Here is a 127,585-nt window from a genome sequence, read left to right as displayed (position 1 = left end):
GTGTCCTCTTTTATTTCACTGAGCAGTGGTTTGTAGTTCTCCTTGAAGAGGTCCTTTACATCCCTTGTCAGTTGGATTCCTAAGTATTTGATTCTCTTTGAAGCAATTGTGAATGGAAGTTCATTCATGATTTGGCTCTCTGTTTGTCTGTTACTGGTGTATAAGAATGCTTGTGATTTTTGCACATTTATTTTTGTATCCTGAGACTTTGCTGAAGTTGCTTATCAGCTTAAGGAGATTTTGGGCTGAGACTATGGGTTTTTCTAAATATACAATCATGTCGTCTGCAAACAGGGACAATTTGACTTCCTGTTTTCCTAATTGAATACCCTTGATTTCTTTCTATTGTCTGATTGCCCTTGCCAGAACTTCCAACACTATGTTGAATAGGAGTGGTGAGGGAGGGCATCCTTGTCTTGTGCCAGTTTTAAAAGGGAATGCTTCCAGTTTTTGCCCATTTAGTATGATGTTGGCTATGGGTTTGTCATAAATAGCTCTTATTACTTTCAGATACATTCCATCAATACCTAGTTTATTGAGAGTTTTTAGCATGAAAGGCTGTTGGATTTTATCGAAGGCCTTTTCTGCATCTATTGAGATAATCATGTGGTTTGTGTCGTTGGTTCTGTTTATGTGATGTTTTATGTTTATTAATTTGTGTACATTGAACCAGTCTTGCATCCCAGGGATGAAGCCAACTTGATTGTGTTGGATAAGCTTTTTGATGTGCTGCTGTATTCAGTTTGCCAGTATTTTATCAAAGATTTTCGTATCAATGGTTCATCACGAATATTGGTCTAAAATTCTCTTTTTTTGTTCTGTCTCTGCCAGGCTTTGGTATCAGGATGATGCTGGCCTCATAAATGAGTTAGGAAGGATTCCCTCTTTATCTGTTAATTGGAATAGTTTCAGAAGGAATGGTACCAGCTCCTCTTTGCTCTTTGTACCTCTGGTAGAATTCAGCTGTGAATCCATCTGGTCCTGTACTTTTTTGGTTGGTAGGCTATTAATTATTGCCTCAGTTTCAGAACCTATTATTGGTCTGTTCAGAGATTCAACTTCTTCCTGGTTTATTCTAGGGAGGGTGTAGGTGTTCAGGAATTTATCCATTTCTTCTAGATTTTCTAGTTTATTTGCATAGAGGTGTTTATAGTATTCCCTGATGGTAGTTTGTATTTCTGTGGGATTGGTTGAGATATCCCCTTTATCTTTTTTTTAATTGCATCTATTTGATTCTTCTCTCTTCTTTATTAGTCTTGCTAGCAGTATATCTGTTTTGTTGATCTTTTCAAAAAAACAGCTCTTGGATTCATTGAATTTTTTTGAGGGGATTTTTATGTCTCTATCTCCTTCAGTTCTGCTCTCATCTTAGTTATTTCTTGCCTTCTGCTAGCTTTTGAATTTGTTTGCTCTTGCTTCTCTAGTTTTTTAATTGCAACATTAGGGTGTTGAGTTTTGATCTTTCCTGCTTTTTCTTGTGGACATTTAGTGCTATAAATTTCCCTCTACACTCTGCTTTAAATGTGTCCCAGAGATTCTGGTACGTTGTGTCTTTGTTCTCATTGGTTTCAAAGAACATCTTTACTTCTGCCTTCATTTCGTTATTTACCCAGTTGTCACTCAGGAGCAGGTTGTTCAGTTTCCATGTAGTTGTGCTGTTTTGAGTGAGTTTCTTAATCCTGAGTTCTAATTTGATTCCTATTTGGCCATCTTGGAAGTATACCAATAGGAGCGGGATGTTGATTGTATCAAATGCTTTTTCTGCATCTGTTGAGATGATTATGTGGTTTTGGTCCTTCATTCTGTTGATTTTCAGTGTATCATGTTTGCTAATTTGTGTATGTTGAACCATCCTTGCATTACTGGTAAAAATCCTGCTTGATCATAGTGTTTTATCTTTTCAATATGCTGTTGATTTAGGTTTGCTAGTATTTTGTTGAAGATTTTTGTGTCTATTTCATCAGGGATATTGGCTTGTAGTTTTCTTATTTTGTTGTTGTTGTATCATTGTCTGATTTTGGTATTAGGGTGACGCTTGCCTTATAGAATGATTTAGAGAGAATTCCCTTGATATGGTTTGGATGTATGTCCCCTCCAAATCTCATGTTGCAATGTGATCCCCATTGTTGGAGGTGGAGCCTGGTGGGAGGTGTTTGTGTCATGGGACGGGATCTGTCAGGAGTGGCTTGGTGCACTCTCTGAGGTAATGAATGAGTTCTTGCTCTGTTAGTTCACGTGAGCGCTGGCTGTTTAAAGAAGCCTGGCATTTCCTCTTTTCTCTCTTGCTCCCTCTGTCACCATGTAACACCCCTTCTTCCCCTTTATGTTCTTCCACGATTGTAAGCTTCCTGAGGCCTCACTAAGAGCAGATGCTGGTACCCTACTTCTCATATGGCCTGCAGAATCATAAGCCAAGATAAATTCTTTTAAAATTACGTATCCTCAGGTATTCCTTTACAGCAACACAAAACAGACTAACATATTCCTCCTCTTTGATTTTTTTGAATACTTTCAGGAGGATTGATGTTAGTTGTTATGTATGTTTGGTAGAATTTGCCTGGATTCTTATCTTGGGCTTTTCTTTATTGAGAACCTTATTATTACTGATTCAATCTTGCTTCTTGTTATTGAGCTATTCAGGTTTTCTATTTCTTCCTGATTCAATCTTGGTAGCTTATATGTTTCCAGGAATTTATCCATTTCCCCTAGGTTTTCCAGTTTGTCAGTGTATAGTTCTTCAGAGATTACTGTGGTAACCATTGTAATGGCTCCATTTTCAATTCTGATTTTGTTTATTTGATTCTTACGCCCTTTTACGTTGGTCTAGCTAGTGGTTTATCAATTTTGTTGATCTCTTCAAAGAACCAACTTTTTGCTTTGTTGATCATTTTGTATTTTTAGTCTCTGTTTCATGTAGTTATGTCTGATCTTTTTATTTTCTTCTGCTAATTTGAGGTTTGGTTTCTTCCTGCTTTTCTAGTTTCTTGAGGTACATTGATAAGATTATTTAATTTATAATCTTTCTACTTTTATAGATGTAGACATTAATTGCTATAAAATTTCCTCTTAGCACTGCTTTTCCTATTCCCAAGAGTTTTGGTATGTTGTTTCTCTTTTCATTTGTTTCAAGAAGTTTTTAAATTTCTATTTTTATTTGTTGACACAATGGTCATTCAGGAGCATGTTGTTTAATTTCTATGTGTTTGTATAGTTTCCAGAGTTGTTCTTGGTATTGATTTCTAGTTTTATTCCATTGTTGTCTGAGGAGATAGTTGATAAGATTTTTAAAAAATTGCTGAGATTTATTTTGTGATCCAACATATGGTCTGTCCTGTAGAATATTACATGTGCTGATGAAGAGGATGTATAGTCTGCAGTAGTTGGATAGAATGTTAGGTCTGTTTGTTGTAAAGTCTAGTTTAAATCCAGTGCTTTTGGTTGATTTTCTGCTAGATGACCTGTTTAGTGCTGACAATGGGGGTGTTGAAGTCCCCCACTATTGTTGTAGTCTATCTTTTTAGATCTAGTAATATTTGCTTTATGAATCTGGGTGCTCCAGTGTTTGATACATATATATTTAGATTTTATATTGTCTTGTTGAATTGATTCCCTAATATTATATAATGACCTTCTTTGACTTTTTTTTTTTTTTTAAACTGGTCTTGGCTTAAAATCTGTTTTTATCTGATATAAATACAGCTACATCTGCTCACATTTGGTTTCCATGTGAATGGAATATGTTTTTTTCATTTTTTTTTCATCCCTCAACTTTCAGTCTACATGTGTCTTTACTGGTAAAGTGAGTTTCTTCTAGGCAGTATAAAATTGGATCATTTTTTAAAAAGTCATTCAGCCATTATATGTCTTTTCTGGTTTTTCATATATTCTTGGCGTTTTTTCCTTTTTCTTATTGTTTATCACTGTAGTTTGATGGAGTCCTATAGTGGTACCATTTAAGTCTTTTCCTCCTTTGTGTGATTGCTTTACAAATGAGTTTTATACTTTCGTATTTCAAAGTTAATATTTTGAGCATTTTTGTTTTTGAGATGGAGTTTCAATCTTGTTGCCCAGGCTGGAGTGCAGTGGTGCAATCTCAGGTCACTGCAACCTCCGCCTCCCAGGTTCAAGTGATTCTTCTGCCTCAGCCTTCCCAGTAGCTGGGATTACAGACATGAGCCACCATGCCCAGCCAATTTTGTATTTTTAGTAGAGACGGGGTTTCTCCACGATTTGGTCAGGTTCATCTTGAGCACCCAACCTCAGGTGATTCGCCTGCCTCAGCCTCCAAAAGTGCTGGGATTACAAGCATGCGCCACCCCGCCCAGCCCTATTTTGAGCATTTCTTGTAGGGTCAGTCTAGTGGTAATGAATTCCTTCAGACTTTGCTTATCTGGGAATCAGTCTATTTTGCCTTCATTTGTGAAGGATAATTTTGCTAGAGATAGTATTCTGGGTTGCCAGTTCCTTTTTTTTTTTTTTTTTTTACCCCCCAGCACTTTGAATATACCATCTCATTCTCTTCTGACCTGTGAGGTTTCTTCTGAGAAATCTGCTGTTAGTTTGATGAGGTTTCCTTTGTAGGTGACTAGATGCTTTTCTGTTGCTGTTTTTAGGATTTCCTCTTTATCATTGACTTTAGACAGTCTGATTACAATATGCCATGCAGAAAACCTTTTCATATTGTATCTGCCTGAGAATCATTAAGCATCCTATATCTGAGTGTGTTAATCTGTTGCTAGACTTGGCAAGTTTTCCTCTTTGTTTCTTCTTTTTTGATAATACTGATAATTTGTAAATTTGGTTACTTTAAAATTGTCCCAAATGTCACAAAGGCTTTGATTATATTTTTTAAATTCTCTGTTCTTTATTTTGTTTTACTGGATTATTTCAAAAGACCCGTCTTGAGGATTTGAAATTCTTCATTTTGCCTGATTCCAAGATTTTAAATGCATTTTGTTCCCTTCAATGAATTATTCTGTTCCAGATTTCTATTTGGTTCTTTAAAAAAATTTATCTCTTCAGTAAATTTCTCATTTATTTCCTGAATTATTTTTCTGATTTTTTTATATTCAGAATTCACTTGTATCTCACTAAGATTCTTGAAAGTCAATATTTTGAATTCTTTATCTGGGATTTTGAAATGTTCTTAAGATATATTGATGGAGTATTGTGTTCCTTTGGAGATGTCATATTTCTTTGCTTTTTCAAAATGTTTTCTCTCTCCTTATGTTGGTATCTGCACATCTGGTATAACAGTTGGTTCTTCCTATTTTTGAATTTACTTTCATAAGGGAGGACTTTTTCCTAAAGGTGTATCTATGGTGTTGGTTGGATGGGGTACTTTGGCTTTGATTCTGGGTGGATGCAATGGTGTAGTCTCTATATGATTTTTTTTGGCAGTAAACAACATCAGTGATATCTGTGATTTCCTTGGTAAGTTAAGTTAGAGTGTTGTTATTAGCAGAGGCTGTGGTGAAGTGCTGAGGACTGGGATGCCAGGTAGGCCAGTCTTTAGACCCCAGTAGTTGCAGTGGTGAGTTGAGGGTGCCTGTCTTTGTGCCCCAGTGTGGAATACCCTGGCACCTGTGTTGGAGCAGGCTGATTCTTGGCTTCCAGGTAGCTTTCTCACCTGGAGGTAGTGGCAGCAGTGGACCACGTGGTTGGATGTTCTCGGGCTCCTAGGCAGCTTGTGTGGCGTGGCAAGAGCAGTAGCAGTGGTAGGATGATCCTCTGCATCCTGAGTAGTGTGCATGGATACTGTGAGTGGCTGTGATGGGCTGGACAGGCAAGTCTCCAGGCCTGAGGTAGCACTTGTAGGTAGATTTCAGCTTATGTGGTAGTGGCTAGTAAGTTAGGCCCAACCTCAGTACCCTGTGAGGAATGTTCAGGTACCCAAGGTGGTAGATTGGATTGGACAATCTCCAGGACTTCGATCTATGTGCTCTGTCTCAGGAATGGAGAACAAAGCGAGGCTGGGTAGGCTTTTGTTCAGCCTCCACAGTGGTGAGAGGAGGCACCAGCTGTGATGGGCAGGGGTAGGGCAATTGTTAGGCCCTAGGCAGAGTGCTTGAGTGAGGGGCAATAGCAGCTGCATTGAGGCCCTGCCACTGGAGAGGATGTGGCCATCATCAGTGGCCACAGCCTGGACTGGCAGGTGGGGAATGTGTGTCTCTTTCATGCCCCAGTTTTAGTGAGGCTTGATGCGCTGCCCTCGTGGTGGTAGCCTGCACCTAACTCTTCATCCTGCATCAGCTGCAGCAACCCCTGCCCAGCTCATCACCAATTCCAGCAGCAACTTGTGTCTCCATCTTAGATCTCAGCAACATATGCCTACCAGCACTGGGTGCTTCAGCTCGTGTCTCACTGACTTCTTAGCGTTGGCTTCAGGAGCACTCCCAGCTTGCCCCACTGTCCCAGCAGTAATAGCCTGAGTTTCCTTAATGCCTCAGTCCTGGCACTGCTGGGTCCCAGGACAGCAAGCAGTTTGTCAAAGGCTAGGTTTGGAAATAACGCCTTGCTGTAGCTGCTTAGGTCTCAGAAAGGATGTGGGGCCCAGTGTTGAGTTCTCTCTTAGGAGCAGTTCCATCTCATGGGCTCCTGGTAGCTCCCTGTGTTAGTTTCAGGGTCTGGGAGGGTTGAGGGCTTTTCAAGTGGCCAGGATTACACAATTCCATGGTGGGGATGTTGGCTGCTGGAAGTCTCACATCCATTTCCTACTTTGGGAAATCACTCCTGGCTCTCAGCTGATCCCAGTCAGGGAGGATGCAAGAGGCAACCTCTTTCCCTGTTTTTGGTGCTTCCTGTCCCTTCTTTGTTGAATTCCATTGTTCTCTTGGATAATATATTTGAAATGTGACTGTCTATATACTGTTCTGGTTTTCCTAAGTGGAGGAGTCAGGCATATAAAATGCTTCTAGTGAACCCTCCCCTACTCAAAAAGTTAATACAAATGTATTAAACTTGCTAGTTAAAATACACATTTTTGTATTAAATAAAATCTAACCATGTATCACAGAGACACATCAAAATAATAAAGACGTAGTTGAGAGCAAAAAGGAAAAGATAAATGAGAAATACTGGAGAAAGGCTTAGGTAGCTGTACTAATATTAAACAAAATAGGCTCTAAAATACAAAGCTTTATTAGTAATAAAGAGCTTCACTTCATATTGATAAATGGTTTACCAGAGAGATCTAATGGTTACAAACTTATATTCACTAATAAAATACCCTGAAAATTATAAAGGTAGAAATTTGGAGTTAAGGAGTATGTTGATAAATCCACCACCAAGGTGGGAAATTTCAGCATGGCTTTCTCAGTGATCACAGTACAAACATAAAATGTTAATAACAATCAAGATGACCTTAATGCATTTCACAAAATTGATACAATAGACACATACAGAAACGTGCCCCAAATAAATACTGCATTTGGGCAAGAAAAAGAAAGAAAATACCTAAGAATAAATAAATTAAAAATATAGGTTAGTGGTTACCTTTAGCGGCAGGGTGGGTCAAGCTGGAGGATGGGATTAGGAAGAAACACACAAGTAGCTTCAGTAATATTAATAATGGTCCAGTGCTTGAATGATGTGTTCATGGTATATTTTAATATGGTAGATCTTAACTTGCATTTATATTACATGTATTTTTACTGCATCTATTAAATATAACATAACAAAATTTTGTTCCTCAAATATTCTCCTCATTCTTCAGTGTGTTTCAGATTTGTTCTTGGTGTGGGAGGTACTGTATTCTGACCATATCAGGAAAGATGTCAGAAAGTGATTCATGTCGATACCATTTGACCTGGCAATGCCATTACTGGGTATACACCCAAAGGGATATAAATCATTCTATTATAAAGATACATGCACACATATGTTCATTGCAGCACTGTTCACAATAGCAAAGATGTGGAATCAACCCAAATACCCATCAATGATAGACTGGATAAAGAAAATGTGGTACATATACACCGTGGAATACTAGGCAGCCATACAAAGGAATGAGATCATATCCTTTGCAGGTACGTGGATGGAACTGGAAGCCATTATCCTCAGCAAACTAACACAGGAACAGAAAACCAAACACCACGTGTTCTCACTTATAAGTGGGAGCTGCACAATGAGAACACATGGATTAAAGGAAGGGAATAACACATGGTGGGGCCTGTCAGAGTGGGAAGGCGGAGGGAGAGCATCAGCATAAAAGAGCTAATGCATGTGGGGCCTAAACCTAGGTGATGTGATGAAGGTGCAGCGAACCACCATGGCACATGTTTACCTGTGTAACCTGCATGTCCTGCACATGTATCTCAGAACTTAAATAATATTTAAAAAATAATAAGAGGAAAGAAAGTGATTTATGTCCTCTCTCAGCAGACTTTCCATTCTAATTAATGTTAACTAAGTGCCCACCATTCTGTCTTTTTAATACCAACAACCTATAATATGTCAGTGGACAGTTAGTTCTTCACAATGACAATGGAAAGAAAGTTAGGTATATGAACTAATTAATCCCTCCAATCTCTGAGAAACCTGGAGTAGATAGGTGCCTTCTTTTATGGACCATCTATTCCTTTTACCTTCAGTTACAGCATCACAGAAGTACATGATTTTGGTAAGTCAGTATTTGTATAGTTTCCAAATGAAGAAACTGAGCAACAGTCAAGTAACTTAGGGTCAGATATATTTTCTACTTTCAAAGACCTCTATAGTAAAGCCCACATTTTTCCTGATACTAATTCCAAAATTCAGTAAACTACAAAGCAAAATTTTCTGGTTTCTTATACTGATATTAACGTGGCTTTGAGTTAAACTGATTTGGCATAATTGGGCCATGTTAAGGCAGCTTGAATGGCTTATTTTATTTTCCACAAAGTCACATTTAAAGAAACTTTTGTGAAGATAATGAATCCTCATTTAACAAATTTGTTTGGGGCATTTAAAATATGAAAGGTAGGCACCAAAAGATGACACTGACATTTAAACTTTTTTTTTTTTAACTTTCCATTTTGAAATAATTTCAGAGTTACAAAAATAAAGTTCAAAAATAGTGCAAAAAATTTCTGTATACACTTCATGCAGATTCCCCAAATGATCTTACAATTATAAAAATGATAAAAATCAGGAAATTAACGTTGATATAATATTATCATCTAACCTAAAAATCTTATTCAGATTTCACCAGTTGTCCCAATAATATGTATTTTTTTCCTGGCTCAGCAGGGAATCCATGGTTACATGATGCATTTAATTTTTATGTCTTATTAGTGACCTTTTTTGAAACAGTTTTTTAGTTTTACTAGTCTCTTATGACCTTGGCACTTTAATAAAACATGGGACAATGATTTTGTAGGATATACTTTAGTTTGGATTTGCCTGTGTTGTATCCTCGTGATTGAATGTAGATTATGCCTTTTGAGACTACCACAGAACTGATCATGTGTCTTTCTCAGCATATCATATCAGCTGCACATGGTATCAATTTGTCCCATTGCTGGTGATGTCAGCCTTAATCATTTGATTAAGGTGGTGTCTGCCAAGTTTCTCCAACATAAAGTTACTATTTTTTTCTTTGTAATTAATAAGTATCTTGAGGGGAGATACTTTGAAACTACATGAACATCCATCATACATTTTTCATTGTATATTTGCCCACTAATTTTACTATCTAGTGATGATTTTTACCTGAAGCAGTTATTACTATGGTATTTTACAAATAATAATCATCTAACCCCATCATTTCTTTACATCTAGTAGTTGGAATTCTACTGTGAAGAAGAGCTCCTCCTTATCCCACATTTACTTATTTATTCATTAAAAAATGTTTATCATTATGAACTTTTGGATGTCTTTTTCATTCTATGGGTAATAATCTATTACCAGCATTATTTATTTTTTGTTTCAAGTATTCCAGTATTGTCCATTGGTAGCCTCTTCATGTTGACTTCTGTATCTTTTTATTATGTTCGTATCGATTTTTAAGTATTTACTTGATTTCAGGCACCACAACGTTTCAGGCTCATCTTGTACTTTTCCTGCTGCAGTTCTGAAATAAATCATTTCTCCAAGGAGCCCTGGTCAGGGAATAATGCTGAGGAACAGGATTCAAAGCTTTTGAAATTGCCCAGAGAGCTGCAAACGTTCAAGTATTGACCGTGGAGATATTTGTTATTCAATGTACCAACAAAGTTGTCTGTCTGATTTTTTAAGTGTCATTTTATAAGACTAGGTCTGCAAAAGCAATGATGTAGTAAAATTAAAATTTTAATTTTGGCACGCCAGGAAAAATAGCCATCACATTTACCATCTGGTTTCAATGTATTCATTTTATTTTTATTTTATGAACAATTTACAGGAGTAAGAATAAAGAGATAGTGAAAAAAACAGCAAAATAAGAATTTAAACATAGCAAACCAAATTTTTATTTCATGTTTTCCTGATTTTGGAGGTAACATAACTTGAAATTGGCAATGCCTTTGAATGCAAATAACTGCTCTTGAGCTGTCATATATGAACCTGGAACATAATCATCTCGTAAATACTGGCTCCAGATTTTAAACAGATCTCTAGAAGGTTATAGCTCATCATTACCTCGGGTTCTTCTTGCATATGTGTTATTATCACAGTGTAATGCTATGGAAAAATTTGAGGGTTCATGATTTTGTAGAAAAGGTGGTCATGTTTTTGTTTCACAATTACAAAAATATTTTCATTTTTACTTTTATAAATGTCAATCAGATTGATCAACCCAATGAACTTTTAAAATTTCTACATAATGTGTTTTTCCAGTCAACTTTACACATATACCTACCTTCAGCATTTGTCCGTTTATGAATATAAAGTAAATTTTTACCAACAAACATTATAAAAGGTAAAATAATTGTCATGTGTCCTTTTACCAAAGCAGGATGGTCCAGGTTCTTGTTGCACAATATTAATGATGAAGTCCTTCCCATTAAATAATTAGTGGGTTAGAATATCATGTTTCCTTTTTGTCTTTGTAAATATATTGTTTACTCTGATTCTCAAGTCTGACAGAACTGATCTGAAAGACTCATAGGCCGAGATTTTGCTTCTATGGTCAGTTTTACCTCATCATTATAATCTCAAGTGCTCTGTCTCTGCCTTCATTTTCTCACTCATCTAATTATTGTGAAATATCTTTCTCTTAATTTTATTCTTTATTCCATTTTGGGCAGAAAATTAAGAATTCTGAATTCTTAACTGTGTTCAATGGAAGCTGAAAAGAATATGGCAAAGATGGCATCTCTAGACTTCTTTTATAACTTTTTGAAAGATGATGTATTAGACAACACAATTAGAAAACTGAAGGATGATAGAGTGGTGACATTCATTTCTAGGCAATTTTGTAATTTCTTTTGTTTCCTTATTATTTTAGTTGTTTAGCATAGTTAAAAATAATTGATGAATGATGATGAAGTAATTCCTAGCATGATGAAATAGCAAAAGGTTTTAAAATACAGGAAATATGAGATCACTAAAATCTCATAATGTATCTTAGATCCTATAATGCATCTTAGGTTTATAAAATGATCGATAGAATAAGTGATTAAGAAAATGAGTTTAACTTACTAAGTATTTTTTCCTTTTGATTTTTGGAAAACCTGTGAGAAACAAAAATCATGAAATATCAGTCTTTACAAATAATTAAAACTGCTGCACAGAGAAACTTAAAAACTGAACTTAGGGCTGGGTGTGGTGGCTTACGCCTATAATCCCAGCACTTTGGGAGGCCAAGGCAGGCGGATCACTTGAGGTCAGGAGTTCATGACCAGCCTAGCCAACAAGGTGAAATGCCATCTCTCCTAAAAATACAAAAATTAGCTGGGCATAGTGGCGGGTGCCTGTAATCCCTGCTACTGGGGAAGCTGAGGCAGCAGAATCACCTGAATCCAGGCGGCGGCAGTTGCAGTGAGCCGAGATTGCGCGCCACTGCACTCTAGCCTGGGTGACAGAGCAAGTCTCCATCTTCAAAAAAAAAAAACAAAGCAACAACAACAAAAAACTCAAACAAACAAAGAACTAGGATCAGTGGACTCTGGTGGTATTGCAAAGGTTAAAAAGTTTGATTCAGTCACATGGTGAATAAAAGGATAGGGACATTGGTAAGACCACTTTTTCCCTAAACCCAGTAATACTCCAGAAGTGGATCCTTAATGAAACTAACTTTTAATTTTCTGCTTTTGTTACCTGGACATTATACTGTGTTCAAAGGAGCATGCAAATGTAATGAGCTATCAGCTGTGAGCAAGTTTATTAAATAGAGTGAATGAAAAGAGAACCAGACCAATAATTCCAGAATTCTAACTAGCTCAGGCTTGAACATTAACTAGTTCTGTTTCTTTGGGCTAATCCTGGAAATTACGTATATTGGAAAGAACAGTAGTAGCCTTTGAGTCAGCCACAAGAAGAACCTGCTTCTTTGGACTCAAGCTCCCTGCCTCTCAATTTTCTCATGTTTAATAGAGATAATAAAACCCTGCTTCACAGGGTTATTGTAAGTACTAAATAAACTACTAGAGACTGTCAGACTCTGGAGGGCTAGAACTCTCTTAGCCATCTTTGTCTTTCCTGTGACTAAAAGTTATATGAGTATTTATTGGGTAAATTATGTTACACATGTTTATGAACTGTATATTATAAACTGTAAAATGTACAATTACAAGGTCATTTTGTTTGTATCAGTACAGCTATATTAAGTGCTCTACAAATTTAAGGTCTTTTCCTTTATCTTAAAAATCCTTTGGGAAAAGAGAGTTCTAGTTTAATCAGTGCCTCCTTCTACATGGGCTCATTGTTTTTATCAAACCAAGGAAAAATGAAAAAGAAAACTGGGACATTTTCTAGAATTTGATATTTACCAAGTGTAGATTTATATTTATTAGGCCTCATCTCTTGATTATTTTTTAAATGGCAGGCAATAAATCAATCAGTTTATTATTGTGTTTGTCCTAAATTGGATGACTGACTGGTTCATAAGTTCAGAAATTTCACTGTGGTGCTGTAAATTTTGTAGAGTAAAACATCTTTGTATGTCCTCTAAGATTACATGGTCTAAAAATACTAGTTTAGGTTTGTCAATAACAATTTAAAATTTTTCTTGCCTTATCTTTTCCCTTGTCATTTAATTCATTTATTACAAATCTTAAGAGAAACTGACTTGAATAATTTCTCAAATCTTTGGTCTCTTTGCCATTTTAATATAATCTCAATTTCATATATAGGGAGATCAAGCCTTTTAAGAAATCCTGGGGTGATCATTTGAAAGTTATACCCCACCTGCCAACTCCCCATCCCCATCTTCTGTGGCTCTGCAATATAGCCTATTCAGCAAAGGGAAATAAACCTAACTTGGATTTACACATATAACTTTCTTAACTCACTAGTTAGTTTGGTTAGAGTCATTTTTCAGGAACTGACTATAAATTAGGTGAATGTTTATTGCAGCACCATTCAAGTTTCCTTGAGAAGTCACTTAGGCCTCTGGCAGAGAAAGTAGAATCTAAGGCTTGATGACTGTAAGTTTGATCTACTGTTTAACCCTCCTGGATCCTGGCCAGAGCTTGGGCTATCAATAACTGTTGCCTTAACATCAGTGTATGATTGTATGTATGTGAAACACTCTATCCTTATTTGTATCTTTTGTTAGTTGACAGGTTCACAAAAGGTAAGAACTATAGTTAGCCTTCGGATGATACTAAAGCAAAAAAAAATAGAGGAAATTCCTAAATTGGGGTTGAGTCTAGAAGGGTCTCCTACAACACTTCAAATTCTATACTTTTATTATGTAACAAGTGTTATTACCATAGTAGTTCCATAACACTTGGCCATTGACTGGCTGCTTATCACCTGTGTCACAGATCCCATTCTGTTATCTACTCCCTTAGATCTTTATAAACAACGAGTGGCAGAACTCAGAGAGTGGGAGAGTGTTCCCTGTCTATAATCCAGCCACAGGAGAACAGGTGTGCGAAGTTCAAGAAGCAGACAAGGTATGTCTTTTTCAGAAAAAGATTCCCTATGAAATAACTGCCTTCAAACAGCAGAGCAGTAAACATATGCTCTCAATACACAACTACATGCTCATGCTTCACTTTTTTCATGACAGCAGATAGTTCTTCCTTTATTTGGAGTGTTTTTCTTCAGTTGTGCCTCTTCCTCTCTAACAGGCAGATATAGACAAAGCAGTGCAGGCAGCCCGCCTGGCTTTCTCTCTTGGTTCAGTGTGGAGAAGGATGGATGCTTCAGAAAGAGGACGTCTGTTGGATAAGCTTGCAGACTTGGTGGAACGGGACAGGGCAGTTCTTGCAGTAAGTAACCTAAGAAAACGTTAAGTCTTTACCCTACATTTACCATTCTGCTGAAATTTACGTTCCTTGGTTTTATTTTTATTTTTATTTTATTTTATTTATTTATTTAGAGATGGAGTCTAGCTCTGTTGCCCAGGCTAGAGTGCAGTGGCACGATTTCAGCTCACTGCAACCTCTGCCTCCCAGGTTCAAGCGATTCTCCTGCCTCAGCCTGCTGAGTAGCTGGGATTACAAGTGTGTGCCACCATGCCCGGCTAATTTTTGTATTTTTAGTAGAGACGGGGTTTCACTATGTTGGTCAGGCTGGTCTCGAACTCCTAAAAGGATGCTTTGAAGCAGACCTGGGGAAAAAGCAAAGGAATACGTAATACATATAAAAAATTAGACATGTTTGGATTTGGGGATCAGATGGAGAAGTGGAGGATCAGCTGAATATCTTAATTTTGAAGAGAAAACTAGAGCTTTCCATGACTGATAAGGACCTTCCTTTCTACAACTCCCCCTTCCCATGACAAATTAAAAACAGTCAAGCAACAAGAGAGTCACCATGCTACTTGGAGAAAACCAATATCAAATGATTCTTTTGAGAATGAAATAGAACAAGTGTTTACCTCCCCAGAGTTAACCTCTCTTGACTAAAGAGAATCCTTCAGAAGCAGAGGGGATGGTACGGACCTCCCATACACTTCTGCTCCGTTTGCCCTGTCATTCTGTGAGCCAATAGAAAGGAGAGACAGCAGGAGACAGCAACTTACTTTCACTAAAACAATGATTTTCCTCACATAAGGAACTTCTCCTGCCCTAATGGGTTTTGTTGTTGTGGCTGTTTTTAAAATAAAATTCAATTTCTTAGAGAATATAAACTTTTTGGAAACCGGAACTATTTAGGAATGTATGCACTATATACTTGGGATCTCCACCTAGGATCAATGAGTATTTAGGGTTTCCTTGTTCAGTCAGGGCATTCAAGCCATTAGTAGTATATCCTTCCCCCTACTTGGGAAAATAGGTCATTATTGGGCTTGCTTTCGGGGAAGAAAGCATTTTTTCCCTTTGTCAGTGTCCCTCCTACCATAGTTCTTCCCTTCTACCATCCCCCTCAGGAATCTGTTGATAGTATAGGAACAAAATGATTCTTTTATGGAAATGGTTTGGGATTCTAGCTATATATACCATTTATTTGTATATAAAAACATTTTCTAATCTGGCACTCTAGGGAATACTGTTCCAATGAGGTGTTTATACATACTGTGAAAAAGGTGTTTCATGATGATGAAACTCTTTGCAGATTCGCAAGACACTGGGCATATTAAAGGCTCAGGAAAAGCCTACTAAATGCTTCTCAAGCTTATTTGAGCCTCATCACCATTTTTCTGGCTAACATACCAATATCATGCAAAACCAAGTGTTTTGGGACACATTAGAGAATGCTATTTTTATACTTGTCTCTTCACTGGATTATCATTTTCTTGAGAATTGAACTTGTATTTTATCTTTTTTTTTGGTAATCCTAGCATGGTTCTTAGCACATAAATGGCAAATGAGGGCACATAGGTGGTCAATAAATGACTGTTTAATTGAGCTAAAGATATATGGTATCTATAGTATTGGATTAACACCATACTAGAAGATGATTAATTTCTGCAGTTACATTTTCATATAATAAAACTCAAATGCCTTTCTTTTTCTTCTCTGTGTCCCACTGATCAAGTCTTTTTTCCTACCACACCTAAATGAGATTCCTGCTTTTAAACACTCTCAAGCTATGAGAAAAGTGAGTTTTAGTAAAAGGTAGCCTGTGGAAGAAAGGGGAGCTCCTGACTGGAAAACTGAAGTTAATACTGCATCCAAAGTAAACACAGTTGAAAATAGACCTAGAGCTGGCAATTCTCAGTGGATTTGACTGTTGTCAGCCGCTCACAGGGACCATTTAGGCAACCCAAATTCTGGTTATTGACATTATTCACTCTATGCTCTGTAGATTTTGGTGCTGTGCTAGCTGTACAGAGAATGTAATGCCGATCTTGTAAACATATACATGTTCTAAAAAGTACTAGGAAATAGTTTGATTCTGTTTTTTTAAGGGTGAGCCAATATACAGTGATAAGTAACATGATATTTTTAAATAAGTTTCATTTTATACACATACTAAGTACATAAATTGTACTGGAAGTCATAGTATTTTCATCTCATTGATTGGATAATATTTTAATTTTAGCTTTGTCAGAGATGAAATAATTTTCACACCAGTATGTCCTACAAAATATACTTGTAGGAAAAAAAGAAAATTACAAACATGTTTTTGTTTATTTCATTTGTTGAACTTGTAACACCTTTAATATTTCTCAGGTCAAAATACTCTTCTCATTTCAGCGTATTCATTTTTCATTGTTTTTGTTACAGACTTAGCCAGTTCAGGAACATGTCGTTAAAATAATAATGTTTATAATGTAAAGCAGTTCAATATTGCTATTTTTATTAAATGGAGCAGATATTTCACTCTTAATAGGTAATGGTTGTTAACGTAAATGTTTACAAAAAACCAGCCTTTAAGTTGTTAACATCTGGGCTTCCCTAGAGGAGTTCTTGTTTATTTGGTAGTAATAAATAAACTTGCTGTGCACTGTGGATATTCCATTTCTCAGCAGGGGTCTTGGCAGCTGTGGAGAACACTTTCTATTCTCATCGGTTGCATAAAGAGCCCATGTTTCTGCTCCTCTTTATGGATTCATATTACTGGTATAGACGCCAAAAAATCCCCAATGAGCTCTGATCATTAATATAACGGAAGCTGTTTTGACAAGCAGAACATTTCTTTATCATTAAATAAATATTGTGTTAATATATTTGGATAGTGGTTACTGGAAGCACACAGGCACAGGAACATGCACATACATACTCATTGTGATTTGTACTAGGAACTAAACCAAACTGACAGTACTAGAAATTTTTTTATTTGAGAATAAATAAAAAGATTTATTTGACCAGGTATGCATCTCCATATTCATTTGTATTCTGTCTCTTCCTTTTTTCTTCTGCTCTAGAAATTAGTGTATCACTGGAAAGTTCTGGGGACTTAATATCTCTCCATTTCTTTTCCAACAGACCATGGAATCCCTAAATGGTGGCAAACCATTCCTGCAAGCTTTTTATGTGGATTTGCAGGGCGTCATCAAAACCCTTCGATATTACGCAGGCTGGGCTGATAAAATTCATGGGATGACCATTCCTGTAGGTATGTGAAATCAGAGTATGTTGAAAAGGAAAATGAGACCACCAGAAATGCACTTTGGCTATCAAACACAAACAGTAGTCACATAGAATACAGATATGAGCACTCTTACAGCATTTAGAACTGAGTGAAGAACCAACCAAATTATGTCACTGACTCTGACAGTGTCCCTTTTTCTATAGATAGTCCACATATAAGTATAGGGGCATGTCACTTCATTCATCTAAGGAACAGGTATGTATTTGTCAGCTGGTAAGTGGTCAGCATTGTGCTAGATGAGGTGCTGGTGTAGGTATGAAGGGGGCATTATTGGATGGAGGGAAGTCAAGGAAAATTCCAACAAGGTTAAGGCTTGCTCCTTGCCCTCCTGAAACTTAAGATCTACTCATTGGAAGGAAATACTCTTAAATGTTAACAGTTGTCTCTGGTGAGATTATGCCTGATTTTTGGTTTCTTTTTTATATTTTTCTCTACTTTCTATATTTCTCAAATGGCCATGAATTACTTTCATAATCTAAAAACAACAGTAATCCTAACCATTTTTATTATTAAGATTCACGTTAGATGACAGAACCAACAAAACAAAAAACTTAAAGGCCCCTTTAGGAATGTTACAATTGGGTGCTAAGTTGTGTGCTTCACCTGTCAGTGCTGTAGCCGTTTAAATGAGAGGAAAAGTATCCAAGACTAAAGCAACTAAAGCGGTCAGTGAAGAGATGTTGATCTGTGCTTGAATACTAGTGATAGCTAATACCATTTGAGTGCTTTCACAGCAACCCCAAGAGAAAGGCACTGTTATAAACATCTTCAGTTTACAAAAGTGTAAAGAGGTCTGGTAAAGTAAAATTAGTCTCCCTAATTCACAGAGTAAATAAGTTTTAGAGCTAAAACTTTGACGTTAGAACCTAGGCTTGTAACCGCTTCACTAGAGAATTCAAAATAGAGCCTAGGAGGAAGAGATATCCTTATAGGAAAGGGATGGACTGAAAGAGATAGGGCATGGTGAATAGACATAAGGAAAGGAAATACACATTTACTGAGTGGATACTAGATGCTACTTAGCACTGTGCCGGGTGCTCTACCTGTGTTCTCCAGAAGGCAGTCTGCTTTCCATGGAGAGTGCATAGTAACAGGAGTGGAAAGTAATGCTGAGGACTTTGAAGTGTCTTTTTTGGGCCTTCCTAGCCAGACTGAGCAGTATTGATTTACTAAAAAAGGGAGTGGTTTGGCCGATAGTGTGGATGGCTGGGAACAGTGCTTCCCAAATTTAATGTATGCATAAATCATCGAGGGTCTTCTTCAAGTGCAGTTTTTGACTGAATAGGTCTGGGATGGGGCCTGAGACTCTGCATGTCTAACCAGCTGCTTGTCTTCTGCATTGAGTAGCAAGGAGAGGACACAGCAGAACCAAGTTAGGTGGCTGTTGTGATGCCTCGTGTAGGTGTGGTATGACAAGGGAATAATAATATACAGTGAGAATGGAGGTTTAGAGACAAGACTTCCAAGGATTATTTTTTACATCGCCCCCACAAATGATGATGACATGTGGAATGTTAGTTTTAGAAAACGGGTTTCTGATCATAGGGGCTTTTCCTTTCCATCCAGAGGTTTTTCCCTTGTTCAGCTGACTGAAAAGGATGGAGAAGATTGCTCTTGGGGAAAGTCCAAATCTTAGTTCAGTTCTGACTCTAAGGATATTATAGAACAGTTGTTCTCCAGCACCACTTGCAGAATGTGGGGATGGCCTAAGTAAGGTAAAAAGTCACTATTCATTATGAGCATACCTAGTACAGGGCCTAAGAATTAAAACCTTTGTTAACAATGGGACACATGTCACTCTTTTTAGGTCGGCCTGTCCTATATCAGTACAGAAGGTAAATTAACAAGCTCAAAGTCCCTAGTTGTGTTTTTTTTCTTGGCCCCACCCCACCTGCCATTTCATTATTAAAACAACAGATATGTTTTATGCATTTAAATACCTTTTCAAACTATTTACAAAGCTCTGAAGAAGACTGTGAAGCAGAAGGCAATGCACATAGATCTCTATTTGGCCTAACAGTATCTTGGTTTTCTTTTACTTCCTCAGAAGGGAAGATCCTGATGAGATAAAGCTAAATATTGATTGGCATTCCTGATTATGTTTGAAGCTTTAATGTAACTTGATCTGGCAGTAGAGGTGGTTGGCCCATAAGCCTTACTGTTTTCATCTGATGCTTTTTGGAGATCCTGTGGATGCTCATCTACAAGTTAGAAATACAGGGCATAGGAAAGGCTCTCACAGTAGTCTTTCCCAGCTTTACTCATTAACTGTTGTTCAGCCAATGAAGGAAAAAAAATGTGGAATTCTCTTAAACTCTTAGTAACTTTTTGTTTCCCAAAACCAAAAAGTTTTTCTGAAAGTGCATTTAGAGGCATACTGGAATGAGGGACTCTACCTGTCATCAGGCCTGTAGGCAGAATTCCCAGGAGGCTGAAGTTTGGGTCATAAGAGCTCTCTCCATTTTATGTCAAATAGATGAGGGAAGGATGGAGGTAGAGGTTAACTTCGCAGCTTTCCTCTCTGTTCCAGTTTTAGATACATTTGGGTTTGCCTGGAGGTCACTTAGAATTCAGACAACAATATCTTTGGCTAGTCTAGTACTTAGTGAATGTAGCTGGACTAAGTCAGGGGAGTCACAGGAGAAGATCACAGAAAGGGGTATCATAATCATAATTATTCACTTATTCTCAGATTTGTTCAGTAAATTAATCCATTTGTATTTGTCTTTTGTAACTCCATAATTTAACATCAGCTTCATTTTCATTTTGTCCTGCATACTTGGCCTTTTTTTTTTTCTTCACAGTGAAGTCTGGAATATAGAAAGTCCATTAGTTTTTAACCATGAGATCTTTATTGTGCTACATACATTTTCCTGCAAACAACCTAATTTTATGTTTAGAATTATAAAGAAATAATGTACTTTATATTTACATAGAATTTAAAAGTATAAAACATTCTTGCATGTACAATATGTGTGTGATTCTGTGCGTGATCTGATGAGACAGTCTGGATTTTAAATGGTATTTTACCCATTTTACATCTGAGAAAATAAGACTCTAAGGGTTTAATGTCTTGAAGGTCACGTGGTTATTAAGTGGGAGACCTGAGATTCAAACCTAAGCGTTTTTCTGTCTAAGCCATGATAAGTTGTCTTCTTATGGAGATTGGTTCAGCAAGGCAGGAAGGTGGCCCTGGTGATATCTTTACCTCTGTGCAGATTTTTATAATAATATACAGTTTATTCTCATCATTCATGGTAGTTATGTTTTATAAAGTCGTGAACACTGAATTAGCAAATACTGAACTATTGCTCCTAGGGGAAATACAAGGTTAGGTTCCTGCAAGCTTCTTATCACAACATTCTTGTCCACTGATCAGAGCATGGCCTTGTTTTATGGTTTTCTGTTGAAAGATCCTTTGTTTAATATATATTGTTGATTTATGAATGCTTAACTCATGACCAGCCAGACAAAAGTACTATAACTGATGCCTGAATGAAGCTTGTGTGACACATGTATTTTGTCTGTAAGGCACATCACAGCCTTCTTGCACTTAGGAACACTAGACAGCACTCAACACTATGCTTAGGGGCCATTTTAAACAGCAAAATCATGAACAAAAGGCACAAAAATATGAAAAATGTGGCACTAAACAGACCACAAAAAGGACACTTTTTTTTTTAACAATAAAAGAGCTGAAGCAAGAAGGCAAAGTGTCACCTTGTTCAACCTCAGCTGAGAATATGTGCATCAGGTGACTCAAAATGTTCCCTGCTTTGGGGAAATGCAAATTAGAACCACAATTGAACCACCTCACTACTGCATTATATGAAAAAGACACATGCACATGCATGTCTGTAGCAGTACAAATTGAAACTGCAAAAATAATGGCTAACTGCACATCAGCCAACAAGTGGATAAAGAAGATGTGGTATGAATGCACCATGGACTACTACTCTGACATAAAACAGAATGAATTAATGGCCTTTGCAGCATCTGGAATGGAGCTGGAGGCCATTATTCTAAGTGAAGTAACTTAGGAATGGAAAACCAAGTATCATGTATTCTCACTTCTAAGTAAGTGGGTAAGCTATGAGGATGCAAAGGCATAAGAATGATACAGTGGACTTTAGGGAAGGATGGGAGTGGGGTGAGTGATAAAAGACTTCATATTGGGTACACTGGACACTACTCAGGTGACAGATGCACCAAAATCTTGGAAATCACCACTAAAGAACTTATCCATGTAACCAAACACCACCTGTACTCCCAAAACTATTGAAATTTAAAAAAAAAAAAAAAACCCTGCTTTGGATATACATGCCCATAAATGACTGAGAACACTCCATACTTATTGTTGGGTTACAAATAAATTTTAGAAAGTAGGCAAGTTCTTAAATATGGAATCCACAAATAATGAACATCAACTGTATCTAGAGCCTACTTTTTTCAAGATAGCATTTATGAGGCTTAAGTGTTCTGGAACACTTAAGGTGTGGATCTGCCTGCCTAGATCCTATTCATATGGGTAAAGGGGGCTTTCGTAGTGAGTGTCAGAGATAATCACACAGTTGTTTGGTCACCCATAAAAAAGAACCTGAAATGTGTTTTTTTGTTGTTACATTTTTAAATGTAAGACTGCTTTGCAACATTGAATTATACTCCATGGTTCATCCAGCATAACATCTCTAACACTAAACAACCAAAAAGAATGGGAAGAAATACACCATTATCTCTTTCACTCATTCCCATTTGGGAAGACTAGGGAAAGGTATCTTGTAACTGGAAGGGATTTTCCTTTACCTCCTTTCTGTGGCATCAACTTCGATCTCTTACTCATTCACCCATTTCTCCATTCAACAGATTTTTTTTTACCACCTGCTATATTTCAGCTCTTGTATCAGGCATTGGGGTTACAAAGGCAAATAACTAAGATGTTTATAGGACAGTAAGAAAAACAAGTAGACAAGCAACTGCAATATAGTGTGATATATTTAGATAAGAAAGCATGAAATTTGGTGGGACACCATAGGAGAGACATCTCCTAGTGTTAAAGCCTTCTGGAGAAGGTGGTGGGATGTCTAAGTGATAACCTTGAAGGACAAGTTAAGATGGAGACAGGGACATCACAGGCAGTGGGAATAGCTGGAACAAAGCATGAAGGGAGGAGAGTATCATGTGTTAGTGCATCTGAAAGTATAGGCAGATAAAAAAGACAGTGGGGCTCTGAGTCTGGGTCAGCCATACTACAAGTTTTATTCTGTGGGCAATAGTGAGTCACCAGATTATTTTAAATATGTGAGTGCCTTGATGAAAATTACATTTTAGGAATTGCATCAAATCTGTATATTGCTTTGGACAGTATGGTCTTTTTAACGATATTGAGTCTTCTAATCCTTGAACATGGGGTATTTTTTCCATTTGTGTCAACTGTGATTTTTTTCATCAGTGTTTTGTAGTTCTCCTTGTAGAGATCTTTCACCTCCTTAATTAAATATTCTTAGGTATTTTGGGGGGCTGTTGTAAATAAAATGAACCTAAGTGCATTCAATGGATGATTGGATAAAAAAGATACATACACATCATGGGATATTAAACAGCCATAAAAATTATGAAATCATGTCTTTTCAGCAACAGGAGTGGGGTTGGAGGCCATTATACTAAGTGAAATAACCCAGAAACAGAAAGCAAATACCACATACTCTCACCTATAAGGGAGAGCTAAGCAGTGGGTAAACATGGACATACAGAGAGACAGACATTGGGGCCTTCGAAAGGAGGGAGAGTGAGAGGGGACTGAGGGTTGAAGACTACCCGTTTGGTACCACATTGACTGTTCTGGTGACGGGCCCACTAGAGCCCAAACCTCATAGTTGTGCAATATATCCATGTAGCAAATCTACACATACACCCCTTGAATCTATTTGAGAAATTGCATTTTAGAGCACTTTTACTACAAATGGATAATCAGTTGGAGAGAGCAAGTACTTGCTTAATTTCTTCCCATAAAGGATAGCCTTCACTTTGACTACAAATGAATAATAGAGAGGGCAAATGCCTGCTTAATTTCTCCCCATAAAGGGTAGCCTTCAACTAGAATATTTGGGAAGGAGAGAAAAGGGTTATCTGATGACCACTTTTCAGCAATGAACTGGGTGGCTGCTTCTCTCTCTGAATTGGAAATTTCTTCCACCACTCTTCATTCTGTTCCACTCAAGGCCCACAGCTGGATGTTACTGCACAATGATGCCATACTAGTTTGATTCACAAGAGTCTTGATGTTGTTTCCTTTAGAACACTATCCATTATTTCCTGCCATGGTACCCAATGGAGCCATTGTCTGTGACCATAAATCCTATGCCTTGACCCTTTTACGATGGCAGTGCCTAATTATGATGATAAATAATAATCATTACTATGACTTATGGAACACTTTTTACCTGTTACATTATCGCTAATGTTATAGCAGCCCTAAAGAAAAGTACTGTTTTCCCCATTTTGAGTATTTTAACCAGTATTCAAATCCTCTTCTCCTCTCACATCTACAACCTCTTAGTGATGAGGGAAGGATCAAAGCTTGTTTTTCGTTTACTTAGGGAGAAATAGAAGTTAATTTGTATTGCCTTAGATTTTTCTCTGTAGCAAGTGTTGATTTTGATTTTATGTAAGCAGAAAAAAATGTCCATGTTTTAAGCTGAATTCTGACATTAAAATGGACTTATGATATATTAGCATATAGAAAAGGTTAAACACTACCCAGGTCATATATAATTATCCATTTCACTCTCTTCCAGTTTCACCTGTTAAACTAAAGAGTAGGATACAAATACACAAAGATATTGATTCAGATCCTAAGATTTTGCCTTGAATCAGCTTGATCTGGTTTATTGTCATTAACAACAAATGCATAGGGTGAAAGCTGAAATCTTCTTGTCCTATCAGAATAAGAGTGAGGGGCAATTTGCTCTGCCCACCTAAGAACAACCAGGGCTTGCTTGTTAATGGGACCTGAATTTGTTGTGACAGGAGGCCATGAACCTCTCTAAGAGGTTGAAGCTGAAAAGGACCTCAGGGATCCCTAAGGCTGGTCTCCTCATTTTACAGAGAAGGTCCAGAGAAGTAAACTAACTTTTGTTAAGATCATGTAGTAGAATAGTCATAGAGCTAAGCTATCTTCATAACAGACTCAGGAACATAATCTAACTTCTTAGAAACCACCAGCAGACTTCTGGGAAGAAAAGCATCAGTACACTTCATACTAACATACGGTTTCAGCGTTTGTTTAGGCATTTATAGAGTTTATCATCGTAGTTATAGAATGTTCGGTGAGGTCTGTTCAATGTCAACATGATGGGAATCTGCTACATTACATACATAATGGAATAGTTCAATGTAATCTCATTTTTTAATACTGTGCTCATCAAAGATTGTCAGCTCCTTGAAAGGTAATTCTGTACACAAATTAGAGATTGGAAGATGACCTTCATTCACTGAATTGTGTTACAGATTTTTATGCTATTGAATAAAATCATTTTCATTGTTACTAGGTATATAAAATTTGCTATGGTTCTTGTAGTGTTCTTAGTGTTATAATTGAAAGCTATTTCTTGAGGTCCATATTTGACAAATTTCTCAATTTCTGGCACATTTCAGATTCTTCTGATTTTATCACTATTTACAGATTGCTTAATCATACTCACTCTAGTTTATATTAATATATAGAATGTGCCAATGCTAGATATTTTTATGAGACTAAAAATTCTGTCAATTTTTTTTGGCAACTATAAAATCTGATTCAAGAAGTAATGTTTGCCTTGAATGAGTTATCCAAATAATTAAATTTTTCCAATTAACTAAATATTGCTGTCTCTTCTGTGTAGTTTGATAAACCCCCATCAAAAAACATAGAACAGTGGCTCAGTAGTTCACAAATATGGAAGAGGCTTATTGTACTGTTCATCTCTAGGGACAAAGGCTTTTCTTAATATAATTACAAAAATGGCTCAATGCACACATACTCAGTAAAATTTAATTCACTGCTCTGCCAAATTCATAGCATAATGAAGTATTTAATTGTGATATTTTTATATTTTTCATAAGTTGTAAACTACTCTTGGGCCATTAAAAGCACCCAGGTATCAAAACTCGTCAGAAAAGTTATCTCTGACTGGGTCTTAAAATAACCCCCCTTTAAGAGCAATATGTATTATTCTCTGTTTTACCTTCTGAGTGAAAGGGAAAAGAGACAGAGATCAAAAGTCCTACATATGTGATTTAATATTTGTTTTGATCTCTCATCTCCTCTTTAGCTTTCTGCATCATAGTTATGTTGTAACTTGTTGACCTAGAATGTGGTATCCAGAACATTTTCTGATGTCCTCATCAAATGCAATCCTTTTTATGCTGAGTCTGAGCGCTCTCTGTAATCTCTCAGGTTTGGTAAGAAGACCCAAAACCATTCATAGCCTACAATGGAGTATCTCAATTTGGGTGGAGACTGTTTTTATATCAGGCTGTTGAGCTTACAGCACAAAGCTAGTGAAATGAAAGAACCTTTTAAGTCATCCTGCTGTATTGAGAGAGCGTTGTTAGCATAAAAGATGGAAAAGTCGCTTTAATTTTTTTCTTTTTTAAATTATACTTCAAGTTCTAGGGTACATGTGCACAACATGCAGGTTTGTTACATATGTATACGTGTGCCATGTTGGTGTGCTGCACCCTTAACTCGTCATTTACATTAGGTATATCTCCTAATGCTATCCCTCCCCCCTCCCCCTACCCCACGACAGGCCCTGGTGTGTGATGTTCCCCTTCCTGTGTCCAAGTGTTCTCATTGTTCACTTCCCACCTATAAGTGAGAACATGTGGTGTTTGGTTTTCTGTCCTTGTGATAGTTTGCTCAGAATGATGGTTTCCAGCTGCATCCATATCCTACAAAGGACATGAACTCATCGTTTTTTATGGCTGCATAGTATTCCATGGTGTATATGTGCCACATTTTCTTAATCCAGTCTATCATTGATGGACATTTGGGTTGGTTCCAAGTCTTTGCTATTGTGAATAGTGCCGCAATAAACATACGTGTGCATGTGTCTTTATAGCAGCATGATTTATACTCCTTTGGGTATATACTCAGTAATGGGATGGCTGGGTCAAATGGTATTTCTAGTTCTAGATCCTTGAGGAATTGCCACACTGTCTTCCACAATGGTTGAACTAGTTGACACTCCCATGAACAGTATAAAAGTGTTCCTATGTCTCCACATCCTCTCCAGCACCTATTGTTTCCTGACTTTTTAATGATTACCATTCTAACTAGTGTGAGATGGTATCTCATTGTGGTTTTAATTTGTGTTTTTCTCATGGCCAGTTATACTGAGCAGTGATACTGAGCATTTTTTCATGTGTCTGTTGGCTGCATAAATGTCTTCTTTTGAGAAGTGTCTGTTCATATGCTTTGCCCACTTTTTGAAGAGGTTGTTTTTTTCTTGTAAATTTGTTTGAGTTCTTTGTAGATTCTGGATATTAGCCCTTTGTCAGAGGAGTAGATTGCAAAAATTTTCTCCCATTCTGTAGGTTGCCTGTTCACTCTGATGGTAGTTTCTTTTGCCGTGCAGAAGTTCTTTAGTAGATCCCATTTGTCAATTTTGGCTTTTGTTGCCATTGCTTTTGTTGTTTTAGACATGAAGTCCTTGCCCATGCCTTTGTCTTGAATGGTACTGCCTAGGTTTTCTTCTAGGGTTTTTATGGTTTTAGGTCTAACATTTAAGTCTTCAATCCATCTTGAATTAATTTTTGTATAAGGTGTAAGGAAGGGATCCAGTTTAAGCTTTCTCCATATGGCTAGCCAGTTTTCCCAGCACCATTTATTAAATAGGGAATCCTTTCCCCATTTCTTGTTTCTCTCAGGTTTGTCAAAGATCAGATGGTTGTAGATATGTGGTATTATTTCTAAGGGCTCTGTTCTGTTCCATTGGTCTATATCACTGTTTTTGCACCAGTACCATGCTGTTTTGGTTACTGTAGCCTTGTAGTATAGTTTGAAGTCAGGTAGCAAGATGCCTCTAGCTTTGCTCTTTTTGGTTAGGATTGTCTTGGCTATATGGGCTCTTTCAGTTCCATATGAAATTTAAAGTCATTTTTTAAAATTCTGTTAAGAATATCAGTGGTAGTTTAATGAGAATAGCATTGAATTTATAAATTACTTTGGGCATTATGGCAATTTTCATGATGTTGATTCTTCCTATCCATGAGCATGGAATGCTTTTCCATTTTGTATCCTCTCTGATTTCTCTGATTAGTGGTTTGTAGTTGTCCTTGAAGAAGTCCTCCACTTCCTTTATTAGCTGTATTCTTAGGTACTTTATTCTCTTTGTAGCAATTGTGAATGGGAGTTTGTTCATAATTTAGCTTTCTGCTTGTCTATTGTTGGTGTATAGGAATGGTTGTCATTTTTGCACATTGATTTTGTATCCTGAGACTTAGTTGAAGTTGCTTATCAGCTTGAGAAGATTTTGTGCTGAGACAATGGGGTTTTCTAGATATAGCACCATGTCATCTACAAACAGAGACAGTTTTATGTCCTCTCTTCCTATTTGAATACGCTTTCTTTCTTTCTCTTGCCTGAGAAAGAACTGGCCAGAACTTCCAATACTGTGTTTAATAGGAGTGGTTAGAGAGGGCATCCTTGTCTTGTGCTAGTTTTCAAGGGGAATGCTTCCAGCTTTTGCCTGTTCAGTATGATATTGGCTGTGAGTTTGTCATAAATGACTCATTATTTTGAGGTATGTTCCATCGATATCTGTAGTTTATTGAGAGTTTTTAACGTGAAGGAATGTTGGATTTTATTGAAAGCAGGCTCCTTTTTTTGTCCCTTCAACTCTTCCCAAAAGAGTTTTGGGAAGAGTTCAAGCACAAAAATAGCCTTTATTTTTAAATTTACTACTTAGACTAACTGTAGGGGCTAGAAGATTCTGTCTCTTTCCCTGTGGTAGCCTATAGCTGAATGTTTATAAAATATGTGAACAGTTTATCCAAGAGACTTTTAATTCCTCATAACTCAGTTTCTCTTGAGACACAGTTATGGAGTCAATTCCTCATGAGGTCAGATTTTTAAGATTTTTGTCTGCATTAACTTGTGACATTATATAAGTAAAACAACTAAATTTTAAAGCATCTAGAATGTGTAGGGGGAAATGGTTTATGAATTGCCATGCCGTGCTTGTGTAGTTGCCTTGTGAGTTTTTTTCTGAACCATTCCAGGTTCCTACACGTGCTGCTAAAGTAAACACCTGTGCTTTTCTGTTCATCTTCCCATTTTTTTCCTCAGTCCCATTTGCACTCTACCTTGACATTACTCTGATTCTGTGGTTTGTGACTATCCACCAGAACCCATCACCTTAACCAACTTAGAAAGTTCAGTTGCAGAAGATTTTCTTGCAAATGAAACTCTAGCTGATTGATCAGTGGTGTGGCTCCTCATGAAAAACCTTTTCAGAGACTTTACAAATTGAAAAAGCATGCAAACTTGTACTCTTGTAAAGAATGATATCCAGAAGATTCTTCAGTTGTCTACATACAAAGGTAAATAGTTAATTTGATGTTTAAAGTATTACTCAGACTTCATATTGTCATCCTATGGACAGTTGCAACATCTTCGCTATTTTTTGTTGTAATAGATATTTTAAAATAATTTCATACAGTTGCAGAATCCAGCCTACTTCTGAATTTCTTCCATTTAAAATAATATACATAAAACAAAGTCAAGAGATAAGTAGTAGATTGGGGAAAAATCTTCACAATATTATGACAGAGGCCTAATTTCCTTAATATCCATAGAGCTCTTCAAATGGCTAAGAATAACCCAATAGAAAAATAGCAAAGAATATAAGCATGAAAGGATGTTCACTTTCATATATCTTTAAACATAAATCAAAACAAGTTGCGGTTTTCCAGCTGTCAGATTAGGTGAAATGAAAATGTTGGAAAAACCTCAGTGTTAAAGAGTAGGAAGAATAGCATGTTGTTGCAATTATGAATTATTAAAATTTTCTGAAGGGTGATTTGGCAATATTTATGAAAATGTGAAATGTACTTACACTTTGATCAAGAAATTCCACAGATATGAAAAGATATATATGTAATGATAGTCTTTGCAGCATTATTTATAATATCCTAAACTGAAAGTGACTTCTGTGTCCCTTAGGAGGATTTACAGTAGTAATATCGTTTATTGAGCCCATGGAATAACATGCAGCCACTAAAAGATGTCCTAGCTTTACAGGAAAAAAAAGGGGGGAAAAACAAAATATAAAAGACTGACTAATATGATCCCATTTGTATATAAAAAACAGGAGGATAAGAGGATCCTATAAATACTTGTACGTGAATAAAAGTTCTTGAAAAGAGGAAACAGATAGTTAATTATGGAAAGAGGGGGTAGAGAGATCAGAGATCCAGAGGATAGAGAGTGACAGTGGGAGAGTGAGAGAGAGAGAGAGACCAAGACTTTAATTATTTAAAAAATAAATAATTTTGAATTTGTCAGAATAATTTTGTATGATAAATGTGATTTAGATGTGTTGAGAGACTGATAAACAATCTGATTCATATCAATTCTCTTTTCCCAACCCACACAGTCCTCCTGTCCCCACCTTCATTTCCACCCCTAGTAGTTATGCTTTCATGAATATTAGCTGAGTGTTTTTACTTCCCTTGGGGGACTGCTTTTGAGAGAGAAAACAAGTATCGGTGAAGTGGCCAAAGGGCTGGCAATGGAGGGAAAAATACTTTGCCCAGTACTGAAAATGAAAAGCTATCTACTAAAAATGAGCCATTCTTTGGTAATTTTAATTAACCATTTAAAATAATTCAGATAAAAGCAGTGACATTTTCCTAAAGAAGAATTTGGTTTGGACTTCCTATCTAATTATTTCAGTTGCCTATTACTCCTGTAAGGAAAATAAGGTTATTAAGCTTTTCTCAAGCTTTTTTTCTTTTAGCCCCTAGGACATTCTCATTTCTGTGTCTAGTTTGGGGGCAGATGCTTTGGATTATTGATGGAGGTCTTGTTAGAAATGGACTTTTACCTTCTTTAAATAGCCCTGGACATGCGTATATCTCACCACTACCCAGGAAGTACATTTTGACACCTGGATTGAGTTATGAAATTTATCTTTTACTCCTCACTTTTTCCAGTTGCCCTGCATTTTTAATTTGCCCAATAGCATTTTACTTAGTTATTTAAAGGTTTGTTGACTCAGTTTTTAAATCAAACAACTGTTCTACATGTTATTTTAATACTTAACATAAAATTCATGTTTTACATATTTTTCAGCTCTCCCCTCTGCCACCCTGAGGACTTCTAGTATCATAAATTTGTCTTTCATTTTGCCTTAGAGATCCTTTCCTTGGTACTGCGTTTGGGTGCCTGAGAGAGATATTCAGAGATACCCTGTGCCCAGTGTTAGGCTTCTACAAGCTTTCATGCACAGCTGAGTAGGACGTTTTTCAACTTCATTTCTGTTTTTGTTTTGTTTTGTTTTGTTTTTGCAGACACCGAACTTCTCCCTCTGCAATTTTTTTTTCCTGATCTAAACTTTCTGGGAGTGATCAAGCATTTTTCTTTCAGATGGAGACTATTTTACCTTTACAAGACATGAACCCATTGGAGTGTGTGGACAGATCATCCCAGTGAGTGTATCTCCTCGCACCTTGTATTTATTTTCATTTGACCCAGTTCTCTTAAAGACACATAAAACGTGGTCCTCAGCGATGTGTGTTTTCCATTACTGGGGGAAAAAAAAACTGAGCTCATGTTGTTGACATATCTTTAACAGCCTCCCTGCAAATGCTTATTTGAACAGGTTAATAGGGTTTCAGCTCTGTTACCAGGAGTTGAATTCTCAAGTCATGGAATTCTCATGATTAAAATAAGCAAAGCACAGTGTATTAATAACCTGCCCTTCATTATTATGTCCATTCTGCTTATGGAAAATTAATGCTTTGTTATATTTATTTTTTAGAACTGTGACTCACCATCCTTCCAAGCATATTATTTTATATGATCTTTTAATCCCATTCTTTCCCACTGTTTCTTTTCACAAGAATCTAGATAGAAGATGCTACGGAAGACACAGCAGTACAGTTAACGTCACAGACATAATTGAAACCATGCCGAGCTGCTGTGTGTCTTGTAAAGAGAAATAGATGTAGTGCTTAGTGTTTGGGTTGGAACATTAAACATTGTGCTTTTGTTCCTCTCTCTCATACACAACCTTTGTATAATACAAAACATGACCAAAGCTTCTAACAGTACTAGCTAATAGTTCTGGCAGGGATTTCAAGGGGATGCTCAGAGTTTAACTCTTATAGTATAGACAGGAAGTTTTCCGTTTCCAAAATATAGTAGTATAACTCAAGATAATCTTTGGCATTGGGAACCAAAGATGTGGGGAAGGTATAATATTTGTTTGAATAATTGATAAATCCCAGGTTACTGTGAAATTTATTAGAGAATGCAAAGGTAAAATGAGAGGTTTGGGTTAAATTCTTTCGCTCCTAAAGGCCCTAGGGAAATCCCACTTGGATCAGCTCTGGGACGAGGTCTGTCACCTTCCTTGTAGGATTCAAACTTCCCTTTCTTGCCCTTGCCCACACTCTCAACGCTGCAGCTTCACTGACAGGACAAGAGTTGCTTGTCAGCCAGCTCTGGCTCAATTACTGCACTTCAAGATTTATACACTGTAGATGGAATTAAAACATTACTGTGGACTCCCAAGTTTATAAACAACTAAGAGGAAAAGAAATTGGGTGTTTGGTGAAGGCAAGACACTTGTATATTTTTGCAAGCTTGCCAGAGCCAGTGAGAAGCCTTCAAGGATGGCAGCTGAGATGCTTCAGGCAGAAACACATTGTGGTCAAGGGCTGAAGCCAGGGGATGTGGATTTCTGTTTTCTTTCTTAATGAAATTATCAATGACACCTGATAGTACTGAGGTTCATGCCTGATCTTGTGACAATACAAGCTTAATATCCTTTTAAAATCAGTTTAAAACATTTTAGACCCCAGCCTCATCTACTCATGTAAATGTACTGTAGTCTCCAATAGCTTCTTTTACAGTGGAAAACAGACAAATGAAAATTTTTGCATACTCATAAGTATATGCACTTTATTTTTTGTAATCATGTATGTTCGTGACAATGTGTGTATCTAAAGAAAAAGTGCTACCTTGAAATACACAGTGACTTAACTCATAGTTAGAATTTTCTTTTCTAGTTCTTCCATGTTGAAGAACTTTTCATACCAGTGTGAAAATTCTGATGTAAAAATCTGAGATGCAGGAAAAAGTTTTCATACACGAGAACTTATTGGAACCAAAGCCTAATTTAAAAATACAACAGTGACTCCCTTTTCACCGTGGGATTTCTTTTGGTGGGTAGTTGAAATACACTAATTGGTTGGTCAGAGAGAGAAGGAGAGATTTCCAAGGTCAGTGCTATTCTATTCTTAATGAAGTAATTGAAAATCCAAACATCTATACTTTGTAGTGGTCAAGATTTATGTTGAGGACTAGTTTGAGAAGTATGAGAAGTCACAGCTTGAAAACAAAGTAGTGGAGGAATATTTTTCCATCTATCAACTTTGAGTTTTTTCCTTTTCAGTGGAACTTCCCCCTGCTGATGTTTGCCTGGAAAATTGCTCCAGCCTTGTGCTGTGGCAATACAGTAGTTATTAAGCCAGCAGAGCAAACACCACTCAGTGCACTCTACATGGGAGCCCTCATCAAGGAGGTAAGAGAAACGGACTTCAGGAGTGCTTCTGACTCCCCTTACAGCTGGAGCCTACTAGAGCATATCTCATTTAACATGAATGCATCAGCTTTCATCAGCCACATTTCCTCCTGTTCTGTTTCCTTAGGCTGGCTTTCCTCCTGGGGTCGTCAATATTTTGCCAGGATACGGGCCAACAGCTGGGGCAGCAATAGCTTCTCACATTGGCATAGACAAGATTGCGTTCACAGGGTCTACTGAGGTAGGTATCTGAAAAACCAGGGATTAAAGAACAGTCTTGCGCATGAGTTGAGGGGTTACAAAAACAATAAAATTAGTACCCATAGGCTAGACACCAAAAGGGCAGTGAGTACCGAAGCCCACAGAGGATAACATCGGTGTCATAGAACACTGGTGGAAGTGAAAGCAAAGGCACACAGGGACCATTTGACCCCACAGATCTCTTGAGCATTTTTGTGATATCGTCTGTTTAAGAACTATCCCAGAATCTGGGGTTCCAGCCACTTTGTTGAGTCAAGAACAGCAGTGGCAGAAGCAAGTTAAGAAGCTGGAAGTCTAAACTAGGCTCTGGTAAGGATAAGAATGGAGACACAAGCTTTCCCTTCTCATTGTTTGGACAGATCCTGTAAGTACAATTGGAATCTCTATGCCCCATGAACCATAAGAGATGATATAGAGCAGGGTTCAGCACATTTTTTCCTGTATAGGGCCAGAAAGTAAATGTAGATTTTGTAGGCAATGTGGTCTCTGCTACAACTACTCAGCTATACCATAGTATCACCAAATAGTCATAGATAATACTGAGTGTGGCTATGTGCCAATTAAAGTGTATTTATAGACATGGAAATTGGAATTTTTACATATTTTTTATGGATTACAAAATAGTAATCTTTTTATTAAACGTGCAAAAACTGCTTTTAGCTTGTAGGCCATACCAAAACAGCAGGATTAAATTTGACCCATGGACCATAGTTTACAGATCCCTGTTACAGAGTCACAAGTCAGCTTAGGAAGATTTATAAATGTTACTCAAATGTCTTTGGTTCAGGTAACATATGATAAAGTCTTATTCATTGTTTCAAGTAGAACCTCACAGATGACATCATCATTGAACAAAGGATGTCTGCAGGTCTAGAGCGGTGCTGTCTAGTAGAATGAGAGCAACATTTGTCATTTAAAATAGGCTAGTAGCCACATTAAAAAATAAGTGAAATTAATTGGAATAACTTTAATCCAGTACTTTCAAAATATTTCAACATATAATCACTATAAGCTATTAACACAATATTTTTCATTCTCTTTTTCATGTTCTTTCTTGGAAATGTATGTGTTTTACACGTACAGCATATCTCTTCAGACTAGCCACATTTCAAGTTCTCCATTGCCATGTGTGCTACCATATTGGGCAGCACAGATCTAGAAACGTTATATCAGTTGATACAGAGTTAATTATACTTGGTTAAACTGACTCACAGTAGTAAATTTAATAAAAGATTTATTAATAAAGTTGAATATCAATTCACAGATTACTGAGTTTTGTGTTTGTCAAGAGTTAACCTTGTTTGTTTCTAAACATTTTATTCTAGTTGTACTTGTTACTGTAATTTTGCAGTTTAATGAAATATTTGAATCAAACAGTTTAAGGCTTTGAAAATATTTACTAAAGGCTAGATACTAAGAAAAACTAAAGACGCAATCAGTTAGGAGTAAGCAAGACAACTGTAAAATACTTGGGAAAAATAGAATGGGCACCTGGAATTGCTTTGCAAATGTTTTTAAGTCCCTATTTCACTTTAAAGAAATTGAAACCAGAAATCATAAATAATAATTTAGGGGTGTGATTTAATCAGAAGAGACAGTTGGACCCATAATTAAAGAAAAGTTATTGGTTCTATATCAAAAGACTGGAGAATGAATATATGTATTTTTGAAACCAAAATGAAATATTTAAAGTATCTTTTACTGCTTTAACCTTTTTCTGCTGGCCAACCAATGGTCCTGATTGAGTCAGTCAAGAGGCTTCTATTGTGTAATTTTTTTTTTTTTTTTGAGACGGAGTTTCACTCTTTTGCCCAGTCTGGAGTGAAGTGGCACAATCTCGGCTCACTGCAACCTCCGCCCACCATGTTCAAGCGATTCTACTGCCTCAGCCTCCCAAGTAGCTGGGATTATAGGCACCCACCGCCATGCCTGGCTAATTTTTGTATTTTTAGTAGAGACGGGGTTTTGTCATGTTGGCCAAGCTGGTCTCGAACTCCTGACCTCAGGTGATGGTCTCCGAAAGTGCTAGGATTACAGGCATGAGCCACGGTGCCTGGCCTATTGTGTAATTTTTGTAAATAAAAATGACAGCATAATATATCAAACAAGAGATAACACCTTGCCGTGTCAGTACCTACATCTCTGCCATTTACTTTTAATAGCTGCATAGAATACTCTTACATCAGTGTATCATAATTTAATCCTGTATTTTTAATCCTGTATTAATGTACTCTTGAGGGTGTTTTTTCCACTTATTTTTCCTATTAAACAGACTACTGAAATAAAAACCATTGGAGACCCAAGAAAAATCTTACTTGTGTGTGTGTATATGTATTTATAAATCTTTAACTGTATACACGTATGTATGTATGTATACACACACGTGTATAAATGTACATATTAGACACTCAGTTGGATATGGTTCTAGAAGTGGAATTGCAAAATAAAAACATATTTATAACTTGCTTACCAAGAAGGCCTTAGAGTAATGGTTTCATTTATAAGAGGTCTTTTTATGTTAGGTATGTTAATCTTTTGTTTATTGTAGAATTTGAAAATATTCTTTATTCTTTGCTTTTTAATTTTTTATAAACAGTTGTTTGCCATGTGTAGATTTTAAATTTACATGTAGTCCTCTCCTTTAGTCTTTCTCTGACAGCTTCTGGATTTCCTGTCATTTTTGAATGACAGGAAATGTAGGTACTGACATGACAAGGTGTTATCTCGTTTGATATATTATGCTGTCATTTTTATTTACAAATCTTTAAGATTATACAAATGGCCCTAAATATTTTCTCTCAGTACTTTTATGGTTTTGTTCTTGTTTAAATCTTTAATCTGGTTGGATTTATTTTCATGTATAATGAAATGTGAGGGTTGTTTATAAATGAATGTTCAGTTACTTCAAAACAATTTATTAAACAGTCTACCCCTTTGTAACACATCTGAATATAACGTAACATTACATGATACATTTCTATATGTGATATATTTCCATATATACATGTTGGCGTAAACGTAATTTGATTAAAAGTAATGGCAAAAACAGGCCGGGCGCGGTGGCTCAAGCCTGTAATCCCAGCACTTTGGGAGGCCGAGGCGGGTGGATCACAAGGTCAGGAGATCGAGACTATCCTGGCTAACATGGTGAAACCCCGTCTCTACTAAAAAATACAAAAAACTAGCCGGGCGCGGTAGCGGGCGCCTTTAGTCCCAGCTACTTGGGAGGCTGAGGCGGGAGAATGGCGTGAACCCGGGGGGCGGAGCTTGCAGTGAGCCGAGATCGCGCCACTGCACTCTAGCCTGGGAGACACAGTGAGACTCCGTCTCAAAAAACAAACAAACAAACAAAAAAAAAGTAATGGCAAAAACTGCAATGACTTTTGCACCAAACTATACAGGAAATTTCTGTTTTAGAGCTCATAATTTTGTCTGTTCTTTCACTACTACTAGACTGCCTGAATTACTAGGTTTTATAAGATGGTTGTTACCATAATGTAGGCAAGATACCTTCTTATTTGGTTTTTCAAAGCCCATTTATTCTTTTAGAAGACATTTCAAATTAATTTTCTAAGCACCTTATGTTACTCTGAAAAAACTTTCATTGGAATTTTGATTGGCATGACATTACATGTCTATATTAAAATGAGGAGAAGTGTTGTCTTTAGCATATCTTGTAGTGCAGGTCTACTAGTGATGATTTCTCTCAGCTTTTGTCTAAAATTTTGTCTTCACTTTTTAATAACTTTTTTCTGGATATAAAATTCTAATGTGACAGTTTGTGTTTTGTTTTATTTTACTTTCAAGACTTTAAAGATAACATTCTAGCATGTTTCTGACTTTACTGTTTCTGATGAGATACAGCAATCATTCTTATCTTTATTTTACTGTAAGTAATGTTTCTTTTCCCCCAGACTGGTTTTGAGTTTCTTTTTGTCAGTTTTCAGCAATTTGATTGTGATGTGCTTTTGTGTATTTTGTTGGTTCGTTAAAATTTCTGCATCTGTGCGTTTATAGTTCTCGTCAAATTGGGAAACATTTTGACTATTATTTCTTCAAATCTTTTTTTTGCTTTCTACTTTCCCCTTCCATTTACAGATACGTTAGATCATTTGTCATTATCTCAAAGGTCACTGGGACTCTTTTATTCCTTTGTGCTTCCGGCTAGGTAACTTTCATTGTCATCTTTGGAGTTGATATATTCTTCTGTAATGCTTAATCTGCTTCAGAGATTTCATTTTTAAGTTCTAGAAATTCCATGATTTTTAAAATAGAAGATACTTTCTTCCTCACTACACCCCCTCATTCCTTTTTAAATTTATGTAGACATATCTGTTTTATAATCCTTGTCTGTGGCCGGGCTTGGTGGCCCACACCTGTAATCCTAGTACTCTGGGAGGCCGAGGCAGGTGGATCACCTTAGGTCAGGAGTCCGAGACCAGCCCGGCCAACATACTGAAACCTCAGCTCTAGCCAGGCATGGTGGTGCACACCTGTAGTCTCAGTTACTCGGGAGGCTGAGGCAGGATAGGAGGCAGGTTGCAGTGAGCCGAGATCACACCACTGCACTCCAGCCTGGGCGACTGGAGTGAGACTCCATCTAATAATAATGAAATCCTTGTCTATTTTAACTTCTCTGTCATTTCTGGATTTATTTCTTTTGACTGGCGTTTTTCCTGTTTTTGTTGTTTTTCTTTAAAGAATGCCAAGCTTTTTGAACATACAGATTTTGTTGTTTTTCTTTAAAGAATGCCAAGCTTTTTTTTTTCTAACAGGTAGTTAAGTTACTTGAGGTTCAGCTTGTCTCTTTTGGAACTTAATTTTAAGCTTTGTTAAGACTAGTTTATTCTTATTAATAAGTGGAAGTCCTGCTGAGGTTTCCATTGAATGTTCCCAGTGTTCCACAAGATCTTTCTTATCTGTCTGGTCAGAACTCAGTGAGACCATCATATTCTGCATTGGTCTCCTTATCTCCTATTGCAATCTAGAAAGTTTTGGCAAAAAAGGATTTCCTTTGTTTTCCTTTTCTCTAGATTCGTAGTCCCATACTGCCTGATGTCCAGTGGTTGAATAAAACAAGTTCATATACTTTTCCAGTTGTTTATAATGGTAAGACAAGTCCAGTGTTGGCTGCTCCATTACAATTAGAAGCAGAAGTCTCTCTGGCACCTTTTGATTAATTTTGATACTGTTCTTTGGTTTTCTTTAGGTTTTCTGCAGATCGCCTTTACAGTTAATGAGGTTACTATTTTATTTACTTCAGTTGGTCAAACCAAAGTGTTAGGAGTACAACCATAAGGACATACTGGATTTGAAAAAGCCCTAGATTTAATTAATAATTGAATATTTAAGAATCACTTTCATAAGTAACTCCTTTTTCATCTTTGAGTAAGCTGATTTGCTTATCAGTTTAGTCTTGATTTCATAAGTCTTACTTTCAGAAGATGGCAGTTTCTGGTCATATATGAAGATTTGTGGGGAGCACATTCTCTTTGGAGTCTATCCCTTAGGCCTTCTCAGTACCTCCAATAGTATCTTATGTATGGTAAACATACATTGTAAATATTGGTTGCTACATGAATGAGGAAAGACTGAATTTGGTAAATAAAAACTTTATCTCAGAGCTAGAAGGTGAGGTATCAGTAGAACCCTTCCCTTCTTTAAAATGCCACTGTAAGCATAGGGTTTACTGTTTTTCACTTCATAGCTATACAGTTATGGACCAGCCACTTGGTTTTGTACAAAATCGGTTTAATAATAGCATACATACCTGTTTCTCAGGGTCGTGAGAATGAAATGCAGTATGAGTTTGGGAATTTTTAAGCAGTAAGCAATTGTTAGTTTGTAATATGACATCAGCATCTCAAGAAGGGAGAGATCTCTAGGGGTTGGATGGTCTCTCAAGGTTTCAAGACAGAGGGATTTGGTGGGTCTGTAGGATATGGATAAGTAGAGTGAATTGGGAAGAAGGGGCAGTGTTAGTCAACAACTAGAAGAGGGGAACACAAAGTCTTAGTGGGACAGCATGGGGATTGGGAAGGGACTGAGGAGAAATGTTGGGAGTCAGATGAACTGGAAAATAATACGGTACAAATCAAGGCATTGGAAAGAATTCTGGGTCAAAAAATTGTAGCCAATATGTAGAAGATATCACAAGAAAACTATATACCAACATGTTATGAGTATAGATGCAAAAATCCTAAGCAAAATACTAGCAAACGAAATCCAGCAATATATAAAAATGATTATATACCACGACCAAGTGGGATTTATTCCAGGAATGCAAGGTTGGTTTTATATATGTAAAAAAATCAAAGTAAATATGCCATAGTAATGGAATAAAGGACAAAAAACAAGTGATCATCACAGAAGAAATATGTAGAAAAATGTTCACAGCAGCATCATTCCTAATTGCCAAAAAGTGGAAACAACTCAAATGTCCATCAAATAAGCTGATTAACAAAAAGTGGTCTATCCATACAGTGGAATATTATTCGCCCATAAAAAGGAATGAGGTATTTATACATGCTACAGCCTGAATGAACCTTGAAAACACTATACTAAATGAAAGCACTATACTAAATGAAAGAATCCAGTTACCAAAGGCTATGTCATGTGACTATGTGAAATGTCCTGCATAGGCAAATCTATAAACAGACAGTTGATTAGTAGTTGCAAAGGACTGGGAGAATGGAAAGTGACTGCTAATGGAATATGAAGTATCTTTTGGGGTATTTATGTCCTCAGATAGAAGTAATGGTTGTGATGGATACATAACTCTTAATATACTAAAATCCACTGACCTGTACACATCAAAAAAGTGGATTTTATGGTATACAAGTTACATCTCAAGCTGTGAAAAATCAATTTTACAAAGTATTAAAGGCTTTGCATTTTGGATATTAATAGCCAACATTGATTTAGCACTTACTTTGTGTTAAGTACCTGCTAAATACTTTGAATCCATTATTACAACAACCCTACACCAAAGTGCAAAGTGTGGCTAAGAGGGGTTAAATTACCTGCCCAGGGTTACATGCTAGTAAGTTGTAGGGCTGAGAGTCACACATTCCATATTACAGTGGTACACTGCCTCTCAGGCTAAGGGACTGTACACCCTCCCATAGGAGGAGGGAGCCATTAAAATTCAGAGTGACATATTAATGGGGGTACTTAAGAAGGATAATTCCTCAGTGCAACATGCTTTGTTGAATGAATGGTCAAAAAAGAAAGGTCACAGACACACTGCAACTCCATTTTTCTTTTTTTTCTTTTTTTTTTTTTTCCTAAAATTCACTTCAAAATTGCATGGTTAGCTTCTTTAAATATCATTTGTTACAATATAAGGTTTCCGTTTCACACTGTCTGATATAGGACTTGAAAGTTTTAAACTTAGGTTGTTTCAAGTCAATTCCACAAACATTTATTGAGCACTTATGTGTCTAGCACTGTGCTAGATCTTGGAGAGGCAAAGGTGTTGTTTTGTGTGACTCAGTCTAGCCCAGGCAATAATCTGTGAATATGTAACTATTATAGTGTGGTGTGTTATGGGAGCATGGAAGAAGATGAGAATTCTCTGCATCATTACCTAAAAATGTTACGATTTTCAAGATGCTAAGATCAAGGATAGAACTGAAGTTCTGTCATTTAATATAATTTTCAAAAGTATCTGTATCTAGGAGAAAGGCATTAGTTGAAGATATTTACATTTGAATGAAAAGCTACTTTATTCAAAGATAAAAGTTATTTTAAGATAAAAGATAATTCTCCATCTTAATTCCACAGTTGTTAATATTCACAACCGGGAAGAAGAACTTAAGACTGTCTTCCTTTTCTCTTACCACTAATCTCTTTGGAAAAAAGGGAATTGTAGTTGTATGGGAACCAAAATACAAAAAGAACTTCGAGAAAAGGAATGCTAGCTGTGAGGACCCTTGTGAGTAATGTGTTGTTTGATATTGGCAGATAATCAACAAATACTGGTATCATTTATTCTCAAAATCATTTCCTATGCCAGATATTAAAGAACCAGTACTTTGTAAAAGCTCAATACATATTTTGCTGGAAGGTAGGATGGGATATTAGGTTTCACTGCTTCCTTTCAATAGCAAATGCAGTTTGGTTTTTTTTTTTTTGTGTGTGTGTGTGTGTGTGTGTCTTTCCTGCAGTTGTAGTTTTAACAGGCATTTAAACACCAGAGCTGCAGATTTTATGTGAATTCAGTGTCTATCCTTAGAAGTCTCTTTAATAATAGGATGTGAAAAACCTTATAGAGATGGGGAAATAAAAACAACACAGCCCTAAGAACCTAAATCATACCAGATGGGACATGTTGAGAAGGGTAGTTAGGGTCCTTAACTCTTGGTAGTTGAGCCAACACTGAACACCACATGCTCAGTGACTGCTAAACATGGAGCTTCAGTGTTCTGGTGGGAGTAGGTAGTAGTCAGGTGGTGCAAAAGTCTGTAAAAGCTGGAGAAAATAATAGGTTTTCTTCAACAGTGATTTCCCATGAATCGTCTTTGTACACTTCAGATTATATTCTTAACCACATTCAGGGCAAGTTAATGTCCATATACAAAACTATGCAGATTGCTTGTCATAAGCAAAGATAATCCCAAGCTGAACAGTAAATGATCAATCTGATTAAGCTAATGATCAACAAAGACCAACCCATACAATTTAACATTACTTTAGGATTTTTACAGCTTTAATGAAGTTCAGCCTGAGTTAATTTCTCTTCATCCTTTACTCTCTTAAAAGAAAATAAAGTACTCCTCAGTGCTTTCCTAAAATGAAAGTTTGACAGAATAGTATATCACAACTCTATACTTTCCCTCTCTGTAAACCAACTAAAGGAAATCATCACTTTTTCAATAAGAAGTTCTGAACACAGTCTTCAAATCATGCTAAAGGAATCAAGATGAAATATGTAAGAGTCATATCAGAAAACTAGACAATTTAAACATCTATTATACTTGAATGGATTCATTCACAGTACATGTTGTTATTCTCTCCAGACCTCAGATATCCCAGCTGTAGATTAGAGATGATTGTACCTACCTCATGGATTGTGAGGATGAAAGATGATTTGAACGTGTTCCCTGGAAAGTGTGTGTAGGTTATTTAATCTACAATACAATAGTGTTGAGAGAGGGTCACTAGTGAGAGGTGTTTAGATGGATACTAATCTGTTAACCCACATTAATAGATTGATGCCATTATAAAAGGGCTTGCGGTTACACATTCAGTCTTGTGCCCTCTTGCTCTTCCATCTTTCACCATGGGATGACACCACAAGAAGTCCTTCACCTCATGTGTGTATCTCAAACGTGGACTTCCCAGCCTCTGGAACTATAATTTCCTTTCTCTATTACGTATCCAGTCTGGGACATTATAGGTAAACTGAATGGACTAAGAAAAGCTAATATATCTAGTGTGTTTAGCACAGGATCTAATTCTTAGTAAAGTGTCAGCAAATATTAACTGTCATTGTTTTATATTTATTTTTAAAATGAAGTTTACGGGACAATTAATGCTTGGGGAAGTGTGGTATAATAGATGAGGCACTGGATTTGATCCACCAATCGTGGATCAAATCCCAGCTTTCCTGTGGTGTGAGTTTTGGTGAATTATTTAGTCTTTTCTTTCATGTCTTCTTCCATTAATAAGGCCTATGAATCACTCCCTACAGGCTCATTTGAAGATTAAAATAATGTATTTGAAAGTTTCAAGCATACTGCTTGGCATATTGTAAGAACTCAGTAAATATTAGTTGAATCTGAAACTTCCATTTGCATATAATATTTATATTATTATATGCAAACTTCCATTTGCATATATTTATTATTATATGTAGCAGTAACTACATTCTGCTGTCCTCTGGCAACTTTACTCTCCTTTTGTTTATTTTGTAGCTTTTGTAAATATTTTACAAATAATTTTGGCTACCAATAAGTGTTTTTTTGTGTATGTTTGCTCTTCTATTTCACTTCTTGGAAGACTGCCTGGGTGCTTGCTTGGATAAACTGACGATGAATCCTTTTTCTTTTTTGGTAACATAATGTACTGGATTTAGAATACAGTACAGGAACAGAGGAGCTGATTTTTTGAAAAGATTAACAAGATAGACCACTAGCCAGACTAATAAAGAAGAAAAAAGAAGAATCAAAAAGACACAATAAGAAATGATAAAGGGGATATTACCACAGATCCCACAGAAATACAAACTACTATCAGAGAATACTGTAAGACTAAACCAGGAAGAAGTTGACTTCACAAATAGACCAATAACAAGTTCTGAAATTGAGGCAGTAATTAATAGCCTGCCAACCAAAAAAGCCCAGGACCAGATGGATTCACAGCCGAATTCTACCAGAGGTACAAAGAGGAGCTGGTACCATTCCTTCTGGAACTATTCCAAACAACAGAAAAAGAGGGACTCCTCCCTAACTCATTTTATGAGGCCAGCATCATCCTGATACCAAAACCTGGCAGAGACACAACAAAAAGAAAATTTCAGGCCAATATCCCTGATGAACCATCCAGCAGCACATCAAAAAGCTTATCCACCCCTGTCCCGTGCAACCCCATCCCACAGCCCCCCAGCCATGAGTTACACACAGTTCAACAAGGGCCTCTTGTATGGGCTGTCAGCCAAGGTAAAGAACTGGCTCCTGTCCAAATATGACCCTCAGAAGGAGGCAGAGCTCTGAAGCTGGATCAAGGGACTCACCGGACCTCTCCATCGACCCCGACTCCCAGAAGAGCCTGAAGGATGGGATTATCTTATACACACATGAACAAGCTGCAGGCAGACTCAGTCCCCAAGGTAAATCACTCCATGCAGAATTGGCACCATCTAGAAAACCTCTCCAACTTCATCAAGGCCATGGTCAACTATGGCATGAACCCCGTGGACCTGTTCAAGGCCAACAGCCTGTTTGAGAGTGGGAACATGAGGCACGTGCAGGTGTCTCTTTTTGCTCTAGCAGGGAAGGCCAAGACTAAGGGGCCGCGGAGCGGGGTGGACATTGGCGTCAAGTACTCAGAGAAGCAGAAGCAGAACTTCAATGACGCCACCATGAAGGCCGGTCAGTGCATCATCAGGCTGCAGCTGGGCACCAACAAATGGGCCAACCAGTCAGCCTGACCGTGTATGGCATAAGGAGGCATCTCTATGACCCCAAGAACCACATTCTGCCCCCCCACGGACCCCTCGACCATTAGCCTCCAGATGGATACAAATAAGTGTGCCAGCCAGGTGAGCATGACGGCTCATGGGATGCTATGGCACATCTATGATACCAAGCTGGGAACTGCCAAGTGATAATTCCACCAAGTCCCTGCAGATGGGCTACACCCAGGGTGCCAACCAGAGTAGCCAGGTCTTTGGCCTGGGCCAGCATATATATGACCCCAAGTACTGCCGGCAAGGCACAGTGGCCAACAGGGCTCCCTTGGGTGCTGGCGACTGCCCTTACTACCAGGAGGAGTCCAGCTACACTACTGAGGTTGCCAGCACTCTCTCCCCCCATTGTCCCCCTGTCTGGGTTTTTTGGGTTTTTCTATGTTTTCATCTTTTTTTCTTTCTTAACCTGTTCAGTGCTGCCAGTCAACCAAGGGTCTCTGAGTGGCAAGATGGAATCAGGCAGCAGGGCTTTTTCCCCCCTTGCCTTGGTCCTTCACAGGACTGAGCCACCAGGCTGTGGGGGAAGGGGTCAAGGCCATATCCCAATATGTGTAGGGTGAGGGTCCCTGCTGGCATGTCCAGGCTGTCAGCAGAGCTGTGCTGGGGAGAAGAGCCATGGGCTTGGAGGGAACTAGTCCCCGAAGGTTTCCGGTTGCCTCGCCTCTTCCCACTTTTGTCAGCTGATCAGTTTATGGTTTCTCTACCCACAAAAGTTTCAGGAAGTATTAACAAAAGAAAAATACATTTTTTCCCCCAAGGAATGGGGTGAGGACAGTGGGGAGGGTGCTGGGAAATGAGTCCCCTGGGAAAGGGGGCCTGGCTATGATGCTGAGTTTCCCTAGGACCCTCAGACCAACAGACCTCAGACCTGCCTCAGGGCCCAGTGGGGAAACTGAGTTCCGTACAAGGAAGTGGAATGCTGAGTTGTTGTGGCTAATCCCAAATCCCCGCCCCACTGTGGCCTCAGTAGGTTTTATTTTTAGTTGTTGTGGCCCAGGCTGGAGTGCAGTGGCGTCATCTTGGCTCACTGCACCTCCACCTCCTGAGCTCAAGGGATTCTCCCGCCTCAGCCTCCCAAGTAGCTGGGATTACAGGCATACGCCACCATGCTCAGCTACTTTCGTATTTTTAGTAGAGATGAGGTTTCACCATGTTGGCCAGGCTGGTCTCGAATTCCTGGCCTCAGGTAATCCACCCGCCTTGGCTTCCCTAAGTGCTGAGACTACAGGCGTGAGCCATTGTGCCCGGCCCCTTAGTTCGCCCCAGCCCTTCTCCCCTTCTGGGCCTTGCCAGCTATATTGCTCCATCTCCCTTGGCCACGTGCCCCACCAAGTACTGCACAGGGACCCCCACCCAGGGGCCCTGCTCCATGAGATAATGTAAAATACGACTGTGGACCAAACACAATAAAACCTCTGTCTGTAAGGAAAAAAAAAAAAATCTTACCCACCACAATCAAGTCGGCTTCATACCTGGGATGCAAACAAAGCCAAACAGAACCAGTGACAAAAACCACATGATTATCTCAGCAGATACAGAAAAAGCCTTCAATAAAATTGTATACCTCTTCATGCTGAAAACTCTCAATAAACTAGGTATCGATGGAATATATCTCAAAATAATAAGAGCTATTTATGACACACCCACAGCCAATATACTGAATGGGCAGAAACTGGAAGCATTCCCTTTGAAAACCAGCACAAGGATGTGCTCCCTCACCACTCCTATTCAGCGTAGTATTGGAAGTTCTAGCCAGGGCAGTCAGGCGAGAGAAGGAAATAAAGGGTGTTCAGATAGAGAGGAAGTCAAATTGTCTCTGTTTGCAGATGACATGATTGTGTATTTAGAAAACCCCATCATCTCATCCCAAAATCTCCTTAAGCTGATAAACAACTTCAGCAAAGTCGTAGGAAACAAAATCAATCTGCAAAAATCACAAGCATTCCTATACACCAACACTAGACAGCCAACTCATGAGTGAACTCCCATTCACAATGGCTACAAAGAGAATAAAATAGGAGTAAAACTTACAAGGGATGCGAAGGACCTCTTCAAGAACTACAAACCACTGTTCAATGAAATAAGAGAGGACACAATAAATGGAAAAACATTCCATGCTCATGGTTAGGAAGAATCAATATCACAAAAATGGCCATACTGCCCAAAGTAGTTTATAAATTCAGTGCTATCCCTATCAAGCTACCATTGACTTTCTTCACAGAATTAGCACAAACTACTTTAAATTTCATAAGGAACCAAAAAAGACCCCATATAACCAAGACAATCCTAAGAAAAAAGAACAAAGCTGGAGGCATCATGCTACCTGACTTCAAACTTCAAACTTTTCTGCAAGGTTACAGTAACAAAAACGGCATGGTACTGGTACCAACAGAGAGACATGGACCAATAGAACAGAATAGAGACCTCAGAAATACCATCACACATCTACAACCATCTGTTCTTTGACAAACCTGACAAAAACAAGAAATGGGGAAAGGATTCCCTATTTAATAAATGGTGTTAGGAAAACTGGCTAGCCATATCCAGAAAACAGTAACTGGACCCGTTCATTACACCTTATACAGAAATTGACTCAAGATGGATTAAAGTCTTAAACGTAAGATCTAAAACCATAAAAATCCTAGAAGAAAACCTAGGCAATACGATTCAGGACACAAGCATGGGCAAACACTGAATGACTAAAAGACCAAAAGCAATGGCAACAAAAGCCAAAATTGACAAATGGGATCTAATTAAACTAAAGAGCTTGTGCACAGCAAAAGAAACTATCATCAGAGTGAACAGGCAACCTACAGAATGTGAGAACATTTTGTGCAATCTATCCATCTGACAAAGGCCTGATATCCAGAATCTACAAGCAATTTAAACAAGTTTACAAGAAAAAAAAACCCATCACAAAGTGGGCAGAGGATATGAACAGACACTTCTCAAAAGAAGACATTTATGTAGCCAACAAACATATGAAAAATGCTCACCATCACTAGTCACTAGAGAAATGCAAATTAAAACCACAATGAGATACCATCTCATGCCAGTTAGAATGGCAGTCATTAAAAAGTCAGGAAACAACAGATGCTGGAGAGGATTTGGAGAAATAAGAATGCTTTTACACTGTTGATGGGAGTGTAAATTAGTTCAACCACTGTGGAAGACAGTGTGGCGATTTCTCAAGGATCTAGAACTAGAAATACCATTTGACCCAGCAATCGCATTACTGGGTATATACCCAAAGGATTATAAGGCATTAAACTGTAAAGATACATGGACTCGTATGTTTATTACAGCACTATTCACAATAGCAAAGACTTGGAACCAACCCAGATGCCCATCAGTGATAGATTGGATAAAGAAATGTGGCACATATACACCAAGGAATGCCATGCAGCCATAAAAAAGGATGAGTTCCTGTCCTTTGCAGGGACCTGGATGAAGCTGAAGCTGGAAACGATCGTTCTCAGCAAACTGACACAGGAACAGAAAACCAAACACCATACGTTTTCACTCATAAGTGGGAGTTGAACAATGAGAACACATGGACACAGGAAGGGGAACATCAGACACTGGGGCCTGTCTGAGGTTGAGGGGCTAGGGGAGGGATAACATTAGGAGAAATACCTAATGTAGATGTGACAGGTTCATGGGTACAGCAAACTACCATGGCACATGTATACCTATGTAAAAAACCTGCACGTTCTGCACATGTATCCTAGAATTTAAAGTATAATTTTAAAAAAGAATACAGTGCTGGAAGAAGATGCCTGGTACCTATTAAGGAACTCACGTATGATTTCTTGTTGTGTCCTAGAGTGGTGGCTACTCCTTCAAACTGAGTTTGCCAGAATGGAATTCTGGTGTAGGGAGAAATTTCTTTGCAGAAAAATGTTACGTAGTTTCCTTTGTTTTTCAGTAGTTGTGTAAAGACCACCTCACCTGCAGTGGTGAGGTTGGAGGTGCTTATTAAAACAGACTTCTGGACTCCACTCAAGATTTTCTTAAGTTAGAATTTTGGAAATAGGTATTCCCATTATTACTAAGTTTACCCAGTGATTCTTACATTCATTGACATTTAAGAATCACTAGTTTACACATAATTTGAATAGTTGGGTCATACTCCAGAAGATGTTTCCAGGCCCATTTGAGAAAAAAACCACAGTTCTGAGTTTGTTAACCTGTGCTAGAATAAAGCAGTTGTGTAAACTGAAAGATACCACTCATATTGTTTACTATGTCTATAGTTGATCAGGAGAGAGCTAATTGATGGAATCCACCTTAAGCAAAAAAAAATGAATTCACAGTCAGCTTAGCAAAGCAAGGACATGGTCCAGTGTATTCCCTGTAACCATAAATTAACCAAGAAACAAAAAACTGCCAGTATTAGAAGTTTGCAGACATTTCTAAAAGCTCACACATACTATAAAACAATACAGAACTGGCAATATAGTAAACATCTGACTGAAGACGTGTACATATGGGCATTTGAAGAAAATTCTACTTTGATTCTATTTCTCAGAAAGAAGCTCTGGCTCATACAGTGCAGCTGTAAAGTAAAAAGACATATCTATAAGCCACACTGCTTAAACAAGTAATACCATTGCTACTCCGCTGCCACTTTAATCTATTTGTAGTTACAGTTTCCCCTCACTCCTGTGTTCTTCTTATAGTGGAGCAGCCCTTGAACCCACAGAGCCACTAACAAACTGTCTAGCTGTAAAAGAGAGATGACTTTGAGAATCTTAGAACTGAGATTTCTCTTTCATTCCATAAGCATTTTTATTTTCCCATTGTGTACCAAGCATTGTGTGTATAAAGATGCCCTTAAGTCACTCCATGTTTTACCAATGAAGCCATCGAGGCTCACCTAGCATACAGCAAATAGGGCTGATTGTCGGTAAAATCACCTGAGTTTTTCTCTATTCCTTCTCCTCTTCTGTGCTCCAGTCCTAGTCCCTGATTTTGTAGGTTTAGCACAGCTAAACACCTCCAGTGCCCCCAGGACCATTATGTTCCCCTGCATAAGTTGTTCAGGGGAGCCTGGGGAATTAGCTGAGGAATTCATAGGAAATTTTGTCTTCCATACTTGGCTGATGAGATTTTCTTCTTAAGCAATTTTTGGTGATTTGGCTCTTACCTGCTTAAAGTGATATTCCTTAGGGAAGGCCCATGGTAATTTCAGTTATAACTATTATAAGTGTTGGTTTCTAAACATGGAAAGTAACCACCATTTCCAAGCTAATTGATTCAGTTATTTGTTTACCAGTATGGAAGTAATGAAATGGGTGAATCAACACTCTACGTCAAGAGATTTCCCTAAAATAGCTTGCTTTAAATTAACAACCTCTCTTTTGAGCACTACACTTCTAACTGTAGTGTGGACATCTCTACCTGCGTATCCATCATATACCCAAATCCAAACTTCTTAGGGTAACAGATTGATTCATGACCTGACCCCTGCCTTTCTCATCACCTTCATTTCCTACACCTGCCCATTGTATACTTGCCTTACTAAACTTTTTGCGAAACCCCAAATGAGACATGCCTTTCACAGTTCTGTGACTTGACACATGCCATTTCTTCTGCCTGAAATGAACTTTTTTCCCTTATCTAGCCAGGGAGGCCTTAGCTCAATATTTTTTTTTCTAACTTCTATGCATATAAATAAGAACTGATCAACTTTATAGTGACTATGATGCTTTATTCCTTGGATTTGTAATCTCAAATATTGCCTCCTTTTCACTCCAGGCCATTTTATTGGCCACTGATCTATTTTTCACCACCTTTTCCTTGGGAGTTTTTTTAATTCACTTTTTTCGCCTGTTGGACTCTAATTATTTCAAAATATAATAAATTTATTTCTAATGAATTTTACTTTGATTATAACCATTGTATCATGTGTTAAGTCATCAGGTAGATTGAATGTAATTTTCCTGCCAGTAGTCCGCAAAGGACAACAAAGAGATATATGGCATAATTTCTGTAATGAATTACCATTTTTGCTTAATGTACCTTTATTAACAGCTTTATTGAGGTGTAATTGATATACAGATTTCACATAAAGTTTGATATGTCTTGGCATGTGTATCCATCTACCTGTGAAACCATCAGTAGAGTTCACGGTGAATATGTCCCTCACCCTCACGTTTCCTAGTGCCCCTTTGTAATCTCTCTCTCTCCACCCCCACCCCCACATTCCCAGCCTTTCTGGCACTATACATTATTTGCATTTTCTAGAATTTTATATAAATGGCAACATATAGTATATACTCTTTTGGCCATTTTTACTCAGCACAGTTATTGAGATCTATGTTGTTGTATCAGTTCATTCCTTTTTATTGCCAAGTAGTATTCCATTTATGGGTATACAGTTTAAGCATTCTGAATTCAAAAAATCTGAAATCTGGAATGCTCCAAAACCTGAAAGGTTTTGAGCAACAACATCATGCTCAAAGGAAATGCTCATTGAAGCATTTTGGATGTTCGATTTCCAGATCAGGGATGCTCAACTGGTAAGTATAATGCAGATATTCCAAAATCTGAAAAAATATCCCAAATTCAAAATGCTTCTTGTTCCACACATTTTGATAAGGGATATTCAAACTGTATCAGGTTTAATATCCATTCAGCCATTGATGAACATTTGGATTGCTTTCAGTTTTGGGACTACTACAAATAAAAGCTTCTATGAACATTCATGTGCAAATATTTGTATGGACATGTATGTCCTTTTCTCTTAGGTAAATACCTAGGAATGGAATGGCTGGATTGTGTGATAGGGCAGGAAACTGCCAAACTGTTTTCCATATTGGTTGTACCATCTTACATTCCTCCCAGCAACGTGTAAGACTTTGAATTCCTTCACCTCCTCACCAACATTTGATGTGGTTAGTCTTTTACATTTCAGCCATTCAGATAGGTATATAATGTTGTCTCAATGTGGTTTTAATTTCCAATTCTCTACCATTGACTCTCCTTTAATTTGCGTATTTGCCACAGTGTATCTTCTCTGGTGAAGTATCTTTAAATCTGTGCACATTTTGGAGAGGAGGGTTGTTTGTTTTTCGTATTGTTGAAGTATGAACATTGTTTGTATATTCTGGATAAAAGTCCTTTGTGCTTTGCAAATATTTTCTCCCAGTCAGTGTCTCTTAAAGAGAAGTTTTTAATTTTGATGATGTCCAGTTTATTAATATTTTTTTATGGATCAGGCTTTTGGTACTGTGTCTAAGAAATCTTTGCCTAACGTAAGATCACAAAGACTGTCTCGTATGCTTTTTTCTAGAAATTTTATAGTTTTATGTTTTACATTTGGGCCTATGATCTACTTTAACTTTTGAGTATGTTAAGAGGTAAGGATCCAAGTGCTAGACAGATGGATAGGTAATGACAATAGTTCCTGCACCATTTCTTGAAAAGACTGCCCTGGATCGATTGAACTGCAAGCATAAGTTTTCCATATTTATATGGGTCTTATTTCTTTTTTTTTTTTTTTTTTTTTTTTGAGACGGAGTCTCGCTCTGTCACCGAGGCTGTAGTGCAGTGGTGCGATTTCAGCTCGCTACAAGCTCCGCCTCCCGGGTTCACGCCATTCTCCTGCCTCAGCCTCCTGAGTAGCTGGGACTACAGGCACCCGCCACCTCCCCCGGCTAATTTTTTGTATTTTTAGTAGAGACGGGGTTCCACCATGTTAGCCAGGATGGTCTCGATCTCCTGACCTCGTGATCCGCCCGCTGTGGCCTCCCACAGTGCTGGGATTACAGGCATGAGCCACTGCACCTGGCCCTATGTGGGTCTATTTCTATACTCTGTTCTGTTTCAGTAATCTGTGTAACTGTTACATCACAAGTACCACATTATTTTGACTATTGTAGCTTTATAGCAACAGGAAATTTTTATCTTCACAAATAAAACATTAACAACTACATATGCAATCTTCCAATACTGAGATATTCAATAGGAAACTGAGAGAGAGAAGGGAGAATTTGGGAAAGAGGATATGGTGGAAGGTGGCTCTTTGAATTGTTTTGCTTTTAGGAATACTTAAAATATTAAGTAGCCTATTGCAGTGTGAATAGAGCAAGTTTCAGCTAAATTTTCTGACAATCTACATTTGATTCTTCTCTCTCTCTAGAGAGGCTTACATTCATTTGGAGGGGAACTAATCCTGTGACTTCTAGGTTATCTCTTAGTTTCTTCTCTGGAATGGCACTATTGGCAGACACTAGAGGACTTAAGGGAGAACAGCATTGTTCTAGAATATAAAAGCCAACTTGTAATTTCCATATTAGTTGTGGATGGAGAATTTTCACAGGCAAATCAAATGATCACATAATCCCCAAACCCCTTTTCAGCTGTAGTTATTTACTTTATCCATTTATTCTTTTCTAACTTTGCAGGATACTTGAGAAGTTATATAGATTCTTCCAGAGTGAACATGTCCCTTAAATTTATGGATTTGAACATGGCTTCTGCTGTGATCATCTTAGGGAGATGGGACCTATTGGTACATTACAAAGTATCTGGAACAGTTAACAACAAGAATCTTATTTGAGGTGGCTGCTTTCCACTTTACTAACGCAAAAGTCCTATAGAAAGCCAACAACTTTACTCAGATTAAAGATGGGATTAATTTCTCCTTATACAGCTAAATACATAAGCAATGCATGTAAATATTTAATAAATATAGAAGAGCTCTTATAAACACAAGTCAATAAACAACCTCAATAAAGTGCGGGAAACAGTATGCATTTTGCTTGGGATAGTGTTTTCTTTACTCAGTGAGGTTAACAAACAATGATCTCATCATTAGTCAACAAGATAGTAGAGAGACCATCAAAGCAAACTACAGGAGAGTCCAGATTGATTCGTGCCAAACAAATGTTTGTAGCTAACAGCTGTATTATCACTCATTCTAATTTACGCAGCTGGGGTTCTCCTTTCATTTCCTAAGTGAGATAAATGTCATGCTGCATGATACAAGCACCATCTCTACTGCTTGAGTCATGAATCAGCTCAGCTCCCTCCTAGTTAGCTTCACCCCTCATTGTAGGTTGGGGGAAGTGGCTTGCTACAGTTATAGCTATAAATAGCTAATAAGCTTTTTTCTAAGGTTATTTGAGTCCATTTGTGAATCATTCGCTATTTTATTTAAAAAATACGGGTTTGATTGAATGTCATGAAGGTATTGAAAAAACCGCTTTCATCTGAAAAAATGTTTGGTTTTGTAGGTTTAAAACTATTAGCATAAAACTTCTCTTTTTAAAAAATTCTTAAATCAAAACTTGAAGACAGGAGAATAAGAAAAAGTCTGGTATAGTCTCTGCCTGCTGGATGAGATTCCATGATTTATTCTCTAAGTCAAAGATTCTGCAGTTAGCTTTCTCCTCAGTACTCAGGCTGAGTTTGGACAGGTCCTAAGGTGTTGATCCCTTTAGCTCATCTAGTTAATGGGACATAGAGTACTCTTGACTACTCCATGCTTTTTCCTATCAGAGCAGACCAAGACAATCAAAACCGTGATTTTTAAAGCTTATCTAAAATAGAAATGGGAAAGTATTATGTAAAAAAGGATGGCTAAATGTACAGGGCAGTTGATCCTAGAACATGTTAGTGGTAGGTGATGCGTTTAACTGTCAAAATGCTACTCACAGCAAAGGGGACCCAATCCCCAGGAGGAGGTCTGGAAAAGAGGAGGGAAAAGAACCTGAGGCTTGGTGTGCACATTCTGAGACCAGTCCTGGCTCTGCCACTCAGTGGGTGCCTGTTTGCAAGTCATTTCTTGATCTCTGTGAGTCTTTTTTCCAATTATAAAGTAGGATAATAATTCCTGCCTCCCAGGATTGTCATGAAGATTAAATAAAATAATGTTTGTGAAAACAAGTAAACAGAATAGGTGTTCAATCAACAATAACATTAGCTGGACACGATGGCTCACGCCCATAATTCTAGCACTTTGGGAGATCAAGACCAGAAGATTGTGTGAGCCCAGGAGTTCAAGACCATCCTGGGCAAGATGGCAAGCCCTGGTCTTTGCAAAACTAAAAATGAATAAAAGAAAGTAGCCGGGCTTGGTAGTGTGCACCTGTAGTCCCAGCTATTCGAGAGGCTGAAAGGCAGGATTGCTTGAGCCCAGGAGTCCAAGGATGCAGTGAGCCGTGATCACACCACTGCTCTCAAGCAATTTTTATATTCTGGCTTATTGACTTAACACATTATTTAAAGTTTGTCTGGGTCCTGGTGGCCCACGCCTGTAATCCCAGTGCTTTCAAGGTCTAGGCAGGAGGACCTCTTGAGGCCAAGAGTTTGAGACCAGCCTGGTTAACATAGTGAGACCCTGTCTGTACCAAAAAAAAATTTTTTAATTAGCCAGGCATGATGGCAAGTGCCTGTGGTCCCAGCTACTCAGGCTGAGTTGGGAGGATTGCTTGAACTCAGAATTTCAAGGATGCAGTGAGCCATAATCATACTACTACAGTTCAGCCTTGGCAAGAGAGCAAGACCCTGTCTTAAAAGAAAATCTTCTGTGTGTACATACACATATTTTTTAAAAAGTCAGTCATTGTAGTGGGGGAGACAGCTGTTAAGCACAATGTGAGAGTTATGTACATAGCGCTGTGAGATCAGAGAAGGAACACCAAACCCTGCAGGGAGGGGAGGGAGGAAAGCCACCTTCTCAGAGGAGGTGAAAGATGTATCTCTGTAAAAATGAGTTTATCATCAAGTAAGCAAGGCGTGAAAAGGCTTTGCAGGTAGATGGAGCAGCTTATACCAAGGCACACAGGCATGTTCCAGGAAGGGCAAGTGGTTTTGTGGGGTTAGAGTCGTGGGCGTGTGGTGGCGGGAATGGTGGGAAAGAAGGCTGGAAACATAGTGGTTATATTGGCCTTCATAATCTGAATTCCACAGATAAAGGTTTAAACTGCTGTTACCACATAAAGGAACTGCTTCAGTGCCTTGGTCTTGTTTGTTTCTGGTGGAAATCTGGACAGATTAATTTGGCCTGTTATTTCTGGGTACTTCAGAAAGACAAATACCCATTCCCCATATTTTTGGCATTTCTGTTCCCAACACAGTTGGAACCAGGAAGCATAGCAATGAGAATTAAGAAAGGAGAACAGAGAAGAAGCAGAGAGTAGATCTATTTGGGATTTATGAAGAGATATTACAAAAAGCAGGCATCTTTGACTAGTTTACTGGGATCTCTAGTAGAGATTTATTTTTCTGTTTTTAAAAAGGTACTATATCTCTGAGAATAAATATACCTTGATAAGTGTAATAAAATAGCTCTGACAAGGAACTCACCCTAATATGAGTAATTAATAAAAAGAAACATTTTACCCAACTTTAGAAACTGTTCAGGGAGCAACTGCCCTGAATAAAGAGGGCATGAAAAGCCTTTTGTGTTCCTTTTTGTCCTGTATAACAAATTATTTTTCTTGCAAAGCCCCAAATTGCTTTCCCCTACACTGCCGCATTGCTGTGAACATGATTCCAGTACACTGTGGCTCTTCCAGGGATACTCCTGGTATCAATCTTGAGGCCTATTCAAACGAGGATGGGAGTCAGAGTTGAACTGTGCCAACATTCCTGCTGAGAATTAGCCCAGTTTCATTATGTGCGGAGGAGCCCCCAGTTCACTGCCCTTACATGTTTGGGGTACCCAGAGCTGAGAGGCTCTGCAGGGAGTGCAAAGTTAAGAAACTGCATGATAGGAACACTATCACTTACTCTTTCATAATGAGCTCTGTGCAGGGAAACTAAAAAAAGATGAGGTTTTTCTGTCATTCAGTGCGGCTGTGGTGTTCTACTTGTAACAAGCTACTTCTGCTTCACAAGGCAAGAAAAACACAAGAATGGTGGACAGACTCTCAGAATGAGCAGAGTCCCCAGGAGTCCCATCTGTCTTTTTTAACTCCTTCAATTAACTGGAGTACTAAGGGAGAGGTTTGTTGCTTGGCCTGTGCCTTCATTCTACAGATGAAGAAACTGAGACCCAGGCAGAAGTGAAGTGGCTTTCCCGAACTGAAGATTCATTAGAAGCTAGAGTTTGTAGTACCAGGTCTTCTGACTCCTGTGGGTCAATTGGGGCAGGAGGTACAAGACTCAATGTGGGCTTATAAATATATAAGCCTAAATATGGTTATAATTAGCCAGGTTGTCAGCAGTGGGGCAGAAGGTATCACACGAGTGCATTGTAAAATCTTTTCTGCTTGGAAGAAAAGATGACAGCGAACTAAAACTTTGATCTCTGTGCCTTTATGTGCCTTTATCCTATTTAATCTGTATTACATCATATATAGGATTTGATTTCTCAAACTGTATATTTACCTGTTTTATTTTACAAATTGCCAATTTCATCAGAATAGGACTTGGTATCATCAGGACATCTCTATCAACTTGCCTTTTAACCACTTGGAAGACCTGTGCACCCTTGCAGCCTCCTTTATCTTGCCATGCACTCCCACCTTCTGGTCATGTCAGGAGGGGCAGTATCCCTCAGGAACCAAAGTGAAACTTTTCCGTTTTAGAAGATTGGTCAATCCTAGGCCTTTGTTTTATGTGTAATTCATTCTTTCTTAGACTTTCTAATGCCACAGACTTTGACTTTGGAAACCTTTGGGTTATAACAAAGTACTGAGGAACTATAACTTAATCTGTTCAGATCTAATATTAAATGAGACCCAGATTTTTTCCCTAGTGAACTGCAAAGCCACGTTTATTGAACACCTACTAGGTTTACATGGGAGTCCTTTTAGCTGTGCATTCCTTATTGGTAAGGGAGTATGCCCAACAGTGTACCTGGCACATAGGAGAACTATGAATATGTGTTGAATGACGGGCATTGGTGAAAGCCAGGGTTGTTTAGAAGTGTCCCGTCCTGTCCTGAGGCCATTCCAGATGGAAGTGGTTCTCCCACAGCCTAACACATCCCATTCTGTCTTGAACTACAACTCGACTTTCTTCCAAAGATGAAGGGGAAAGGTATTATTCGTCTGAGATTTGCCTTGTGGTGTTTAGCACAAATTTGGTTTCTGAGGAAAGGCTGGTAAAGCATTGATGCAGGGAAAATTATTCTTAGGTATTCTTCTCTGATGATCATAGACTGAGTGAAACTTTTACTGTTATATAGTTACTGTAGCCATGAATATAATCACTGGCCGACATTTCTAGTGGCAAAAAATAACCTCTAGAATGGTCTGATGAATATCAGGGAGTAGGGCTAACAGAAATGTAATGCCAGCTGGGCCAGCAGTGTCTGCCAACCCCAAATATTTATTCGGCATCTTACTATGTGTAAAACTCACGATTTTTCCTTGCTTTTGCTTGTTTCCTGAATGTAAACCTGAAGGCAGAATCTATGTTCTGTTTTGTAACTGATGATTTATGAACATTATTTGTGTCTTCAAGAGGTCATATTCCTACCTACTTTGAAATCAGCTTTGGGTGCAGGAATAAGATTTTGATGGTATGTGGTACACATTAGTGCTCAGTAAATGTAGAAAAGAGAACAGAAAAATGACAGAATGCTGGGAGGAAGGAAGGGAAGGAGAGGGAGTAATCCCAAGCCTGGTCCCTGGCGTCAGCCTGCAGATAGTCCAACAGGTTCTGTCATGAACCAGCTGGGGAGCCTGGTGACATTCACTAACTTCTAACTCAAGTTTACTCACCTCTAAAATGAGATAAAACCTGCTTTGTAGGGTTTTTGAGAGGCTTGTGACGTAATGCTTGTAAATATCTAACATCGACTACTCAATAAATATTAGTTTAATTTAATGAATAATATGTTTGTGAATTCCAGTAATTATCTTGCTGAGAAAGCAGTTACCTGTTTATCTTCCTGGAGTTTAAAATGAGTCCACATCAGTTAATTTGGATTCCCCAGAGCGGAGCGAGTAAGCACACTGACATTCTCGGAAGAGCAGACAGTCACAGACGACAGCATCCTCAGGGAACACCCCTCCCTGAGTGCTGGCATTAAGTCAGAGGATTGCTGTTTCCCCAACTGCCCTTCACTGTGAGTTCTCCCTCTCACCAGTCATAATTTTCACCATTCCCAGAACAGAGGGCCAGATTCTCCTTCCCTTTGTGTCTATTTTCTTCTCAGAGGAGCATCTCTGTGTGAGAACGGGGCCTTTACTGAGCCCAGGTCTTCCTGAGGCCTTTGCCTGGAAGTGGAAGAGACACAAACTGGCAAGGGAAAGGCAATCTGGCAGGTTGGCCACAGCTCACCCATCAAACTTCAGGGCCAGGTGTTAGCATTTTCCAACACCTTGATAAGTAATGTTTTCAGCAAATCAAGAAACTCTAGTTCTGCCTCTTTCAGAGACATCACTTTTTCCCTTTTCTCAGGATGGGGATACATTTTCAAAATCTTTTTTACAAGGAGGCAGAGTTACAGCTGATACTGGAGACTGAGGGGTAGTTGGAGTTTCCCCAGTGTTTTTCTGAAGGAGTTAACAGCATAGGCAGTTTGGGAGATCTAGGGGAGACCTGCTTTGGAAGGTCCAGCCATCTCCTTAACATCACCCCCATTTCTCTCCATTGAACATGGAAGAAAAGGGGAGGCCCTGGCTTCTCACACTTGCTCATGGTTAGCATGTCTGCACACTTACTGTGTGCCAGGCTGGGTTCTAAGTGCCATATATGGTACACTACTTAATCCTCAAAATAGAATTATAAAGTACATAGTATTTTTATCCCCCCCTACAGAGGAGGATCCAAGGCTCAGAGATAGTAATAAATTTCCGAGGCTCAAACAGTTATTAAGTGATAGAACTGGTTAAAAACAAACAAAAAAAGAATCCGGGCAGCCTGGCTCCAGAGCCTTTTCTCCTACCCAGGGTTCTCTGCTGTCTGCAAAGTCATTAGTCCCACTGGAGGATATCAACAAGGGACTGCAGGAATTGAAAGTAAATGTAGCGTTTCTCTTCCCCAGGCTTTTAAAATATTTAATTTTTAGGTAAATTTCAGGAACAAGTAGCAATTTTTCATCTCAACAAGACCAAATTGCCTCTATGGGCTATATGGTGGCTCTGCTCTCCTTTTTCCGTAAAGTGGCGTATGCTCTCCAGTAGAGTCGCACCCTGTTGCAGGTTAGATTCCCAGGGAGCATTCACGGAGTTGCACTTTAGCTTGCAGGATTTTACTAGGGATCCCTGCTGAAGGGGAGTGGCCATGGGGAAGTGGAACTGCAACACAGGCCTGACACAGCCTCTGCCAGTCACGTGGGTCATCATGGAGTATATACTGCCCCTCAGAGCCCAGTCCTGTGCTAGGCTGAAAGGGTAGGACCTTTATACAAACCCTGCCACCACCAGTGGGTGGATATGGGCCACTTGGAAGAGGGCATCTCCTTGGGCAAGGGAGCCCTTTTCAGCTGAGGTGGACCCAAAGGAGGTGACAGCACTCCCCATCACTGAGGTAGAGTTGTGCCTTGAGCAGGGGCTCTAAGTAGTGGATCTTTGTTTCCATAGTGAGACTTTCATTTGCATTGCCAATGTGAGTGTACTCATTGGCAAGTGCTTTCTCCTAACTCAGCCTCTTGTTTTGTTGGATTCAAGATAAACGGCATTTACAAGATTGCACAAAAAGAGACAGATTCTCAACTGTCTGGTATCCTTTTACTGTAGTGCTAGGCAGAGGCAGAGGTATAATATTGATAGTCTCTTTGGAGCATGTAATAAAAATCATGCCTGGCATTTTGGGAGATACATGAACAATTTGTTTTACCCTCATGATATCTTTAAAGTGGCACCAGTTGACATTTTTCTGGAGCCGGAGTCCAAAGCTAAAGGCCACAATACAGTGATGGAAATCTCCGGTTACATTTTGCTTGCCAGTTGTCTTTAGAGAAATCTTTCAGTGATGAAGATTCCAGATTTAACTCCCTTTTCCTTACTCCTTCCATCATGAAACTAAAGCTATCTTCCAGTTCACTCCAGCATGGACATTAAACTGTACCCCACTAACTTATGTCTTGTACACCCAAGTTGATGACAAGAGCTGGGTTGGTTTGCCTTTTAGCATTTGTTACTGTTGCATCCCAATGTTACCCTGAGCCGGCATTGACCAGTGACTGTCTCAGCTGCAGGGTGCGCAAAACCTGTCTCCATTTCCCTTCTTTCAGGTTGGAAAGCTTATCCAAGAAGCAGCTGGAAGAAGTAATTTGAAGAGAGTAACTCTGGAACTTGGAGGCAAAAGTCCTAATATTATTTTTGCTGATGCTGATTGTAAGTCAACGACAGGTCCCACACATGAACCAGCACACACCCTTTGGTACTCTCTTTTGTATCGCCACTTTTTATAGGACACTAGCAAAAGATCTTTGAAGCTAAGGGCAATTAAGAAGATCTCTAAAGAGAAAACAGTTTGATAATGGGGAAAAAGCACTTTTCAGTTGACGACTGAACCGTTTGTTTTCTAGACACTAATGAGCCATTTTGAATCTGTGATGTTGTAGAATGGGGGATGAGATGAAGGCTTGGTCAGTGACATATGGTTAAACAGCAACAGTCTCAGCTGCTGAGCACCCGAAGGATACTCTCTCTGCCTAGATACAATAAATCTGTAACTTTTCAACTGTGCCTGGTGGCTGGTAGACCATTATAAATAAATCCAACTTCATCAGCCCCGCCAGCATTTTCCAAATCCACAGTCCCTTTTCTGTTCAGTCAATTCCAACCCCTTTCTGCTACTCCTATGACTTTCAGTCAGGATGACAGCACACGTGGGTCAGTTCAGTATGTGTAGTCCTAAAGCTGGGATGATTCCACCTTGCCAGTAGGACCTTCCAGAGGCTTAGAGCAGTAACTGAGAAACCCCATGTCTCTAGGAAGGATGCCACCTAGGCCATTCTGCACAGGTGTGACCTTTCTGTTTTGAAAAGCTCTCCAGGTAAGGAAATCCCAGCATCTCATTCAGTGATTCTTTTTTTTTTTTCTTCACATTTTGCCAGGCAGAGCTGCTTTCCCAGTTTCTCACCACCAGAGAGATCAGAAAACTGAAAGCAGATTGCTTGAATTTCAACCCAAGTTTGGAATTTGCACAGTTCAGCTTTAGCTCTATGTTAGTTGTCAAGAAAATCAGAATCCTTATGCCTGTTCCTCTTGAGGAGTAGGAACCCCATCGCCCTCACATTGACTGATTCATTTATTCAGTCAGTCGGTCATTTAGCAACTAATGCATGTCAGATTAAGCTATTTTGAAGTGTAAGATAGAAAGGATGAATATGGAAGAGTTATCATACGATTTTACACAAGTCCATGTCAATCTAGAGGCAATTTACTGTCTTCAAAGAAGATCCATTGGTGTTACGGTTTAATCCCCCAAATACCAAACATACCGCTACAAGGCCCTGTACATTAGGAGTTGTAAATTGGCCAGATACAAAATATAGACATGTTTACCTGTATAAACATTACACTATGTTCAAAACAAAAACTGCATATTAAAATATTGATTTCTGTGAAAATTGAGAAGATCTGACAACCTGGGGCTCATATTTATGCATGGCAATGATTAAATGTAGTGACTTTCCTTCTTAGCCTTTCCATTACATTGCTCCATTACCACCTGGCAACCTCATACCTTTACCTTGTCTGCCTAGCCCTGTGGTGTATTGGGGATTGAGACTCCTGTTATACCTGAGGTTCAGTCCCTCTATTTGCAGAATAAGAGACCCAAAGAAGTGAAGTCGTTCAAGTTCACATAGCATGTCAGGGTGTAGTTAGAACTGGAACTAAGTTGCATTCCCAATCCAGTACTATTCATGGTTATGTCCTGCAGTGAGCACACTATACCTGGGGCTTTGGAGAGGGGAGGGAGGTGGCTCCATAGATAAGCAGTGGCAACATGGCTGTTTCCTCTTGTAGTGGACTATGCTGTGGAGCAGGCCCACCAGGGTGTGTTCTTCAATCAAGGCCAGTGCTGCACTGCAGGCTCTCGCATCTTCGTGGAGGAGTCCATCTATGAGGAGTTTGTGAGAAGAAGCGTGGAGCGGGCCAAGAGGCGCATAGTGGGGAGTCCCTTTGACCCCACCACTGAGCAGGGTCCCCAGGTAGAAAAATCATAACCATTCCCTTGGTTTACTTAATTCTTGGCTGGCACAGAACTGTGTGCACTCTAGTAGGACCCAGCAAAGCAACATCTTTCTTTTCAGCTGCCGCCTTTATTACCCACCATGTCTTCATGGCTGGAAATGTAGCCAGAGAGGGATTGCTTATTTCTTATGCTTCTCTTTCCCTTTCTAAGTTGTATCTCTGAAAAACTATGGCATTACTGTTACTTTAAGAATATTCTGACCTTTGGGACTAAGCTGGAGTCTCTCAGTTCTAAAGAAAGCCCTGAGTTACGACAAGATGGGTCTCGACACTAGAACCCAGTCCCAGTCCTTCCAATCACTGAACTTTAGGACATCCCTACAGATGCCACAGTCAAGGTGGGTAGATATCTTTCTTTCCTAGAGCCATCTATCCTTTTATAAGCTGCCAAGGAGTCTGTCCAGCAGCCTGAACCAGTCTGGACATATCACTTGTAGCTTGTGAATGTGTAGGAAATGAAGGGCTGGCTCACTTCCCTTTTGCTGTATGGTTATTTCTTAATCTGAATGCCTCGTGTACTGCAGTGGGGTGGGGAGGGCCACAAAGTCTCTCCTGAGCAGCCAGACTACACTTTTCACCTCTGCAGGTTCGCCGTAATCATCAAGGCATATTTCTAAAGGGAATTCTGGTCTTAATCTGTAGACTGGTTCTGAGACTTTTTAGAAGGAACTCGGACCAGCTCCTATATGGGTCACTAAAGCATGGGTTTTCCTGTTAAAGGACAACATCTCCTCAGTTTAGGGACTATTCAAGAGAAGATTGATGTTCTGGCTGAGCCATTCAAACTTGGGTGAATGTAGGTTTTTGTATTATTTACCTCTGTCAGTTTTGGGGGGGAAGCCTGACCTTATTTTTTTTGGACTAGGAAACTAGTCCTTCACTCTTTACTGTTAATATTTTTCTCTAAAGTTCCTCTAAAAATTTAATAGGAATTCCTTTAAAAACAAACCACAATAAGATTGGGTGTGTAGCACTATCTAAAGAGGCTGTGTGCTAATTTTTGCCTCTTTTTTACTATCAATACAACTTGCTAACTTACTCAGTTATAAAGGTCAGTTTTCCCTCATATGAACAATGAATAGTAAATTAGCCAGTGTCTCCATCATTTGGAAACGTTTTTCTAAATGTTCAGCTGGTACTTCTGATTAGGCAATATCATCAGAGCAGTACATTTATTGGAATCATTGCTATATTAGGATTAACCATACAAAATTGCCAATTTTTTGTAGGTCAAAAATTGGTAAGTAACAGCAGGTTTAGATTTGACTGGGTGTAAACTTTGAAAAAATCATGTCTCCCACAGATTGATAAGAAACAGTACAACAAGATCTTGGAACTCATCCAGAGTGGTGTGGCTGAGGGCGCCAAACTGGAATGTGGAGGCAAAGGACTGGGCCGAAAGGGGTTTTTCATTGAGCCCACGGTGTTTTCAAATGTCACTGATGATATGCGGATTGCCAAGGAGGAGGTATCAAATATGCTGTTCTTACAAAAGCCACATCTTTCTTGGGATCGTTTCTAGAGCATTTCTAGTGGATGATATTAGAGTTTTAGCTCTTTATATTTTACATATATTCATTTTGCAATAGTAATGAACATGGCTATGAAAATTCCAGTTTCAAGAAGAAAAGTAAACCAAAAGACAAGCAAGCTAGGTGGAGGCCAGGTGACATGCTGTGTGCTTGTGATGATTACTAGCCAACGGAACAATCAGAATATCCTACCAAAGACCTCAACAACACACTGGCACCAGTTCAGTTCTCCTAAATATGAGTCACTAGGATGTTAACCAGGAGAGAGAATACACTGAAGCATCTTCAAATCTGTGCAAGAGAAGGACCAGGAGCAAGTCAGCCCACAGTCCAGAGCATGCAGTTCTGGAGCAGTGTTTGCAACATCATGGAGGATGCCACTTTCTCTTCTGTACCTAAAGAAGACACCCCTAGTATACAGAGTGGAATCAAGTGATGCCGGAGAGGTTGGGGAATTTGGGGATGTTAAACAAACACTAATGTTAGACTCTTCTTGGATAATCTTATCCTAGGAAAGGTTGGGAGATTTTACAGTTTTGTACTGCTAAACTTAAATGTTATTTAAGTAATCAAGGCAGAGTAAACGTGCATTGAAATGTGGAAAGCAGGTAAAAGAATGACAGAGCACCCATGTTGAGTCATACTATCTTTTTGCAGATCTTTGGCCCTGTTCAGGAAATTTTGAGATTTAAGACGATGGATGAAGTTATCGAAAGAGCCAATAACTCAGACTTCGGACTCGTAGCAGCCGTCTTTACTAATGACATCAACAAGGCCCTCACAGTATCTTCTGCAATGCAAGCTGGGACTGTTTGGTAAGATCAGAGTCAGTCTTGTAACAAATTCCACTGGTGGTATAGGGACCAGGGGGAAATAAACAAGTATCTTCTTGGAAGGATGGGGAATACCAAAAGCAATCAAACTTCACCAGAAAAGGTGTACACTCTGTACTGCTTAGATCCAGAAATCAAAGTAGATTTTAAATTACAAACTTTTCCTCTGGAGGAAAGGAATTTAAAAATCAAACTTGTAAAAGAAATGCCGTGCCACTCAGATTATTTCTGTGTGGTCAGACTTTACATGAACTCACAGTACTATGTTTTCTTCTTTCAGGATCAATTGCTACAATGCCTTAAATGCCCAGAGCCCCTTTGGGGGATTCAAGATGTCTGGAAATGGGAGAGAAATGTAAGTCTCACAGTTGCTGATGCCTGCAGAGAAATATATTGCAAATATCAGCACAGAGCAGTACTTTAAAAATAGTTAGTTTAATTGTCTTACACTGATCCATTCATTCAACAAACATTTCGTTGAGCACATGGTACTAAAAGCTAAGTACTACTACATGTTGCAGAGATGAATAAAACACAATTCCCTTTCCTAAAAATTACTGTACTATTAATTCCCTGTAATAAAGACTATGATAGAAGTATGTTAAACATTTTGTCAGTACAGAGAAAAATTTTTGACTGGTGAGGTCAGAGAAGACTTCACAAAGGAAGTGACATTTTTTTCCTGGAAGTAACATCCAGGAAAAAACCCACTTTCCCTCCTTTTGAAAGAAACTGATCTATATTTTCCAAATCCTGTGATTCACAGAGGAAACGTGTTTCATGCCCATTCCCTCAGCCATTACTGAATGCATATTCTTTTGAGCAAATGCCTAGTTCACAATTAACAAGTATTGAGCATAAACTATGTACAAAGCACTGCACTTGGTCTGTGGAGGAAGATGCAGGCCCTTAAGGCATTTAATATGTTTTGGGGTAAATAAAACTAATAACATTGAAAGAATCAGAGGAATCGCAGAGAAGACTGAAAAGCAATGGAGGAGCTCAGGGATAGGGAAGATCATTGTGAGCTGGAGAAATCTGGGAAACCTTTAGATGTGATCTGCTACAGGGGTTTGAATCAGCCTTTCAAGAAGAGGAATGTTTGGATCGAGAAGGGGGAATGTATTTTCAAGGTTGGTGGGCAAAGCAGAGTAGCAGTGGGGGAGAGTGAGTAAAGGTATTGTGGGAAAAACAACTGTAGTGTTGGTGGGAGAAATGCAGTGCACCAACAAGACGAGAGCGGAGGATTTACATACTGCAGATAGTTTCACTGGTAATCTCAAGCTCCCAAGCACTGAACTATAAAGTAGGTATAGCTTGGAGATTAGAGCAGTTTCTAGAATTACACTGCTCGGATTTGAATCCTGCCTATATTACTACCTGTACAAGCTTGGACAAATTCCTTAATCTAAGCCTCAGTTACCTCATCTATAAGATGGGAATAATTATAGTACCTACCTCAGGGTTGCTGTGAGGATTGAGTGTAAGGGTTAAGTATGCAAACATCCAACAGAATGTCTGGCAAGCCTTCAGAAAATGTTAGCTGCACTCATAACATTATTCATCAAGCAGATTCGTGTTATATAGGTGATCCCTCTTTTTCTTAACCTGTAACTTTGGCAGAAGTTTCCCTAAATCTCAGCTGGTGTCACCGACTTCTGTTCTGTATCTGGTAACGCCAGGGAGAAGCTGTTCTCACTTGAACCTTTTCTTCTGGCCTCCAGTACCCATCACTTACTTTACAGCTAGAACCTACAGACAGTCTGGATCGGATTTGTTCAGTTCTTAGTATTCCTTCAGCTTTTACAGAGTCTTCTTGTACTGCAGGTATCTCTTCATTTGCTTTTGACCTTAACTGTCTGCTTCCACTTTTCAAGATGCATTCCGCTTCTTATTTCATTTCCTTCCTCTATGTCTGTGCTCTCCCAGTCTCTGAAATGCTGGGGGTAGTCGCTGGCTCTGGGAATGCTGCTTGCATTGACTGTTTTGTTACAGATCATTAACAGGGTGAATCATGAGCATAAACTATACTTTCAATAAATGATCGCTGGTTGATGGAGCCTAATCCCAGGTTAAGCCGTGGTCCCTCATCATGGGCAGGCTTGTGACATTAGCTGAGTCTAGTCTATTCCCATCAGAAATGTTCTCCTTGCCCAGAAAGATGGTCCAGGAGACAGTTTGGCTCTATCTGAACCTCACATAACAGTGCCCGAGAGACTGAAGAACCATTTCTCTCTACTTGTCTTGCAGGCACTGTGGTGATTGTACCTTCCCAGTGGAGTTAAAAAATAATTAGGAAATGCTGTTCTTTGATGAGACCCACTTCATCTTGTCTAGATTGCATGGTTTTTTGTTTTGTTTTGTTTGGGTTTTGGTCTCTACCTTCCCCCAAAACATGTTTTCTCTTTTTTAAATGACGCAGAGTGACAGAAAATGCTTTCTTGGTCCCCAGCTCTTCCACCTCATTTGATATAGCCTCAGAAACTCCACTTAACCCTCCATCTAGACAGAATTGTTCATCTCATGGCCTGCAAACTCCATGCAGCGTTGGTCCCTGACAGCTCCCTGTCTATCCCTAAGAGGAGCAGAGACGTGAAGTGGCACTTCCAGAAACATCTGGAAACTCCAGGGAGGGCTGACCTAGCCCATGAGGTCTCCCCACAGAGAGCTGTGGGGAGGGCTGCCCTCTGTAGGTTATCTGATGGGCTGCCCTCTTAATTCCCAGGCTCAGAGACAAGCTTTTCTCAGGTCCTCCTGCCCACTGATTTCCGCCTGTTTGACTTCTCCTGTCCTTTTACTTACTTCCTCATCAAACTCCCCTGAGATAAGGGGTGGCAAAGCACAAGCCATAAAATGTCACAAACTGAGGAGATGGAAAGAATGCTGTGAACCTCAGCATTTTAAAAACTCAGGACACTGGCTTTGAGAATGAGAAGCATTGTTAGATAATCTAAATCAGGGCTTGTCAAGTTTGTGTGTGTGTGCATGCATGTGCACGCATGCATACAGAGAAGTCACCTCCAGTCTGGGTGATGGTTTTGTTAAGCATGTGTATCTAGGGACCCACTCTCAGAGATTCTGAGTTAGGTGATCTGCGATAGGACCCAGGACCTGCGTTTTTAACAATCTTCCAGAATGACTCCAGTATAGATCACTGCCCAGGACCCACAGAGAAGCACCTCCATTCCAGCAGCGTTTGCCATTGCATCACGCACCCAAACACTGGGATCCACCAGTCATCCTTGGAAGCAGCCTGCCTTCTGGTGACCCGCTTCCACCCTCCCTCTCAGTCCCCACCACCTGCAAGCTCCTCTGATGCAGGTGGTCTGGAGATGTTACTCTGAGAAGTGCTGCTGCAAGTCAAGTTAAACAGCAGGAAAATATACACCCTAAACAGAAACTCTTACTTGTTTTATGAGTGAGTCTGAGTGATTCCTAAAATGGCTGGCCAAGAGCTACCAATACTGACAGGTTACCTTAAAGCCTCTAGGCATGCCAAGTTTGATTTTTCTTAGGGACTAGAACCTAGTCTGCTGAGGAGCAGGAGTATAGGCTTCTAAATGTGATTGTGCCTTGCTGTATCTTCCTGCTGTGAAAGTGACCATGCAGAGAGATTGGGCTGCATCAATAGTGATATGCATATCTTTTATGCATCAGTGGGCTTCTTCCCTGTTAACTGTATGTGCCACAAAATTTAACTAGAGTAAATAAATTTGAGACAGAAATTCTGGAACAAAATGGTGAAATTGCTTAAGAATCCAAACTTCAGGGCTTAGTGACCTTTAAGCATTGTTTCCCAAAGTGTGACCCAAATGACCATCTATCTCACAGTCTCCTGGTCCCTCCCTAGAGCTTCTGAAACTGAATCTTTGTGGGGTAGAGGTAGCATTCTAGAATCAACAGTTGAAGCAAGCTCTTTGGGTGATATGTATGCTGAGGTTCAGGAACTGACTGGAGAGATGACTGTGCACCAAGAGGATGGCAGTGACTCAGCTGGCATCTCTTAGCTGGTTCATGGCAGAGCTGAGTGGGCACTCCTGTCTCTGACCCCAGGTTCAGTGCTCTTTGTCTTCTCCATGCCTTCTCAGTTGTGCCACTAAGACCTCTTACTGGCTTTCCTTCATGTCCTGGGCCCAGAGCAGTTCTTTTCATAGCAGATTTGAGTCCACTTCCCCCGTGCACAGATTGCTGCTCCGGACCCAGAGAGGAGCACCTCTGCTCCAGCAGGGTTTTCCATTGCATCACACACCCAAACAGTAGGATCCAACAGTCACACTTGAAAGCAACCATAATCGCAAGGTTTCTGACTCTGTAGACTTCCTTACGTTTCTCACAACCTAGTTAGAGAGTCACATGGGAGTGAAGTGTGGCTTGGGACCTGCCCCAACAAGTGCGTGCAAAAGCCAGGAAACAAGGGAGTAAATTCACTTCAAATGGGATGCACATGGTGTCCGTGATGAAGAGACACATTCAGAATTGCCCAAGGACAGGAAAATGACCAGAGAGAGCCAGAGCTGAGCTGGTAATGAAGAGACTCCGGGCCTGGATGGAGTTAATGAGGGAAGCATGCAATGAGTGGGGCAATTTCAGTGGATTTCTCTCATTCCTCTAAGCAAAATGAACTATACCGACAAGAGAACAGCCTGCTTGCCCCAGTCCCTCCTTGGCTGCCCTCTGTTGTCCCTGTCAACTCAGGTGCCCATGGTGCTCAGAGGAGCTGCTGGCAAAGCCACTGGAGCCTTGTGTAGGCCATGGGGGCTCCTAAAAGGAACCCAAATGAATCACTTACAGCAGGTCTCTCTGGTAAAGCCCAGCCACAGTAACTCATACACTGACATTCAAAAGACAGCCTTTCTTAATCATTTAATCCTTTCATATTCAAATATATCTCCTAAGTGTTCTTTTATTTTTTCCTGATCTAGAAGATATGACGAAGATATGACAGCAGGGTAGAACTAGGGAAGGGGGAGTAGGAAGCCTGTCCTTCCTCCTTCCCTCTTCACTTCCCTCCCTTTGTCATCAGGTACCTTCTTTGTGCCTGCTGTTGTAGGCTATACCCTATGTTTGGTGGAAGGCAAAAAGAAAAATCAGTAGGATACAGCTCAGCAGGGAACACAGAGATATTCAAGCCCTTTGTCCTCCCAGTGTGTTAAGTGTGGTGGCTGGGGTGTAACAAGGGGCTCTGTGAACAGAGAGGACTAAAGAGGAGCTCCTCTTGAGGCTGTTGGGAAAAGCATCACCAAAGAGTGATTTTCAAAAGAATAGAAGAAAAAAAGTTGTTATTTTAAAGAAAAATAGTTAGGAGAACATGCTTGATTTATATAATGAAATGGAAAAAAAGACATTTAAACAAGGCGAAAAGAACAAGAGAATAGAGAAGATATGTGGAGATGGAGCATTGTAGTAAACACCCAGAGGGACAGGAACACTTAGACGTGTGACCCGCTCCCACCCTCCCTCTTAGGGGAGGAAAGCACACTAGTGTCCCAAAGAGCTAATACTGAACCAGTGCTGCCTTGTAGAGAGAAGCATGGCCAGGGCGTTCAGAGACCTGGGCCTGGTCCCACTGCTGCCCACAGCACTCAGCCTCTCAGCACAGCCTGGGGTCGTTTGTGTGCCCTCTGGCCAAGGCTGACAGTAGGTCTCTGAGTAGTTGAGAGTCATTGCCTTTCTGTGCAGTATTGTGAAAACAAATCACATTTTAACTTTAAAAACTACTCATGAGATGACAGTTTCTCTGACCCTCAGAGGAAGGCTGGGCTGCCCATACATGAGGAATTTTTACATGAACACCCCAGGACTTGCTGTTCGCAGGTGATAAACTGCGCCTCCTCGGGACTCCCGCTGCACTCACATGCAGCTCCCTGGACTTCTGGTATCTGACCCAGCCCATTTCTGTGTTTCAGGGGAGAATTCGGCTTGCGGGAGTACTCAGAAGTTAAGACTGTGACAGTAAAGATCCCCCAGAAGAACTCCTAAGAAGGCCAAGGAGGAAGATGAAGCCCAGCCTGCACGTCTCTCCCTCTCTGCTTTCTCTGTAGGGCCCAGCTCTCAGGAATACACAGTTGAGCCACGGTCCTTATTTAAAGATTGAAAAGATAACATGTAGGCCAGGCAGGTCACTGCACAACTAAAGCAAACCAGCTTTAGTTTTTGGCACTCTGTAAGGGGCCACCTTAATCATACCAAATATTGGGGAAAGTGGGATAAAAGGAAGAGGAGGAGCTAGCAGATACTTCCGGTATGTCTTTCTGGAGCACAGGATGAAATAAGGGAGCTGTATTATTTCATGCCTTTGTCACAAAGAACTTTCCTCTTAAGGAAAGGTGACCTTTCTACTGTCTTCATTTTCCTCCTTTCAGGCCCTCTTCACTCACCCACCCCCGCTCTCTTCCAAGGAGATCTCAGCTGAGCTCATTTTGGGGCAGATGTTTGGGCCGGGAACAATTTTCCAAGGTTTTAAAGCCAAATTACCATTTCATGTTATCCGTTTCTTCAAAGCAAAACATGAAATGGTTTTAGCTAGAGTCAGACCAGAATGAAAATGCCAGGAGCTGGTACACTACAGATGTAATAAGAACCTGGGATATTCCTGACCCAGTCTGGTTTTCTTTTACGCATAAATAACATGAATGAAATAAGATTGGGACAATAGAGATTGGAAGTCATCATGTGCAGTTCACAGCTTCTGAGTTTGCTGCACAGTTTTGGGGTGTCTGTGTGTGTGTGTGTGTGTATGTGTGCATGTATTAGAATCCTTCCTTCTCAGTTATTCTGGAATAAGGCAAGGGGTGCATTGTTTTTCATAGCTAGATAAGATCTTTTCCAAAGTTTTTCTTAGAACCAACCAAAAAACAATCCAAGTAGGCCCAAGAATTTGATAATGCTGGATGCCTTGCAGATATCATTCAGTTTCTAATATTGGGCAACAATTACTATTAAATGAATTATTTCTGTAGTTGGAATCTGTAGCTTCTTCTGAACCTCTACACCAATACCTGCTATTCCAGTGCTGCAGGTGTGATTTTAGTCTGTCATACTGTACCAATGTGCCCTACATCTATTGGCAGTGACCTTGGAAAATCTGGCCAAGCCTAGAAGTTTTCTTTTCCATTTGCCGAGTTCCATTGTGCTAGGACTGCTGTGCTCCACCGAGCTCCTCTGTCACACCCAGGGGCTCATCCACACACCATTCTTGCACCTCACTGAGCAGGCCGTGGCCTGCAGTGTGGGGGGAGCAAAGCAGGCTCACCTCCCTTTCTTCCCAACCACATACTCCTCTTCTGCTTTCCAGTGACTCCACCAGTTTGATGTGGGAAGTTAGCTTCCTTTCCTTCTATCTTTCCAGCTGTCAAATCCAATCCAGTCTCTAACCTAGATACAGATCATTTATTTAAAAGTACCAAACATAACCTAGAGTATGTGGAATATGGGCAACTATGTATAGCCTTCTGTATTTAACGATTTTCCGCTTCCTAACCGTACCAGTTTTCTATTTATAACTCTTATCTATCCATGATGTTTTAAAGTCTCCACTTGCTGTTATTTACAAATGACAGTGCATTCAGCAGCCCGATGCCGTGAGCCCTGACAGATGCCATATTTCTGAGTGCTTCCATGTGAATGCCACCCTCCTCCTGTAGCATGTGTCCAAGTGGACATAGCCACTAACCAACTAGTTACCTTTGGACTGCAATATAAAATGTGAAAATGAAGATTTATTTCTTTTAATTTACTTAAAAAGAAACCTCCATGCTAGCAATAAAGCATTTATATTGTGTACTCCTTGGGATTGTTTGGCTGTGTTTGTAAGTCTTTGTGTCATATACTGAGTCTGTTTGGGTCCTTCCCTCAGCTGCTGGGTTTTTCATCTGTGTTACTCTCTTGGGTAACTGAGCAGAAGCCCACAAGGGTATTTTTACACAATTCATTAAGGTAAACAGTATTCAGGTAAACAAAAACCTTATTTTCCAATACTGTTTAAAATCTGTGTGCACGTGTAGTTTGGCTGGCATGTAAGTATAACCATGTATGAAATGTATGAAATAACAAGTTTCCTTTAGAATAGTCTCCATGAAAACAAATGCAGAGGAGTCTGTAGGGTCTGTTTTCACAAATGTGGACTTCATACTGCGAGCTCACATTGCTGATGGCATTTCACAGTAGCTTTATTTTTATTTACCAAAGTGAAATGAAGTCAAAGGCTGATAACCTGATAAAGTATTTTTGCAGCTGTAAAAAGAAATCTGTAAGTGGTGACTGTACTACTACCAAGATTGAGCTTGTTTTCTCTCAGTGTGTTCTCAGAGTTGAGCTTTTGAGGAGAGGTTCCAACCCTTTAGAACCGCACATCTCCCCACCTTTCCTTCCAACCTTTGGAATCTCCACCCAAGTTCCGATCAAGTGAGACAAAAGGTAAACCTAATGTCTTAGCCCCAGAGCAGATCTCGCTTGGGTGATGAGAAGCATTGCTGTGGACTGGGGTTCACTGCTCTGTTTGCCAGTAGCTTACCTTTCAGAGAAACAGATGGAGCATGGGAAAATGCAGCCCCTGCGACACTAGATGGAACTCTGAAATACAAGATGCGGGACTCCCTGAGACTCCACCTCATGTCCTGTCCATTGAGCCATGAGGAAGAAAATGAGAAAGGCCTGGACATGAAGTAATCATTTGAAAGTCTTTTAGAAAGGTGCCATTGTTGCATGTATAGATAGCAGGAATCTGGAGTCAGATAGACATGCGAAAACATTTCTGATAAAAAGAATAACCTACAAAGGCAGAGAGGAGAGGCCAAGCTCAGCATACTTAATGTGACAGTGAAGAGATGGGCTGGCAAGAGCAGGCACTGCATACTGGCAACTGGTCGGACTAGAGGGTCTTAGGTCAGCCAGAGCTGTTCTCTAGTAATGTAATAGAAAACACAGACACTTGTAGGCTTTGAGTTGGAGTGTAATGGAAGCAGTGGTTGGAGTATCCTGGTCTGGAGCAAAGTGGATGAAGAGACTGATGACAGAGTTTGTTTGCCATAAAACTGTGGATGCCATAATGCTATGGGGGAGGGAGAGGAAGGAAACAAATCAGTGGAAAAGTCACTGGAACTTAAGGAATGAATATGAAAGAATGAACAAAATTTATTAACGAAGGCAAATAGGAAAATGGTAATGCCACTGCCACAGAAGCTATAACATGAAATGCAGTTTTGGGGAGAGATCTTGACTTCAGGCTTTTGACATATAAATTGTGGAGTGATAAAGGGACATTCAGATAGAAATCTCAAGCAGGCAATTGGAGATAGGAGATTCAGACTTGGCTCAGGTGGACCAGATTCTCGCATGAACATAAAAGTGATGGCTGCAGATCTAGAGAGGGTGAGAATAAAATCAAAACCAGGGCCAGGGAGAAAAAGTCCAGCAAAAGAAATGGAGGCTGTAGTCAGAGAAATAGGAGGCAAGCTCTGCAGGTGGTAACACCCCAGAAACAAGGGAGAGAAGTGAAGGAGCATAGGCAGCAAAGGGTTGAGAAGTAGAGGGTGGTGTGTGGAGCCCGTGCATTAGAGGCTTTTGACCTCTGTCTTCATGCAGTAGAAGTTGATGGTGTGCATTAGCTGGGAGGGGTGATGGCAGGGCCCTGCTCTAAGCTGTGAGCCATGTAGCCTCCCCGATGCTCGGGGACAGCCCCGTGCACTGTCAGGCCCTCGTCCTGAGCCTTCCCACAGACACCCCTGCCACGAGCCAGGACGTATGGAATGCCTGCTCTCTTTTGCTCTCCAACTGATGCCCTTGCCCACCCAGAACTCCAATAAAGAGGGAGGGCAGGAGCTCATGGTTGATAACGGCCTCATGAGTTACAAGAAATGAGAGCTTACAGTAGCTGGGGCAGGAGGAAACTGGTCTCAGAATACATGTTAAAGAGTGAATAGATTTAGGAAGGTGTGAAAAGGAGGAATACAAGACGGCTAGGGAAAAGAGTCTCAATGCAGACTTTGCTCGTTCCGTATTGGCAACATTCTTGGCAGGGAAGGAGGGAAGGTGCAGCCTAAACAGAAATGCCCATTGCCACTTATATGTATTTATACAGTCATTTATTTTAGTTTTTCTTTTGGTTGACTAATAATTCAGAAATACTAAAATCGTTCACAAAAATGCTTAAAAGGTAAGAACAATGATAAAAACAAAGTCCCATGAATTAAAAGTTAAGAGTTTAAAAAAATGAAGATGGAAAACTAATGAAATCAGAATGGGGCTAGAAAAATACATGTGACCCGGTATTACCACACTGCTTCTATGGCACTGCTGCCTCATGAGGGAATCCTGACACTGCATACCCGGTGGTCCTAAGAAATGAACCTCCCTTCCACACTCCCTCTCCCCGTTCCCTTCACAAATGTTTATTCTGCTAGTCACTGGCACAGGTGCTGGGAATACAAAGCAAGCCACACATGGCTACTACCCTTGTAAATCGCATAGTCTAAGGTCACTCATAACCAATAGTCAGCAGGTTCCCTTGCCATCCCACTGTACCTCCTTCCCACACACACCGGAGGTATGGAAGAGTAACATGGTACCTTTCCCAGGTCTGCTTAGTGAGTTATCCAGAGTGACAACTTTGCCTGTGGCATCAGCTGACTAGCAGTATGGCAGAGTGAAATTTCAGCATGTTGTATCAGAGGGTGAGAAGTGTAGTCAGAAGTCCTCACTCATTGTCCCTTAGCAATCATTTACAAGATATATGTCTTAACTTCCACGGGCCTCCACTTCCTCCTCTGTAGGATCAAGATGATCATTCCTGTGCTACCTGCTTCACAGAGGTGTGTGGGGATTAAGCAACATGGTGGATGATATTTCTTCAGTTAGTCTGAGACATGATATACACACACAAACTCCAAACAACTACAGAAAGCAAAAGCAGGATGCTCTTTGATGTTTACTAATCAGTCTACAAGACATCAGAATTCACTTCTCACCCAGCGTTGAGGCCTTCATGTAGACCTTAACTCTAGTATAGTTTCCTGCGGGTATCCAGTGGGGCTTCCTTGCCTGGAGGCCAGACCTCATCTGAATACCTCAAGCCAGCTAGAGGTCAGAGGGATGCATGCAGCTGTGACTTTCTTCCCAGTTTCAGTCTCCTGCATATTCAACACATTGTTCAGACCCTCTGTAGAGCGATAATCTGGCCCATAGCCCTGGCCACGCTGTCTGTGCCACCCAGAATGTCTTATACAGCAACTGCTCTGTGGGACCAGCTGGGAGTGAGAGCATGGGAAAGTCCACTCCGGAACGGCATGAAGCCCTCTTCCTAAACATGTACACTGTCTAATTTTCACTTGGTTATTGGCCAGCTTAAAAGGATGACCAGCTTGCCATTTAGCCTTTGATGTGAAACGGCTGGGATAATGTTTCCTTTGGCCATTTATCTATGTAGCAAGGAGGAACCTGAAACCAGCACAGCCTGCCCCCGTTCCTGCTGCAGTATGCACACCTCTTAATGGTTTCACGGTCTTTTGGGCTTGCTTTTTTGTTGCTGTTGTTTCTCTAGAGCAGTCCCTGTCCTTCTCCTCAAGAAATAGATGTTATCAAGTCTATTGAGTTGAGTTGCCCAATTTCTTCTACAACATGGTTTCCCCAGTGTATTTTCAGAAAGGCGCCTCTGGTTTCCTGCTTTAGTGTCTAGACAGGAGAAAATCACACCAGCTCAAGCAATCCTAAGGTGGAAAGAGAAAGACCCCTCCTACCCCTCTGCAGTCATATGTGGGGATTCTAGGACCCTGTGAAGACCTCTTTCTCTAATCCCAGGCAGTTACATCCAATGTATGGACCAATAATGTAGTAGCTTTCTCCAATTTCTCTTGGTTGGAAATTTAAAGTGACAGCTTTCAAGATTGCCATTGGGGGTAGCTGAGTAGCAAGGAACAAGAACCTATAGTGCTCTCTGGCTGGCCAGAGCTTGGCATACCCAAGGGGAAGGTCTGTTTGTTAAACAGTGGAGGCCCCAGTCTCGATTTCCCGAGTTAGGTTCATTCATAAACAACACAGGATTCATGTAAAATGGAATAAAATCCAGATGCCACTTGTTAATACAATTAGTTAATGCTCCCTGGTGGCCCTGGGGGAGGTTTGATGCCCACAAACATTCTCAGAGCCTGCAACAACGTCTGCTCCCAGCCCTGAGCTATGTGTGCCAAGGCGGGTGGGGACAGGGGCTTTTAAGGCCAACGCTGGGGAACGGGTGTATGTGTGTGAAGGGAGTGTCTACCCCTCACATGTCTAGTCTTTGAAGCTTCGATCTGACGTACTCTAATTCCAGAAAGGGAGGCCTGTCGGTAACATCAAGACCTCCTCAAACGGGCAAAGGTACAGAATTCCAAAGTGCTCCATCACTTACCAGCTGTATGCCCTTGGAAAATAGCCTTCCAAATTCTCTATTTTCTCACCTGTAAAATGGGGCAATAAAATTACCTGTGCCTACACTGTTGTCATGAGGGTAGAACAAGAACGCGTATAAAGTACGTAGCCCCCATTGTAAGAGCTTAAACAAATGACAGCAATTAATGAAAAGGAATAAATAAATCGGTATTTACTGGAGGCTGTAGTCCCAAAGAGGTTATAAATCTCACATTCCTTTGGGGTCAATTTCTATATGGAAGCCAGGCAGGTGGACACCCACATTAAGGTAGACTCAGATGGTGGGACCAGAGCCAGTAATTAGGATAATGCTAGGAGGTTAGAAGGATAACAACCATTTAAAAATTACATGTCTGTGCCCCGTCAGCTCTGGTCCACCTGCTGAATCACTGAGAGCCAGAGAGTTTTTTTGACACAAAATGTTGGGCTGGCTCTCGTTTGTTTAAATGAACAGATAGCAAGAATAGGCGAGGGATAAATTGGTGCAGCTAGCAAATAAATACTAACTTAGAGGAGGCTTTGCCAATTCATGCTAAATAAATGTTAGCTGTATTAAGATTTTTATTATTATCATGGTCACCAAGCTTGAGGAACATGGTGGCATTTGGCCTGGGAGAGAAATGACTTGCCTGCTTTGCATATTTAAATGGAACCACAGCAGTCGTCAGGGGGTGATGAGAATGCCTCTGGAAGAACAACATTCTGCAAAGGCCTCTCCCCTCCCCAAACCTGCAAGAGGAGCAGGGCTGCCCTGGCCAGATGCTGAAAGCAGGAGCCCTCTCCCAAGCAGGGGCTGAACTCAAGTCAGCTCCGCCTAAAGGACAGCAGAGAGAAAACTGGAAAATGCTCAGAACAATTCTTCTGTTGCTTGTTTGTTCTGTTTCATTCCCACAAGAAACTGTTATTCTTGCAAACTAGATACAAGAATTGCCCACAAGACCAACTGATAACCTTTTAAAAATCTAGGAAAATAAACCCACGCTGGAAACCCACCCAATCCTGAGGTCTCAGCTTGGGGTTTGATGACCCAGGATTCTGACTTAGCTTTTTTTTTCCTCCCTTTTCTTCCTCTCAAAGATAACAAGTAATGCAAAACGCCACATACATATTGGAAACACTTGTCATTTTTTTCCACTTACCCTCAGCGATATCAAGGACTATAATAAATAAGCCTGTCAGGAATTCTTGTCAGGAAACTAAACCACAGTTTTTAGTCTTGCCTATTCAACACATTGTTCAGAAATGTTTTGGTAACCTTTAAAGCCCTACTCCAGGAGAGAGCTTCCCATACCCTCCAATTCAATTCTTTCCTATTTTGAAGGTCATGGACACTTTGGGAGACGTGCTTATTTACATGGGTTTGAGTCATGCATCCAGGTCCTCCGTTGAGGAGGCAGGAAGGCACAATGCTTGTGAGGAAAAAGTGTTCCACAGAGCCACTAAACTGTGTGGTTCCAGCCCTCCTGAGAGGAAAGGAAAGCCTGAGGGGTGTTGCTGCCCACTAGGGACGGTTCACCAGTGTGTGGGGCTCAGCTCACAGCGCATGGGGGGGCGAGATGATCTCAAGTGATGGGCACAGGGGCCCAGCTCCATGGGAAGGCTGTGTACAACCATGAAGGAGGCAAGTTTGTCCCCAGTGCCCAAACCTGCCAGATATGGTCCTCTCATCTCATCCCTGTCTAAACCTGCTCATAGCTGGGACTCGAACATGTATTTGTATCATGTTCACGATAGCCAAAAGTGTCCCTCAATGGATGAAGGAATAAACAAAATGTGGCATGCATATATATGTATAATTGCATATATGCATAATTTCTGGTATACTCATTTTCTTTTAGTGAGTCTCAAGCTACCCTTCTTTCTTCTGATCAAAACTGAAATTTCACTGAATGGTCCCCTTGGCCACCTACCTAATGCTGACATGGCTAAAACCATGCTTTTGGTGCTCAGAGCTACACACACACAAACCACACACACACCATGCACACACACACCAGACACACACACAGCCCCATATATCCCCCACACCCCCACACACACACCACACATATCCCCACACACACACCCCACACATTCACCACACACACAATTGTTTTTATATATGTATATATACACAATTGCATATTATATATATTATTATATACTATGTAACATATTAACATATAAATTTTTTCAGCCTTAAAAATGAAGGAAATCCTGTCACATGCTACAACATGAAAGAACCTTTAAGACATGCTACATGAAACAAGCCTGTCACAAAAAGACAAATATTACAGAATTTCACTTATATATATGAGGCTCCACTTACATAAGATGCCGCTTGTATGAGGTGCCTAGAGTAGTCAAATTCACAGAGACAGAAAATAGAATGGTGGCAGCCAGGGGTGAGTGGGAGGGGGAATAAGTGTTAGTGTTACAAATGAATATGGAGTTTCACATGGGGAAGATGAAAAAGTTCTAGAGATAGATGATGCTGACAACAGTGTGAACGTGCTAAACGCCACAGAACTACGCACTTAAAAATTGTTAAAATGGTAAATTTTATGTTATGTATATTGTACCACCATAAATTTTTTTAAACCTGCTCATAAAAAGATTTGAAAAATTCATATACACTCAGGATATACGGCTGATAAGACTTAATATCTCTCTCATGCATTTTAGTAGGAGAGAAACCTTAAATCAAGGCTCCTTGTCCCAGTTTGTATAGTAGGGACTGCAAGGAAATGAAAAATAGAGAATCTCTTAATGACCATCCCTTTCTTTGATACGTATCTTGCTTTCCTCCCTCTACAGGAACAGAAATCATGAGAGATCAGGTATGTTCGTGCTAAAATACAGCGTTCCTTGCTTGGTTCTAACAGGCTATTTTCTCTTCCTTAACTTATGTTTGGTCACTGCTACTCTTCTTTCTTCTGATCAAAACTGAAATTGCCCTGAATAGTTCTTTTTGTTGCCCACCCAATTGTGAAATGGCTAAAACCATACTGCCAGTGCTCAGAGCTACAAAATTTTCAGTGTTACTGGGAACTGTTTTCCAAAAGGACAATTATATCTTCCTATTATTTAAAAAATATAGATTCAAACAGATAAGAAATATTTATGTAGGGATTATAGATAGAATTTTGAGAGGTAAAGGTGGTCTTTGAGGTTTTGTCTTAGTCCATTTTGTGTTGCTATAGCAGAATACCAAAGACTGGTGAGTTACAAACAATAGAAGTTTATTTGGCTCACTATTCTCAAGGCTGGGAAGTCCAAGAGCATGGCACCGACATCTCTTGAGGGCCTTCATGCCACATCATCGCATGGCAGAAGGCAGAAGGGCAAGAGAGGCCAAGAGCAAGCCAGCAAGGGAGGGCTAAACTTGCTTTCATAACAAACCCACTCCCATGATAACATTAATGCATTCATGAGGGCAGAGCCCTCAAGACTTAATTGCCTCTTAAATATCTCACTTCTCAACATTGTTGCTTTGGGGATTCCATTTTCAACACATGAGCTTTGAGGGGCACATTCAAACCATACCTGGGGGCCTTTCAGATTATTCCATCTAATATCCTCATTTTACAGATGTACAAAGTGAGCCAAAATGACTTCCACAGGATCAACCTTTAAATCCAGGCCTTGGGACTTAAGTCCAATGCCTTTTCTCCTCTGCCTCCTGGAGTAGAATTTTGGGAAAACTGCTATCCTACTGAATCCCCTGTATTACTTTACAGAAGTAAAACACAGTTGTTAATTGCACATGGCTCCAGAAAGCTTCATGAAGCGTCTTTTAATAGAGTACATTAGCCCATTAGTACCCACTAAACACATCATCACTCCGTTTACCAGATTAGCTTGAAGAAAGCAGGGTTTGAAGGGCAGGGGACCTGGGGCAAGAAGTAGATTTGAAATAAAAAGATGCTCGGGGCTGCAGTGAGGTTAGGGTGACGGTTTTCATAGTTTGGAAATCTGGCATTGAAAACCTGAATTTTACTTACTATTCTGTTTCTCAGCAACTCTATAACTTGGCTTAGTCAGTGCTCCTCTCACAGCTCAGTTTTCTTATCTGTAAAATACAGGGGTCCTGAGTAAGGAGGGAATAGTTGTCCTTGAGGGTAGTGGTTCTTGAACCTGGCATCAGAACCACTTTGGAGAACAGATTAAAAATGGCTGCCCCATTTCCTCTCTGAATATTCTGATTCAATTTGACTGCAGTAGGCCCAGAAATCTATATTTGTTGTTTGTCTTATTTTAAATGTAAATTATTTTAACTATTTTAAAATTGTTAACTGCATGCATTAGGTTAAAAATTCTAAAATAAATAAGTAAATAAAAGTATATGTATATTGGAAGATTTCCTTCCAATGCCTTATCCCTGTGTCTCAGTCCTCAGAAACAAATGTGATTATTGTTTCTTGGTATCTTTCCAAACATGTCACATACATGTTTAACATAAAGCACCAGTAGTTGTGCTACAGCTGGTCTCAAGACAGGCATTGGGGGGCCCTCTAGGGTCTCCTTATCTCAGAGATGGAGAGCTGAGGCTTTGGGTTTTGCGAAATGACAGCACATCATGTATGCAGTGTTCATAGTTCTGTGCTTGGCGTGTCCTAGAGGCCCAGCTTATGTTGCCTGTTGTCATCTTACTGAAGACTTGTGCCATTCTGGGACTGGAGGGCTCTGGCTCCATTCTTCCCCAGACCCTGTCTCTCTCCTCCTGCAGGGGGAAAGCAGAATTCTTTTTCTGGCATGGAACTGTGCCAGGAAGGGCTTCTGCCAAGCCCAGAGCCTGCCCGCAGAGGCTCAGGGTTGCTGGATGAATGGCTCTGGGGACCCCTAGGGTGTTGCCTCAGAAGGGGAACCTGTCAAGGTAAATGTGCCTCTCCGCCGGCCCCTCTGGGAAGATGCAAGCCCTGCTGTGTGTGTTGCCTCTTTCCTTACTCCCTCTGTCATTTGCACATCAAAAATTCAAACAAAAAGACAGTTTTCCAAAGTTGACTGATTTCATACCAGAAAGACTGCCCCATAAAAGGAGCTGGGGTTTCTAGAGAGTAAAGGCCCTTCATTCCTCACATTTGAGTCAGTAATGGCCATAAAGATCTTCTATTAATGGTCCCAACAACCCTTCATTTCCACATACTCCTAACCCTTAACTAATAAATAGCACAGTGAAGCTTCACCAGGGGTCTGGTTTTGGACAAATTATCTTTTCAACACTTGGATCAGTTTTCTTCATAGCTTGGTTGTTTCCTGTTTCTTAGCATCCAGTTGGCTTGCCTTGGAGCTGGACATGAGTACGGGCTTTGTGTGCAAGCATATGAAGAATTCCTGTGCATTTCTTAAAATTCAATGTTCTTCACTCTGGCGCTCCCACAGGGACAGCTCGATGTGGTGGGAGGGCTCTTGACTAGGAGTCCAGGCACCTGGGTTCTGGTCCCAGCTGTGTGCTGACTCCACGCCCTTGAACAAGAGATTTAAGCTTCGGAATTAGCTTCCTCTTCTCAACATCCTTTGCATTTGTGAAATTTCTTTGTTACATGGTTCCACTGAAAGTCCACCACTGCCCTGGTGAAAGATATGATTAATCCCTGTTTTGCTGATGGAAGCTGAGATTTGAGAGGCTATCAGAAGTGGCAGTACAGAAACTAGAATCTAGTCTTCTTCCAGACCTTGGGGTAGGGCATCCGTAGAGGTGACGAAGCCCCCAGTCTCCAGCCCCTGCCAAACCAGTTCTCACTGTCCACTCCTCTCCTCTTTCAACTCCAGCTTACCCATTTGGAATTATTCCCACTCTGCTCACTGGTGTCTGCATCCACACTTCCCCAGATCCCTTTTGTCATTCCTTCATTCATACTTTCAGCAAGGATAAATTGTCCTATGCTCAGTGTTGGGCATTGCACTACGTCGCAAGACTACCTAATGAACAGGAAGTACTGGTCCTTGGGAGCTCCCAGTATATGTGGGAGACATAGAAATAAATCGCTATAACATCATCCATAATATAATATCACCATAATATCATATGAAAAGTATAGGAAGAAGAAAACCTGCAATGGGAAGGGAGAAGAAGAAAGTGATACATTTTGATGGGGAGAAGGAGCTAGGGGGAATTTTAGAGGAACTTTTATAGAAACTCTGATATTTAAGTTTTTATAATGCCTCTCTGCTTCCAAAAAGTACATTTGAAGGATGAATGGAGGGGAAGTGGTCAGAAAATGAGAGCTTATTTATTATGTAGCCTACAATATATCAGGAACTTTTTATTTGCTCAGTGGCACACAGCTAGGTGCTTCAAATGCATGTTCAAAGCTCAGAATCTTACTTAACCCTGTACTGACTCCCTCTATGATGGTAGCTTCTAGAAAACAGTGTAGACAGAAGTAACAAAAGACAACAGAAAGTACATGGAATCCACTTCAAGGGGAAGATACCTATCCATCAACCAAGGTCGATCTGTGAGTGTGGATAAGAAAAGTAGTGAGGTACTTGCAAGGCCTTGAAGACTGATTCAGAAAGGGAGGGAAGGCGACTAGGAGTCTTTTCTGACAACAAATGGAAATGATGACTGTACTGCTCTCCTCTGAACCTCTGAATGGAATTTACAAGGAGGTGGCTGAGGCATAATATGGAAGAGAGGCTCTTGAAGATAATACCAGGATTTGCTTATTTGCTCTATGACCTTTAGACTGATTTCTAAAGTGACTTCTCTAATGTCGCAGGCGGGCCGGTGGACTGAAAGCTGCTCTGCTGGAATCCACAAGAAGCAGTCATGGAAAGGAAGAGGGAACCCATTACAGGGCAGGGTAGGTTTGCAGGATCTAGCCGCACAGCTCTGAACCCAGGATCAGGGTGGGGGAAGTACAGTGCTGGAAAGACATTGCCAAGGACCCTGAAGAAAACGGATCCTTCCACAGCTACTGCCATCAGGCAAGTAGAACTCCGCCTGCTAGAGACTGGACCTTTCATCTCATCAATTCCTAGCACCTCCATGTGCCTGGCTGTGATACAGCACTGTGAACAAGACTTGGCTCCTGTCTCCAAGCAGCTTGTGGCTTCATTTGTACTGACTGGGTTTGCTTGCATATTGCCACACCAAATGGCATTGATGGACTGTAGATGAGAACTTCCTGGTTGAATTAAAGAGTTTATATTCTTAGTCTATTATAACATGATCTGAGGTTTAAAACATAATCCTTACATTTGGTCAAGCGGGACATTTAGACTAGATAAAGGTCAAGAGTGGTAGTAAGACTGGGTCTGAAGTCAGACAGGCAGGCTTCAGATTCTGGCTCTGCCATTTATGTGGGACTTGGGGTAAGGTGCTTATTTTTTGCAACTCATTTTCGTCTGCTATAAAACTGAGAGGGAGAGTAATATGTGCTATGTTGACAATGTATTCTGACACCAAGAATATAGTATTCAGTTAATCAGTGGTATTTTTAAAAGTATGCACACAACAGATATGAGAAAATATTTGCAATGCATTAACAAATTATCAGGATCCAGAGTGTATAAAGAGCTTCTAGGAATTAAGAAGAAAAAGACAAGCCAAAAGAAAACTGGGCAAAGAATATGAAAAGGCAATTCAAAGAAAAATGAATATAAACAGCCAGTTAACATGAAAAAAGTTTCTTATCCTTGCTAGTAATCACAGCAGTGCAGATTCACAATTGTGAGATGCCACTAATACTTTTTAAATATACTTTCATAAAGCTCTATCATAGAATAAACTACATTTATTGACTCTTTTCCATGTACCAGGAAGAGGGAGAATGATTAGTTTCAAACATAACTGTTAAGTGAATAAGGCCTGTTGCAGAAAAATATATAAAGCATGATACCACGTAGGTTAAAAATGCATAGAAGGCCTGGCGTGGTGGCTCATGCCCGTAATCCCAGCACGTTGGGAGGCCGAGGCGGGCGGATCATGAGGTCAGGAGATCGAGACCATCCTGGCTAACACAGTGAAACCCCGTCTCTACTGAAAATACAAAAAATTAGCCGGGCATGGTGGCGGGCACCTGTAGTCCCAGCTACTCAGGAGGCTGAGGCAGGAGAATGCCGTGAACCCGGGAGGTGGAGCTTGCAGTGAGCTGAGATTGCGCTACTGCACTGCACTCTAGCCTGGGCGACAGAGTGAGACTCCCTCTCCAAAAAAAAAAAAAAAAAAAAGCATAGAAAGAGGGGGTGGCCAACATGGCTGACTAGCGTGCACAGCTCTCAGGAAGAGGAACAAAAGAGGGGAGTAAGTACAGCACCTTCAACCGAAACATCCAGGTGCACACATTGAGACTAATCAAGGAAAAAACTCGACCCATGGAGAATGGACAAAAGCAAGGCAGGATGACGGCCTACCCAGCAGCAACACAGAGCCAGGGGAATTTTCCCAGCCCAGGGAAGCAGTAAGTTAATGTGTGACCCCGGGAACCCTTGATTTTCCCATGGATCTTTGCAACCCTCAGGTCAGATCCCCCTCGTGAACCCACTCCCCCAGGGCCTTCAGTCTGACACACAGAGCTATGTGGAGTCTTGGGAGACCATCCACTCAGGCATGAACAGAGACCGAGGAGCCTTAGATACCTGAGCTTTCCCGGCTTCCCACCAAAAGTAGCTAGCTGCATCTCTGGCAATGTGGGAGGTTAGACCCGGGCATGTATCCCTAGGAAAGGGGCTGAGCAGCAGTAGTCTACAGGTCTCACTTCCACAGCACCTCACAGGGTAAGACCCACTGCCTTGGAATTCTAGCCTGCCATTTTGTACCTCCCTGAGACAGAGCTCTCAGGGGGAGAGATGGGCTACTACCTTTGCTCTTTGGGCAACTTAGCCATCTAGCCTTCAGGCTTTGGAGAATCCAAGCCAACTGAGGGCGGAAGCAGGCTACCAACACAGCACAGCTGCTCTATGAAAACAGGGCCAGACTGCTTTTATAAGCAGGTCCCCAATACCATTCCTCCTCACGGGACAAGACCTTCCAACCAGATCTCCAGCCACCTCCTATGGGTATGTTCAGGCCAGCAACATGTTCATACCTCCCTAGAATGGAGCCCCCAGAGGGAGGGGCAGGCCACCAACCCAAGGAAACTAAGAACCACAATAAAACAATACAGGAGCTGAAAGATGAAATAGCCGGTATAAAAAAGAACCTAACAGATCCGACAGAGCTGAATAACACAATATAATAATTCACAATGCAGTCACAAGTATTAACAACAGAATAAACCAAGCGGAAGAAACAATCTCAGAACTTGAAGACTGGCTCTCTGAAATAAGACATTCAGACAAAACTGAAAAAAAAGGATACAAAATGAACAAAATCTATGAGAAGTATGTGATTATGTAAAGAGGTCAAATCTATAAATCATTGGCATTACTGAAAGGGACGGGGAGAAAGCAAACAATTCAGAAAACACATTTCAGAATATTGTTCATGAAAACTTCCCTAACCTTGTGAGAGAGGCCAACAATCAAATTCAGGAAATACAGAGAACCCCTGCAAGATTCTACACAAGATCATCCCTAAGACACATAATCATCAGATTTTCCAAAGTCAAAAAGAAAAAATGTAAAAGGCAGCTAGAGAGAAAGGGCAGGTCACCTACAAAGGGAAGCCTATCAGGCTAACAGCGGACATCTAAGCAGAAATTCTACAAGGCAGAAGAGATTAGGGGCCTATATTCAACATTCTTAAAGAAAAACAATCTTCACCCAAGAATTTCATATCCAGCCAAACTAAGCTTCCTAAACAAAGGAGAAATAAGATCCTTTCAGATAAGTAAATGTTGAGGGAGTTTATTACCACCAGACCTGACTTACAAAAGATATTGAAAGGAGCACAAAGCATAGAAAGGAAAGAGTGCTGACAGCTAATACAAAAACACACTTAAGTACACAGACCAGTGACACTATAAAGCAACTACATAAAAAAGCCAGCAGAATACCAACTAACAACACAATGACAGGGCCAAACCCACACATACTAATATTAACCTTGAATATAAACAGACTAAATACCCCACCTAAAAGGCACAGAGTGGCAAACTGGATAAAAAAGCAGCACCCGATGGTATGCTGTCTTCAAGAAATCCATCTTACATGTAATGACACCCAGAGGCTCAAAATAAAGGACGGAAGAAAATCTACTAAGGAAATGGAAAACAGAAAAAGCACTGGTTGCAATCCCAATTGCAGACAAAACTGACTTTAAACCAAAAAGATCAAAAATGACAAAGAAGGGCATTACATAATAGTAAAGATTCAACAAGATGACCCAACTATCATAAATATACATGCACCTAACACAGGAACACCCAGATTTATAAAGCAAGTTCTTAGAGACCTACAAAGAGACATAGACTCTCACAAAATAATAGTGGGAGACTTCAGTACTCCTTTGACAGATAAGTGACAGGTCATTCAGGAGATCATTAGACAGATCATCAAGGCATGAAATTAACAAAGATATTCAATACCTGAACTCAACATTGGACCAAATGGATCTGACAGACATCTACAGAACTCTCCACCCCAAAACAACAGAGTATACATTCTTCTCATTGCCATATGGCACATACTCTAAAATTGACCACATAGTTGGACATGAAACAACTCTCAGCAAATGCAAAAAACCTGAAATTATACCAAACACACTCCTGGACGATGGTGCAATAGAAAACAGAAGTCAAGATTTAGAAAATCACTCAAAATCATGCAATTACATGGAAATTAAACAACATGTTCTTGAATGACTTTTAGATAAATAACGAAATTCAGGCAGAAATCTAGAAGTTCTTTGAAACTAATGAGAACAAAGATACAACATATCAGAATCTTTGGGAAACTACTAAGTCAGTGTTAAAAGGGAAATTCATCATACTAAATGCCCACATCAAAAAGTTAGAAAGATCACAGATTAACAACTTAACATTACAACTGAAAGAATTTGAGAAGCAAGAGCAATCAACTCCAAAGCTAGCAGAAGACAAGAAATAACCAAAACCAGAGCTGAATTAAAGGAAACCAGGACGGAAAAAAAAAAAAAAAAAAAAAAAATTCAAGTGACCAATAAATCCGAGAGTCAGTTCTTTGAAAAAATTAATAAGATAGATACACCATGATATAGTTTGGATTTATGTCCCCGGTCAAATCTCACACAGAATAGTAATCCCCAGTGTTGGAGGAGAGGTCTGGTGGGAGGTTATTGGATCATGGGGGCAGATTTCCCCCTTGTTGTTTTCATGATAATTAGTGAGTTCTCACATAATCTGGTTGTTTAAAAGTGTATTGCACCTCCCTCTTCACTCCCTTCCTCCTGCTCTGGCCATGTAGGACGTGCCTGCTTCCCCTTTAACATCTGCCATGACTGTAAGTTACCTGAATCTCCCCAGCAATGCTTCCTGTACAGCCTGCAAAACCATGAGCCAATGAAACCTCTTTTTTAAATAAATTACCCAGTCTCAGGTATTTCTTTATAACAGTGTGAGAACAGACGAATACAGACTGCTAGCTAGATTAATAAAGAAGAAAAGAGAGAGCAAAATAAACACAATTAGAAATGATGAAGGAAATGGTACAACTAACCCCACAGAAATAAAAATAACCATCAGAAACTATTATGACCACCTCTGTGCACAAACTAGAAAACCTAGAAGAGATGGACAAATTCCTGGACACATAGAAAACCTAGAAGAGATGGACAAATTCCTGGACACATATGCCCTCCCAAGACTGAAGGAGAACCAGGAAGAAATTGATTCCCTGAACAGACCAATAATGAGCTCTGAAATTGAATCAGTAATACATAGCCTATGAACCAAAAAAAGCCCAGGACGTGATGGATTCAGAAATGAATTCTACCAGATGTACAAAGAAGAACTTGTGTCATTCCTACTGAAACTATTCCAAAATGTTGAGGAGGAGGGACTCTTCCATAACTCATTCTATGAGAGCAGCATCATGCTAATACCAAAACCCGGCAAAGACACAACAGAAACAAACAAATAAAGGAAACTTCAGGCCAATATCCTTGATGACCATCTACATAAAAATCCTCAACAAAATACCTACAACCCGGATCCAGCAGCACATCAAAAAGCTAAGCAACCATGATCAAGTAGGCTTTGTCTCTGGGATGCAAGGTTGTTTTAACATATGCAAATCACTAAATGTAATTCATCACATAAACAGAACTAAAGGCAAAAACCACATGATTATCTCAATAGATGCAGAAAAAGCTTTTGATAAAATTCAACACCTCTTTGTATTAAAAACTCTCAATAAACTAGACATTGAAGGAACATATGTTAAAATATTAAGAACCATCTATGACAAACTCACAGCCATTATCATACTGAATGGGCAAAACCTGGAAGCATTTCCCTTGAACACTGGCACAAGACAGGGATGCCCTCTCTCAATCTACTCCTATTCAACATCGTATTGGAAGTCCTAGCCAGAGCAAGCAGGCAAGAGAAAGAAATAAAGGTATCCTAATAGGAAGACAGGAGATCAAACTATCTCTGTTTGCAGACAACATGATTCTATATCTAGAAGACCCCATAGTCTTGGCCTTTGCCTGATAAACAGTTTTGGCTGATAAATAAGATCCTTCAGCTGATAAACAACTTCAGCAAAGTTTCAGGATACAAAATCAGTGTACAAAAATCACTAACATTCCTATACACTAATAACAGCCAAGCCAAGAGCCAAATCAGGAAGGCAATCCCATTCACAACTGCCACAAAAAATAATAAAATACCTAGGCATACAGCTAACCAGGGATGTGAAAGATCTCTACAATAAGAATTGAAAAATCCTGCTCAAAGAAATCAGAGAAGACACAAACAAATGGAAAACATCTCATGCTCATGGATAGGAATAATCAATATTATTAAAATGGCCATATTGCCCAAAGCAATCCACAAATTCAATGTTATTCCTATTAAACTACCATTGACATTCTTCACAGAACTAGAAAAAGCTATTTTAAAATTCATATGGAACCAAAAAAGAGCCCAAATAGCCAAGGCAATGCTAGGCAAAAAGAACAAAGGTGGAGGTATCACATTACCCAGCTTAAAACTATAATACAGGGCTATAGTAACCAAACCAGCATGGTACTGGTAAAGAAAAAGGAAAAAAAAAAAAAAAAGGCAAGCAAACAGACCAATGGAACAGAATAAGAGAGCCCAAAAATAAGGCCACATACCTACAACCATCTGATCTTTGACAAAGCTGACAAAAACTAGCAATGGGGAAAAGACTCCCTAATTCAATAAATGGTGCTGGGATAACTGGCTAGCCATATGCAGAAGATTGAAGTTTCCTTATATCATATATAAAAATCAATTCAAGATAGATTAAAGACTTAAGTGTAAAACCCAAAACTATAAAAACCCTGGCAACAACCTAGAGAATACCATCTTGGACCCAGGAATGGGCAAAGATTTCATGACAAAGACACTAAAAGCAATCACAACAAAAGCAAAAATTGACAAAGTATCTTTATTTAAGAGCTTCTGTATAGAAAAATAAACTATCAACAGAGCAAACAGACAACCTACAAAATGGAAGAAGATATTTACAAACTATGCCTCTGACAAAGGTCTAATATCCAGCATCTATAAGGAACTTAAACAAATTTACAAGTAAAAAGCAAACAACTTCATAAAAGGAAGCAAAAAGCATGAACACTTTTCAAAGGAAGACATGCATGCAGCCAACACATAGGAAAAAAGCTCAGTATCACTGATCATTAGAGAAATGCAAATCAATTATAGCTTTAAGTCAGATAATGTGATGCCTCCAGCTTTATTCTGGAGATACCGCAATGAAATATCATTTCACACCAGTCAGAATGACTATTATTAAAAAGTCAAAAAATAACAGATGCTAGCAAGGTTGCAGAGAAAAGGAACACTTACACACTGTTGGTGGGAATGTAAATTAGTTCAAGCATTGTGGAAAGCAGTGTGGTGATTCCTCAAAGAGTTAAAAGCATTCAACCCTGAGTTAAATGCTCAAAGAGTTAAAACCATGTTAAATTCCTCAAAGAGTTAAAACCATTCAACCCTGCCATCCTATTACTGGGTTTATACTCAGAAAAATATAAATTATTCTACCATAAAGACACATGCATGTGCATGTTCACTGTGGCGCTATTCACAATAGCAAAGACACAGGATCAAATGCCCATCAATGACAGATTAGATAAAGAAACACCGTGGAATGCCATACAGGCACAAAAAAGAATGAGATAATGTCTTTTGTGGGAACATGGATGGAGCTCGAGGTTATTATCCTCTGCAAACTAATACAGGAACAGAAAATCAAATACCAAATGTTCTCACTTATAAGTGGGAGTTAAATGATGAGAACTTAGGAACACAAAGAAGGAAACAACAGACACTGGGGTCCACTAGAGGGTGGAGGATGGGAGGAGGAAGAGGAGCAGAAGAGATAACCATTGGGTACTAGGCTTAATACATGGGTGATGAAATAATCTGTGCAACAACCCCCCATGACATGCATTCACACCTCTGGAACAAACCGCCACATGTACTCCTGAACCAAAAATAAAACTTTAAAAAACAATGCCGCAAACATATGAGATATGTTTATGAAGTTCATGTGTTAGTGCAACTATATAAAGACTTGGAAGGATTCATACCAAATAGGTATCATATTAGCTTTATCCAGAAAACTTCAATTTCTTATAAGAATGTATTCCCAGATTAGTTTAAATGGGTAAGTGATAAAGAATATATTATAATTTATCTGAACATGGGGTGTGGTTAAAGGTTTCAGCTGTAAACTCAGACACCCTGGGTGTGAATACCATGGCTCCACCACTTATTCGCTGCATGAGCTTGCCCAAGTCATCTAACCTCTCTTTACCTTAGTTTCCTCGTCCTTAAAATGAACGTAATAGTAGTACTAACCAAGGGGAGTAGTTGTGAGGAGTCAATAGAAGTACACAACTTAGTGCCTCAGTAATGTAGGTTTTACTATCATTACCCTCCTTCCTCCCATAGATCAGCAAAAACCATCCCATACTGGAGTTGGAAAGGTTCACACTAAACCCATTGTCATTCTACTGATAAGGAAACTAAGGTCAGAGATTCAATGACTTGTCCAAGGGACACAGTTAGTAAGCTTTAGACTCCAAGTCCCGATTCTGTTTCCCAAGTCTTAATGCTGTAGTAGTAAAAAAATCAAGCTTTCCAATACATGAAAACATCCAGACGAGGCTTCCTTTCTGTAAAAACGTTAACAGTTCTTTCCTTACACACATCTCACCAGACTTCCTTAGGAGAAGTGCAACTGCTATAAAAGCCTTACTCATGGCCTGAATATTTCGCTTGAGGGCAGAGGGAAAAATCAGTTCTGGTCATGGTGACTGTCTTATTTCCAATCAATGCTCCAAGGAAATACATCACTAACAACTAACATTTGTATTTCAAAGCATTTTCACATATTATCTCATTCGGTCCCTAAAACTTGGTGAGGCAGGACTCATCATTATTCCCAAGCTACAGAGAAATAAACTGAGAATAAAAGAGTTTAAGTAGTTTGCCCAAAAGTTTTAGAGAAGATTTAGCTTTCTACTAATTTTTAAGTAGCAACTCTAAAATTTAAAAAATAAGCAACTTTTAAAAGTCTGAACTATTGTTTTTGTTGTTTTTTTTTTTTTTTGCAGAACTGGGATATAAGCAGGTTCAAACATGCTTTATGAGCATATATATATATGTATGGAAACCACACACATCTCAGATATTCTGTAATAGAACAATTTTCAGTCACTTTACCTTATTGACTTAACATGAATCCTGATGTTTGTTTCAGAAAAAACAGTTACTCTTCCCATGTAAAAATGTTTTCATTCAAAATATACTAAAAATGAAAAGTATCATGATGAAACTGATTATAATTTCCAACTTTTATAATTTTATACTAGTTTTGGGTGGCAAATAAATATAACTTGATAAACATAGCTACGTTTCATTTTAAGAAGAGTTTCATAAACTCATCCAAACAGAGAGCGAGCTATGTGAGGGGCCCCCTTCATGGGGTGCCCATCTGTAGATAGGTCCAGAAGTAGTTGGAGATGACATAGAAATATTAAAGAAAAATATTCCTCTCCATGGGAGTCGGTGCTCATTCCCTCTAGAAAGAGGTCTTTGGAAACAAAAATGCTCAGCTCTCAAACACTGAGTGTGTATCTGTATAAATGTGGTGGTTTATCACACTCCCTCCCATCAGACCCATGCCCATCTGCAAGTTTATGTGAATTAGAGGCAAGCCCTTAACTCTCTCTACCCAACAAAGGCAAATCAAAGGGGGTTGGCTAGAGTTGATAGGAGTGCCCAACCAGGCATAAGCTACTAGATATAAATGAGAAGAAGGGGCTCCAAAAACAAAGGAGAAGATTCCAAGTGGAAAGTCCCATGTCTTGAAGACAAAGTTCCTCCTTGAGCTTCCCCTGAAAAAATACCTTGGCCTGGGAAGTGGGTCATGTGGGAAAAGGGAACCTGAGGAGGAGGACTGTCCTGGCTGGAGAATATTTTAATCAACTTCTACTTTTGGCTACAGGTACAAGTGGTAAAGTGCAAAACGCAAACAAAACAAAGACATGCAAATGGCCTGTGTGCTTTGCTAGTGCAGCCCACCCAGAAGCGCCCTGCTCAGGAAGTTGCCAGGAAGGTGATGGGTGGAGCCTGGTCTCCCCAGCTCAGCCATCTTTCAGACTCCCCAGTGCCTCCTGGCAGAGTTTGGGTAATCAAATTTTCACAACAGTATCTGAGCATTTTTGCTATTGTGGTACAGGCCTATCATCTTTTAAATGCAGCTGGGAGAGTGCTCGTGGCCTATCTTCCTTTCACAACATCTGAGGATCCGTAGCAATGGTAAGCACACTCACCAGTATACAGGACTAACGTTCCACATCTCTCCTCTAACTTTGAAACTCTTTATTGATGAGGCCAGATGTCAGGAATACATTTTTGTATGCTAAAAAACATTTTTTTAAATCTCTACCATAAGAAATAACCTGGATAAATTTGTCCTCATAAGCAGCAAATGCCACCAACAAGAAAATTCATGCGTGTTCATGAAATGAATGTTTTGTGGGGCTGTTGGAGAACCCACATATTGTTGTCATGGCCCTCTCTCACCACTCCTATTCAACATAGTACTGGACGTTCTGGTCAGAGCAATCAGGCAAGAGAAATAAATAAATAGTATTCAAATAGAAAGAGAGGAAGTCAAATTGTCTCTGTTTGCAGATGACATGATTGTATATTTAAAAAACCCCATCATCTCAGCCCAAAATCTCCTTAAGCCAATAAGCAAATTCAGCAAAGTCTCAGGATACAAAAATCATTGTGCAAAAATCACAAGCATTCCTATACACCAATAATAGACAGAGAGCCAAGTCATGAGTGAACTCCCATTCACAACTGCTACAAAAAAAAAAAAAAAAACACCTTGGATTCCAACTTACAAGGGATGCGAAGGACCTCTTCAAGGGGAACTATGAACCACAGCTCAAGGAAATAAGAGAGGACACAAACCAATGGAAAAACATTCTATGCTCACGGAGAGGAAGAATAAATATTGTGAAAATGGCCATACTGCCCACAGTAATTTACAAATTTAATGCTATCCCCATCAAGCTACCATTGATTTTCTTCACATAATTAGAAAAAACTATTTTAAATTTCATATGGAACCAAAAAAGGGTCTGCATAGCCAAGACAACCCTAAGCAAAAAGAACAAAGCTGGAGGCATCACACTACCTGACTTCAAACTATACTACAAGGCTACAGTAACAAAAACGGCATGGTACTGCTACCAAAACAGATATATAGACCAACGGAACAGAACAGAGGCTCAGAAATAACACCACACTTCTACAATCATCTGATCTTTGACGAACCTGACAAAAACAAGAGATGGGGAAAGGATTCCCTATTTAATACATGATGTTGGGAAAACTGGCTAGCCATATCCAGAAAACTGAAATTAGACCCCTTCCTTACACCTTATACAAAAATTAACTCAAGATGGATTAAAGACTTAAATGTAAGACCTAAAACCATAAAAACCCTAGAACAAAACCTAGACAATACCATTCAGGACATAGACATGGGCAAAGACTTCATGACTAAAACACCAAAAGCAATGGCAACAAAAGCCAAAATTGACAAATGTGATCTAATTAAACTAAAGCACTTCTGCACAGCAAAAGAAACTATCATCAGAGTTAATAGGCAACCTCCAGAATGGGAGAAAATTTTTGCAATCTATCCATCTGACAAAGGGCTGATATCCAATATCTACAAAGAACTTAAACAAATTTGTAAGTAAAAAACAACGCCATCAAAAAGTGGGTGAAGGATATGAACAGACAGTTCTCAAAAAAAGACATTTTTGCAGCCAATAAACATATGAATAAAAGGGTTCATCATCACTGGTCATTAGTGAAATGCAAATCAAAACCACAGTGAGATACCATTAATGCCAGTCAGAATGGTGATCATTAAAAAGTCAGGAAGCAACAGATGCTGGAGAAGATGTGGAGAAATAGGAATGCTTTTACAGTGTTGGTGGGAGTGTAAATTAGTTCAACCATTGTGAAAGACAGTGTGGTGATTTCTCAAGGATCTAGAACCAGAAATAACATTTGATCCAGTAATCCTATTACTGGATATATACCCAAAGAATAATAAATCATTCCACTACAAAGACACATACACACGTATGTTTATTGCAGCACTTTTCACAATATCAAAGACTTTGAACCAACCCAAATGCCCATCAATGATAGACTGGATAAAGAAAATGTGGCACATATACACCATGGAATACTATGCAGCCATAAAAAGGGATGAGTTCATGTCCTTTGCAGGCACATGGATGAAGCTGGAAACCCTTATTCTCAGCAAACTAACACAAGAACAGAAAACTAAAGGCCTCATGTTCTCACTCCTAAGTGGGAGTTGAACAATGATAACACATGGACACAGGGAGGGGAACATCACACACCAGGGCCTGTTGGGAGGTTGGGGGATAGGGAAGGGATAGCATTAGGAGAAATACCTAATATAGATGACGGGTTGATTGGTGCAGCAAACCACCATGGCACGTGTATACCTATGTAACAAACCTGCACGTTCTGCACATGTATCCCAGAAGTTAAAGTATAATAATAATAACCCTTTTCCCCATTTTTGAGGATGCAAGAATTTAATTATTTCAAATATTTCTTACAATTTAGTATATAACTGATGACAATGAAGTCCAAAATGCTTAATGATTCATATTAAAGAAAGCAATTTGCTGTCCAGTGGTCACCTGCTGCCTTGGACAGGAGCCATCTCCCCATAACTTGATACATTTCTGCTGGATCCAGCTTTCAAAATAAAAGAGTACAGCCATCACTGGATGTCCTAAGGTAACTGTACCACATTCACCTCAAGGAGCTTTCTCCCTTGGGAGTGACTTTATCCATCAGCCAGGCCTCCAACCTACAGCTCAGAGAACAGGCTGAGGTATCCAGTTTCTGCTGACCTTATGGAAAGGGGCCTTCAATTGAGATGCATCGGGCCAGTTCTGCACCAGATGAAGAGGACACTCTAGCTTGAAAGTCTCGGTACTCCCCACCCTAATCTGAGGAAAGCTTCAGGATTCGTGAGAGCAGAGCTTGATGAGGAGTGGTTTCACTTAGGCCATTCCACTTCTCTTGCCTGAGATAATAACTCCAGAGTAATCTGTGACAAATCACTTACATGTGAAGAGGCTGTTGAGTGCCCACAAAAGCCAAACTCTGGCTCTCTGATGGGTAAACACATTTTCATGTAGCCTGTGGCTTTCACCATAGAACACCAGCAGGCAAGGCATTGCCACACACATTCTGGGTCCCTGGACAGAGGTGCCACTTAAGGAATTACGAATGTGCTACCCTAAGTTATACCAGTGCAAGGTGATGGATAAGATGGAGGTGGGCCTCAAATCCATCTGTATATCAGAACCACTTGGGACTTTGCAAAAGTGCAGATTTCCAGTCTCTTCCCAGAGACACTAAATCAGAGTATGTATCTGGGCTGGGGTCTGCTAGCATTTTTTGAAAATCTATAAGCTGATTGCCCTACACTGTTCCTTGGGTTTGTATTTGGGAACCACCGACCAGCTAACTGTTTTAGGTATAGTAACTTCCCAGAAAATATATTGTTTTCATCTAGAACTCTAGATAAGCCTAATAAATATTTCTAAGAAGAGACTTTCTGTGGAAGTTATTAATTTTAACTTGGCTGAAGTTATTGCTGTCACTTTTAACCACATACGATTTAATCTTCATTTGTAATCAGACTAGTAAAAAACTAAGTTAAATATGTTTATATTTTTTAGTTATTGTATATGTTGGGTAACAGGGAAAATCAGAATAGAAAAATATATATATCTCAATGAATATTGGTCAACTGGAACAATTAACATATCTACAACATTTGTGGTCTCTACACCTAATACAGTGTATCTCCAGAATAGCTGTGGTTAACCCACTGAACTGGAGTAGGTTTTCTTGAAAAAACAATGGAAACATGCCTGTGCACACAATTTATATTGTTTCTTTTTGATGGAAAGAATAACTCCAAGTCTTGCTCCTTTGCGTAACAGGGTGTCGTCAACAATGTTCCAATTCTTTTTGTTCAGCCAATGAGAAGGACAGAGTAAGGGGGGTGTGGCGGCCCATTCCCCTGGATTAATGTGCTGGCAGAGATTTTGTTCGACCCTTGTGCTGAACCAAAATCTTTTCCAAGGTTCTTAAGGGTTCAGTCAAAGTGTTTGTTTGAATAAAAACTTCAACTAAAAAAATTAAAATAAAAACATTGTTTGCTTGTTTTAAGAGATTTTACATGCCACGCAGTTCCTCAGCTCAGGAAGAATGAGAAATAGCCACATCACATCATGAGGTGAAGAATATGGTTTCTGTGGTTGTTGGAAAATGCATGAAAAATTGTAGGAGGACACAGCCAGTGAACAGAACAAAGAAAAGAAGAGCCATCTTGTATAAAGCCCAATTCCAAATTTAGAGATTCACTCTTTCTTTCAGACAACCCCCATCAAGTGACTTCTATGCACTAGACACTAATACTAGAGATTTATAGATGACTAACACACATCTAAGAACCCTGAGGGAAAATGACAGATAATAAATAATTATAAGAGTACTGGAGAATTCAAATACAGTACACTCCTACAGTACAGAATATATGAGGATGGATGATTTGTGAGTTGGACTATTGTGGCACGCATAGGAGTTCACTAGGAAATAAAGGGAAAGACATCCTCTCGACCTCCCAAATATGAAAAGCACAGAGATGAGAGAGAAAATGTCCTGAGTGGAGAATGGCCAGTGGTTCAGTGTGGCTGAAATACAGAAATGTGAGAAGTAATTCACCTACAGTTGTAAATCTTAGCAGAGTCCAGGCCATGAAAGGTAGTTACACATGCTCAGAAATTAAATGTTCCTCTTCAAGGGGTAGGGTAGTCTTTGGGGAATAAGATTTCTGATGACAGGATGGAGGATGAGCTGGAAAATGATGAGACTGGAGGCCTCTTTGACAAAGACATCTATGACAAAGCCCAAGTGAATGGTGATGTGCAGCTGAACCAAGACAGCAGCAGAGGGGAAAGAGAGAAGTCAGATATGAGAACTACTTGCAGAATGCATTTGAAAGAATGAATTTGAGTGGATAAAGGTATCCAAACATCAAGCTAGGAGGTTAATAGGAAAAATTCTGACCCAAGAATTGCTATTTCAGCATCCTGTTTCTCCTTCTCTCTCCTTGCCACCATATGCCCTGATTTCCTCAGATCCTTTCCCTGTTCTCTTGTTGCTACTTCTTTTTACGTTTTATCCATTGAGACTTGAAATGTCACCACTGCCATTTAGGTGAGCCCCCATCACCATTACCCCATGAACTGCAAGAGCTGAGGCCATAAACAGAAGCTCGGGAGGCAGGAGGTGGGTCCCTGTTGTACAGCATTTCTCAGTCATAAGAATAACAGAAACACTTGCATATTGCTTTACAGTGTACACATTTTTTGTTTGTTTGTTTTTTACATCTGTGCTTCACTTTCCAACTTGTCTGTAGGAAAGACAAATTTTATTATTCCCATTTTCAGAGAAGAAGGAACTGAGGCTGGGTTCATAGCACACTCTCAGGCAAGCAGTGTCGAGTAGCCCATATACTTGCTGTCCCAATAATCCCTCCTTCTTCTTCTAGGACCTTAGGCTGTTACCCAGACACCTGAAGAGTCAATTTCCTTCTCTGAAAATGAGGACAATAAAAGTATCTGCCTCCTGGGATCATTGCACATGCTGAAAGAAATCATGCATATAAAGTGCTTAGCATAGACTTGATGAAGTCTCTATAAATGTTAGCCATTGCTTTTATAGGTCTTCTAGCTCCAGAGTCCCAGCTCATTCTACTGTATCACAGTGTTCCCTGCTCCTGGGAGCAGAGATACTTTTTTCAGAAAGCTGTAGTTTGCCTTACAGGCCACTGAATGGATTTCTGCCTGCTGACAAAAGAAAAAAAAATGCCACAAATGAAGCAGGAATATTTCACTAGCCTGGTGTGTCATTCAATAGCCACAACTTAGGCCCTGAAGTTATTTAAAATACAAAGTAGCCCGGGCACAGTGGCTCACGCCTGTAATCCCAGCACATTGAGAGGCCGAAGTGGGCAGATCACAATGTCAGGAGATCGAGACCATCCTTGGCTAACACGGTGAAACCTGTCTCGACTAAAAATACAAAAAATGAGCCAGGTGTGGTAGCACACACCTGTAGTCCCAGCTACTTGGGAGGCTAAGGCAGGAGAATTGCTTGAACCCGGGAGGCAGAGGTTGCAGTGAGCCAAGACCATGCCACTGCACTCCAGCCTGGGCAACTAAGCGAGACTCCATCTCAAAAAAAAAAAAAAAAAAATACAAAGATAGGTAGACAGTGTCAATGGAGAGATATGCTAATTTTTAAAGATCCACTCCCAGCCCCAATGGAACCTCCTATACTTGGACCAAGTGTAAGTCTGATAGGGTGAAATGTTGACATGGCCATGTGTCTTACAAGGACACCCACTACTGGGCTTGGGTGGAGTTTTTGGCTTGCATTTCCTGGCAGTTTCAAGTAGAAATTACAATCGGAAGTATCAGGATGTTTTTGAGATCCTGGCAATGCTGGGTATCTGCATTGGTAACAAAGGCAAGGAGCCAAGCAGTGTGTCCTCCAAGCAGCTACTCACTGGCTGGAAGACTTTCTCAAGAAAAACATATTTCCAGTTCCCACATCAGGATCTACTTCTACCTCCTGAGACTTTTCTACACACTTCTCTCCAGTGCTGATGCTCTATAATGAACAGTGTGAAGGTGGTGGGGAACGGGGAGGAGGGCAAGAGGATGGGCACGGTATTTGGGGGCATGATGGGGATAGATATCTTAGGGAAAACAAGTAAAGAAGAAAGGAAGAGGGCTTCCACTCTGCCTGGCTGGATGGAATAAATGTTTGAACAGCATTCTGTCCAGCTGGGGAAAGGCCAAGACTAATTTAACCTTTGGTCAAATGGTTGGGAGTTAGCTAGTTTCCTTTTTCCTCTTACATCACTCCCAGAGATTCAGACAAAAATAACACGGTCCCGATTACATGACATTATGGGCTCTGAAAATACACCAGGGAGGATAGTGTTGAAACCCCTCAGAGGCAAATTAATCCTAGCAAAGCAACAGCTGTAAGACTGATACAAACGGGAGAAACAACAGCATATTGGTTCCAGGTTTGCTTAAAAGTTTATTTTAATCCAAGCAATTTTTTAAAAAGGGTTAAAATCACTAATTGGGAGTGTTTCTGTTACTTGAAAAAGGAGCTTTATGAAATACTTATCAATCCTCTATATGCTGTTGTCCACTGGCATACTTTTGGATTTAATTTCCAAATTCTCTTTTATATCCTCATTGTTTAAAGCAGAAATAAACGCAATGTTGAGGAAGAGCTTGCCTCTGCTGAATCACAGCTTCCACACCAGGCCTGCATCGGGGAAGTGAAGGTGTGGGAGTTGCCTCTGTCCTGGGCTGCTTGCCCAAATCTGGCAGGCAGGAGCTGGGCACCTGCCCCTCCTCCCTGAGCTGATCCTGTCCAGAGTGGACACTTGAGTGTTTCCTGAAAGCACAGCCTGCAGCCCCTGGAGGACAATCTGCAGAACATCTATGCACCATTTACACTCAAAAGTCAAAATATTTCCTCTCCCCGGGACACAGCAGCCCCCTCCACACCCGCCCACTTTGCAATTGGGCATTACTTGGAGACCCAATATGAACCCTAGAATAGAAATCTCACAGCTGGAGCAGAACTTCACCAAAAGGAAGACACTTTTAGGACAAGAGGAAATTGATCATAATGGTTATAGGCATGGTCTCTGTACTTAGGCTGCCTGAATCCAAAGCCAGCTCAGCCCACTGCTGTTTGTGTGACCTTGGGCAACTGCCCCTCTGTGCCTCAGTACCCTCGCATGGGAAATAGAGATAAGAACAGCATCTACCCCGCAGGGTAGTTGGGAGGATGAATGATACTGTTTGGAAGGTACACAGCCTAACAAATAACAAGAACGAAACAATCAAGCTGCTCTCATTGTCAGAACCACAGTGGTATTGGAGGTCTTAGCAAACTTACTCGAGAAATTCAGTGGTGGCTAATGGCCTCAAGTAATCTTCGGGACTGGGCTAATTTCTAACTCTTCTATCATAAAGGTAGACTGTCAGGACAGCAGCTATGTAATCCATGAAGAGTCCCAATGCCCAGTCAGACGAGCAAATAGAAAAGATCCATGTTTTTCTCTTGGGAACAGAGAAAGTGGTTTGGGCTCTGCTTGGATAGGGGCTAGGGGTTAGTTGCTGGGAAAGAGGGAGCAAGGTCATTAACACATAGAAGGCAGATGAGCCATTTGAAGGGGATGTTGAAGCTTGGGAACCATGGCCTCCACGCATCCATCTATGCATTAAGTCATTCAACAGATCTCCATTTAATCTGTGCCTGGTGAGCACTGTGCTAAGGTCTATTTGCAGAATGAGTATTTGATAAAACTTATAGAATAGTAGCAGAGATACATTAAAATTTAATTACATGAATATTTAACTTAAAATTGTGTGGTTTTTATGGATTATTTTTAAAAATAGAGCATTATGATAGGAAATAATGGGGGGGGGGTCCACAGAAATGATCCCAGGGGACTGAGCAGCTGGAGGTTTGAACCTGTTCCTCATAGGGCCTCCTGGACAGATCAACAGCCTCATTTCACCGGCTCTGGTCCTTCTTGACTTTGGTCTTGTAAACTATCACCCCTTCTGCCTCGGCAACAACTACCCTCAACCCCACTTTCACCTTGGAAATAGGCATTAGATTAGCACACCACTTTTATTAACATCCTCTCCATGCAGAAACCCAGGCATGGGTAGGAGGTGGTTGTTTGTCCATTGCCACATGGCAGGTTGGGACTAGAACCAGGACTCCTGAGTCTGGGTTAGTTGTTTCTCCCCTACACCCTGTAACTCAGAGCTCATATGCTGACCCCTCTGGCTCTGACTTCTTTCCCAAGAAATAATGATGAGAGGCAAATGTCTCCTACACAAACATCTCCTAGAGAAAGTCATCTTGGGGCAGCTCTACTGTTAGGGGGAAACTTGGTCCTTTTTTGGAGACCCCTGATGTGTTCTGAGGTCCCTCCAGGATCCCATCACATAAAAATAACAACAACAGAATGAAATAAAATTAAACAAAGTGAAATAAGCCATTGCAGGGCATGCTGGAGATAACACCTTCAGAAGGATGACTGCTTGGCTCAGTTTGCTGTGGCTTGTATTCTGACTGGCCTGGCTTTCAGGTCACTCTATCAACGAAGGAACATATTTCTGGGTATTTCTGACTCATCTGTAGACCTTTTGCTAGCACAGCACATAACTAGTGGGACTTCAACACAGGTCTTTTGACTCCAAGCCCAGTGCTTTTCAAATCCAGCATGTTCAGTTAGTAACAAATTCTGTTTGGGATGCATTGAGGTTGCAGAAATTGTGAATGTTTCAAATGGTGATTTCCCATGGGTAGAAGCAGCAAGGCAGATGGTCACTAATTTATTCAACAAAGATACGCTGAATGCCAACAAATCAGGCCTTGTGGATTTCCTGGTGAACAAGAGAAATTCAAGCCCCACCCTCATGGACCTAATAATCATTCAGGAAATTCACATAATACATGCAGAACTACTCAGATAATGATTAATTACAAACAGTGCTGTATGCTGTGAGGGTTTATACAGGGAGTTCTGGCCTAGATAAGAGGGAAGGCATCATAGAACTCAGGATCTGTCCTTCCAAATCAGGGCTTATTTCAGTCCTACCCATCTCAGAGAACAGCACTGCCCCCTCCCCCTCATCCAAAGTAGAAGCCAATGACCAGAGAATCCTCACATCTGCTCATTCCTTTTTGCCAGCCTTCATCAGATCCCCTTAGCTTTGCTCCCAGGTATCTTTGGAATTTTGCACCTCTCTTCATGTTCACTGCCACTATCTCCACTAGCACGTCTTGAATGCACCACTGTAGTACCCGCTACGAGGTTGGCTGCCACCCACTTTGCACTCCACCATACACAATGCAGTGCAGTGATATTCTGAAAAGAAAACCTGGCTATGTCGTCCTTTACCCCTCACCCTCTACTCCCCTGCCCTTTGACATCCTCATCCTCATCCCATACTTAAAACCTCCATGTCTTCTCTTTACTTTCAGAATCAAAGCAAAAGTCTAGAGGATATCTACAAAATCCTGGGTATCCTGCCCTTTCCTCTCTCTGCAACTCATTCTGAACACAGCCGGCACTCGCTCTGCTCCAGCCACCCCAGCCCTCTTTCCAGCTGGAATACATGTTTTGTGACCCTTCCATGGGCTGTTCCTGTGCTTGGGATGCTCATGTGTGTCCCTGGTTGCCTAAAGCAGCTTTCCCAGACCTCCCTGACTAGGTCCAGTTCCTCCAGTTATGGTTCTTTATAGCACATGTACCTTGCATATTTGGAGCTTATCACAGCTGCATTCTTATATTTACCAACTTTATTGTCTGCTTCCCCTACCCCAGATGTAAGCTCCATAAGGACAGGGACATGTTTGTTTTGACTCATCTTTAATCCCCAACATCTGGCTCAGGGCCTGGTACACAGTAAGTAAGGAAACAAAGAGAAAGAAGGGAGAACTCCCTGATGAAGTTTGAGCTGAGAGGTGAAAGACAAGAGGCATTCAGTTAGACAGAGTCTGGGGAAGAAGGAATGTTCCAGTCTAAAGGAAAAGCATGCCCATGGAGAGAAGAATTGACATGAACATGAACCCTCTCTCACTTTATAGGGAGAAACAAGAGGCATCAGAGAAGAACTATATGGAGGGGCAGCGCCTTCCATCCTGAACAGGTCAGACAGATGGAGCTTCAGTGAATGTGGGGATGGGAGTCATGGGGATGGAAGTCAAGGTGAGGGGCTGTTTATAATGAACATGGTCAGAAAGTAGGAAAATACATATACATGGTATGCCATATATACAGCATATTTTATATAGCATTGAAAGGCCAGAGTTACTTCATAAGGTCAGGGTCATGTAAATTTTTTAAAGGCTTTCTTCATGAACTAGACTATGGTGTTCTCAGAAAAAGATTAAATTTTCACAGTGGCACGTTCCCCTAGGTAACCCAAGAGGAAACTAGTAACAGGTGACCCCCAGAGAACAGAGACAAAATTGCAGATGAAGCAACCATAGTTACTGGCTGTGAGACAGAGCTGCCCACTGCCCCTCTGAGAGGGAAGAAGCAGAGGAATAGACCATTAACATCTTTGAATGTCCAGGGAGGCACAGTGGGCAGAACCAGGGCTCTGGTTTGTGGTTAAGCAAGTGAGGGTCCTGAGGAGCGGGGGCTGGGCTTTGGATGTTGGGAGTTGAAAGAGGGGCCTCAAAGTGGTCACAAAGAAGCTTGGGGAGGGAGTAAGGGTTGGGGGGGTGGGGACCATCCACTCAAAGACCAATGTGAAACCTTACAGCCCGACCCTCACTTCAGCCCAAGGGGCAAGTTAGCCTGGTAAGTTAGAACTCCTTATTCTTCCATTGGGTACAGTTTGGGGATGTTCCCTTGAACCTTCAGGAAAACAACTGCTTACAACTAATTTGCACGCAGCATGTGAACTGTGTGTGGGAAGCAGACATGGTGGTCAGGAGGTATTGGAGCTACTAGATTTCCGAGGACCCCCGATTCCCCAGTATAATCACCTTGGGTTACATCCCGCAATTATTATGGAGGGTGAAGACTGCAGACCAGCAGAGGACCCCGGAAGCTGAGCAGACTATATGGCCCCTTCCTTTGATATTTCCCTTTCCTCAGCAGGTTCTAAGGGAGAATCGTTGTGCCACAGAAAGGAGGGACCTGTTACAGGTTACAGGTGCTAAGGCCATGTAGCAGAAGGGAATTTTGTGTTCGTAAGATAGAAAGAGATGATCAGATGGCTCAGACAGAGTAAGTGGGGGAATTGCAGGGTGGGGCTCCAGAGGCTGTGGAGATCAATCAGGTGGCTGTTTTCATCCTTGCTCAATCCACTGGACTCCATTCAAGGGTAATGAGAAGCCATCAGCAGGCTCTAAGCAGTCAAAGCCACAATCTCATCTGCATTTTCAGAGCATCTAAGCTCTGAGTGAAGAATGGATTGTAGGAAGCACAGAGAGGCCAACAGCAAGTTGCTGCTATACCCAGGAGAGAAGAGATGATGCCTGAGCTGGGAGATGGCAGAGGACGTGGAGAGAGAAAGTGGCTTCCTCTTCCATCGCTCAGCAGTGATAAATCGTCGTGGCAGCTGGGAGGAGTAGGTTTCTGACTTGCACAAACTGGATAGTGGGTGGCGCCATTGTCTGGGCTCTGGGATACTGGAGGAGGATCAGATACAAGGTGAAGGGGAGCTGTCAGGTCCCATATTCTTTGGTGGAAACTATTTATGTGGCTATTCCTCACCACAAGCACCTTCCTGGTGGCAGCAGTCCCCATTGATCTTAGTGACTCCCCTCCTCTGCACAGCCTGGTGTGGAATTGGGTGCCCATGGGACTCACGGCTGCTCCTTTGCTTGTGAAAGGTTTGGTCTCATTTTCTCCTCGGCAGGCTCTCTGAACTGGTATGTTTGGGAATGTGGCATAACGGCCCTTCCTCGTCCCTCTTGTGTTTATCTTTGCCTATGGATCACCCTCCCCAACAGGATGGTGACCACATCGGTTTCAGCAAAATAAATTTGCCAAGTACCTGGCTTGGGGTTCAGGGCTGGGCTTAGTTCTCTACCATTGCTCAAAAGCCAATAGAAGACTGAGTCTTCCCCTTCCTTAAAAGGTTTAGATCTCTGTGACCTCAGGTACATTCTGGGGATGGGCCTTCTGGTTAGTATGATAAAGAATAGGATGAATAGTTAAGGACACTATATTAAAATTATCTAACGAATGCCAAACAAGAACCAGCTTACTTTGTTGTGGTTTTTTGTTGTTTTGTTGTTGTTTTGAGATGGAGACTTGCTCTGTCACCAGGCTGGAGTGCAGTAGCGCGATCTTGGCTCACTGTCAGCTCCGCCTCCTGGGTTTAAGCGATTTTCCTGCCTGAGCTTCCCGAGTAGCTGGGACTACAGGCCTGTGCCACCATGCCCAGCTACTTTTTGTACTTTTAGTAGAGATGGGGTTTCACCACATTAGCCAGGATGGTCTCGATCTCTTGACCTAGTGATCTGCCCGCCTCAGTCTCCCAAAGTGCTGGGATTACAGGTGTGAGCCACCGCGCCCGACCTGTTGTACTTTTTTGACCCAGAGACTGAGCACTTTGTCTTTTGCTGTTTCACATTTCCACACACAGGTTGCACCTTCTCTCCGAGGCCTCCCCATTCTACTTTAGCAGCTTCATCTATATGCCTGTCCTTCATCTTTCCTTGGCATCTTTTGGGTTTCAGGTCTCAGTGGCCGCCTCCCTGACTTCCAGATCCATCCTCCCCTCCTCCAGCCCTCCCCTCCCAGCCCCCTCCCCTCCCCTCCACACTTTCCTTCTCTCCTGTCACCATTTGTTCTCTATCACCCTCCTTTCTGGCTGGCTGATGCTGGAAACATTTCAGGAATTTTTAATTGAAAATACCATGAGAACTGTTATCACCTCAGTTTCACCAGGGAGAGAACCCGCAGCTCAGGGATGATGACGGGTCACTCCCAGGGCTGGGGGAGTTTAATATCTCACCCAGGTTAACCGGGCAGCTGGGCTGCACGAACCTGGGCCCTCAGTGGAATGTGAGAATGAGGTACAGTGTGACGGGAAAGAGGGTGTGTTGAACAACCAAAAATTCCTATACAGGCTGAGTGAGTGGGAGAGAAGTCCAGGAAGAGGAATCCATTAAAAAGAATAAACAAAGAATTCTACCACCACCCCCCCTCTAACTGCCCACCACAGAAATGACTATGAGGGGAAACAGGTGCCACGTGAAACTGGAACAAGGCTCTGGGGGCTCTGTCCTCCCTGCCTGGAGTCGTCGCTGCCCTCCCTCTGTTCTCGCAGCTGTCCCAGCCCCTGACTCTGTGCAGCCTGGGTCAGATGAGCTCACCCTCCTTTGATCTCCTCCCCTGTGAGGTCACCAGCTCCCCCGCCACCACCCCAGGTCCCAGATCAACCTTCACATCTGCCAGGATCACAAAAACAAGGAGGCCAAGGCTGAGGAAGGCAACAGTGGCCACGGCAGGGAATGGGCTGGCCCAGTTCTTATATAACTCTATGCCAGAATCAAAGAACCCTGTTGCAACCCCTGTGGAACAGGGCAGGCCAGCAGGGATGCTGGGACAGCAGGGAGAGCTGGTGATGCTGTGGTTCTTCCCTCCTCACTGGCATCCTCAATTAGAGCCGAGGGCTATGGCTCGAGAATCCTAGATTACCAGAACTGGAAGGAGCCCAAGCAGGCCTCTCCTTCCTGGGTCCTCAACAGGCTGGATTAGGAGGAGGAGGTGCTGGACAGGCAAGCCCTCCAACCAACCCCCTTCAGCCAGGAGTAGCTCCCATCTTTATCTCTTTCCTGAGAATGAGTTCTTGTGCAAGATATTTGAACAGAGATTCCACTGCTGAAAAAATACAATTAGCAAAAATTTGAAATCTGCAGATCCAGTCCAAGCCTTTCATATCTATGCATACACTTAGGCCCAGAGAAGTTCAGTGACTAGCCAAAATAATACAACAGTAACTGTGTAGCCAGCCCAGCCTTGGATCTCCTGCCCTCAGCTGATCTCTGCTGTGACTGAAGATCACAGAGGAGGAGGAAGGCCACAGCCTGGGCAAGGCTGATGGGAGGGAATTTGCCCACCTCCAGCCTCCCAATAACAATAGAATGGACCCTGGAGTTGCAGTGACTTGAGGTAGGAATGAAGACCCAGAAGGCCTGTTTAATTTCCCAGAGGTTTGAAGCTAGGACTTTTCAGGTCTAGAGCTGTCAGTATCACTTTTCTGATGAAGCGTCATTGATATTTCCCTCTGAGCTGCCGGGATTGATCAAGCCACTTATACCAACGCATAGATTATCTGTACCTATAAGGTCAGCAACATTATTCCCAGAGCTAAGAATCCTGGAAATCATAAAAAAAAAAAGCGTAGAAACAGGAGAGAGAGAGAGAGAGAGAGAGAGAGAGAGCGAGAGCGGCAGAGGGAGAGGGAGAGAGGGAGAGAGAGAGAGAGGGGGGGAGAGAGAGAGAGAGGGAGGGGACACACATTTATTTTATTCACACATTTACGACACATTTTATTTACACATTTACCACACAGCAACATGACATGACAAAAGACATTACACACATTTTACACACAACAAAAAGCACACACACATTTACAGCACACACACATTTTTACACATTTACACACATTTTTACACACATTTTTTTACACAAACACACACAAACAAAAAACATGCATTTCACACATGCACACCCACACACACACCAAGACACATTTTAATATTTTACACACATTTACACACATTTTATTTACACACACATTTACACATTTAATACACATTATTTTAACACATTTTTACACATTTACACACATTTACACATTTACATGCACATGCACACACAGCATTATTTCACACACACACACACACACATTTACCACCACACACACACACATTTTACACACATTTACACATTTTACACACACACACAAACAAAAACACACATTACTATTTTGCACATTTTACACACACACACATTTTACACATTTTACACATTTAACACACACACACACACACACACACATTTTACATTTTACACATTTTTACACATTTACACACACATTTACTTCACACACATTTCACACACACACACATTTACACACACACATTTTTACACACATTTACACACCACATTTTATTTTTACCACACATGCACACACATTTACACACACATTTTTACACACATTATTTTTTACATACACACAAGACACATTTTTACATTTTTACATTATTTTCTTAATACACATTTTACACACATTATTTTACTACATATTTTTTAATATTATTTTATTATTATATTTTATTATTATTACTATTTAATACATTATTATTTTATTATTATTATTTACACATATTATTATTTACTACATGACATGCATGCATTATTATTATTTTATTTACATTACATGCATATTTTTATTACATGCAAGACATGCATACGATACATGCATTATTTATGATGATGACATTTTATTTATTACATGACGCACATATTACGCATGCATTATGATGTGATGACATTATTATTTACATTATTATTTATTTTATTAAAAATGATGATGACATAAACGACATGCATGACATAAATGATGCATTTACATAAATGACATAATGCATTTACATATTAAAACCATTATGAACGACATATTGTCGACATACATATTTTACATAGAGAGGGAGAGATGGGGAGGAGAAGTGGCAAGGAGAGGAAGGAGAGAAGAGGAAGGAAAAAAACACATATCCCTAATGGGCCGGTGACCTCTTATATTCCTAGACAACCATCAAAAATCATCGGGAGAATGTAGATACATTTACCCCAGCTAGCTCAATAAAACCCAAGCTAAATTCTGAGCTCTCGTGGGGTGTTTTCATCTGATAATTTTCTAAAAGGAGATATAAAAACAGAGAAAATGAAAACCGAGGAAGAAGACATAAGGGCTGAAAGGGTGCTGTGAAAGAAGATGTCAGGAAAGGCCAAACATTTGGGAAGGGAGATGGCAGGACCCGGGGTGTTGGTGAAGACACTGCCAGCGTGTGACTGGAAAGGGTGAATGCTCCTCCCCAGGGCTGGGGCCAACCCAGGGCAGCCCTCACCTCCCTCTCCCCCAGTCAGTCCTTGCCCGACCCAAGCATAAGCAACTCTGCTAGCACATGGTGTTTTCTTTCTCCTGGAATAAAATATCATCACCTGATCTTAGCTAAGTAACTGTGAACTTGTAAAAGTCTGTTTGTTGTTCCCCCGAGACCCATTCAAGTAGTTTTTCAGATGAATTTGTTCATGCAAACACTTTGCAATGTTTCTCTAATTGTTTCTCACAACTCCCTTACACAATCCTGCCACAGGTGAGTAAACGAAGGCTCATAAAAGGAGTGACATGAGTGGCAGAAACCTCCGCTGGTCCTTCCTTCCAACCTTGGACATTGCGGGCATTTTCCAAATCTAGAATGCTTGCAGAACTCACACAACTGGATGTTTCCAGCTCAACCCAGATCGTCAAACCCAGGTGTCTATTTGGTTTGGCCAGGAAACAGCATCCTGTTGATAACCATTAAGTACTTTCACAGCTTGTTCGGAGCTAGTACATTTCAGTTCAGAAAACTAGGAGTTCAGGAGACTGAGTGAGGCCGAGAGTTCTAAGGAGTCTAGAGTATTTTGAGAAATACATTTGGGATTTAGTTTTCATTCTGCTAACTAATATGTTGTTCTAGCTCCTTCTCTGTCTCCCCTGAGGTTTGGTCCTGCACAAGTATACAGGGTGTGTTAATTATTTAATTACTCAACTAATATTAATAACATTTAACATTATATAGTATAAAACATTATTATATGTAACGCAATATCTTATATAAGCATAATATATCTCTTATAACATGTAATTATAAATATATTAATAAATATGTAAATAAATACAAATGTCATTAATAACCCTCTTATTCCTGAAGAATCATCTCAAAAATAGCGAAGTAACCAGATGCGTTTAGCTGGCTCTTACTGTAGGTCAAAGCTAAATTCTGAGTTCTTGTGGGGTATTTTCATCTGATAATTTTCTGAACGGAGATAAAAACACAAAATGAAAACCCAGGAAGAAGACAAAGCTGAAAGGGTGCTGTGGAAGATGATATCAGGAAAAGCCAAAATCTGGGAAGGGAGATGATTAAATAGTCCTTATAATAAATATTAAGCAAATATCTAGCACTATGTGCAAAGTAGGGTTCCCGGTGCTGCAGATATGTGTTGGGGTGCAGAGTTGCCAAGCTGAATGGGAGCCTCTAAGATGGATATCGGCTGAGGGTCAAAGGCAGGAGGAAAGCATGCAGCCACCACTGCCCCGTTTTGACGATTGAGCTGGAACTGCCCCAGGGAGACTGCTTCCAAGGCCTATGCCACCAGTGTGATGATGTGAAGGACTCTTGTGGATAAATGGTGAAAATTTTTTAGAGTTCTGGCCAGAAGGACACTTCCTTTCCTCACCTCCACCCGCTCCCTGCCCATTTCTACCCTATAACAGATTATGATCCTTTTCCTTTTGGACACAGTCTTAACTACGGTGACTTTCAACCAAGTGCTGGAGCAGGGACAGAGAAGGAAAAACACTGCTGCTGAGAAGCAGGTGGATTAGAAAGGAGGCCACTTGCTTCTAAGGGATGAACTATCCCAGGCCAAGGGAGGATGTCAGTGAGCAAAGACTCAGGAATTTCTCAAGGTACGAAGTTAGGATCAGCCTAGGCTGGGGGCTAAGCTGAGGAGGATGGTTCAAGGAGCTGAGAAGGGAACATACTCACAATAGAATGGAAGACTGCTGCCCTGGAAACCAAGGGGCTCTGGGCGCATCCTATGTCTGCTTCTAACTAGCTGTATAATGTAGGAACAGTCATTTCTCCCTGGCCTCGTCTTCCTTGGTGAAATGTAAAACTTTATTCTTTGGACTGGGCTCCTTCCTACTCTAAATTCTGAGATCCTTTTGAGATCCTAGCAAGAAAAGATAACAATGTCTGGGCTTAGGAAGGAGGAGAGACACACTGCAAAACTCTGGCTCAACAACAGATTTGGGTAACAGAGAGTGAGCTGATTTGGAAGCAAGAGAAATGGGTTCCAGCCCCACCATGGCCCTGTACTCAGTCTGAACTTGGGCAAATCAACTTCCCTCTTTGAGTCTCTGTTTACTTATCTGAAAAATTAGAATAGTGAGCTCCAAACATTTTGCAGCTATTTTCAACAGTTTTTTAAAGCAAGAGAATTTTTTTTTTTTTTTTTTTTTTACTAATTACCCATATATGACAGAAAAAAATAGAACTTTCCTGGTTGAAGTGATGGGGAAGGTTCGGGAATCCTCTCCACCAATAGTGCTGCCTCAACCCAAAGACAACAGCCAAGGTACCTTCAAGCAGTTTGGAAACACAGACAGAACCTGAGTCTAGCCCTGTGACTTTGGTGAGTCATTCCACTTTTCCTGGGTCTCCCTTCCTTCATCTAACACGAGGATAAGAATTCCTGTTCTAATGAGCGCCTGGTGACTACAGTGAAAATGAGACAAGGTATGTGAAAGGGTTTTTCAAACTCTCCAGTGCTGTATAAATGTACACAGTCAATTCAGGCCTGTTTTCAATCCCTTAATCATTTCTGCTGGTCTAGAAACCAAGTCCACTCAAGAACAGCCCCAAAGTACATGGCTATGAAATGAAAAAGGTGAAAAATACAAGCAATACATATCATTTCTTTGTCCATTCTGCTCCAGCCCAAAGCATGGTATAAGGCAGATAGCCCCAGAAACCAGAGGCAGCACCCATCAGATCGGTACATGAGGCCTAGAGCAGCCATGGTTAGGGCTACACAAACACAGAAAATGGGGCTCTCTTGCCCACAAACTTACCCACGCAGGGGTCAATGAATAGTTCAGATAAAAGAGACCCTCCTGCAGGAGGAAAAGGCTTATCTGGGCTGGGGCAAGGGAGTAAACCTTCCAAAAAGAAGTCAGGTAGCTGGCCGGGTGTGGTGGCTCATGCCTGTAATCCCAGCACTTTGGGAGGCCGAGGCAGGTGGATCACTTGAGGTCGGGAGTTCAAGCCCCATCTCTACAAAAGTTAGATGGGTGTGGTGGTGGGCACCTGTAATTCCAGCTACTTGGGAGGCTGAGGCAGGAAAATCACTTGAACCCAGGAGGCAGAGGTTGCAGTGAGTTGAAATTGCACCATTGGACTCCAGTCTGGGTGACAAGAGTGAAATTCTGTCTCAAAAAAAAAAAGATAAAAAATAAAAAAATAAAAAGTAAGGTAGCTGTGTCTCGCTTTAAAATATTTCCAAGTTCCTTTGATGAGCACTTCTGTTTGGCATTCCTGTGTCCCCTGACTCGTATACCCCAGTTGGTTACCCAGATGACTACTAGCAGCTCTGCACTGGAAACAGTTTCCAAAAGAAGAGATGAGATTCCCTAGGGTCTGCCTCCTTGCCTTCCTACCCGGACTCCCTCGTTTGCCTTCCTGGTCTTTACCCACTGTGTTCCTTGTGCTGCCCCTCACTCATCATGTGTATTGGTTATGACTGAGCTCAAGCTTGTAGGGCTCCCAGAATGGGAGGAGGTGGGTTTGGCTTAGCCTGCTCTTTGCTGCCCTCACTCTTTTACTCCCTTTGCTTCAAACAGGCTCCTGCTGGCTTTAATTAAGCCTGTGGAGCCTCCCCCAGGGCGGGCCCTCATGAAATGAGGTGACCCAACTCACCAGGGCTGCTCCCCAGAGGACCCTCAGCTCCAGGCTTATCACAACAATTTCTGCTTCACATTTTCCACAGAACATTGTAACCTGAACAGGAAAACATTGTCTGCAAGTGCAGGAGCCAGCCAGGGCACTGGGTCTCAAACAAGAAGGCTCCAGATGCTCTTGTGGCCCACAGGGCTCAGCTGTTGGAGAGATTGCCAGTGAGGAACTTAGCTTTTCAATACCAAGGAAAATGGTTCCTGGGCAGAGTCATAAAAAGCCAAGTCCCACAGTCAGCAGAGCTTTGCAACTGGGCCACTACTTTTTCACGGCTCTTTAAGAATGAATCCATGAAGTCCAGGTATATGGCACTCCCAATCACCTACTCAGTGAAGCCTCTACTTTCAAATCAGGAATTTAAGACCCTCAACAGTTTTCTTCCCTCTTCTGTTCCAGAGTTTTAACCTAAAACTCTTGTGGAGATTCTCAGGTTCTGCAAAAGGAAGCAACTGGGGAGTGCAGTTTAGTGGTTGTATCAATCTGAACAGGATATATTATGCTGTAGTAACAAATAGCCCCACAGTCTAAGTGGCTTAACATGCAAGAGTTTATGTTCCAAACGTGCTCTTTTTCCCATATGGGTTGGTGGGGCCACTGTTTTATATAGATATTCAGGAACTCAGGCTGACAGAAGCTCTACTCTTTTGTGATAGGATCATATGGAATATACACAGTCTCTTTAGCCATCATAACGGGGAAAGACTGGGGGATTGGCAATGTGAATGCCACTGCCATGGTACTTAAGAAAACAAACACTGGAGTCAGAACAATTTCACCACTCAATAATTGTGGACCTTGGTCCACTGAACCTCTCTTATTTTTTTTTTCCATTTTAAAAATAAGGTATAATATACATACCTTAACCCTCTTTAGTGCACAGTTTTGTGAGTTTTGACAAACACATACAGTTGTATAACTACCATTACAATTCAGATATAAAGATTCTACGTCCTCAATGATTTTTCATGCCCTATGGTAATGGACTTCTCCCGACTCCTCAGCTCCCGGCAACCACTGATTTGTTTCCTGTTCTTAAACCACTGATCTATTTCCATAAATGGAATCATATAATATATATCATTTAAGTCTGGCTCAGCATAATACACCTGAGATCCATCCGTTTTGTTGTATTAGTAGTATATTCCTTTGACTGGCTCAGGAAGTCGTGTTCCTTTGCATGGATGTACCACAATTTGCCTACTCATTCATCACTTGAAGGAAATTAGGTTTCAGTTTTGGGCAATTAACTATAAAGCTGTTATAAACATTTGTGTACAGGCTATTGTCTGTATCATTTCACTTGGGTAAATATCCATGAGAAATATTTCTGGGTAGCCTAAGTATACATTTAACATTTTAAGAAATTGCCAAACTGTCTTCCAAAGTGGCTGAACCATTTTACATTTCTATGAGAAACGTATGAGAATTTCAGTTACTTGGCATCTTTGCCAGAAGTAGTTTTTGTCATTGCTGTTAGCCTCTCTAATAGTGGGTAAGTGTATCACACCATGGTTTTAACTTCCATTTCCCAAATGATTTATGATGTTAAGCATCTTTTTATGTACTTATTGCTACCTGTATGTCTGGTAGGTAAAATATCTGTCAAATCTTTCCCCCAACTTTTAAATTATTTTTTAATTATTAACTTTTGTGAGTTCTTTGTGTGGATTTAAGTCCTTTAATCAGACATATGACTTGCAAATATTTTCTACCAATTCATAACTTGACACAATCTTCTGACAGTGTCTTTCAAAGAGCAAAAGTTTTTGATTTTGATTAAGTCCAATCTATCATTTTTTCTTAGCTGGATCATGTTTCTCAGCGTTTTATCTAGAAAATTCAAGTTAGCAAAGATTTTCTCTGAATTTTTCTTATAAAAGTTTTATAGTTTTAGCTGTTACATTGTCCATTATCAATTGTGAGTTAATTTTTATGTCACAATATATGGATCTAGTTTCATTTTTTTCATATGGTTATCAGTTTGTACAGTACCATTTATTTGAAATATTAAATTGCCTTTTCCCCTTTAAATTGCCTTTGCACCCTTATAAAACCAATTTATGTAAATATATGGGTCTATTTTGTTTTACTGGTCTGTTCTTCCATCAAAATCATACTATCTTGACTATTATAGCTTTATGAAATGTCTTGAAATCAGTTTAAAATGAACATTCAACTTTATTTCTCTTTAAAAAAAATTGTTTTGGCAATCCTTGTTCATTTGCCTTTCCATAAAAAACTATTGAATAAACTTATTTCCACACACACAAAAAATTACTGATATAGATTTTGATGCAAATTACATTAGCCTATAGGTCTGTCTGGAGTAAATGAACATCTTAACAACAGCGAGTTTTCTAATCCCTGAACGTGGTATCTCTCTCCATTTATTTGGGCAGTCTTTGATTTCTTTTGTCAGCATTTTGTAGTTTTTTGTGTATTTTTTAGCTTTTTGCATGCTTGCACATACAGATATTACACATATTTTGTAAGATTTACATTTTTTTTTATTATTGTACTTCAAGTTCTGGGGTACATGTGTACAACGTGCAGGTTTGTTACATATGTATACATGTGCCATGTTGGTGTGCTGCACCCATTAACGTCATTTACATTAGGTATCCAGAACCTACAAAGAACTCAATCAAATTTACAAGAAAAAAACTACATATATGTATTTTACATATTTTAGTGATATTACAAACTCACTTATTAGTCTCCTGGTTTTTAAAAGTGTCTGTAGCATCTTCTAAACAAATTATTGTATTTTCTGAAAATAGTTTTCTATCTGTTTAACTTCTTATATTATTGCACCTTCAGTAGAATCTGAATATGAGTGTTCAAAGCAGACATACCTACTTAATTTTTAACAAGCATTCAGTCTTTCACCCTTAAAGTCAGATGGTAGCTATTGGTTTTTCCATAGATGGCTTTTATTAGGAGGAGAAAAGTACTTTCTATTCCTAGTTTATTGGTAGTTCTTATAATAAATTATGTATTTGTCAATTTTCTGTGTCTATGGAGATGATTATATAGTCTTTATTTTTCACCCTGTTAATAATTACATTGATTTTTTGGATTACCTTGCATTCCTGAAATAAACTTCAGTTTTAAAATATTAAGGTTTTTACATCCATGTTAATGAGAGTATTGGTCTGTAGTTTTGTAACGTCTTTTTTTTAGTTTTCATATCAGCATAATCTTGGTCTCATAGATTGAATTAGAAAACGCTCCCTCCTCTTCAATTTTCTCAAAAAAAATTTATATAGAATTTGTACTAGTTTTTTCATGTTTAGTGGAATGCCACAGTAAATCCATCTGGGCTTTGAGGTGTTTTTGTGGTAGGAAGGTTTAGAACTACAAATTCCATTTCTTTGACATATGTAGATTTTCAAGTTTTCTATTTCTTCTTGAGTAAGCTTTGGTTATAGTGTTCTTCAAGGAATTTGTCCATTTTATCAAAGCTGTCAAATATATTGGTATAATTTTGTTCAAAAAATTTTATTATTGTTTAATGTCATTGAACCTTGACGCTATCATGCCATATTTATTCCCGGCAATCTTAATTTGTGTTAACATTATTTTCTTTTAATTAGTCTGGGTAAAGGTTTGTTACTTTTATTGATCTTCTCAAAGAACCAACTTCCATTTCATCGGTTTCCTCTTTTTTTTCTCTTTTCTATTTCATTGATTTCTACTCTTATCTTTATTATTGTTTGCTCTTTTTTTCCCTGGTTTTCTACTATAGAAGCTGAGGTCATTTATTTGAGGTATTTTTTTTCTAATATATGAATAATAGCTTATAATATTAGCATACAAATATCCCTCTAAGCACTGATTTAGCTACATCCCACGAATTTTGATATGCTGTGTTTTCATTTTCATACAGTTGAAATGCTAATTTCTCTTTTAATTTCTTCTTTCATCTATGGACCCATGTATTATTCAGAAGCATGTTATTTATAGTTTCCAAATATTTAGGGATTTTTTTCAGCTATTTGTTATTTCTGATTAGTTTCACTGGAATCAGAGAACAAACTCTGTAGAACTGTACTCCTTTAAAATTTATTGAAATTTGTTTAATGGCCCAGATTGCAGTCTGTCTTGGTAAACGTTCCACATGCACTTAAGAAGAATGTATTTTCTGCTGTTGTTGGGCTGTTGTAGTAACATGTGAGGCAGAAAATGTACAAATGAGCCTAAGCCTGGCAAAGTATTAAGTAATGAAATAATGAAAGAATTTTCCAAACTATAATAAATTATGAATGTCAAAGTCTCTGTTGTAATTCAGGAAAATGACCAGGAATTTTGTTTTTGTTTTCTTAAGAAAGGCATAAAGGACTTGGAATTGTAGCTATGATAGACTGAGCATTCCTAGATATTATCTCCTTTAATCCACATAAGACTTTCAAGGATACGAACTTCTCTCCTCATTTTATTGATGAGGATATTCAGACTTGTAGAACTTAAATAATTTTTTCAAGTTTACAGAAGTTCCAAGTTAGTGCTCCTAACTACAGTGCTATAGTACTTGGGGTACAGGGAGAGTACAGAATTTTGAGTCAGAAGTGTGTTCTTGGGAAAGTCACCTCACCTCTCTCTGGTCTGTACAATGAGAAAGATGCCCTTTCCTAACAGGACTACAGTGGGGCTCAAATAAGATGAGTTATAATAAAATAATTTGAAAGCTGTAAAGCTAATTATATAGTCATTGTCAACACTATCCTAACAACAATCTCAGAGAAGGACATATGATGAAGGAAGTTGGGCTGGATGTAAACAGACAAAAATATTGATTCTCAACTCTGCAAAGTTGAAGGCTAGGGAAAAAGTCTCTAAAATCATGAAATATGTGAATCCAAAATTCTAAAATTAAGAGTATCTTTTGTTTTCTTTTTTTTCTTTTTTTTTTTTTTTTTTTTGGAGACGGAGTCTCGCTCTGTCGCCCGGGTTGGAGAAGAGTATCTTTTGAAGCTTGAAAGAGACAAATTAGTGCAAGTAAAATAAACTAGTACTTTACTAGTAGATGATAAAAATGTATGTAATATATTACTCCAGAGGTAGAGAGTACTTGCTGAAAACGAAGTGGGTTCAAAAATAAGTTTAGATTAATTTACATGTAATACTTAATTATTAGGAGATGTTATGATTCTTTGATACAAACTCTTAAACAATTTCAAGATGAGAATCAAGGAAATGACCGCCCACCCCGCTCCCTCCAAAAAAAACCTCTTAGTACCTTTGCTAGAAAGGGGAATCTGGGCTGGATGGGCAGGGCCTACTCTGGAAGGACTGGATTAGGCCTGAGTCAACCCAACAATGCAGAGTAGATCCAAGAAAATCATATTTGCAAAGGCTGTATTGACTGTTAGCATCTGTCATAGGACCCCCATGACAACATTAATGATAGGAATAAGAATTTTAATTATCATCACAGGAGAAGAGTAAGAGGTAAGACCACCATACTACCCACACTAAGTGGGATCTGGGTAGAACTCCCAATTTCCCAAAGAATAATCTGTGGTTAATTGTTGGTCTCATATTAAACTCCTCTTTCGTCACCCACTTATGAGGCCACACCGGAGACTTTCTCATCTCCCAGTGTGAACTGCTCCACCTCCTAAATTCTCAAACCCAGCGTGTCTCAGTGTCTGAGGCACAACATGCTCACTTTGAGACCATCAATCATACCTTCTTCGCGGCCCATCAGCTAACCCGGCTCCTCCATTTCTCCCCTGTCTGTCAGTCTCCTCCTGGCTCTCTTCTTCCTCTCTTTTAGCAACCCAACTTTTTTTTTTTTTTTTTTTTTTTTACCACCTGCTTAATTACTCCTTTGCTGAAACTTCCAACTTTGGTTACCCCCGTGGCCTGAACCTGGGGTTTCACCAATTGATGCTAGAAATATTCCATTACAGCGGATGGAAATCACTCTTCACTGGCTGCCTCTAAGTAGCACTAGCCTTTCCTTCTGCTCAGCAAACCTCCTCATCTCCTAGCTAATGCTCTCTCCTACTCCCACAGTAGCCAGTGAAAATCTTCACTGATCTCCCATCAACCCCCTGCCAGCCTTACTCCTCTTGCTTGGTGGATGACTGACCCCTGCTCTCAGGTGGAGTTCCCTTAAACCAGCTTCAAAGCTGTCTGCATCCAACCCCTTTCCCATACCTCTTCCTTGTTGATCTCAAAGGAGACAATGTCCCTCTGACATCCAAGGCTAATCCCTCTGCCTGAGTCCCATAGCATAAACCCTCCTATTTTCACTCCAATTGCCTCCACCCCTAATTGGTCCCTCTTTTTCTTTCCTGCCCCTATTTTTGTCAACCTCCCACCCCTTCACTGTCGTCCTCTTACTCCATAAACAACTTTCTATGCTTAAAATTCTGAAACAAGTAGCCTCTCTTCATTCAGACATCTTTTTAAATGGTGTGGAGTTATGTCCCTTCACAGCAAATATTTTTGTTCTTGTTTCCCATATTCCTGTTTTCTGTTTTTTTTTTTTTTTTTTTTTTTTGAGATGGGTCTGCATCTGTCACCCAGACTGGAGTGCAGTGGCGATCAGCTCACTGCAAGCTGCACCTCCAGAGTTCACGCCATTCTCCTGCCTCAGCCTCCCAAGTAGCTGGGACTACAGGCGCCGCCACCGCCCGGCTAGTTTTTGTATTTTAGTAGAGAGCGGGGGTTTCACCATGTTAGCCAAGGATGGTCACCGATCTCCTAACCTCGTGATCCACCTGTCACCGGCCTCCCAAGTGCTGGGATTGCAGGCATTAAGCCACCCGCCCGGCCTGTCTCTGCATTTTACAACCCCAGCTACTTTCGCTACTCGGTACTTTGTTGACATAGAGAATGTGGTGTTCGGGGAGTCACAAAGATCTGGTTTCTTGTGTCATTAAGGCTAGTCCACAGTTGTGGGACCTTGAGAAGTCATCTCAAGACCTGGTCTTCTACTTTCTCATCCATGAAATCAAGCATTTGCTTTATACTAGGCATTGATCAAAGGGCTTTGACACATATCAATTAATTTAATCCTCCCAACAATTCCATGTAGAATGTCCTTTTTATTCCCTTCTTACTCCGAGGTACAAAGAGGTTGAAAAACTTGTCCAAGGTCACACAGCTAGTAAGTACAGAAACATATTTTAAATCCATGAACCTAGCTCCTCCAACATCCATGCAATTTGTGTGTGTGGCGGGGGCAGGGGGTGGCGGTGGAGCATGGTCTTTCTCTGTCACCCAGGCTGAAGTGGGGGGCGCACTATCATGGCTCACTGCAGCCTCAACCTCCCAGGCTCAACTGATCCTCCCACCTCAGCCTCCTGAGTAGTTGGTACTATAGGTGCACACTACCATGCCCAGCTAATTTCTTGTAGTTTCTGTGGAGATTGAGTTTTGTTATGTTTCCCAGACTGGTCTCTAATTTACAGGCTCAAGTGACCCTCCTGCTTTGGCCTCCCAGGGTACTAGGATTACAGGTGTGAGCCACCACACCCGGCGTATTCATGCTCTTCACATCTCTCCTCGATGACCACTGTCCACTTCCTTTTCTGCTCTCCACAATTCCAGAATGAATCCCAGGAAGTACCACCTCAGCTGGTGTTCAAGTTCCCTGCTGCTTCACTGCAAAGCAGTGGACTTACCTACTCTTCTCTTGAAGTTTCTTACTCCAGGCAAGAAGCTCCTGGAAGGTATTATCACTCTTGAAGCTCTGCTCTCTCTCAGTGAAATTGAGATACACACTCTCTCCTGTGAGAATCCAGGAGGTCAGGGACAGTACTGCAGTGAGGAGAAACTGAGCTAAGTCATCAACAAGCGGGGAGACCTATGCAGCAAGGCTCAGTGACTTAGACCAACTATTTAATCCCCCAGTCCCCAAGTAATGAAGATAACCTGCTTGCCCTGCCTGTCTCTCCAGGAGAGAGTAGACAGAAGGAAGAGCACAGGGAAGCAACAGAAACCAGTATTTTTTTATAATGAAGTTATCTCTTCTTTCTTGATCCTGAATGGAAACCATTTTGGAAATGGACCACCAACAGGGTTTTTGTAAAATTTGTGCCTAGAATATTTCAAAACAAAGTTTGCAGTCTTCACGCATCATGCTGCCTGAAGGCAGAGGGATCAACCAGATGACCTCTTGGGGTCCTTTGCAGTATGCCGCCCCTCTGAACTCAAGGAGTGAGGGCTGGGGAACAAGACACGGTGTGAAGGAAATCTTGTTCACACCTGTCTGGTTTGGGGACAGTCTGCTAAAAGGTGGGACCACATTGGAGAAGTCGGGAAATGGCTTGAAGTTTTCTTCTTTTCCATCCATTTTGTATCCTGGCTCCATGTGATGGAGGAGCAGGAGCTCAGATTTCACAAACAGGGTCTGGGGAGGCAGGAAGCTCACTGGCTATGTGCGCCATTTTCTTCCCTTGCTTGCCCACATCTTACAAATCTCTTTCATCCTTTTCCTTTCTGATTTCTTACCCCCTTGCCTCTGGCACTGTAAATCTTGGCAGGCCCTGAAGCCAAGTTTATTTGGGTTGAATAAACAGTTAGATGAGGTTTTATTTTCTTGTTTCTGCCCTGAATTGGAGGAAGGGGAGCTACAATACAAAGCTGGCCGCTTGGGAAGCCGTTACATAATTCTGCTATTCCTCCAGGGAGAGTTCTTATTAATAACCCTTATTTATAATAAATCAGCAAGAAGTTGAGGAAAATCAGAAGGTCACTTCATACAAGAAAGGTGAGTTGCCAGGCGCAGTGGCTCACACCTGTAATCCCAACACTTTGGGAGGCCAAGGTGGGAGGATCGTTTGAGTTCAGGAGTTAAAAACCAGCCTGGGTAGCATGGGAGACTCCATCTCTACAAAAAATCTAAAAAAATTAGCCAGGCACGGTGGTGCCTGCCTGTAGTACTAGCTCTTTGGGAAACTGAGGTGGGAGGAGAACCACCTGGAGAATACCAGGCTGAGGGATGCAGAAAGCCATGTGAGGTCAGGCCATAGCACTTAGCCATAAGGTAAGGCAAGCCCCTCTGTCAAAAAAAAAAAAAGTTGAGCAAATTGGATAAAATGAACCCAACTTCCAATTTTGAAGCTAGACACTTCTCCTTTTTGCCCAGCCAGTTCTTTGGAGCAGCCACCCTAGACTCTTCTTTTGTCCCTTTTCTGAACAGAGAAAAGCTGCCTTTGAAATGGTCGCCGACCTGCTTGATCATTGCAGCTGCAAGATAACACTCTGTTCTTTTAAAATGCCCACCAAAGAAGTGACTTGGGTGGTGTCTCTGGGGACGTACTTGCTTATTACTCATATTTGGTTTAAAAATCATCATTTAAATAATTTTACAATTAACGGTATTTATTAATCAAAGACTCAAAGGGTTAAGGATATATCCAGGGATGATCCCACGTACTGGTTTCCAGCTGTGCCTTGGGACGCCAGAGACTATTTTGAGTATATAGATCCTAGGTGGTTTTGCTTCTCTTTGAACATTTGTGATGATGGAATAAAAAGTAAAGAAGTCGGATGTGTGTGTGTGTGTATGTGTGTGTGTGTGTATGTGTGTGCGGAGATGGATGGATGTACTGGGTAACTCCACTGAACAGGTGACTTAGCCCCTACTCAGAGAAAAAGTTTCAAAAACACAGCAGGATCACAGGTGAGATATCATACAAAATACTAGAGAAGACAAAATAATCTGCATGCCTCCCTCCATCCCCAACCCTTCACTCTCTTGAGCTACTTCATCTCATGATCGGGAAATCATCCAATAAACAGATTAAATACCCAATACATAGATTTTTTGGAAAGGAAAATCCTCTCCACAATTCTTGCTAGAGTCTAACAACCCACACTACCTGAAGAATTTTCAGTAGAACTGATCTGCTCTAAAGTTCACTAGTCCCAATTCTGTTTTCAAGGTAAAGGCTGAGTATCTGTTTCCCAAATATTTATGTTACATCAGATAATGGACTATAGACCCAAGCCTAAGAACCAAAGTGAAGAGTTTTGAGTCATTAAAAAGTATAATCCTGGCCGGGCGCGGTGGCTCACGCCTGTAATCCCAGCACTTTGGGAGGCCGGGGTGGGTGGATCATGAGGTCAGGAGATCAAGACCATCCTGGCTAACATGGTGAACCCCCATCTCTACTAAAAATACAAAAAAGTAGCCGGACGTGGTGGTGGGTGTCTGTAGTCCCAGTTACTCAGGAGTCTGAGGCAGCAGAATGATGTGAACCTGGAAGGGGGAACTTGCAGTGAGCCAAGATGGCACCACTGCACTCCATCCTGGGCAATAGAGTGAGACTCCGTCACATACACACGAAAAAGTATAATCCCAGTTAGGAAACTTTCCTTTAAGGGTGAGGGTGGCCTAGTTAAAGCCTTCTTAACCAGTGAGGGAGGAAGTAGAAAGGCCAAGTTCAGAGTTCTAGTTTGAGTTTTTCTACAAGCTAACACACCGAAAAGTCCCTGGGGCCTCAATTAATTTCCTTGACAGCAAAGACAGAGGAGGCTTGGACCTGACAGTCTCTAAGGTCTCCTCCTCTTCTAACACTCTACAGTTCCAGAAAATCTTCAAGGCCTAGAGATCTCGTTATTTTTGGGTGGAAAAAACAATGACAGCAATTGATTGCTATTGTATTGGTACAATCTCCACAGCTTTTTGAGAGCCTTTAAAAAGTTCTGTCATCTACTTGGCTAAGGAAAGAGACAAATGGCATCCCCTGACCCTCTGCTCCAATTTAGTCCCATCTGTCCCAAGAGTCTTCTACAGAGACCTCTATTAACGTCTCCTTGATTTGTCCAATAATAATGATGGTAATGATAATGATAATGTAATTATCCCAGTTTATTGATGTCAAGTGCATGTTGATTACAAATGGAACAGGAAGTATTTACTTGCCTCCCTCTTCTCCAAGCTGGTTGTGAAATCAGAGCCCAGCTTTGGCGCAAGCATGAAGCCTGCACCTTTCATAATTGTGATGGGATCCAGATGTAGCTCTGTCCCATGAAGGCAAGTGATGAAAGCAGTAAATGGGTCCCATGCACATATGCTCTGCCCAGGTGGGGTCCACTCCCATCTCCCTCTCTGTAAGACAATCCTGTTCTGCATTTCCTCCAATTAACTCTGATGATGTAAAAGGTTAAAATACATCCCCCATGGCAGCTTGCACATAGTAGGTGCTTGGTTTATATTCATTCATTTATATTCCAGTGAGGGCAGAGCATCCCACTGAAGGCAATCTGAAGGCAGCTGAATATGCGGTACACTTGGGGTGATGCTTGGTGACAGAGAAATGTATTGATATAAGAATGAGCCAGTATCGGGAAGCAGAGGCCAACACCACAGTGAAGGACGGGTCTTTCGGAAGAACCGTTGCAGAGTGAGGAGGACTGACCTGCAGGAATCCATGGTGAAAAGAGCATGAACCTGTCCGATTTGGAGAGTCAAAGAATACCTCATCCTGGAAGCCAGGAGGTCAGAGCGTAGGAAGGGAAAGGTGTTCTTGTTACAGTGCTCAAAGGTGTTTCTTGGCATCCACAGTCCTGCAGTTCTTAATCTCCCATTACATCCGTTTGTGGGTATGGTGGGATGGGCTTTCTGTTTCTCTCTTTTATTTTCCTCACCACTCACTGTCCGTTTCTCTTTACCCCACCCAACCCTCCAAAATTACAAAGTGTATTTACACAATGTTAAGCTCATTGTTTAAAAAAAATTTTTGTTTCCTCACCTGAATAGAATAAGAAAAAGTTGTGTTTTTGTGAGGTTTATGGACAGGCAGATCTTCATTAAATTTTTCTGAGCACACATCCTTGATGACAATGGATAAGTGAGTATTCTTAACACAGTGTAGGAACAAGCACTCTTAGAGAGTAATTAACAAAAACATTACTTTTTTAAACCTAAAAAAGTAAGACATTTAAACAGTGTCTTTACTTATCAATCACAGGGGACTAATTGTTATATAATTTAAAAGTGGCATAGTTTGAAAACTACACTCTATCGGGATCTGAATATTTTTTAATTGTGATTTTCATTTTTTCCTCAAGTGGCCTATTTTTACATTGTATATGTAAACTGCATATGATTTTCATTTTTTAATACAAAACTATGGGTTTTTTGTTTGTTTTAGAGACAGAGTCTTGCTCTGTCACCCAGACTGGACTACAGTGGCACAATCAGAGCCTACTGTAACCTCGAGCTCCTGGACTCAAGGGATTTTCCTGCCTTAGCCTCCTGAGTAGCTAGAATTACAGGTGCACACCACCAACCTGGTTAACTTTATTTTTATTTTTGTAGAGACAGGGTCTCAATATGCTTCTCAGGCTGGTCCTGAATTCCTGGCCTCAGGCAATCTTCCCATCTTAGTCTCCCAAAGCACTGGGATTACAAACATGAGCCACCATGCCAAGGTTTTAATGTAAAACTCTGTGTTTTGAAGGTTAATTGCAATGTGTAGGTTACCAGCAGGAAATGAAATGATTCATATACAGTAACTGAATCTCCTGAACAATTGTAGCTGATTTGGTCAAGAGCCAATTTAAAAAATTTTTAAGCTTTCAAATTAAAACAAAACAAAACTTTTTTTTTTTTTTTGAAATGAATCCAGTAGCTGGTTTTTTGAAAAGATCAACAAAATAGACCACTAGTCAGACTAATCAAGACAAGAGAGAAAAATCAAATAGACGCAATAAAAAATGATACAGGGTATATCACCACCAATCCCACAGAAATACAAACTACCATCAGAGAATACTATAAACACCTCTATGCAAAT

General features: G+C 40.2%; 1 protein-coding gene and 1 pseudogene across 1 annotated transcript; both read left to right on the top strand.

The window, feature by feature from the left end:
• The first annotated feature begins 13,702 nt into the window (after positions 1 to 13,702).
• Positions 13,703 to 73,110, top strand: LOC116275817 (retinal dehydrogenase 2). Its single transcript, XM_031668618.1, has 12 exons — positions 13,703 to 14,018; positions 14,196 to 14,336; positions 17,442 to 17,571; positions 31,238 to 31,299; positions 33,270 to 33,398; positions 33,526 to 33,639; positions 60,992 to 61,094; positions 62,736 to 62,920; positions 64,267 to 64,431; positions 65,153 to 65,310; positions 65,609 to 65,683; positions 71,235 to 73,110. The coding sequence occupies exons 2-12, from the start codon at positions 14,262 to 14,264 to the stop codon at positions 71,305 to 71,307; spliced, it is 1,269 nt and encodes a 422-aa protein (XP_031524478.1). The 5' UTR covers positions 13,703 to 14,018; positions 14,196 to 14,261; the 3' UTR covers positions 71,308 to 73,110.
• LOC116275818 lies at positions 44,164 to 45,895 on the top strand (annotated as a pseudogene).
• Positions 73,111 to 127,585: the final 54,475 nt, after the last annotated feature.

Source organism: Papio anubis, chromosome 7 (genome assembly GCF_008728515.1).
Source record: "Papio anubis isolate 15944 chromosome 7, Panubis1.0, whole genome shotgun sequence".
In the NCBI taxonomy this organism is placed as follows: Eukaryota; Metazoa; Chordata; class Mammalia; order Primates; family Cercopithecidae; genus Papio; species Papio anubis.
The sequence above is the reverse complement of the archived record's forward strand: the minus strand, read 5'-3'. Positions and strand labels throughout refer to the sequence as shown.

Bases quoted from the DNA above. Each gene is read 5' to 3' on its own strand.
- LOC116275817 (XM_031668618.1), top strand. From the start codon at position 14,262: ATGGATGCTTCAGAAAGAGGACGTCTGTTGGATAAGCTTGCAGACTTG. The intron at 33,399-33,525 runs GTAAGAGAAACG...CTGTTTCCTTAG, and splicing joins TGGGAGCCCTCATCAAGGAG to GCTGGCTTTCCTCCTGGGGT. The intron at 33,640-60,991 runs GTAGGTATCTGA...CCCTTCTTTCAG, and splicing joins CGTTCACAGGGTCTACTGAG to GTTGGAAAGCTTATCCAAGA.